A 141,420-nucleotide genomic window follows, 5' to 3' on the forward strand; every position below is an offset into this window, starting at 1 on the left:
CCCAAGACAGTTTCATATAACTTGATGAACTAGAAGAGCAGGTAGCATTATTTTTATACCTTCTCTCCTCAGGGTGGACAAGTGGTGGTTGCCCCAGTAGCCATCCTATCCCCTCCCACTGGGCAGCAGCCATGCCCTGCGAATAGGACAGTCCCACCCCAGTGCACGGGTCTAAAGGCAGTTTGATCCAGTGAAAGAGACGCAGATGGAAAATCCAGAGATCTGGGATCCAAAGTCCAGCTTGGCCATAACTGGCTGAGTGACCTTGGGCTTGTCCATTCCCCTCTCTGGGCAACAGTTTCCTTGTCGGTCACATGAGGAGCTTGCATTACTGACAGGTGATCTGTAAATTCTTCCTGGCATTGGGATGCTCTTATTTCTGAGACTCTAAATTGCCTGGCCTGTGAGAGGGCAGCTAAGGGTCGTGGACAGAGTCTAAGGTGAAGAGTACAAAGATCCAAGTTCAGACTTGGGCCCCGCTTAGCACCTCTGTGCCCCTCAGAGCTTCATTGTCCTCATTTACAGGATGAAGAAAAGTCATTCTTGCCCAAATTACTTTCCTGAGTGAATAAAGGAATAAAAGATGATAAAGCTGCAGAAAATGTAAAATGTTTACTCTTATTAATCATTTGTGAGCATCTGCTCAATCCGGGCATTGTGATGAGAGCCTTACATACTTTATCTAAGTTCATTACTGAGACCTAGTGGTAAGAACTATCCCCATGGTTGTGCGGGGAAATGCTTAGCCGCCAGCCCACCGGGGAGGAAAGTCCTGATTTGTAGTGTTTGCCCATTTCTGTGGTGTCAATGCTTCCACTTTGGCCCTTTCCAAGCTAAGCGGCCTCATGTTACTGAATGCAGAGCTGGGGAGAAATGCATACAATTGACTTTCTGGAGTGGAAATGAGCCAGCTCCAGTGCATCACTGACTCTATCTACTTTATTGATAAGAAAGCGGATTCAGAAACATGTCCAAATTCACAGTCAATACTAGCAGAGTCAGGATTGAAACCCAAGCCTGACTGCCTAGAAGCTCAGTGGTCCCTGCTCTTCTCTGCTGAGGGTAACGGGGTGTACTGTGCTCATGGAGAGAGGCTGAACTTTTAAACCAGAAGGCGCAGGTTTGAAGCCTGGCTCCCTTGTTTCCTGGCTGTGAGAGCCTTGGATGCACCACTTAGCCACTCCTAACCTAAGGCCTCCGTTTTCTCATCTGTTAACTGGGAGAGAGTGAGTGCCCAGCACACACGGTTTCTCTGTGACTCCAGTGAATGTGGCCGTGCTTTGTAACAGAGAAGCTCATTTTGTAAGCAACAGCACCTGGCGCCTCACCAGTGGTGAGGAGCTGCTCACCCAGGGAGCCTGTCTGCTGTGAGGACGCTGCTTCCAGCAGGACTTGGGGCCCCCAGCTCACCTCCCTGTGCCCAAGGATCTATAGCCGAAGGCCGATAGAAACATCTCAGAGCTCCTGCTTCAGCCCCACCATGGAGCTCCTCTCCCTCGGTTCCCAACCCCTAACATTCCAGCACAAGTCCCTCCCTTCTGCCTCTCCCCAGGAGTTAAGCCCAGCAGAAACCAGAACGCTTCTCAGAGCTGCTGGAATCCTGTGCCCCATAAATCAGGATGCTGAGCTGTGAGACCAAAGGAACACTCTGGAAAAGGAAGTCAATCACCTGATGATTGTTTTTAAATAGGATCTCATGAACTCAGACTTACCCATGGTATCAAACTGCCTTCCACCACCGTCACCCCCAGTAAGGATATTTGGGGCTCAACCCTCCTTCTCTTGATGCTTAAGCAGCATGGGGTGCATAGGGCCCTGCAGCAGGGCCCAGGGCTCCTGGAAACCATGGCCTGCTCTGTGGCATGGCCCTAAGGGAGTTCAGGTACCCTCTTGAAACCTGTACTCACCCGGCCTGGCTGACTTTGTCAGAGGGAGATAGAGGTCTTTGGGGAACTTTTGTAAGAGGGAGACATTGTGTTCTCTTTAGAAGCCAAGATTATCCCCAAATCACATGAGTTTACACACACACACACGTGCACACGTGCCCTTACACACAAACACATACACACGTGTGCACATGTGCACACATTCACCTACATGTGTGCTCACTCCCATCTATTCATCCTGGAGCGCCCTGGGATTCTGGAGATGCAGAGGTGCACGTTGTGATGTTGACTGTGGTTCTCAGAAGAGGCAAGAAAGAGATTTTGGGGTGACCCAAATCCCAGCAGAGCCCCTAGCAATGCAGAAGGGGGAAGAGTATGGACTGGAAACTGCAAGAGAACAAGAATCAGGAGAAGGGATTCCTGAGTGAAAGAAGGATTCTGGAGCCACTTCAGGAGGGGCAGCTTACCTGTGGCTGGCTTCTGGGCAGAACCTGGGCAGCAGGCACTTTGCAAAGGGCAGGTTTGACCTGGAACAGAGAGAAACAGACCTAGGATCTGAGAAAGGGACCATTCTTTCTGAGCGACTGGGAGAACTCTGAGAAAGGACTGATCTGGCCTTAGATCGAATGATGGAAGGAAGCACAGGCTGCGATAAGGCCTGGAAACCCCTCCAATGTGCTGGGACAAGCAACCAGCCAGAGTGGTCATGTGGTCCAAGGCTGCTCTTTGCCCTGGCTTGTGTGTAATGTCATCCAGAGCTTTCTTTTAAGTATATGCCCGGGGGGTGGTCTGTACATAGATGAGCTGGGGATGTCAGGGTCGAGGGATGTGGGGTGAGGGGCAGGGGGCAGAGTCTGGAAGCTGGGGTGGCCCTGGAAGATTTGTCATGTCCTCTTGGTATTAAGTGGGGTGGTAACAGGCATTGAATGGTTCTCGCTGTGGGAACCTGAGCTAAGAAGAGGTGATTAGTGAGGTGGGGACAGGTAGTCTAGTAGGTCAGGTAGCATCAACTAAGGGACCTCCCAGGTGACACTGCCCTGGTGAATTGACCATTATCCCAGACAGGGCCAATCAAGCTCCAAAGAGGGGGAACCTGCAGACCCTCCTTGGCCAATGTGTTCAACCCTTATGAGGGCTTGGAATGCCCATGCCCCACCCCCCAGGCTGCCTTAGCCTGGCACAACAAGACCCCCTAGATGGCTGGAGCTGTGAGTACGGGGTCTGTGCAAAGTCTTAGAGCCACCCCATGTGGCTGTGGTGGGCCCAGTAACCTGCTCAGACCACATTAGAGTATGTGGTCTGGTCCCTGGGGCATTTCTAGATTCAAGGCCTTCCCCTTATAGTGTTAGACAAATCCTGTACCCTGTAGCTCAGGGTTACCTTTTTCTCCTCCCAGATTCGTCACCCCCACACCGGCGAACCTCGAGGGTGCTGGGAACACTCTCAAAGGCATGGGTCCCACAGTTACAGACAGCCACTGGGCCACCTTCCTTGGATGCTGAGCTTAAGTCTCTGAGGGCAGCTTCTGAGAGTTGCCCTGCCGATTCTGCCCAGGAAAGGAGCCTTGGCCTCTCCAGAGGCAGATGTGGGATCCCTTAGAGATTGTGGATCTGCACCAGCAGAAAGGTGGGACTGGTGAAGGCTCCTTAGACGTCCTTGTCCACCCCATGTGCTGCATAGATGAGGAGCCTGAGGCCCACGGAGAGGACATTGTTACTCCTGTGTCCCAGAAAAGGGTTCAGGGCAGATCTGAGGCTGAACCTGGGGCTCCTACTGCCCATCTTTTCTATCAAAGTTCATGCTGCTGTCCCCAAGACCCTGCTCCAGATACGGAGCTGCAGAAGTTTTCCTGAGCCTAGGCGAGGACCTGGCCCACTCTACTTTCCCAGGATGAGCGTTGGTGGGGGCCCGGGTGAGCTCTGGCCGAAGCAGGAAAGCGCTGTCTAAACACGCTCTGGGGCCTGTGCGTCTGGCTGGCTGTCCCCCGGGCCAGGTGGGCCTCTGACACACAGCAGGAATTTTCCACTGGCGCATCCTCTGGCTGGTTGGAATCCAACGCATTTTCGAGCCTTTTTGTTTCACTCCAGTTGCCTCCTCTGCCCCATGAAGACGTGCCCTGGGGGCCAGAGCGTGGGGGCCGTGAATCTTCAGAGCGGCTTCAGGGAGCCCCGCTTCTATGACCCAGAAGCCATCAGTCAGTACCTAAAATAATGAAAGAAAGGAAAATCACTTTTAATAAATCTGCATAGATAGTGAAATTAAAGTTCGGAGAGAAGGTGACATGTCCAAGGTAGATCCAATACAAGTTTGTCTAAGCCTCTGGCACCATTCTGTTTCTACTGAACCAGTTTCCAAAGGTTAAGAGCCAAGGTCACCAGAAGACACTGCAAGGGGGAGTTTCAAAGATGAAGCTGTGGCCAGGTGCTGTGGCCCACACCTTTAATCCCAGCACTTTGGGAGGCCGAGGTGGGCAGATCACCTGAGGTCAAGAGTTTGAGACCAGCTTCGCCAACGTGATGAAACCCTGTCTCTACCAAAAATACAAAAATTAGTCGAGTGTGGTGGTGCACACCTGTAATCCCAGCTACCTAGGAGGCTGAGGCAGGGGAATCACGTTGCAGTGAGCCGAGATCACTCTACTGCACTCCAGCCTGGGCAACAGAGCGACTCCATCTCAAAAAAAAAAAAAAAAGCTGCAGGAGGGAGCTGGGCCATCCATGTGGGGACACTGCCAGCTCACAGAAGTCCCTGGAATGGACAGCTGAGTGTGCCAGCAACGCACGCATCCCCATGCTGTGTCACTCCAGCCTGGAGGCAGCAACTCCAACAGCTCCTTCCCAAAGGCCAGGCCAGGAGGCCGGGGCCCACACTTTAGGAGCCTGTGACCCCTCATTCTGCATCACAGTGGTAGAGCTTTTTCCTGGGTTGGGGCCGACACATTTGACCCTGCATCCAGAGCATTCCCTGGGCAGCAATAAGAGCCTTGACCTGGAACCTGTGGGGAGGACAGCCTGAGAGGCTGGGCCTGCAGACAGAGACCAGCTGGGCTGGAGCCTGAGTCTTGTGGGACCTTTGTCAAGCCATGCAGGAGGTCCACAGGAGACCACAGTGGGCAGCCACAGGCTGCTGCTTGTTCCCAAGACAGTGTTCCTGGATGGGGGTTGGGGAGGTACCTGTGCCTGCAGGGTAGGTTCACAGCCAAGGAGAGAAGACCAACTTAACAGGCTGAATGGCATTCTCTGGGCTCCTCCCTTGGACCCTGGAGATGTTTCCTAGAATCATCACCAACTGCCCAGAGCCTGGGCCTCCACAAAGCTGACCTCAGGGAGACTCCAGCCCATTCAGAGAGGTGGGCAAGCGGGGAAGGTGACGGCAGGGAGATCTGGGGTGCCATTTGGCCTGTGCAACCTCCCACCCCCATGAAACTCCTTGCTATGGTTTGAATGTTTCCCTCCTCTGACACTTATGTGGAAACTGAATCCCCAATATGGTAGTATTGAGAAGTGGGGCCTTTAGGAGGTGATTAGGTCATGAGGGCTCTGCCCTCATGAATGGACTAATCCATTCGTGGATTAATAGATTAACGGGTTAGTGGATTAATGGGCTGTCATGGGAGTGGGACTGGTGGCTTTATAAGAAGAAGAGAGATCTGAGCTAGTACGCTCAGCCCCTCACCCTGTGATGCCCTGTACCACCCAGGGACTCTGCATAGAGTCCCAACCAGCAAGAAGACCCTCAGCAGCCCCTCAGCCTTGGACTCCTTAGCCTTCATAGCTTAAGAAATAAATTCCTTTTCTTGGCCTGGCACAGTGGCTCACACCTGTAATCCCAGCACTTTGGGAGGCCAAGACAGGTGGATCACCTGAGGTCTGGAGTTTGAAACCACCCTGGCCAACATGATGAAACCCCATCTCTACTAAAAATACAAAAATTAGCCAGGTGTGATGGTGGGTGCCTGTAATCCCAGCTACTCGGGAAGCTGAGGCAAGGAGAATGGCTTCAAACCGGGAGGCAGAGGTTGCAGTGAGCCGAGATTGCACTACTGCACTCCAGACTGGGTGATAGAGCAAGACTCCATCTCAAAAAAATAAAAAATAAAATAATAAATTCCTTTTCTTTATAAATTACTCAGTTTCAGGTATTCTCTTTAAAGCAACAAAAAATGGATGAAGACACTCCTATGGCTGGCTTCCCATTGACCAGCCCAGCATTTCCTGTGTTAGAGAAAAAAGTTTTTCCATGGTCAAATAAATTTGGGAAATCAGGCCAAACCCATCCTGATTCCCAAATGTATTACAAATTTCCTTCAGATCTTCTAGACAGCGGTTCTCAAGCAGGGGCGAATTTGTCCCCTAGGGGACACTTGTCAATGTATTTAGACATTTTTAGTTGTCACAACTGGGAGGGTATTACTGGTATCTAATGGGTAGAGGCCTGGATGTTGCTAAACATCCTATAATGCACAGGACACCCCATAACAAAAAAGTATCCAGGCCCAAATGTCAGTAGTGCTGAGACTGAGAAACTTTGTCCTAGAGTGTTGCATAGAACTCCAGGGAGGTGTTCAGGGGCCACAGTGTAGAGAACATTTGTCATTCTTTCAGGCCACCCAGCATCTGTTCTCCCTTCCCATGTTTGAGGATTTGCCCCATGTTTTGAGCCAGAAGCTGAACCCAGAATGGAAGCTCTATGAAGCCAATCCACATTGTCCCAGCCTCTCTTGCAGCTAGGTGGGAGGCACGTGACCTCCCTCCACCAGTCACATGCATTTTCCCCAGGCTTTGAATCCAAAACTCACGATGCAGAAAAGTGAGGCTATGCAGAGCCCATTGTGTAGCAGTGAGGGAGGTGGCAGCAGCTGTGGTGGCAGGGGCTATGGTGGTCCTAGAGGCAGCACCCGGGGTGGATGGAGCTAGTGGCACAAGCTAAGGTATCTATGCAGCAGTAGGGTCTTCCCGGGATCCATCATACAATGTGACTTTGGGTGTTGTTCCTGGCTACTTTGCCTCTGACCTTGATTTTTCTGGCCCCACAGGAGATTCTGTGAGCTACCCAAGATCTTTAGAATAAATCCTTTTTAAGCTTAAATTAGGAAAGTCGGCTTCCATTGCTTGCAATTAAGAACTAATTGGGTGGTACTGAGTTCTCCAAGTGTATTTGGGCACAGGATTCTTTTTTTTTTTAAACCGGAACATTTATTGCATGACTAATCATTGAAATTCTTAAAATGAACTAGATGCTGCGACAGCTGCCCTCTTGGGTTTAGGTGTTGTTCCTTCATGGAATCCATGCCTGAATCTGTGGTATATAATTTTTAGGTGCCTCATTCAACCAGTCCGGGTGGTATTTCGTCTTTTAGCCTTGGCACTCCAGTTATACTTTCTCTTGCACTTGGCGAGGTAGCCAAATTTGCCACAGGTCAATTTCTGAAGGTGATAGGCCTTAGAGCCACAGCAGTGGCACAACATGTGTCTTATTGTGACGCTTTCCAAACGATGATGTTCCCTTTGTCATCTTGCTTCTGTGGCCGAGACCAGAGAGCAGGCACAGGATTCTTTCTTTTGCAGAACATCTCAAAGAACATTTGTGCTATGAGCATACTTTAAGGTATATTGGCCAAAATGAGAGTCAAATGGGGATTCCCATAACCTTTGCTCCTGCCAGACCAGACCATTTCAATAGCTCCACCCCCGACAGAGGTCCAGGACCAGTGAGGACATCAGCATCTCTCTCCTGGTTGTAGCTGAGTCAGGGATACCCCACAACTACCCTCCTCTTCCATGCCATCAAGGGCTGAGAATAACTGCAGCTGGCTGCAGCCTCAAAAATCAAAACACAATCAAGGTGTGGAAATGATTGGGCTTATCAGAAGAAGGTGGAAGAAACTGGAAACTCTGATGCCTGATTGAGGTGATGATACTGGCAAATCGGAGATAGGTTTAAAGAGAAACTTGAGGTTTTAAGAATTTAAGAAGTCAGGAGGCAAAAGAGGGAGACTTTTGGGGAAGGTCAGATATCTACCTAGAAAAGAGTGAAGCTATTTTAGGGGATTTTATATCTGGACTTCATGGAAGATGCTGAGCCCAGTTTCAGATATGTTTAAAGAGAGTGATTTTAAATGACATTCATTTATTTACTCAACAAATATGTATCAAAAACCAGACATTAAACAAGTGCTGGGGTGGCAGTGTTGAAGACAGCAGGCATAGTGACCTGCCCTTACCCTCCTAGAGCCTGAGATCTAGTTGGGAAGGCAGATACCCAGTTCTTAAGATGCAACTGATCTTTCCATTATAATGGTGTTTCATCACTGGGGAAGAGAGTGAGAACTGGGGGAATATACGTGGTGTAACCCTCTATGGGGTCATGGGGAACTTCCTGGGGATGGGACCATCAGAGGAGCAGAAGTGAGCAGATGGAAAGAGGGTTGAGCCTGGTGGAAGAAGGGTCCATGTTGGAGCTGAGATGGAAGGAGTATGGAGGGTTTGGGTCCTGAAAGAAGGCTCCAGAAGCCCAGGGTTAGGGCAGGGCAGGACAGAGGACCTGAAGCTGGGCTGGAGAGGTAGGCAGGAGCCAGATCCACAAGGGTCTTGCAGGCAATTTCAAGGATCCAGGTCTTCATCCTGAAAGCAATAGGAATAATTGGAGGGTTTGGATCAGAGCCATGTGACATAAGGCTGAGGGGATCTGAAACTATAAAATCCGATGTGGCTTCTTCATCTCACCTCAGGTGGGGATTGGGGTCCAGGTGAACTAAAAAGAGGGAGGCAAAAGGAAAAGGATGGACTTTGGGAGGCACCTACAGTGTGCTCAGGCAGCAGGCTAGGTGCTTTACATGTGGCGTTGCATTTATGGCAGAGCTGAAATAACCAGAAAAGAAGCCCTGGCCCACTTAAAGCTGGGGTGCTTGCTTCCCCCCACCCCACAATGAGTTGAGTGTTCCAGGCCTGAAGGCTGTCAGGGAGCTTCTGGGAGAAACACGCAGGGTCCTTGAGAAGCTGGAGGATCAGGAGGGGAGGAGGAGAAGGAAGTAAGCAAGAGGAACTGGCCCACACAGCCAGAGCAGCTCCAGAGAGCCAGCTGAGAAGGAATCTTAGAAATCGGCAGGTCCAACTACCCTTTTTTTTTTTAAGTTTTTAAACTTTTTATTTGCATATTTAAAAAATTGTGCATTCCAATAATTAAAATCATTTGAACGAAAAAAAAAATGGCACTCTGATTAAACTGCATTACAGCCTGCAGGACACCTTGGGCCAGCTTGGTTTTACTCTAGATTTCACTATCATCCTACCCCACGTCTTCCACCCCACTTCTTCCTTCACCAACATGCAAGTTCTTTCCTTCCCTGCCAGCCAGATAGACAGATGGGAGAGGCAGGCGCGGCCTTCGTTGTCAGTAGTTCTTTGATGTGAAAGGGGCAACACAGTCATTTAAACTTGATCCAACCTCTTTGCATCTTACAAAGTTAAACAGCTAAAAGAAGTAAAATAAGAAGGCAATGCTTGTGGAATGTACAGTACATATTGGCGGCGCACGCCTCGTTACGATTCGCCTGCTTGCTTCTCCTGTTCAATCGTTTCTTTGGAAGGCAGTGGATTTTTCTCTTGCATCTCTGTCTTCTTCAGTTTCTACTTATGGAATTTCTCGATCTCAGCCATATCAGGTTAGTCAGACATGGTTGCAGAGGAAAAGCGGAGCGAGGTGCACGAGTACGAGCGAAGTTTGGTCTGCCCAGCCGCCACCACCGAGTTCCCAACTACCCCTTTCACAGATGAGGAAGCTAAAGTCCAGGGCTTCATGGCAGAACTGGAAATAAAGCCCAGCTCTTTAGCTTCTTTTCTGCTGTTCTTCGTACTGCTCCAGGTGTATGCACAGGTCCCTGTGTGCATGCACATGTGCACGCTGTGTGTGTGTGTGTGCGCGCGCACACACACACATACATGGCTAAGACGAGATCATCTGTCTCTCCATCCATCCATAATCCAGGATGGCCATGATGTCGACATGAATTAAGATGTTTACAGAAATAAAAAAAAAAATGCTTAGGAAAGCAGTTAATCTCTATATGGGGGTGGGGGGATCCAGTTTCAGAAGGTTAATGTCTTGATTTTTTTTAAATCCCTTTTCTGTTTTATTCAAAGAGGATTTGTTGTTCTCAGCCCCAGCTGGGAGCTTAAGAAAACAGATCTGCGTTTTTCAACCTTGGCCTGTCCCTGAAGCTCTAGGCCTCTTTTATTGGACCTGAGGACAGGGATGCCTGGAACCTGGTCTCTACAGGCCAGCTCCATGCCTCAGTTTTCCTCCGTACAAAGGCCTGGGGCTTCCCTTTCTATCCCTCTTCCCAAGAGTTATTTGTCCAACTCAAGAGCAAAAGGGCTCAGACACAGGAGATGAGAAGCAGGATTCACAGTTGAAGTTGGGGGACCTGGCCTGGCAGCTGAGAGAGGACAATAAGCTCTAAGGGAGGCTCTGAGGTGTAAGCAGAGAGAGGGGGAAGATACACAGGCAGCAGAGTCTTGTGGAGAACTCTCCAGGAATCCCACCTTCCCCATTTACTGTGTGGCTGAAACTTGGAGTGACCTTTCCTCCTTGGAAAAATGGAGGTGGCTGTGGGGCCACATTTGCACTGGCTATGCTCTTACAACTGCTGAGTTTTGGGGCAAACATGAGAGTGTATTTCTAAGGTCAGCATTGGTAGGTGGACAGAGGCCTCGGTATGGCCATCTGTGATCCCCACCAACCTACGTCAAGCCACTGGAGACCAACCACCTCCTGGGGTCCCAGCCCATCAGACTCAGTAGCTTCCTGGCCCCAAAAATCCCGAGAGAGGATTCCCCTTTGCAGAAGGCTGGACTCCCCAGGGTAGCACAAGGTAAGCTGGCGCCCTCACCCAGGGCTAATTGGGTTCCCAGAAATTTTGACTACCACAAAAAAGCAAGTCCCAGTTCCTTCAGATTCCCAAGGTCAACACGAGTATCAGCTCCAGTCCAGGGCTCTGGCCTTTGCCTGGAATACCATCATCCCTTTGCTAGGCCTCAATTTTTCTTATTAAGAAACAGCAATGGGTTTTGAGCTCAATCAAGTGTTGGTGCCATCATCATGTTAGCCCTCCGCCCTTCCCCACTCCGGGCCTCTGTTCTGTCACCTGTTAAATGGGAATTCAGCTCAGATGACCTCCTGCACCACATGCAAGTTCCCTTTGTTGCTCGTTTCAAGGTTCTAGACTTCTGAGTTCTGCTAAGGCTCTTGCCTGCCTCTCATCAACTCAGTCCTTCCACAGCCCACCTCCCTAACCCCAGGCTAGATGCCAGTGAGGCCCTTCATTAATCTAGTTGACAGGCCTGGAACCTGCTTCTGTTTGTCAATTCCTTCCTCTCAGGATGCTGGTCCAGAGCCCAGCAGCTGGCAACATGGGTGTCAGGATTCCTCCCTTGGCAGTCCCTTTCACCCAGGCAGATCATCTAAGCCTCAGGCCGGCTTCCTTCTTGGGCTCTAGCATGGGTTGGTTTCCAGCTCTCACCAAGAAAAGAGGGAACAGGGGGCTGTGGCATGCCAGTCCTACTGTAAGGACTGCAGCTTCCCTTATCTCCCTTAATCTTGCCATCCTCTTGAGGCAGATGGGGCCAGGAACCCCACTTTAAGAAAAGGGGCGGGGGCAGACCCCACCCAGAGGTGCCAACTCCAGAGCTTGAGCTCCTTCCTCAGCCTTGTGCTGCCTCCTTAGATCTCCTCTGGGAAAGCAGGGCACAGTTCTTTGGCCAGGAGTCTTGCCTTAACTCAATTCATCAAATATTTATTAATAGACCAGAAGGTTTGCTTGGTGTGGTGTTAGGGGACAGAAAGGGATCACAGAACCTATGGGGTGATTCCCCTCCAGCCCCTGGGCTGGGCCTCTGTCCCTCCCCCAGGGCAGTGTCAGGCCATCGTCAGATACCCGTGGGCCTCTGGCAGCCACTTTCCCAATTGTTCTTTTGGATCCAGCAAGTTACAGCTCATTCCTTTGGCCCACATTGTTCCTTAACGACATCACTTTTTCCATCTCCTGAAGGCACCGTGCCCTTCCGCCTGAGCACTGCCTCTCAGCTGATCTCCATCTCCCTGACGTGCTGTAGTTTCCATGGTTTGCTGGAGGGCGTCATCTCTGGATCATCTGAGATCTGTGAAGCTCAGAGCCTCAGTACCCCAGGCCTCCCCATGGTGACCCAACACCATGACCAACCTTGTCCATGTGGTTGGATGGTCCCTGTCACTTCAAATCACTGGGTGCCCTGGAGACATGGATCTTCCCCAGGGACCCAGCTCAAAGCCTCAAAAGCATCCTTTAACTTGTGCACAGATATGGGGATCCTTATGAGTCCCTGCTTGGGCTGGATGTCAGGTTGGGCCATGAACAGCTCTTCCTCTCCCTCATCTCCACCTTGCATGGGTCACTAGCACATTCACTGGCAGTCTTCTCTCGCAGTCCCTTTGCAAGCTCAAGTCACTTGGCATCGCCCACAGCTCTACATACTTCCTAGTCCAAGTCAAGCATCGGTTCCTCCTGGGTGAATCCAGGTGCTGGGTCCTGGCCTTCCCAATAGCCTTCCTCTCTGAGCTACTCATTCATGCATGTGACCAGTATTTTCCCAAGCTCCCACTATGTGCCAGGCCCAGTAGGTGCCAGCACCTACTGTTTTACTCCCTGTCATTGATAGCTCTGGCCCCCACCATTTTCTAGTGAAGGAGTGTGGCACAGATGGCAAAGCACACACTTGGGATTCAGAGTTATCTGGGTTTCAGTCCTGGATCTGTCATCCATTTGTTTGTTTATTTATATACTTAATTGAGACCGAGTCTCGCTCTGTCACCCAAGCTAGAGTGCCGTGGTGTGATCTCGGCTCACCACAACCTCCACCTCCCAGGTTCAAGCGATTCTGGTGCCTCAGCCTCCTGAGTAGCTGAGATTACAGGTGCCTGCCACCATACCTGGCTAATTTTTGTATTTTTTTTATTAGAGACAGGGTTTCACCATGTTGGCCAGGCTGGTCTCAAACTCCTAACCTCAAGTCATCTGCCTGCCTCAGCCTCCCAAAGTGCTGGGATTACAGGCGTGAACCACCGAGCCTGGCCATGTTGTCTATTTAATTATGAAAACTTAGACAAGTTGCTTCGCTGGAAGCTTCAGTTTCCTCATCTGTCAGCTGGGAATGCTGCCATTGCTAAGGTGGTTGGGAGCACTAAATGCATTCACATATGTACCTGGTGTGATGTGTATTTCTGGCATGAAGGCAAGAAAAAGGCTGGTATATTTGGAGGAACTGCAAAGAATACAGAACGGCAGGTCCAAGGAGCCCTAGGGGAGCAATAGGGCAAGCGGCCGGAGAGGCCAGCTGGGTGAATGGTGCATGGCATGGAGGACCAACCGAGGAACCCAGACCAGGCAGAGCCAACAAAGCCAAGAGCTCATCATGTCATACCCTGCCCAAGCACCTTCATGTCGCCCAACTGCCTCCAAGTGGCAGTGCAGGTTTCTTTGACCAACACTTGAGGCTTTCCAGCAAGCATCCAGTCTAGCCTTCTCTCCCATCACTCTCTGAAAAAGATGGGGAATAAAGTGATGTCTTCTTTACAGCCTCTTTCTCGGTGAATGATTAGTGCTGGGTGTGGAGGAGCAGGACAGCCCGGGCCTACCTCTGTGCTCCTGCCCCCACGTCCTGCCTCCTTCCTTTTCTTCTCCTTTGGGCCTGATCCAGGAGAATCCGCTCTCCCCAACCCCAGTCTCTGAATCAAGGTTGCTTCTTGCCCCCTGCCCCACTCCCACTAAATACCACCCAAAGGCTGTGTGTGGCTCAGCAAGGCCAATGGTTGCCAATCAGCACCAGGGCTCTTCTTTGAGGACAGACCGAGGCTTTGATCTAATTACATGGGCACCAGGCATCTGAGATCACCAAGGCCAGAAAAAGCTGAAAGTCAGGTAGTTCCCACTGTCTGCTCCAGCAAGGCTAGCTGGGTCTCAAAACCATCAAAACAGAGAGAAGGGGGAGGTTGGAGAGGGAGACCTAAAGCCCAGCTATTAATAACATTCTCAGCTTTTAACAAAATGTTATATTAGTTTCACATTCACACCTCCCTGGCAGTCTCCCCACCCCTGTGTGAGGTGGGCTATGCAGACATTGCTCTCTCCATTTTCTCACTTACAGAGGGGAAACTGAGGCTCAGAGAAGGGCCATGGCCTGCCCAAGGTCACCACAGAGACCTCTTGCCTTCTGATCCCTTCCACTGGGCTGCGCATCTGGTGAGTTTGGTTCGCATCAGTTGTTTGGTACTGATCCAGAGTTCTAGAACTTCTGTTTAAAATCCCCCTTCAGCATGGGGAGGGGGCAGCATTCAGAAAATCTTCCAGGGAGTTCTTCCTCTGGAAAAGGAGAATGCCATGTGAAGCAGCGTGGATAGAACACATGCCATCGTGGCCCACACCTCATCTCTCTCTATCTTGCTCATCACCCTTCATTTCCAGGGACCCCTCTTCCCGTTTGTTAACACTCTAACATGACCCACCCAACTTCCTTGACGAATCTGGGACTCCGAAGCCACTAAATCATGGTCCAAAATATCATAGCTGTTTTTGGGGGAACACACATTTCATAAAATTTCTAGAGAAAAAGAAGAATACTACCAGGACATCTGTATTTTTATTTTAAAAATGTGTTATTTGAGTTATTTTTTAAACACAGTCTGAATAATTAGATCCTGTAGTATGTGTGTTGTATGTTTGGGGATTTTAAACAGGTGTTTCTCTAGCCGGTCAGCTCACTTTAACCTGAACCAAAATTCAAGCCAGCTGGGCTGGATAGACCAGAGTTTCAAGATTAGAATGGATCTTCTCTAGTCCATCCTATTTGTTTGACAGATAGGGAAACTGAGGCTCAGAATAGAGAAGTGCTCTCCTCAGTGAAATTCAGCTCCTTTGTGGCAGAGCCAAGCCTCAACTCAGGTCTTTGAGTCCCCCTTTGATACTGTTTCTACAGTGCACTGTGCTCTGAGATCTGGGAAGCCTGTGGAAGGGGCCAAGGAACTGCTTTCTGAGCAGCCCCTGGCCTCAGACCAGCCTGCCCAGGCCTGGACCTCAGGCTGCTCTGATGCTCCCACTCGCGCATGTGTCTGGCTCAAACGGCTATCCCTTTGGACCGCTGCAAGGGACTGATTAGATGTAATTGCTTTGCCTAGAGCGAGCTATCTGCTTAATAGTATCAGCTCCCAGTAACTAGCCTGCCAGAGGCCCATTTCCCTTGCTGGAGTCCAGGGCCTCCAGGCCCTCACTCCAACCTCTGCGTGATGGACCTCCCTCTGCAGGTAACAGGGTGTACAGTGTATGTGGGTGGGCTTCTGGCTTGGGTTGGAGAGCTGGAAGAAAGCACTGCTGTGGAGGCTATGCAAGAACTCCAGATGCATCCCTTCCTGAGGCCTGGAGCCAGGGAATACAGCATTTCCAGGTGGGAGGGATAGAGTCTGGCATAGACAGACTGCTCCATAAATGTTAAACTGAGCCCAACGGATCCACAAAGGGCATCTAGTCCAGCCCCCAACTCAAAATATTCAACAGTCAACTCAAAAGGCAATCCTTGCAGACCTGCCATGTGCCAGGCACTCTGCTAGTTCCTAGGATCCTTCTAACATAGCCTCAAGCCACCCAAACTGTGCTTGCATACCTCTGGTGACCAAGTGCTCATCACCATCCTGGAAAGCTCACTCCTTCTTCAGGGACGTGGAGAATGTTCCATCTTACGTTGAACTGAAAGCTCTTTCCCTGTTGCATCATCCCCACAGATCACTGGCCCCTTCTGGACTACACAGAGCAAAGCCAATCCCTCCTCAAGTAATAGCTCTCATGTCCCCTGCATCTTTTCTTCTGGCTGAACATCCCAAGGCCCCTCCTTTGTGCCACGTACATCATGCTGGTGAGGCCCCTCGTTAATCTGGTTGACAGGCCTGGAACCTGCTTCTGTTTGTCAATTCCTTCCTCCCAGCGTGCTGGTCCGGAGCCCAGCAGTGGGGGCCACAGGTGTCAAGATTCCTCCCTTGGCAGAAACAACTACAGACCTAGCAGAACATGACACTACCCAAGGAGCACCATCGTGGCTGCCTGAGCCTGTCCACTGAGGGAAGAACACCTGCAGCCTGCTCACCAGTAGCAGTCGCCTCTGCTGCCCCCTCCCCTGCCCCGAGACACACACACACACATACACACACACACACATACACACACACACACACACACACACTGCCGTGCGTGCTCACAGGCACCACTCAGTAGGCACGGGCTGATTAATCATTGCAAGTGTTCTTGTAATTATTGCATTCGGTGCTGAGAACAGGCTGCCTCTGCTTGCTTCTCAGAAGCCATAAACCTGCACAGAAGGATTTCAAGATTTGTGAGGCTGTTGACACGATCTCCGGGCTCACTTTCTTCCTTAGCAACAATGTGTTTGTCAGGAAATACAGGCTGTGGCCACTCCAGAACCTCTGCAGAGGACAAGCTTAAGGGACTTAATTCTTGCAGTGGGAAGAGGGCGAGTTTAGCGAAGTTATCTTGTGGTATTCGGTTAGGAAGTAGCATAGACATGAGGCCTGGAGGTGTTCACTCCCCTTGCCAGACCTCAGTTTCCTCATGGGCACTAGGCATTCTATGCTTTTCTCCAGCTTTAATTACTCTGTGATCCTTGGCCAAATACAGAGAAGACTGGGCATGGAGGGGAAAATGCAAAGGGCCAGGAGACAGAAGAAGGGGGGAAGAGGAGACAAGGACTGAAGCTGAAATTCTCAGACGCACAGACACACACAGACACACACACACATATACACACACTCCAGGCTGGAGAACAAAGGCTGATTTCCTCCCAGGTCTGGCTCTGTATCACCTGCTGGCCTTCCTGAAACCCCAGTAATGGCTGGGTCTGTCCCAGCCCCTGCCCCAAGTGTGGGAAGGGGAAAGCATTGAAGAGGAAAGGAAAAGGGGGAAGAGGGTGAGATGAGTAGAAAGTGGGGAGGGAGGCACACAAATGGCAAAGTCAGAAAAGTGAATCATCCCAGTGCCGGTGAGGACAGTGGGGGAATCTTGTGCACTGCTGGGGAGAATGAAAACCAAGACAGCCATGCCAAGGACAGCCCGGCAGTATTTAGTGACATGCCTGCACCTGCCCAGTGTCAACCTGTCTCTGCCACATGTTTGCTGTGGCATTGGGGGCCAGTTCAGTGGGCATAAGCACTGTGGCCACTGAACAATTCCCTGCAGATCCTTAAGCACACACACACAAGGATGCTCATCACAGGCTCAGGGAAACTGAGGCCACTTAGGAGGCCGCTCTAGGGGCAGGGGTTCATCACACACGGGGGATGCAGACTGTGAAATAAGGGCTACGGCTTCATGCTGTCCATGGCTGCTGTGAGCAGGAGCAAGCCTGACCCCACAGCAACTCCACAAAGCCCTGCTGGTCCTCACTCTCACCAGTAGGAGAGCCAAGCCCAACCCTAGCGCTGGCCTCACAGATCTTTGAATTTGACCCCTCATTCCCAGGTAAGAACCCTTTCTCCCCATCCCACGGCACGACTGGGCAGGGCTAAGAACAGAGCCAGGTGTCCAGCCTCCCAGCCCCGTGTGCTCTCCCCCACAGCCTGCAGAGCCTCTCTTTGTTAACAGTTGCCTTTTGTGTTTGATTTGGGCTTGAGATGTTAAACAAATAGTGTCTCTTGACAAACGCAAGCCGGCTGCACTGGGACCAGTTATGCTCCATGAAGCCAAGCTAATCCCCTGACTTCTCTCCCTACAGAGATACACCAAGAAACACCCCTGTCATACCCAAAGCACCCTAAATCTGATCAACCTGCAGTCAGAGGCCATGATCCCTGGTGCAGCGCTCGGTGTCAGCAATGTCCTCCCGGGCTTTCTGCAGCAGCTTCTGGGCTTCTCTCCCCCTTCTCAGGCCTGTCCCTGGCTTGATGTCAAGATGGCTCTGGACCCTGCCTCCTACATGAACCATGGGCCCCAGGCCCTACCGACCCACCTGAGCTCTCCAGGCCAACTGGACCAAATAGAGGGGTGTTTACAAACACCTTCTCTGTGTCAGCTGCTGTGCCAGGAGCTGTGGGTTACAGACATGAGTAAGGCCCTACCCCTGCCCTACAGGAGCTTATGGTCTGCTCTAAACAGAACGAACTTGAATTTCATATGAGGATCTGGTCTAGAAACTGATGGAGTCAGGATCTGAACTTCAGCTTGTCTGACTCAGGGTCCTACCTCATTGATCCTGCCCCCATCCTCCGGCCAAACTGCCAATACAGGGGGCTGGAAAGCAACGGACAGGGAGGTATTTGGGCCTCTCATCCTTCTGGCCACATTCTTGGCCACTGTACAATGACCACTGCTGGTCAAATGGCCAGGGCTCTTGTTAACATTCCAGAATGTCAGAGCAGGAAGGGACCTTTGGATACAGCCAACGCTTTTGTCTTGTAGAAAAGGAAACTGAGACACATAGAGGCCACGTGAGTTTCCCGAGTCCACCCAACTAGTTGGTTGTAGTTGATGGCAGCACTAGGACCAAACTCTAGCCTCCAGACTCCTAGTTCAATGCTGTCTCCCATATGCTTCCTTGGGCCTTGGGACACACATCTGTCTTTATCCTCCTCTCCTAAGCTAGACAGAGCTTGTTCCAGCTTTAGAACTATCTCTCTTCAGAGAGCCACAGAAGCAGATTGCCAGGGTTTTTCTGCCTGCAGACTCAGCCATCTGTGCCCCTCTCCCTCTGACACTGATGGTCTCTAACTCAGGTATAGAGTTCCTTAAAGCCTTCATTTAAGTGAGTCACCCAAGGAAACATGTGGAGCAGCTCTAAGGTGCAAAGCACTGCGGGGAGAGTAGCATGAGTGAGAAGGGTTTCCTCCACCCTGGAGAAGATAATGAGCCAGCGGGGAAGGCAGATATGAAAGAACAGCTAATCTTCTAGGCAGGAGGAATACCTGCTGAGTTGATGCTTAGACAGGGTGCTGTGGAAGCACAAAAAGAGCCAGTGGTTCTGATCAGAGGAAACTGGGAAATACTTCATGGAGGGAGTGGTCTTTAAGCTGGGTCTTGGAGCCTGAATAGGAGTTCAACAGACAGAAGATGGGAAAGGCAAGGAGGCACCAGCATCCCAGGTTATGGGAGCCACATGAGCCATGTGAAGCATGGAAGTACTTGGATGTGTTTAGAACTTAGAGAGGAATGGACTGGAAGATAAAGCTGGTTAATAATTGTGTATGATGTTAGTATATAATAAAATATAGTAACTAATGACACATTCTATTCAATTTATCCTACCTAACTCTGTGTCCCTTTCCTCACAAACTAGAATCTTAAAAGTAATGCTATTTCCTCTTTTTGTCTGATTATTGGGAGAACTAGAGAAACAGAGTCCGGGAAGGTCATGGGATGTTATAAATGAAGGGAGTGTAGACAGTTCCTGGTCCAGAGACCTCCACTGATGGATGTGCAACAAGCCCCAGGGAGAAGGAGTGACTGGCCCCTAATGCCAGAGCAAATAGGTGGCAGAGACAGGTTGACACTGGGCAGGCACAGGCAGGTCTGAAGAGCCCAGGATGGGAAGAAATGGGATAAGCTGATATGTCTTTGGCACAATCTGACCCAGGTTGCCTACGAGTCCCAGGGGCTACTCAGAAACCTAGACTGGTACCAACATGGCTCCTACTCCAGTACCTTCTCCCCAAGAGAAGGAGAGAGGAGGGGCAGGAAGAAGGAGACCCAGGCTGACCTCTGGGCTTCAGGGCCTCCCCACTGACAGGTGCCCTGGTCCCACACATAATAGGTGCAACAAGAAAGTGCCAGCTTTGGGACATGAGTCCTGGTCCCCGCTCACTCACTATGTGACCTTGGACAACACTCTTCCTACTCTCTGGGCCTCAGTTTCCTCATACGTAACACGAGAAAGTTGGACTAAATGACCTCTAAAGGTCCTTTCAGTATTGAAGTGCTCAGAGAAAAAGCTTCATCATGATTAATAATACATGCCCTGCCCCTAAAGACAGCTTTTTCCCTTTTCCAAAGCTCTTTCGCTCATAATATCACCTTTCATCAGTACAGCTGTCTGGCCTGGCAGTCACAACCAAGCAGAACCTGGACACAGCCTTTTTACCTTGAAAACCTGGCCTAGCAACCCTCTTGCTCATCTAGACAGGCTTTGGGGGAATTGGCTTCTGGGGTGACTGTCGCCAGGAGCCAATACATCAGAAATGCATAGAACCTAACTTGTACCTTCACCTCTGAGAAGCTGGGAAAGGCAGTACTTTCCTTCCAGGGAGCCAGAAGATGCAAAGGGGGAAAGCCTGCAATAGGCTGAGTTCCTGGTCAGAGGGCAAGACCAGAAAGTCTGTGCCTGCAAAGAAATAAAGATCTTCCCTTGAAGGGGGAGGGGGAACATGGTGCTATAAATGTAGGACCCTCCCATTGGGCTCTGAAGTCATTAGAGAACCTCATATCATCTGATTTGCACACATGTGTTCTTCTTTGATCTCTCAAAACAAATGGTTCAAGATGTGGGTAGAGCTAACATTATTATCTATTCCACTTTACAAATTGAAAAAAAAAAAGAGAAACTCAAGGAGTCATGGCAAAGAGCATGGGCTTAAGAGGCAGACAGACTGAAGCCTCTTCCCAGCTGAGTGAACTTTACTGATTCTCTACGTTGCCTTTAGCCTCAGTTTCCCCATCTATAAAATAGGCATGACCACACCTACCTTTCGGGATTGTGGTGAGGACCAGAGATGATGAATCCCTGACACACAACAGATAAATAAATACTTGTTGCTTAATAAATACTTGTTGAAGGAATGAAGGGGTTGGTGGCACTTCTGGGGTGTCATTGGAGGAGTGTAGTGCCTGGCAGTGACAGGTCAGCCCAGCCTGTGGGTAGATAGTGCTCCAGCTTCTGGCTGACTGCCTCCTGAGTCTGCTCTCAGTCAGGGGCCTTGGTGTCTCTTCCCTGTCTCTCTGCGTGGCCCATGCCAGGGTCCTGTGAAGGACTTTTTAACCCTCCTTGGCCTGAGATTTGCATTCCAATCATTCTGCTCACTCAGCCCATCCAAGTCTGGAGTTGAGTTGTTTGGAGCTGGGCAAGGCCTATGGGATCATCTACTACGACACCTCATTGAAAAGATAAGGAAACAAGGCTCTGAGAGGGTCAGTAATGCCAGAGTTTCCACTGCCCTTCCCACCTCACCACCATAGCCACCATGTTGACAAATGACGAAACTGAGGCATAGGGACCCCCTCTCCTGCCCCAGTTCCCGCAGTCTGCCAGTGAGCCTCCTGCTCTGGGCCCCACCTGCCCAATTCCAGCTAGATCCCGGTTCTGCTGGGATGCCCTAAGGCGGTGGCAGGTGATATCTCTGGCAGCTGAGCCTAAGCCCAGCCTGGTGCACGGGTGCAGGACTGGAATCATGGGAGTCGGGACAGCCTAGAAGCCCCTGGGAGCGAAGCAGGAGGCCTAGACTCTCAGCCTGTGCCTTCTCAGCCAGTTCCAAGAACTGTGCTCACCTGGGAAGGCACACATTGCCTGAGAACAGGGCTTTCCCTTGGGTGTCAGCTCATGTGTGCCCAGGTCCACAGCTGGGCCTTGCCTGCTTCCAAGACAGCCAGAGTCTGGCCCAAGGGAGGAAGGAGTGTGGCCTGGGAGGAAGGAACGCTTGGCTGAGTCCCAGTGCTGTCACGAAATCACTGCGTGCCCATGCGTGTCACTTGACCTCTCTGGGCCTCCATTTCCTCATCCGTAGGATAAGGGCAGGACAGCGAGGCCCCAAGTGCCTCCTGGCTGTAATATGTCGTGATGAGGGTGGAGGGTGGGGTGGGGAGGGGCTCGCTCTGCCTTCCTTGCCTTCCTGTCCGTTTCTCTGTCATTAGTTTATCTCCAGCAATCCAGGCCTCTCTGTCTCAGTCTGTTGCTCTCTCTGTTTCCATCTTTTGCTCTGTATTTTTCTGCCCGCCTCTCTTCTTTTTCTGTCTGAGTGCACCTCTGATTTTATCTCCTCCTCTGTCACACAGCCCCCTTCCCTCAGTCCTACACTGCCTTTCTCCCATTCTCCGTAGTTATCAGCGTTCCGCTGTCTAGTTTTCTCTGTCTCCCGGGCTCGCTCTCTCTCTCTTTCTCTCTCTCTGTCCTGCCCGGGCTCTCCCGCGGCTGCCCCTCCCGTCCCCTCCGCCAGCCCCCCTCCTCCCTCCTCGGCGCGTCTCCCCAGTCCTTATTTGGCTGGGCGGGAGGGCTGGCGGGAGGAGGCGGCCTGCGGGCGGGGGGCCGGGGGCGGGCGCGGGGCCGGGCGGAGGAGGGCGGTGGGTGGTGCTGAAGGGACAGCTCCGCGGCGGCGGCGGCGGCGGCGGCCCCGGGCGCGGAGCGGGTGCCCGGCGCGGAGAGCGGCGAGCGCAGCCATGCCCCAGGCCGCCTCCGGGGCAGCAGCAGTGGCGGCCGAGGCCAAGGCGCGGGCCGGGGGCGCCGGGGGGCCGGCGGCGGCCCGGGCAGGACGATGAAGCGGCAGAACGTGCGCACGCTGGCGCTCATCGTGTGCACCTTCACCTACCTGCTGGTGGGCGCCGCGGTCTTCGACGCGCTGGAGTCGGAGCCCGAGCTGATCGAGCGGCAGCGGCTGGAGCTGCGGCAGCAGGAGCTGCGGGCGCGCTACAACCTCAGCCAGGGCGGCTACGAGGAGCTGGAGCGCGTCGTGCTGCGCCTCAAGCCGCACAAGGCCGGCGTGCAGTGGCGCTTCGCCGGCTCCTTCTACTTCGCCATCACCGTCATCACCACCATCGGTAACGGCTAGTCGGGAGGGGGGCGGGAACCCAGGGCTGGGCGCCGGGCTCCCGGAGTAGTCCGGGGTCGGCTGGGGCTAGGGGCGGGGGCTCCCCCGAGAGGGGCTGGGCGCCGAACCTCGCGCTCGCAGAAACCCGAGTTCAGCCTGGCGTATGTGCTCCGCGGGGACGGAACTCGGGTAGGCGTCGATTCTTGGCTCCGGACCTGACTCTCCGGCCGGGCCAGCCCTAACTTGGCCCTGCCATGTTGCATAGGCCCCCAGGGACTCCGAAGTGTGTGAGAGGGGCAGGGACGACCGGCGGAGGCTCGGGCAGGAGGGGTGTGGCCGGGCCAGGCCCTGGAACAGGGCGCTGAGTGTGAGCGGCGGGAGCGCGCCACTGCTCCGTATCCCTGCGGATCGGCTTCCACAGCCTAGCAGGTCTACACCTGCTGGGCTCCGGGGAGGCGTGAGGATGCCGGAATGCGGCATTCGGGGCACTCGGGGCCACCCTATAACAGCGGCTGTGAGTGTACGTGTGTCTGCGTGTTTCAGCTCCAGGAGTTTGGTCGCCACCAGTCAGTGCCTGTGATTTTCTCAGAGCGGCAGAACTGGTGCGGGAAGCCAGATCTGGCCTTGTCAGCCTTCTTCTCTGCTGTCCCAGCAAAACAGTCACCTCACAGGAATGACCCCAGTTCCTTCCAAGCCAGGGCAGATCACCATGTAGGAGGCCACACGTACACCCAGACTGTCAGACAACACAGGCATAGGCACACACACACACAGATACACACAGGCACTCACAGGGCGGGCACACACACACACACACACACAGAGAGAGAGAGAGTGAGAGAGAGAGAGAGAGAGAGAGAACAAACGTTGCCCAGGAAAGGAATCTCTAGCTAGGCCCTTGGTGGTGCTATTCAAAACTGTCTAGAGGGGAGTAACACCTTACCTGTCCCCAACACCTTATGATTCCAGCCCAGCTCCATCACTACCGTGCTATATGACCTTGGGCAAGTCCCTTCCCCTGCCTGGGTCTCAGGCTCACCTCCAGACAAGGAGGGGTGGCCAAAATGATCTCAAGAGCTCCTCCCCAGCCCTGACGTGCTTGGATTCTGAGATGAAACCCACCTTCCCCCAAAGCCCATTAAGATGCCTCCAGAAGCAGTTTCCTGTCTTTACTGTTCCCTCTCCTCTCCCTAGTCCCCTTCCCTGCCTTGGTCAGATTCCCAGGGGTTCGTTGCCACTTAGCGCAGCCCATGAAGATGGCATTGTTTTCCTGGGAGTCAACAGGAGCTGAAGGAGTAAAAGGCAGGACTAGACGCTCTTCCTGCGGTCTATCCACTGCAGGACGCTGTTCCAAGAATCTATGGCTCCCTGGGGACCATGGGGAGCTATGCTGTGTCGTTTCTGGATTCTTCTCTTGGAAGAGGGAGGAAAGGGCCCTGGGAGTGGATGTGGCCCAGCTGGGGCACCTCTGGGTCCTACTGATCCTGTGAGTTTAGGATAGGATGATCAGACTTAGGTCTGCCCAAAGAGGAGCCCGCTTCCTGAAAAAGACCAGCCCAGGTTTGGTCTGCAGTCTCTTCCACTCTCATACCCCGCTACTATTTGCCAGGGTTTCAGTAGCTGTTTAGCTGTCTGGAGAATCAGAAGAATCAGACTGAACATCCTCGGACCCTCTCTCTCCCTCTTTTCCACACGTCAAGCCTTCGCGCGTGTCCCCTTTCCTTCTCAGGCCCATGGTCCCCAGCTTCGTAGTAACCTCCCAACTGACCTCCCTGCCTACCCCACAACAAGGCATGCTCCCCTGGACAATGCTGCCAGAAAGAAAAACTCAGCTGTCACCAAACCAATTCCCTTCTTGGAATCCCTCAGTGGCTCTCCACTGTCCACGGAATCTGGTCTATGCCCCTTATCTCAAATTTTGAGGATCTCCATACCTGGCTCCAATCTCTATGTCTGACTTCACATCTCACCTCTTACTTACATGATCCCTCTCGATAGCTGCCAACCTGTCCTCTGAGAATACCTTAAGTATGCCTGTCTGGCATGCCTTTTTCTCTACCCTTTTTCTTTTCTTTTCTTTTTTCTTTTTTTGAGAGAAAGAGTCTCACTCTGTCTCACCCAGGCTGGAATGCAGTGGTGTAATCATAGTTCAGCACAACCTCAAACCCCTGGCCTCAAGTGATCCTTTCACCTCGGCCTCCCAAAGTGCTGGGATTACAGGTGTGAGCCACTGCGTCTGGGTCTACCTTCTATTTATCTTGTCCATGCTAACCTTCCAGGTCCAGCTCAAATCCCACCTCCTCCTCAAAGCCTCCCAGGCCACTGCTCTGGACAACTGCAGGTCTCACTGTGAGGATGATCTGGGTGACACACTGTTGGCTGTTTTGAATGGTTATTTACATTATAGGAGAAGTGTTTTTTCTCTTTGACCACACTGTACTTAACCTCCATGTGAGAAGGCCCTGCAGTTCCTGTCTCTGTGCTCCAAGTGCCAGCATAGTACCCAGAGGCTGTGAGCACACACAGAATGCTATTGATGGGTTTAAGGTGTGCAGAAATGAAAGGGCAGCATCATTCCCTCCACCCCTGCCCTTTCCCAAAGTGCTTGCAGTCCTCACCAAGAGAGACGCTGAAAGCCGTGGGGGGAGAGGCAGACAGAGTGCAGTTCTGGTGATTATTTATTTATAAAGTGCTGGGCAAGAGGAAAGACAGCATTAGACCACCACCCTGGTTCTGTGGGGGCCCCAACCTGGCACTGCTCCCTCCCTGCCCCACCTGACCATCCTGGCTTTGTGTTGCCTTCCACTGCGGCTATGCCACCTTGCTGGAAGCTGTCCGCAGGGGCTCTGCTCTAAGAAGAACCTATTTAAGCTGTGATCAGATGGTTGGAAGGGGCCTTAAGTTAGGCTGATAATGGCTCCAAACCCAAGGGCAGCAGCCTGTGTTCACCTGACCCCTTTGAAAACGTGAATGAGTCTCATTCTGAGATACTGGGTGTCCCATTGGGATGGAATAATGACAGCACCTCCCATCATCTGGTACCTTAGTGATCACAATGCACTTGTATCTCATGTCATGATTCTCAGTCTTCACGACTTGGCAAAGTTGCTGGGCAGGTATTGTTAGCTCTGCTGCATAGATGAAGGCTTGAAGTCTCAGGGAAGGGAAGTGGCTCCCCCAGTCACCCAGCTAGTAAGCAGCAGAGTCAGAGTGGGAAGCTGGGTCTTCTGACTCCAAGCCCAGTGCTCTTTCCCTGCTGGTCTTTTGGCTGCTTCCTTTGCCTCCATATGCTATGAAGCTCAGACCCAGCCAGGCCTGACACAGCCAAGCCGTGCTTAGTGATGCCAGCTCACAGGGTGCTCATGGGCAGCCCTGATTGGTTGGAGGTCAGCAGGTTCTTTCTTAGTCATTCACCTGGTTAGTCACCGTCTCCACTGGCTGGAAAGATTCCTCCAGCTCCCTATCCCTGGTCTCCCAGCCAGGAAACCCTTCCTTTGCTGGTGCCCTAAGTTCACCCAACAGTAATAGAAAGTCATTTCTTAGGAAATCTTAACCTCTTTAGCTGTTGAGTCATTAAACTCCTCCAGGGCCCAAGCCTCATCTATTCATAGCCCAGAGGCTGTCAGAGCAGGAAGGGGCTTCGGAGATCAGCTGGTACCACCCCCTGCTCTTACAGATAAGGAGTCAGAGAGGTGACAGAAATCACACAGTCAGAGGGTAGCAAAAACCTGACCCCCAGTCCCCTACTCCTTCTACTTGTTCAGGATACTTATTTATTATTTTTATTAACAACAGCAGCAGCAACAACAATAACAATGGCAACCACCATTTATTATTTACTTTGCGGCAGGCTCTATACTAGACGCTTCATTTGTACCCCCTTATTTAATTCTCTCACCAACCTCTCTAGATGGGCATTATTACCCCTATTTTTCAGCTGAGGAACCTGAGGCTCTGAGGGTAGATGACTCCCCCATGGCCTCAGGCCCTGGAAGCACAGCACTTGCCCAGGTTCGATTGGACCTCTCTGACTCTCCTGCCCTGAATTTTTCACGAATTATTTCTCCATTTCAAGAGCCCATTCCACACTGGGTGCAGTGGCTGACACTGGTAATCCCAGCACTTTGAGAGGCGGAGGTGGAAGCAGACAGATCGCTTGAGGCTAGGAGGTCAAGACCAGCCTGGACAACATGGCAAAACCCAGTCTCTACTAAAAATACAAAAATTAGCCAGGCATGGTGGTTCGTGCCTGTAGTCCCATTTACTCAGGAGGCTGAGGCATGAGAATCACTTGAACCCAGGAGGTGGAGGCTGCAGTGAGCCGAGATCGCACCATTGCACTCCAGCCTAGGGCACCTAGAAGCCAAGGCTTGCCTTTTCCCCAGCAAAGCCCTCCCCAGAAGCAGGGGGCCTCCTGCTCCAGCACACTCCAGACAGGCCTGCTGCTTCCCATACCCTGGCCCCTGACCAAACCAGATGACTTGTCACAGCTGTGCCCAGCACCCGCCATGGGCACCTGCCATGGGCTCGCAGGTGCCCATTCTCCCACTGCAGGTCCTGGGAATCTTTTTGGCTCTAAGGCAACAACAAAGAGACCAGGTGATTGATTCGCTGATGGGGCTGGGGCAGAAAACCTTCTGTTCTGCTCTTTCCTCAGCTTCCAGCCTGTGTTCAGCTGAGCACCACCTCCCGTCGCCCACCACATGGCCTGAGAACCCTTAGACTGTTAACTCAAGCAGGTGATTCATGAGGAAACCTATACTTTTTACATCTTTTGTTTTTTTGTTTTGTTTTGTTTTGTTTTTTGAGACGGAGTCTCACTCTGTCGCCCAGGCTGGAGTGCAGTGGCGTGATCTCCGCTCACTGCAAGCTCCGCCTCCTGGGTTCATGCCATTCTCCTGCCTCAGCCTCCCGAGTAGCTGGGACTACAGGCGCCCACGACCACGCCCGGCTAATTTTTTGTATTTTTCATAGGGATGGGGTTTCACCATGTTAGCCAGGGTGGTCTCGAACTCCTGACCTCATGATCCACCCGGCTCAGCCTCCCAAAGTGCTGGGATTACAGGCGTGAGCCACCGCCCCCGGCTTTTTTACATCTTTTCAAGAAGGAAAGTACAGATGTGACCTGCCATCCCCAAAATCCCAGAGGTCCTAAAATAAGAGAAGGAGACATTAGCAATCTTCCAAACACCCAGAGAGGTGAGCAGCTTGTCCACACTCACACAGGGAGTTGAGAGTATGACCCCGATTAGAAGCCAGGCTTCCGGTGCCCACACTGGTGTTCTCTGCATCCTCCAGCCAGTCCCCCACACCCCACCATCTCTCTTAGCACTCAGGCCTCTGGCAGCTCATCACTCCATTGTTAGAGGACTCTTTCGACTTTCCAAGGTGAAGGAAGGGTAGCCTAGCCTAGGAAAGTCCCGGCACCCACCTAAGTTGGCATTTCCTTCCTGCCCACAGGCTAGCCCGTGGGCGTGCTTCGACCCCACAATTTCTGCAGGACAGCGGAGGAACACAGGCACTGACTTGGAAGCCAGAGTGCCTGGGTTCATCTCAATCCACCCTACCCCCATTCCCCTACCGCCACTAGCTGTATGTCCTTGGACACATTATCTAATCTCTCTGAGCTTGTTTTGTCATTTACAAAGTGGGGATAATAATATCTGCCTGCCAGGATTAAATGGGATCATAAAAACAAAGTGCCTGGTACAGAGAAGGCACTTAATAATTTGCCATTATTATTGTTATTAATACTATTGTTTGTGTATTATTACTTGCCTTACTAAGGAACTGCTCTGTCTCCCAAGGGTACCATGACCACGGCTCCCTCTGCTGCTTCCTAACAGGTGGGAACAGTGAGGTTGAGGGCCAGGATATTGCCACACCCTTTCCCTTTATCTTCCCAATCCCACTCCCCACCCCCCATCTCCCCGCTCCTCAGCCATGCCTGGTGTCTCCCTAACTGTCCAGGCTCCTGCTCCTCCTCAGAGCAGAAAGCTAGCAAGGGGCTGGGTGTGGTGGCTCATACCTGTAATCCCAGCACTTTAGGAGGCTGAAGTGGGCAGACCTGGCAGAAAGCTAGCCAGGGGCTGGGTGTGGTAGCTCACACCTGTAATCACAGCACTTTGGGAAGCCGAGGTGGGCAAATCGCCTGAGGTCAGGAGTTCGAGACCAGCCTGGCCAACAATGGTGAAACCCTGCCTCTACTAAAAATACAAAAATTAGCCAGGCGTGGTAGCACGTGCCTGTGATCCCGGCTATGCAGGAGGCTGAGGCAGGAGAATCGCTTAAACCTGGGAGGCAGAGGTTGCAGTGAGCCAAGATCGCGCCACTGCACCCCAGTGTGCACAACACAGCAAGACTCTGTCTCAGAAAAAAAAAAAAAAAAAGAAAGAAAGAGAAAGGAAGAGAGAGAGAGAGAAGGAGAAGAAGGAAGGAAGGAAGGAAGGAAGGAAAGAAAGAGGGAAGGAAAGAGAGAGAAAGCAAGCCAGCCAAGGAGAAAGGTACATGGTGGTAGGAGAAACTACGGAGTGTGTTTGGCCAGAGATCTTTCTGACTCTGCCATGCCTCCCGTCTGCAGGTCCCGTTTCCATGCATTGCCGTTAGGGGGTGGAGACACGGAGAGAGTGGGGGTGAGAACAGGACAAAAATAGAAGACACACGCCTGGCCACAGTGGGGACAGGACAAACACAATAAGTATTTTCAAAGCAAACATAAACAAGCACAGATGAATGTAGTGCAAATCACCACTATAAACAGCTTTCAGCTGGCTGCACAAACGGTGAATCTGTGAGTTGATTTTGTAATTAAAAAAAATGTAAAAATGATTTCCCTGCAGTCAGCCAGCAGCAAGTGGAGACCAGGCTCTAGCTGAGACCACTGTGGGTCTAGGCCAAGCTCAGTGGAGACCCAGGACGGACACTCCCTCCTCCACTCCCTCTCCACCTTGGACACAGGGAATGGGCAAGTGTCTGTAACAGGCTGGGTGCTGTCCACAACATTTCCTGTCACCAGAATCTCCACACTGCTCCAGGACGGCAGGCGGCATCATCCTGCACAGTCAAGGAAAAGGACGCTCAGAGAGGTTCAGAAATCTGGGCAGGACCCTACAAATATAAAATGACAGCACCAAGACTTGCACCCAGGTCTGTAGGGAGTATTTCTTCATGGAGTCATGCAACCCCCACTCCCCATGGAGCCTCTGCGATTCCTTCTATATGAACACAGCTAGTTGTGGCGGTTGGGTACCAGGGTCTATGCAGGGTGCTCAGTTGTGGGCTCAGCTTCAGGGTCTCTTGCCCTCAGAACTATGGATAGAGCATTTAGCCCAAAGACAGAACAGAATTTTAGCTCCAATCCTCTCAGTTCACAGTTTGGAGACTAAAATCCAGGCTAAAGAAGGGTCATGCTTACATCTATCATCAGAGCTGGGCATAGAGCCCTGTTTCCTGACCCCTTCGCCAGGCTCTGGTCCTCAGAGAGCCACATGACAAATGTTTTTCGTGGCAGCACAAAGAGCAGTCAACCGCCCAGCTGATGCCACTGCCTCCCTGTCTGTCCACATTCTCTCATTGTCCAGAAACTGCCCATGCTACAGCAGCTCCCAGGTGGCTCCCAGAGATCTTCCTCTCAGCTGAAGCCAGCATTCCCAAGCTACTGCCACAAGTCACACCTTCACTTTCCCATTTGCTAGAGCCAGCCTCAACTGTGACCTGGAGCCGCAGCTCCAGTTCTCCTGGGCTGGTGGCCTCTCTGGCTGGGCCTGACATCCCATCCTCACCCTTCACAAAAGCAAATTCCTTACTACCCCCGCTTCATCCAGTGACACAGCAAAGATCCCCTAGTGAAGGGGCCATAAGGCTGCCAGGAATGTGGGGCAGGAGGCTGGCCTTCGTGCTAGAGAGGTCTTAGACAAATTGTTTGCTGCTGCTGCTGCTGCTGCTTCTCCTTCTTCATCGTCATCATCACCATCATCATCATCATCACCATCATCATCATCACCATCATCATCATCATATCTCTCTCTCTGTCTCTCTCTCTCTCACTCTGTCTGTCTCTTTGCTGGCTCTGTGATCATGGAAGGAGCAGACACTTCCCTGGTGTACCTCAGTCCTCCCATCTGTATAGAGGAAGCAGTCCACAGAGGGAACTGAGGAGGCCAGCTCAGCAATGCAGAGTTCTCTAAGTCAATACTTCTCAAACTGTAATGTGCAGGGAATAACCTGGTTGATCTGGTGTAAATGCAGATTCTGAATCAGCAGGTCTGGGGCAGAGCCTGAGATTCTGCATTTCCAAAAAGCCCCCAAGGGACACTGATGCTGTGGATCAGATCCATTGTCCACATTTTGAGTAGCAAGGCTCTAAAGAACCTGGAGACCTGACATCTGGGAATAGCCATGAGGTGTGTGGACCACAGTTTAAAGAAAAAGAACGTCTGCAGCTGGAAAAGACCTTGGGAATCTGGTGGTAAAATGTCAGAGCTGAGGGCCCAGGAGCTATGGCCCCTTCCCTGAGGCTGGAGCAATGCTGTGTCTTGCCCCAAAGGAGCCAGCTACAGAGCCTGGGTGGAGCCGCGTGCTGTAGCTGGCACCGTGAGGTAGAAGAAAGGGAAGTGGAGAAGGTGGATGGAAAGGGAGGAAAGAAGTGGAGAAGGGCTTGCCCCATGAGGAGGCTGGGGAGCAGGGGACCACTGGTCCTCAGTTGTTGCTATTTCCTCCCCTGTCTGCCAGGAAGGCACCTTAGATCAATGGTCTGAGACCAGCCTGGCCAACATGGTGAAACCCTGTCTCTACTAAAATACAAAAATTAGTGAGGCGTGGTGGCACATGCCTGTAGTCTTAGCTATTCAGGGAGCTGGGGCGGAAGAATCACTTGAACCCGGGAGGCGGAGGTTGCAGTGAGCCAAGAAAGCGCCACTGCACTCCAGCCTGGGCAACAGAGACAGATCCTGTCTTAGTCAATCAATCAATCAATCAATAAAAACTTTTATTTTAAGTTCAGGGATACACATTCAGGTTTGTTATATAGGTAAACCTGTGACATGGGGGGTTGTTGTACAGATTATTTCATCACCGAGGTACTAAGCCTAGGACCCATTAGTTATTTTTCCTGATCCTCTCCCTCCTCCTATCCTCCACCCTCTAGTAGGCCCCAGTGTGTGGATCCAGTGGCTGTGAGAGCTGGCTTCCTGGCTTACAGATAGCCATCTTCTTACTGTGTCCTCACGTCCTCACATGACAGAGAGAGAGAATGAGACAGAGTGCTACCAGACACTCACCCTGCTGCAGGCTACAGTGTGGAATGCAGATAGTAGCACAAGACCTGTTTTCCTTGGGCCATGTGTGTATGCAAACTTTAAAAGGGACATCAACAACCTGGGGGACTGGCAGAGGAGGGGAGCAGCAGGTCAAATGAGGGACACTTGGTAGGGTGGACATGGACAGCATGAGTACCAACTTCAAATATCTCCTGGGCTATTGTGAGGTAAAAGGACCAATCTTGTTCTGAGTGTGTCCAAGGGGTTGAACCAGCAGCAGTGGGTAAAGTTCATAGAAAGACTTGATTTAGTTCACTGTAAAGCAGAACTTGTTAAAATTGAAGCTGACCAAAGATGAATTGCACTGCCTCAAGAGATAGTGAGCTTCCCATCACAGGAAGTATACAAGCAGACACTGGATGGACGTACTGCAAAAGCCACTTGTATCAGCCAGGGTTCCACTACAGAAGCAGAACTGGTAGGAGATACATATTAAGAGATATGTTGCAAGGAATTGGCATATAGGCTGGTAGGGGCTGGCTTGGCAAATTTAAGATCCATATGGCAGGCCATCGAGAAGGGCAGGCTGGGTTGGGCGTGGTGGCTCATGTCTGGAGTCCCAGCAGTTTGGGAGTCAAAGGCGGGTGGATCACTTGAGGTTAGGAGTTCAAGACCAGCCTGGCCAACATGGTGAAATCCTGTCGCTACTAAAAATACAAAAATTAGCCGGGCATGGTGATGGACACCTGTAATCCCAGATACTTAGGAGGCTGAGGCAGGAGAATTGCTTGAACCTGGGAGGCGGAGGTTGCAGTGAGCCAAGATTGCACCACTGCACTCCAACCTGGGTGACAGAATGAGACTCTTGTCTCAAAAAAAAGAACGGCAGGCTGGAGCTCTCTTCAGTATATACTAAAACTGCTGTCCACAGGCAGAATTTCTTCTTTGAGGGAGCTTCAGCTCTACTCTTATGGCTTTCAACTGATTGTATTAGGCCCACCCAGATTATCTAGGATAATCTCCCAAACTTAAAGGCAACTGACTATGGACTTTAATCACATCTACAGAATGTCTTCACAGCAATCCTAGATTGGTGTTGGATTGAACAACTAGGGGCTTTAGCCTAGCCAAGATGACACATCAAAAAGACCATCACACCACCCATATATCCCACTAAAGGTCACAATAAATGGCTTTTAAGATTCTTCCCAACCCTGAAATGCTTTGATTTATTGATCTTCAAAGGGGCAGCCTGGCGAGTTAGAGCACCCAGAGTGGGACTCAGGAGCGTCCTTGGGGCTCTCAGGCCCTCTGGGTCCCCTTCCAAATCGAATTGGCTTCAGCCTTCCTTTCAGTTCAGTTAACCAAAGATCATTTGAGATGTCCCGAGATCTCCTGTGTGCCAGGCACTATGTGAGGCATCAAGAGAACGAAAAACTAAGACCTAGAGCCTTCCCCAAGGAGCCTCGGGTCTAGTGGAATCTGAAAAGCACATGTTGCATGGTGCACATGCTGAATCCAAGTAGAGTGACCCAAAGAGGGGCCTGAGAAGGTGTCCAGGGGCAGGCTTGAACAATAAGTGAGGACTTCAGGAGGTGAAGATCAGCAGCCAGAGCTTTCTGGGGTAAGCATGACACACGCCAGGGCATGAGCGTGCCCAAGGAAAGGTACTCGTGAGCAGACCCTGGAGGGCTCTGGACTGTAGTGGGTGGACTTGAGTGGACAAGCACTGGAAGACAGAGGATAGACCCAATCTGTGTGCCCCTGCCTGAGTCCTGACCAGTGAATGCCCCCATGACCCCAGTTGAAGCAGTGGGTGCCCTGTGATTCCCGTTGAACTCAAGGGTAATGGTGACCTGAATCCTGATTGCCTCAATTCTCACCCACCCTGCTCACCCAGCAGCCCTCTGTCAGCCCCCAGGGAGTTTTTGACTCCCCTACCCCATTTCCTTTTCTGGGCCAAAGGTCCACTCTGGAGCTCTCACCAAGCACAGTTTTATTGATGGCTTGCAGGAGCACCGGGACAGTGCTGGGCTGAAGATGATGCTGTCATCCAACACTGAGTGCATAGCTTCTGCTTGGACAACCCCAGGCCCCTGCTCTCAGACCCTTTTTCTCTCCCACACACCCTCCCACAAGTCTGAATTTCTGGATCCCAAGCATACCCTCCTTGATTTCTGCTCCAGGCTCCAAGGCTTGGCATGGACTCAGTGTCCCTCATCAGGAATGCGCAGGGCCTCTCCTTACCACAACGCCGATTCAGAAATAACCATCTTGGAAACATCCTGAGAGTCACATTCCAGCCCTCCAGCCATAGGACCATCCGGGGCTTTCTCCAGGGAACTGAACTGTCAGGCCCCAGTGGGGCAGCCTGGAGAGATCTACACAGGCACTCAGACAGGGGCAGGCCCGCTCCTCCAGGACGAGGTCTAGTCCCCCTGCCCGTGCAGAGGAGATTCCCTGGGGCTTTGGGGGCAGGCATGGTACAGACAGTCCAGGCAGAGCAAGCCTCCAATCAATGCAACAGATGGATCTGCCCTGGGCTGTTCCACACAGATCTTACGCCCAACATGGAGCAGCCACTCCTCGGAACCTGCCTCTGTTACCAGAGTCATGAACTAAGGTTGGCATTCATCAGGAGGTTACTCTGGACTGAGCCCTTTACAGGCATTACCTCATCCAATCCTCATGGCTGCCCTAGGAGGGAGGCACTATTTTCTTTCTTTCTTTCTTTCTTTGTTTTGGAGGCAGAGTCTCACTGTGTCTCCCAGGCTGGAGGGCAGCCACGATCATGGCTTACTGCAGCCTCAACCTCCCTGGCTCAAATGATCCTCCCACCTCAGCCTCCCAAGTAACTAGAATCACAGGCATGTGCCACCACACCCAGCTAATTTTTAAATTTTAAGTAGAGACAGGGTCTTTCTATGTTGCCCAGGCTGGTCTCAAACTCCTGGGTGATCCTCCCATCTCGGCCTCCCAAAGTTCTGGGATTACAGGTGTGAGCCACTGCATGTGGCCTGGAGACAGTGTTATTATCCCCATTTTACAGATGAGAACACTGAGGCTCAGGGGGAGTCAGGGGATGTGTCCAAAGTCATGCAGCTGGCAAATGGCAGAACAGGGGATACGTTAAGCACTTGGTCATCGAGCGTCTCTTCTGAGCCTCATATCACCCCCAAGGTGTAGGCATCATTATTCCTACTTTGCCAACAGAGAAATTGATTTGAGAGACAAGGTCATTTCCTGCAATTGAGGGTCAGTGAATGTGGGAGCCAGAGTCCAGTCCAGACTTCCCAACCTTAACACCGAGCTTCTCGTCACCCACCCCAACCACAAGTGCCCTTGCCCCCTTGACAGTGGCAGAAAATAGGTCATTCCCATAGTAGGGAGGTTAGAGATGTCACAGAGGGTTGTGTTGGCTTATGAGGGGCAAAAAGGCAGCGTTGGGGGAAGGGGCAGTTGTCACAGAATGGCCTTGGTTCCCAGCCTTTGTCCACACCATCCCACTGAACAGGATGGGAATCTAAGACCAGAATGGGAACAGAGTGACAGCTCTTAAGAGTGGCCACTGAGTGGAGAGGGGGCCTTGCAGAGGGTGACTTGGGCAACTCACCTGCTCCCTGGTATGGCGGTAGGGGGGTGGGGGCAGGTCAGATGGCCCTTGTGTGCTGAGTACAGAGGTTGCCCCCGTAGCAGCTGATGCTGGAGCCAGAGTCATGGGTGTGAGGACCCTGCCCACGGGAGTTAATTCATTAGGGCTGAGGTAAGCCCAGGAGGCTTCAAGTCTGAAGGACCCCCCCAGGCGACTGGAATCTGCAGCCTGGATCAGGGATGATGGAGAAGAGAGCTTGTTGGGATCTGTATTCCATACTTGGAAGGCTGGGCCACTCACCAGCTGCTAGAATTTTCTTTCTGGCTGTCCTTGGCATCTCAGAAACATGCAAAGGTGGCTGAGGAAGATCTTTGCTCATCTTCAAGCCAAAGCTCCCGGGATGAGCCAGGTGGCCAAGACATCAGGAGTCAGTGGGTGGCCCCCGGAGAAGGTCATTTCCCCTCCGTCCAGAGGAGGAGCTGGGGAGGGCCGCAGTAGGGGTCCTGGGGTCCTGGGGACAGGTCTGTCTTTCGCTTCATGGCTTTAGCTCTCACTGCCTGCTCTCAAACAACCCCAGGGAAGGGTGTCAGCTCAGGGGAGGCCCCCTCCACTGGGAACAAATCCAGGGTTGGGGCCAGGCTGAGCCAGGGTGCCCCCTTCTTCAGTGTGACTCTGAGTCATGGATTTTCCACCGTGAGGGTCAGGCAGAGTAAGACCCTCCAGGGCTTCCTGGGGCTCTGGAGCAGGGGCCCCTCTTGTCCTTGGTCCACCTCCAGGAGGGGCCAGAGAGAAAAAAACCTGGAGCCAAACTCAGTGGGCAGCCCTCCTCTTGCATGCCGTGCCCAGCTAAGTGCCCCAGAGTCCCGAGCACTCATCTGCCTGGGCTCCAAAGAGGCCCTGCTGTCCGCTGCCTGCTTCCAGAGGAAGGGCCAGTGAACTAGTAGAGGCAGGCGTCTCGTCCTTTCTTGAAGCTGTGACTGGGCCAAGGAAAGAGGGGATCCAGCCTCCTCCACTGCTCCTCTGCTCCCACCTGGCTGTGAAACCTAGGGCGAGTCATACCTGCCCCTGGCCTTGTCTGTGAGGGACTGGGCTGGTGGCGTCTAAAGCCCTTCCAGTTGGGGCCATCTCTGTTGCACCTGCCCTGGCCTCCCCTCCAGCCCTCCCGAGAAGCATGCTACCCAGGATTATGTTCTTGTCCCCACTTCACCCCATGCTGTCTGAGCCCTGGAGGGACTTCCTCTGTGTCCAGTCCCAAGAATAGAGCTCTGTCAAGGACCTCCAAGTCACCCCTTGCTGGAAAGAGAGCATTTTTGAGTGTGGCCGAGGTCCTGCTTATCAGCACAGCAAGTCCACTGCCCCAGCCCCTGGGGCTGCTGGAATGCAGGAGCCTCCCACCCAGACAGGGTCAGCTGCTCACGGCTCCCACAGTAGTCCCTGGAATGGAGTGCGGGAGGGAGCACTGGTGCTGAGGGCAGGCTGATCCCAGCCACTGCCTTCCGACAGGGAGTGGCCAGGAGCGAGGCTGCAGACACAGCTTTGTTGCACCCCAGCTGGCCCAGGATGAGTGTACTGGTGGCCAGTCCTGCCATCCATGCCCTGAGCTTGCTCCAAGGCTGCCAGGGTACCGGGAGCTGTGTTCTGCTCATGCACCAGCCTTCGACATCTCACCTTGACCAGTGACCTGCTGGATCTTCTCAGGGTCAGGGCTTAGCCCTGGGGGTCCCCACTGTGGTTTGATCACTCAGAATGTTTTGGGGCCTGGTGTGATTCCCTGCTGCAGAGCCTACACAGTCAGGTACTCAACCTTTGGCCAGGATGGGGTGAGTTCAGGGTGCTGCTGATGGTCCGCACCTGCAGAGTAGAGGCTCGGGCAGACAGCAGATAGCATTCTGGCAATTCCCAGAGTTCTGCAGATGCTTCAGATTCTTTGAGAACCACTGATGCAGCCCAACCCTTCTGTCTTCCAGATGAGGGGATGAGACCCAAGGCAGGGTACAGGGGAGATGGGCAGTGGCGTGCCCCCACTACACAGCAGTCCAGTGACAAAGCAGTCCTCAAACTCAGGCCCCCGACTCTTTCCACTCCCCTCAGGCACCCACACAGTCATTCCTCCACCCACTCGGCCTCTCTGAGCACCTTCCCTGTGTCAGGCCCCATTCTAGGCCCCAGGGACTCAGCAGGGAAAAAGAGCAGCCCCTGTTCTCATGGGGCCATTTTAGAGGAAGTAGAGAGTCAACAAACTAAATTATGTTGTAAAAAATAAACAACATCATCTCAATGGTAATAAGTGCCAGCAAGACAAGAAAGCCAGGGAATGAGAGTGAGAGGGAGAGCTGCCTTCCAGGAGGGGCCTGTAGAAGGCAGAGGTGGGAGAACTGACTTCTGGGCAGGGGAAGAGCAGATGCAAAGGCCTCAAGCAGGCCAGTGCCGGGTGGGTTGAGGAACAGGAGCAGTGTGGCTGTGGCATGCTGAGTGAAGTGGGGAGAAGAGGCAGAAATCTGTAAGGGCTGGACCCTGCAGGGCCATGGAGACCATGGTCAAGAGTTTGGATTTTTGGCTGGGCGTGGTGGCTCATGCCTGTAATCCCAGCACTTTGAGAGGCTGAGGCAGGAGGATCACCTGAGGTCAGGAGTTCGAGACCAGCCTGGCCAACATGGTGAAACCCTGTCTCTACTAAAAGAAATACAAAAAAATTAGCCAGGCGTTGTGGCATGTGCCTGTAATCCCAGCTACTCAGGAGACTGAGGCATGAGAAGCTCTTGAACCTGGGAGGCAGAGGTTGCAGTGAGCCGAGATCACGCCTGGACAACAAGAACAAAAACTCCATCTCAAAAATAAAAATAAAAGAGTTTGGATTTTTAAGAATGATAGAAGTCACTGGAAGGGTCTAAGTGGGTTATGATGTGACATGACTTAAATTTTTACAAGAGCACTCTAGCTGCTCTGCAAAGATCGGATGGTGGCAGTGCAAAGAAAAGCAGGGAGACTGCCGGGCCACAGGTCACCAGCCCACTCGCAGGTCAACCCCTCCAAAGAGAGGAAGATGGTGGACTGGACCAGGGTGGTGGCAGTGGAGACAGAGCTCGTGGGTGGATCGAGCTATGTTTGAGAGGCAGAGGAGACAGCATTGGCTGATAGGTACGATACATATGTTGGAGGAGAGGGCTGTAGGAGTTGGGGGAAGAGAACAATCGAGAATGGTCCTCAGTTTTTGACCTGAGCAACCAGGTGGAGGATGTGCAATTTACTAGATGGAAAAGAACACCCAGAGAGTAGCAGGTTTGGTAGAGACTCAAGACTTCTATTTTGGATACCCAGCTTAATTTTGAGATGCTCATTTCAAATCCATGAAGGCAGTTGGACCAATAAGTCTGCAGCTCGAGGGAGAAGTCAAAGCTGAGATATCAACTCAGGAGTTATCAGATAGAAATAATATTGAAAGTCATGCGCCAGATGAGATCAGCTGGGAAGAGGGTAGAGCTGGCAAGAAGAGCAGAGCGCCCAGCCCTTCCTCCAGTGCTGGGAGGTCAAGCAAGGAAGGGAGCCTGCCAGGAGATAGGAAGGAGACCTGGGCACTGTGGTGGCCCAGAGGCCAGGGGGAGTGTTTCCAGAGAGGGAGTAGTCAACCGAGCTGGCCACTGCTGAGAGGTCAAATAGGATGGAAACCACCAGTAGATCTGCAGCCTGGCGGTCACCGGAGACACTGGCCATGAAAGCAGTGCAACATTCAACAGCTTGCTCCAGGAGCGAGGGAAGGGGAGGGTGGTAGGAGTTGGCTTGAGGTGGAACAGTGAGGCCAGATTCCAGGAAAGGCAGGGAAAGAGCAACTATACCACAGCTCGCCCTATTTTCAGGCCTTTCCGTAAATGCCTCACACCCTCCCCCTGCAGAGACCCACGAGGGAGTTAGCCTTGTATCCCTCAAGCAAATGAGGCCTGAGGCCCAGCAAGGCAATGGGCCCACGGCTACTGCCAGGAAGCCGAGTCCAGGCCTGTCTGACTCCAAAGCCCCTGCTCTTCCTCAGCAGTCCGTCACCCCAGCCCCACGAGCTCCGCCTGCCTTACCCTGCCGCCGCCTTCCACATTCCCTCCCACCTCATCCATCCTTGTCCTTTGATCATTTCTGTCAGCTTCCAGCCGTCTTGGCCTCTGCCTCCCTCCTCCGAGAAAGCTCTGCTTTTTCTCTTTGATCCTGCACGTCTGTCCTCTGCTGCGTCCTCAGCTGGGCCCCATGTCCCTCCCACCCTGTCCTTGCAAGATGTTCCCACACCCTCTGCCAAGGGTGGGGGGCTGAAGAGTAACCAAGAGCTTTGCAGGGAACCTGGGCCTGAGAGACAGGAGTGTGGCCCCTGTCCCCCGACTGCTCTTTGGGAAAGAGCTTGGGCCTCTTTGGGCCTAGCTGGGCTCAGCACAGAGGCCCAGAGATGAGATGCAAGCGCACAGTCCATCGATGCCTCCAGAGGCAGCCAGGAGCGAGCCGGCAGGCCCGTGCCTCCTTACCCTGATGGGTCAAGAAGGGCCTCGGTGCTTCTCGAGAAGGGTGCAGATGAAGAGCAGTGGGCCCAAGTCCTAAATAGGGAGAGGTAGCCGGCAACACCCACCGGTGCCTGCTGCCACTACCACACAGGCTTCAGAGAAGAGGGGAGGGGCTTGGGAACTCAAAGACCCTTTTGGAGCCAGGTGACTTCAGTGGGAAGTCATGTGCAAGGCCCAGAGACAGTGTAGGGAGGAAGAGGGAAGCCCTGGCAGGAGATGGGGGCCTGCTCAGCCTGGATCCCCTTCCCTACCCTGGTCTCTGGGATAAAGGAGGCTGTCTGGGATGTCTGTAGTAGCCTCCAGCTCTGACCCTTGGGATTCTAAGGCCTTGGGATTCTGAGGTCCTGCTGCTCCCAGCTTCTCTGGAGGGCCTGGCACCCGATTCTCAGCTGGAAGAGATGAATAGAGTAGACCCAACACCCAGACACCACGGAGGTCCAGCCGCTCTCCCGAAAGCCTGACAGGGGGCTGCAGTAGTAATTAGCTCCCCACATATCCCCGGGGTTATTTTTGTCTCATTCTCCCCTGGTTTATTTTTAAAGTAACACTGGCACGTGGCTGGCTGGCTGCCCTTCCCAGGTGCCTGTGCCAATTTGGGCCAGGAATGGAGCAGGGCAAGATGTGCCCCCTCCCTCATGGTCCCACCCTGAGTGCCAGAGCTAACCGGCCCCTCACTGACTGGCTCCAGGGGGGTTCTTGCTGCACTGAAGCCCAGAGTCCAGCCTGAGGCAAGCAGGTGGGCCGGCAGCAGAAGACCCCTGGGAAATTACCACGTCTCGGTCGTGAAGCTGATACACATGTTGCCTAACCTTGACCGAGTCACCTCACCTGTCCCAGCATCGCCTCCTCATTTCTCAGCGGGATGAATGAAAGTGACATTGCCTTACTCACCGTGAAAACACTCTGAAGTGTGCAATAAACTGAACTGGTGCACAGACATCAAGGAAGAGCATGATTAACTCCCATACAAACATGCTGCCCCGCACTCTCCTACTAAGTCCCCTCCAAGGCACGTCTTTCTCCCTAGAGGAGTGACTCCCAGTCTGGAAGGCTCCTCTCCCATTTCTCCCTTTCCCACCAGCCCTGAGACCTGCCCTCCACATTTTCTGTTTGGCTGAACCCTAATCCAGGCTGCCTGGGGTGAAGGGAGACAGTATAGGGGAGACAGTATGAGGGAGAACCTAGCTCTGCATTTACTTGCTGTGTGATCTTGAGCAACTGCTTGACCTCTCTGTGGCTCCGTTCCTGCATCTTCAAATGGGGATAATAATAATACATACCAATAGGGTCGTTTGAAGATTACACAATGTACATATATTAGCTCGCTTAGAGCAGTGCCTGGCACGTAGTAAGCTCTCTATAAATGTTAGCTAGTATTGTTTTGAATTGGAGAGGAGGATCAGTGACAGAGGCATTTAATCATTCGAATAAAGTCAAGTGCAGGGAAAGCCAGCTTGCCCAGATTCCATATCGGGGCTGGGGGGAGGGAGCAGGGTAGCACTGTAAGCTGCAGCTGGAGGGAGCTGGGTCCTGGGGAGACTGCCTGGGTCCTGGGGAGGCTGCCCAGCTTGGAGCTCTTGGCACCATAAAAAGCAAGCTCAGGACACCAGTGCATAAACAGGCAGCCTCTATAGATCACAGGAGCCAGGAAGTCACTCTCCTCTTATACCCTGGCCTGGCTGATCTCTTGCCGATGTTGCACTGTGAACAGTGGGTGCAAACAGAGAAGCTGGAGGGCTTCAGCGTGGCGGAGGCCACTGGAAAGGCTGGAAAATCAGAGGTCAGAAGACAGCAGCAAGCCCAGGGCAAGTCAGGTCTCAGAAACAGGGTGGGGTGGGCAGCTGCCTCCCTGTCTCCATGTAAAGGGCAGTGTCCCCGAGGATGGGGACAGCTGTTTGCTGTCTCCACGGAGGACAGGCTGAGTCAAGCAGCCGAAGCCTTGTTCACTTCATTCTGCAGAAAGAGCATTTCCTATAGGGTGCAGGGTTGAGTGAGTATGTTTCTATGGAGAGTGGTGGAATCTTAGCCTCCTAGAAGAGTCTGTGTCCCCTTGGCTGGAGAGAAGGGGAGGCTGAATTCAGTGGCTTCTTTAGATCCCTAAGGGCCTGGAGCTTGTGAGAACCGTGGGAGGAGTGGGAGGCCCAGAGGCCAGGTCTTGTGAGGTGCTGCCTCTCCGTCTGTGCAGATGTCCCCCTTCCCTGGCTCTGTCCACCCTGTAACCTATTGGGATGGTGGGCAGAGGCATGCCCAGAGGCCACAGTAGAGGAGAGGCTGGGTGTGGGAGTGTGTGTGTGTGTGTGTGTGTGTAGGAGTGCGCACACACATGTGAATGTTGAGGGTGGGGACCCCATGTCTGCAGGCTGGCTCCGAAGGAGAGAAGGTCCCAGCAGCTGCCTCCAGACTGAAGTCCCTGTTGCCTGGAGTCCCTCTCTTCCTGGGCACTATGCCAACCTACACCATCTGAGCTCCTGAGCCCTGGGGAGGGTGCTGAGCCTAAGAAAAGCCTCCTTTCACATCTCCTGGCATCTGCTTCCAAATTCCCTGCCAGCCCAGAGCTGTCTGGGCCATGACCAGAATGGAGAGTGAAGAGCAGAAGACGGAGATGGGGCCACACACGCCCCAAGCTCCCCCCACAACACCCAACCCATTCATCAAGACTAGCTTCATGGATCTGCTAGTTTTCCACTGTGGGCACTGGGCAAGGCAGGCCAGTAGGAGAGGGGCCATCTCCACGCAAAACCTAATACCTGGCAGATGGTGGTAAGGGCAGAAGATGCCATTCTCCAGGGAGACTGCCAAAGGAGGAGGCAGCCTTGGGGCTTTCGTTGGAGGCCAGAAGAGATGAGGGAGGGAAGTCAGGGCAGCAGCGACTCCAGTGACTCCACAGCAGTGGAAGTGCTCAGAGGGGAGGCATGGGACAGATGGGACCAGAAATGGTGAGGGAGTCAGGAGAGGGCAGACTAGTAGGGCGGGATCAGGTGGTGGATGGAGAGTCCACTTGCTGGCCAGGAAACCCCCAGACTGTATTGTGTGGACTCGGGGAACTAAGGAAGGTTTCTGAGTGGTGAATGGCAACACAGAGCTGGGCTTAGAAACACGTATGTGGGCCGGACATGGTGGCTCATGCCTGTAATCCCAGCACTTTGGGAAGCCGAGGTGGGCGGATCACATGAGGTCAGGAGTTCGTGACCAGCCTGGTGAAACCCTGTCTCTATTAAAAATACAAAAATTAGCCAGGCGTGGTAGTGGGCACCTGTAATCCCAGCTACTCTGGAGGCTGAGGCAGGAGAATCACTTGAATCCAAGAGGCAGAGGTTGCAGTGAGCCGAGTTCACGCCATTGCACTCCAGCCTGGGCAACAGTGCGAAAACTCTTTCTTGAAGAAAAAAAAGAAAAAGAAAGGAACATGTATGTGTTAATGAGAGCTCCTACTTTGTGAGACCCTCCACGTGCCAGGCCTTGTACTGGACACTTTATTTTACATGCTGTCTTCTAACCGCAAGGTCACCCAGCCACCTAGCAAGAGATGGGCTCAGAGAGGCAGTGTGGGTGGAGGGGAAGCAGCAGGCCCAGAATCAAGAGGCTGGAGTCCCAGGTCCAGCTCAGGAGCTGCAACTGCGGGTGACACACCCAATCTTTCCAGGCTTCGGTGTCCCCGACTGTTGAATGGACACCACCCCGCCCAGTGAGCCACAGGGATTCAACAGGAATGGCCCTGCACTGCTCACTAGGCTGAGGACCCCTGGGACGCAGTGCTTGGGGACTGGGGCCCTCTGTCTGGAGTGGCTGGGGCATAGACAGGGCACAGTGCCCCTTTGGACCAGAGCAAGTATAGGGGACTTCTGAAAGGAAACAGTGCCACACAGCTAACATCAAAGGCCAGCAGGCAGAAGCCCAGGCCTCTCCCTCCCGTCCCTCAGGCTGCATTGTTCCTGTCTCTGCCTTGCTCTGCCATTCTCGGGCTTCTCTTCCCCCGCATGTGGCTTTGGCCTACCCTGCTCCCAGCCAGGACTCACCTCTTTCTAACCCTGCAGCTCAGCTCCTCACAGCTGACCCAGCCCCTCAGCCCATCACAATTCCTGGAAGAGAGAATGTGAATTGCTAAGCCCAGCCAAGTCCTCTCAGCCCAGGTGTCCAACCCTGGTCCAATCTGCTCTGGTGCCAGGATGACATGGTAGAAAGGGGCTGCCTAGGTCCACCCTTGACTAGGGTTGTTGTAGGACGGACAGTTCCAAAAAGGTAGAAGCAAGCATACCCCGCAACTATGCCCACCACAGACAGCCTCCCTGGAGCCCTGACCCCTGCACTCCAGCTTCCCCCTCTCACCTCCTGCTCTGTCTGGCTCAAGGCCACACTGACACATCCCTAGGACAGAAAGGACTGGCTACCCAACTTCAGGGTGCATCTGCCTGGCAGAAAGCAGGGTGGGCTCAGGAGAGAGGAGGTTTGGCTAGGAAGGCCTCTTCCATCCTCACATAGTTTGAGCACCTGCTGTGTGCACGGCACCAAGACTGCAAGGCCAGATTCTGCCTAGAGCGGAGTACAGCGGTCTTGGGATGTTGGCCTGTTGGACATGCTTTCTATGTGCTTTGACAAAGGGAGTGGTCCTGGGGACATCTAAGGGGGTCAGACAAGGTTGAATCCTACCTTTGCCAATTTTTATCTGTGTGACCTTGGGCCAGCAGTGTCTAACCTTCCTGAACCTTAGTTTCCCCATCAAAATGACGCAAATCATGGCCACCTTCAGGTCATGGGGAACATTAGGGATAACAAGTGTGAGGGCATCCAGGTTCCCTGCCACCATTGCCACTGTTCACAGAGGTTCCCATAGCTCCGCTCCGGCATGTGAATGCCTCCCTTTCTCGCCCTTACTTTCTATGCTCCATCCTCTGCATTCCCACCTGCAGCCCAGACTCAGCTGCACAGAGGGGAGCCCAGCAAGAGAGCACCCACCCAGGGGTCCAGGCCTGAGCCCTGACCACCTCCCAAAAGGCTTGTCCAGTGGCCAGCACCACTCCGTGTGAGCCAGCCCTCATCCCCCGTGCTGTGTAGGCAGACTTGACTAAAAGGAGTTTTGCTCATAGAGGCACCGCTGTGCATAAGGAGATGGGTAAATAGGCCAGCCAGTGCCTGCCAAGAGAGGCCCACCGAGTGGCAGAGATGGATGTTATGTGGGGAGAGCAGAGGAGGCTCCTGGGGCCACAGCAGGATGGAGGCTTCCTGGGGGAAGGCAAGGTGCAGGGGGAGGAACAGCAGCTAGCACTGCATCAACGTAGGAGAGGTGCTGAGTGTTAAGAAGGGAAGGGAGGTCTCTGCACTAACTCTATAAATCTGAAACTGCTCTAAAATTTAAAAGTTGGTTTTAAAAAATAGTAAATGGCAAACAAACCAGAAAAGAAAGAAAGAAGGAGGAAAAGAGAGAGTGTAGCCTCAGACATTGCCCTTGATCCAATCTGTAGTGACAACCAGGGCCAAGCAGCTCTGCACACCAGCCAGGTGTTCACACTGACCCTGAACAATGTTTCCAGATGTCCAGGGTCATCTTCCGAGGCTGCAAGAAGTGGAAAATGCCATGCTTCCAGCCACAGGAACACTGGCAAGAGGCCTGGGCCTTCTGACTCCCTTTCCAGGTTCCTGGGTCCTGCTTTCACCGAATGGGCCCCTCTGGCATAGACGTATCATATCCTGGGGCAAATCTTTGCCCAGAGCCATTTCCCACCTGCCTGCTGGCAATTGTTTTAGAACAGTTTCAGATTTCTACAGTTAGTGCAAAGACCTCCCTGCCTTTATCAACAAGTCTTTGTTCCCAGAGGGCAAGATCCAGCTGGCCTGTCTCTGCATCCTCTCTTCACTTAGCCTAGTGCCTGGCACAGAGTAGTAGGTGCTTAAGAAATGTTTGCTCAATTAATTAATTAAGACAAGCTAAGAGGGAATAAAGCCATTTTCGCCTTGCTGATTTTCCAGATGATATTCTTGAGACCAGGCAAGTGCCGCAGCCTCCCTGGGGACCCTGCTTCCCACTCAGCCTCCCCAGGTGCCACAGCTCCCTTTGCCAGAGGCAGAGTGTCTTCTTCCAGGGCTGGCCATGAGCCCCCAACAGCCTGTGGCCAGCCTCAGCCTGCGGCCTCCTGCCATTTGGCTCAGGCCAGTGGATGTGTCCTCTGTGGAGACCCAGTGCACTCTCAGGCCCAACTGCTGCTGGGGAGGGGTTGAGCAGGAAGGATCAGGAAGCAGAGCTGGAGAGAGCACCCGCTTGCCTGCCCTCCCCAGGCCATCACTTTCCAGAACAACCTTAAGAGGAGGGATGCAGGCAGGATGCAGTGGCTCAGGCCTATAATCCCAGCACTTTGGGAGGCCAAGGTGGGCGGATAACTTGAGGTCAGGAGTTCGAGACCAGCCTGGCCAACATGGCGAAACCCTGCCTCTACTAAAAATACAAAAATTAGCCAGGAGTGGTGGCACACACCTGTAATTCCAGCTACTCAGGAGGATGAGGCAGGAGAATCACTTGAACCCAGGAGGCGGAGGTTGCAGTGAGCCGAGATCATACCACTGCACTCCAGCCTGGGTGACAGAGTGAGACTCCATCTCAAAAAAATAAATAAATAAATAAATAAAAAAGGAGGGATGCGTCAAGGTCCCCTTCGATGGGCCATGGATCCTGATCCCTGGGCCACAGCCCAGAGGCCCTGGAGGCCACAAACTTATGTGGCCTTGTCCAAATCACCAGCCACTCACTCAGCCCAGTCTCCTTAGCTGAAAAGCCAGGGCACCTGCCTTCCGGAATGCAGCATCCATTCAACTAACATTAGTTAGACTGGACAAGGTGACAGACCTGAGCTTGTCCCCTGGCTCAGACATTCACTAGCCTTGTGGGCTTGAATGAGTCATGGAAACTTTCTGTGTCTCAGTTTTCTTATCTGCAAAGTGGACATAATACTCATCTAAAATGTTTGTGAAAACTAAACTAATGCGCAGAAAGCACTTAGTACAGTGTACAGTGTCTGGAATACAAGTGCTTAATAAATGTGAATTTTATTATTACTACTGCTGCTGTTGTTGTTACCACGACCACCATTAGCTGCTGTGTGCCAGGCACTGAGCCACTAAGAAGTACAAGGCAGTACCCCTGCCCTCCATAGCCTCTGCTTCCAGACTTACAGGACAAAATGACACCCAAAATAAAAAGCAGCAGCAGCTAAATAAATGAAAGAAAGCAAAGGCTCAAGGCCCCAGGATCCTGGTCTCCTGCGTGAGATGAGTGGCAGGGAGTAGAGGAGAAGCTGGGTACCAACACGATTCTCAAATGCTCTGGCTTGTCTTGGCATGAGAGACTCAGGCAGGGACACGTGGCCATCTCCTCCCTGACTCCATGTGCCCCTGAGGGCCGGAAGGGTGTATGGGGCCGGGTCGGGGATTTTCCACCTAGCTCTGCCTGCCCCTCCGCTTCAGCTGGGGAAAGTTACAATCTAGAGCTGGGCTGGCCAGGCCGGCCCCAGGTCCCTCACCCTCTCCACAGCATCTGATCAGTGCCCACCAGGACTGTCGGTCTGGCATATACCCAAATGCCCAGTGTTATTGCTTTGAGCCAGCTGACATTCCCAGTGGCCTTTGTCTGACTGAAACTATTGCTGTCTCCACTGTTTGTGGCGGAGACAACGTGGCCCTCTGAAAGCCCACAATCCTAGAACGCTGAAGGGCCTCAAGAACGTCTTCTGATTTCTTCATTTCCCAGAGGAAGCGCTTGAGGCCCAGAGAGGGGCAGCGTCTTGCCTGGGATCACACAGCGGCACAACTAGAACCACACCCCAGGTCTTCTGACTTCCATCTTGGTGTGAAGAGTCCCGGGGCAGCCAAGTGCAGCAGAAAAAAACTGCCTTTGAATTTCAGGTTTGATTCTAGCATTTATGGCCTGAGATAAAACACTGTCTCTCTCTCTCAGCCTCAGGTTCCACATCTGTAAAATAGGAATAATAGCACCTTCTCTAAAGGATAGCAATGCAAGCTCAAGCAATAGAAGGTATAGAGATTGCTTTGTAAATGATAAAGTCCTGCACCAATGAAATACAAGGGATTATTATTCTAGAACTCGGAGCACAGCACATATTAAGGACTCAAAAACACCTGCTGGTTGGAGTGGAGGAATGTTTGAAGGATGATGAGTAATGGAGCACTGATTTGTTTAGGTGGGTGAGATCAGGGAAGGCTTCAGAGAGGGGGTGACTTTTGATATGGGCTTTGATGGAGGAGTAGAAGCCCAACAGGCAGAACAAAGAGCATGAACAGTGTCCAGAAATGTGGAAAGGGGCCCTCCCAAGAGCTGCTGACACCATGTCCGCAGCCAGGTTTAGGCACCAGACCCTGCTCAAAATGTACCCCTCTCCTCAGGGCCTCTGCATGGTACATGGAATAGGAGGAACTAGCAATTTATTCAATGCTAAAATACAACTTTTCAGGGAAGAAGAGACATTATGGATCTTCTAATCTAACTTCTCTTTTGAAGATAGGAAAATTGAGATAAGAAAACTGACTCAGATAAGTCTCAGGGAGCTGGCGTGGCTTAACAAACACCCTGCAGTAGGCTTAGCAAACTAGGGCCTATGGACTGAATCTGGCCCACCACTTGTTGCTGTCAATAAAGTTTTATTGGAACACTAAATTTGCCATGCCCATTGTCACATAGTATCCATGGCTGCTTTCTTGGTTCTACAGCAGAGTCAAGTCGTTGCAAGAGACCATAGACTCATAAAGCCTAAAGTATTTACTATCTGGCCCTTTATAGGAAAGTTTGCTGACCCCTGTCATACAGCAAGGTAATAGTAGAGCTAGGATGGTAGCCAGGCCTCCTGACTCCTAGTACTTTGTAATTCCTATACACCATCACCCTCTGGGCGCCGCCCTGCCCCTGTAACACTGCCCACAGGGTGAGATTTCAGGCAGCCAGACTCTGGGCCCACACCTAGGCTGGCCTGTGCTGCTCCTCAGACCCAACAGGGCTTCCAGTTGGGAGAAGTTCATTCCCTTTTGGGGATTGTGGCAAGGAGATGCCAACACACCCCTGTTTCTCCTCAATGGGCTCAACAGGAAAGGCCTGGGAGTGTAAATGTGTAAGACTCGGGCCAGCCAGATGCCAGCATCATGGACAGGGCCTTGAAAAAAGCATGTGGGGGAGAACTGGCACCTCAGCCATCCGCGAAGAGGGCCAAGTCCACTTTAAATTGTGCTGTGGAATTCCTTTCTCAATGCCAGGCTGTTCCTGGTGGATTCATTTAATTAAAACCCCACCAGATCCAATCTGTTAGAAGCTCTGAGCTCACAGATGCCCTGTCCAGCTGGTCACGAGGATGCAGACAGGCCACAGGCCTGGGCCATGGCACCTGGCTCAATGGCTAGCTTAGAACAGGCCCCACCGGCCCCAGGTCAGGGCCTTGCCCAGGACCCCCAGGATAACTGGCTGGTGGTGTGGCATTGTCCGCTTTAGGCCTCATTCTCTGCTTATCTTCTCTGTCACCATTCTGTTCAAACCTCAGGCTCATCTCTGATGCCTCCCTCTCCCTCAGTCATTCATTCAACAGAAATGATGAAGCAGCAGCTCTGTGCCAAGCCCCCTTCCAGGTGTGAGGGATCCAGTAGCAAACAAAAGAGATGAGAACCCCTGTCCTCATGGGGCTTACAGTTTCACCCATGAATGCAGGGCATCCCACACACCATGCATCCACTCTCCTCCCCTCGCCCCTTCCTCTCCTCTCCTTTCTCGGCCCCTCGCCCCTACCTCCTCCTCTCATCCCGAACTCTTGGATCCTCCACTTCCCTCTACCTCAGGCCTGAGCACTTGACAACTGGACCATGCAGAGGCTCCCAGTGGATCCACCTGCCCCCATCTCCCACAGTCACGCCCCTGCCCAGGGTTGCCAGGCATTCAGCTCAATATCTCTCTGAGCACAGCCCTCCCCTGCTCAGGAGCCATCCATGGCTCCTCATTGCCTTAGAATGAAGACTTCATTCCTGAACCCACCCTTGAAAGCTCCTCAAATTTCAGCCCCTGCTCACCTTGACAGTCTTCACTTTTCAACTGTACTTCCTGCTCCAAGAACACCAGAAGAACTTGTGCTGTTTTTAGGTTTATAATATTCATCGTTTTCTACTTACAAAAGTAATAGGTTTTTGTAGTGTAGAATTTATAAGAGGAAAATTAAAATTAATCATGAGCCCATTATTCAGAGATAAGCTATATGAGCTTTAGAATATTTCCTTACAGCTATATATGTGTGTGTACACATACAAAATGTATATGTGAATATACATTTTTTTTTTTTTTTGGAAACAGGGTCTCCCTCTGACACCCAGGCTGGAGTGTAGTGGTGCAATTACTGCTCACCACAGCCTCGACCTCCCAGGCTCAAGGGATCCTCCCACCTCAGACTCTCAAGTAGCTGGGACCACAAGCACACGCCACCATGCCTAGCTAATTTTTTGTTTTTTCTAGAGATGGGTCTCACTGTGTTGCCCAGGTTGGTCTCAGATTCCTGGGCTCAAGCGATCCTCCCACCTCAGTCTCCCCAAATGCTGGGTTTACAGGCATGAACAAGTGTGCCCAGCCACATTTTTCATATTTTCATATTAGCGTGGGATCCCACAATATAGAAAGCGTTGTCTCCTACCCTTTTAATTTAACATGATGTGGTAGTATTCTATGTAATCAAGAGACTTCTCAAGAACTGCACTTTAATGGTCGCACAGTATTCCACCACATAAATATACCTTAATATGTTTAACCAAACTCTATTGGTGGATATTTGGACTGTTTACAATTTTTCACAATGAAAATGCTGCTATAAACATCCTTGTTCATAAATCTTTGTTCTGATCTCTGGTTATTTTCCGAGCAGAGATTCCTAGAAGTGCCACTGCAGGGCCACTAGGTAGACACACTTCTAAGCTTCTTGATGCGTATCATGCAGCTGCCTTTCTGAGAGAGTCCGCTGGCCCCCACACCAACCCCATTTGTGAGCACACCCACCAGTCCCATGCAGGTCTATTTTCTCTGACCTTAACACATCATGTGTCATCCTAACATTGTATCCTTGCCTCACTAGCTCCCCTCATCAGAACCCTGCGTTTCCTATCCACCCTTCAGAGCTCAGAGCAAATGTCACCTCCTCCATGAAGCCTTCCCTGATAACCCAACCAAAGTTCTCTATCTCCAGCCCTCCTTCAGCCTCTGTCTTAAATCCCTCCTAAAACATTTCCCACCTTTGCCATTCATTTTAATAATTTGTGTAATAATAACCTCTGCTTTATACAGGGCACTGAAGTTTTCAAAGTGCTTCCACTGAGAGGTTTCATTTGATTCAATCCCAGATGGAAAGTGTTTTGAGGTCAGGGACCTCATCAATAGATCATTTAGGTCTATTTCTCCTGGCTACATCACCAACTCAAGTCCAGCACAACCTCAAGCTAGCCCTTGTGTAACAGAAGTGTTTAACCAGCCTTTGTTATTCCGTGGCCTATCAGAACAGACTTCAAGATGCTCCCTTCTGCAGCATAGGGCAGTAAAAGATGACATGAGGGCCCTGGATTCCAGTCCTAGCTGTGTCACTGAGTTGCTGTGACCTTGGGCTAGTCCCTGCTCCTCTCTCAGCCTCAGTTTACCCATCTATAAAATGAGTGGGGGGAAGGGCACCGTGGCTCATGCCTGTAATCCCAGCACTTTGGGAGGCCGAGGCAGGTGGATCACTTGAGATCAGGAGTTCGAGACCAGCCTGGCCAATATGGTGCAACCCTGTCTCTATTAAAAATTAGCCGGACGTGGTGGTGCACACCTGTAGTCCCAGCTACTCGGGAGGCTGAGGCAGAAGAATCACTTGAACCCAGGAGGTGGAGGTTGCAGTGAGCTGAGGTCATGCCGCTGCACTCCAGCCTGGGCAGCAGAGTGAGATTCCATCTCAAAAAACAAAACAAAACAAAACAAAAACGAGTGGGCTGAACTACGTTGTCACACCAGGACTGATCGCTCCTAAGGTCCCTATCCCCAGGCACCCAGATCAGCCCTGGGGTGCCTCTGAGGGCCTGTGCACAAAGCCGGCCTCTGGGATGGGCCAGAAGGAGCTGGCCAGGGAGGCAGGCCTGGCTCTAGGCCAGGCTGTGTCTGCAAACACTGACCTTGGCTGCCGCAGGGATTTTCCATGACACCAGCACCCTCCTTCTGAGCTCCCTGCATCACACATGGGCCTGAGGAGGGTGGGGGATGGGGGCTTTGGGGGTTTGTCCTACATCAGAGGACCCCAGATCATTACTAGGGCCACCTGTGGTTGGGAGGCAGCTCAAGGCAAGAGAGGAGAGAGCAGTGGGCCCAGGAGTGGGGAGTCCAGGAGGAAGCATGGGGCAGGGAGAGAAGCTGCTGGGGGTAGTGGGGGGAAGAGCTGGGAGAGGAGATGGGACAATGGGAAGAGAGGCCTCGGAAAGGGGCAGGGCAGAGGAAGCGGATAGGTGCTGTACTTCAGAGCTGTCCTTCCCAGGAGCTCTGGCCTGAAGAGGGACAAACTCCAGACCCCATTCTGTACACCGGTCCCACCCCTACCCCAGCTCCATGAGACCCGGTGGTTCCCAGGCCTAGCTAGGGGCTTGCCCAGGCCCAGTGCAGGGGGGATTCCTTCTGAACCTTGAAGCTGACCTCATTTTGAAGGGGCCAGAGGCCTCAGTGAAGGCAGGAGCTATGAGTCACCCGAGGCCCTCCGGCCAAGGGCCACCTCCCGCCCCCATCCTGGATGTCTAAGGGGTGGTTTCTCATCACCATCCCAGACCTCAGAGTCCTTCAGAACTGGAGCCTCTGGGTTCTGCAGCCCTCCCACCCCAGGCCTGTGCTGGACACTGAGGGGACAAGCCAGCCCTGCAGGACTCCTCTGTGGACATGAGTGCCCAAATACAGGGTGGGGGCCTGAGAGGGGCAGAGAGAGGAGAGGCCCCTTCAGTGCCCAGAGAAGGTTCCCAGAAGGTTCTTGGGAAAGGCAGTGTCTGAGCTGCATCTCACAGGAGGAGGGAGAACACCTGTGCCCTCCTCCCGTCTCCACCAAGTTGCAGCCCCTCCCTCCTCTCCTCCCCCAAGACCTGGGCACAGAAGCTGGGCTCCTTCCGCCTCATCTCCTTTAACATGCCAATTAGGCTCCCTCAGAGCCTGCAGTCCCATTTCCTGGCTCCACACTGCTGCCATCCCCACACTGAGGGGCGGTCCCTGTCTGTGCTTCACGCCCCTGAGCCGGTTCCTCGTGGGCCCTCCCCTAGGTGCCCTCTGAGCCCAGCTGCCCTCTGCCATCCATCAGGGGAGCCCAGCCTTCCTCTGAGGGACCTCTCTGTGTCTTGCAGCCCCCAGAGCTGCCTCTGTCTCCCCCAAGCCCGCACTCCTCTCTGGCTGCCACACCAGGCCCAAGCCACACTGAGGTCACTTCGGCATCAGCCCAGAGTTCACGGCCTTTGGGCACCTCAGGCCACAGGTCCCTCATCCACCTTCCCTCAGGACAAACATTAGCCCAGCCATTGCCTATTTACATTAGATAACTAGGTCAGCCTGGAGACAGGCACAGCTGGCATTGCCAAGGGCTGTGGTTTCTAATCTACAGAAGGGCTGGGCCACCCAGAGAAGGAGATCAAAGAATCATCGTCAGAGACCTGGGGGGAGGACCTTAGAGGTTCTTGATACTGCACAGGAGCGTTTCCCAAACTGCGCTCCCAGAAACACTTGCTCGGTAATGCGGAGAAAAGTGCTCCACGGTCAAGGAAGTGGGAAGACAGGCACCTTTTCCCGGCCTTGATCGACCTTGCACATGAACACATACGTAGCCCTGAGAAAGCCTAGGCTCAAATAAAATGATGGTGAATCCTGTTAAATTCAGCATTTCCCCAATTTAATTGAGCCAAGCAACACTTTTCTCATCCAACAGTTGTTAACATTCTATGGAACTGGTATTTCAGAAAAAATAACTTGAGTAAACACTGATCATAGAATGTTGGCACTGAAAGGAACTTTAAAGATCATCACATCTTGGTGCTCCCCAAAATATTCATATTAATAATTCCTATCTATTGATCTCAATGCCCTAAGCATGTTAGGTCTACGCACTCAATCAAGTCCCCACACCAAGTCTATGAAGTGAGTACTTTATTATTCCCATTTTGCAGATGAGAAAACTGAGGCACAGTGGATTAAGCAGTGTGGCCAAAAATAAAGTTGTTTGGCTTCACAGCCTGTGATCTTCTCTACTCCACTAAACTGCAGAGATCCTCTCCCTGTGTTCAGTATTTCAAACATACAACAATAACTTAACTCCATCTCAAAGAGTCAATTATCTCAGGCTAATCAGACTTTCTGACTGGCAGATGTGTTCTTAATTAATTTTGATGGGGAAAGAAATTAATTATGGCTCTAACAATGATTTATTCAGTGCCTGCTCTAGAGAGTATCCACACTGCACTGATCACCACATCGAACTTCATAAATAAAATCTTCCAAAATTTTGAATCTATGAATGGGTGAGTGAACAGAGAAAATAATAAAAGGCAGTGGGAAAAGGTGGGAACCTCATCTCTTGCCCTATCTTCCATGTCACAGATGAGGAAAGCTGAGGCCCAGAAGGAACTTGCCAAGACACAAAGCTGTCTTTGATCAGGGTCAGGTCAGACCCCAGATCTCCTGCCTCCTAGCGCCATGCTCTTTCCTCTGCCCAAGGCTGCGGCCAGCTAGGCCAGGGGTAGGAGGTCAAACAAGCAGGCTAGCAGGCATAGGAGGCCAGTGGGGAACAAGCAGCCAAGCCCAGTCCAGCCAAGGCCATGACCAAGGGCTCAGAGTGGCTAGTTGTGCTTTGAATAGAAGGAAATAAGCCACAGGGAGAGAAAGACCAGTAAAAGGGAGGACCAGACCCAATCCCACTCCCATACCACCATCCCCACCCCGCATCTCCCTGGAAGACAGCTTCAGCCAGTTTCTGACCTCCATGGTGATTCTGGGAGGAAAACAGAGGAACTGAGGTAGCCCAGGGTTTGCCTCCGATCTCTCAGTTTTCCTGCTGCCCTAAAATATTTACACTAATAATTAATTTTTATGTCTAGCCACCTGGCTTCCTTAGGTGGATTCTGTGCCTCCAGCCAGGTTCCCAGGCCATCTCTTAGCTGAGTTGCTCCCAAGTAGGAGCTGCTGGGCCATGATCGAATGAAGAGGCACAACTCTGGTCATACCTGAGCTGGATCGCAGTGGACAGAGCACTGGTTTTACAACCAAGTATCCTGGGTTAGAATCCTGGTTCTGGCATTCACAAGCTGTGTGACCTTGAACAGATTGCTTTCCCTCTCTGGGCCTCCATTTCTTCATCTGTACAATGTAAAGACTGAACCAAATGATGGCTAAGGGTATTTCTGGCCCTGAGAACCTAAAAACCTATGTTGGATTCAGGGAAAGGAGGCTGGGAGAAGAGGCGGTATGGATAGTCCTGGTAGTTTTCTGAGAGGGAGTGGCTAGAGTCTCCTGGTCAGAACATGTGCTCTGGCTGATCAGCCCAGCAGGTACTGCGACAGAGGGTCCTCAGAGAGTCAGCCACACAGAAGGACAGATGCAGCCCCTCACCCAGAGACTCGAAGGGCTGGATAGAGAAGATAGAGAACACCTTTTGCCCCCTGCCTCATAAAGCCAAGCCCGACGTGGGCAAGGACCAGGCAGGCAGCGGGCCTGCTGGCAGGCAGACGGGTCTTGCCAAACTCCCACTTACTTCCCAGAAGCTCCAGGGCCCCCTGGGAGTGGCTCCACCCAGCTGGCACCCCCCCAAGTTGGGCGCCCACGTCAGCAGGTCCTCACACTCCCTTGCCCTTTCACCCAGTGACAATGGGACAGGCAATGGGGCGGGGGGCACCCTAAGCCGGATACTTGGAGAAGCATCTGACTGCCTGAGCATGACCCTCCTGTTACCACCTCTGCTGCATCTGGCTCAGAGCAACGCCTGAGGCTGATGCCCAAGTGAAATGCTCTCCTCCCAAGGCCTGCCGGCCTGGTCGCCCTTCCTGGGTGATGCATTGGCTCCCATGTACCGGAATGAATGCTGAGTCAGAAAGGCCCAGTGGCCTTGGCCAACACCCAAGGCCTCTCTGGACTTCATGACACCAACTGTAATACGGAGATAGTCATAATAGTGACCTTGTAAGAAGTTTTTGAGGATTAAGTTAAAAATACATCTGAGGGGTAAGAACTTATTATTCTTAAGCCTCAGCCTGCGGTAGGAAGTGAGATTGAGCCCTGGGGGCATCCGGCCCCAAAGAGGAGGCACATCTAGGCCAGGGCTGCCTGGACAGGGCAGTGGCTGTGGTGGAGCATGAGGTGCTGCCTGGGATAATAGCCTCTAGTTAAGTCTGGATGTGTCATTTGCTTTGAAAGTCACTAAGTTCAACAGGACGAAAGGCAGAGGAAGGGGCTGTCACTTGCTGCTGAAGCTGGGTCCTGAGGAGCTGGGTCAGGAGAGGCAGAGGAGGGCCACGAGGCAGTGCGGAAAGCGCTGTGGAGGAGGGGCTGGCTTGGCTAGGTGTGGGATAAGGATGGGTCTCTGGGGTGGCTGCAGGGTATAGCAAAAGAAGGGCAAGGAAGGGATGCGTAGCTCCTTGAAGCTGGGTGCTTTGTGAGCGCAGTCACAGTGGGCAGTGAGGCTGCCAGACAGGCGGGCACTGGCTTTTCCTAAGAGATGGTGGGCCCAGGGAAGTCACGGCCATGGTGGCAGAGAGGGGGTGAGGGCCCCTGATGGTGGTATGTGTCTGCCTGACCCCACGGAGATGGCCCTGCCCCCAGGCCCAGGCTCTCAGGTCACCCTTCCCCTGTGAGATCCCACGACCACTGCTTCCATCTCACAAGCTACAGGTTCCAAAGAGCTCTAATGCCCAGTCTCTCCTGTGCTCCTGCAGACGGCTCTGGCGGGCAGTGAGGGTGGGGGTTAATAGCTCTAGCTCAATCCTCCAGATTGCAGGAAAGGCAAGTGAGCCCAGAGAGGGGTAGGGATTTGCCCAAGGTCACACAGCTATCACGTGGCCAAGCTAGGGCTATGTCCACGCTCCCTACTCCCTGTTGAGCCCCATCCATGGTGCCATGCCCTCCCCTCTCCACCAAGTAGTGCCAGCCTGGGGGGACAGGGAAGGATGGGATGAGAAGCAGCTCTGGCTCAAGGCCTGCCCAGTTGTCGAGGTGAGTTGTGGTCTGGCTGCCATGGCCCAGCTGGCGGGCGCAATCTGTTCTCACCCTGCTGGAGCACAGACGTCCCAAGCACAGTGGCTCTACAACTCAGCTGTCCAGGTCCCTGGCAAATGGTGACACAGTTACTGGCCTGATGCTGTGGAGGGGGGCAGGGGAGCTGATTCTAAGGGCAGCCCCAAGCAGCTGTCCCCAGAGCTCCTTGAGCTTTAAAATCCAAATGGCCCTGGGTTGACAGAGGTGCCAGCTTTACTGGAACTGAGCTGCCCTCAAGCCTGGCTGCTGTCTTGGAAACATGAGAGTAATCTGGCACTTCACTCATTATTAATCACAGGGAGCCATTATTGAGCACTTGATATGTACCAGGCTCTGGGCTAAGTGCATTACGCACATTATCTTACTTATTCCTCCCCAAAGTCCTGTGAGGCAAGTGTATTATTAACCCCATTTTATAGATGTGGAAACTAAGGCTCAGAGAAATCGTGCATACACACACACACACACAGAGAGAGAGAGAGAGAGAGAGAGAGACAGAGCAAGTCCAGGACAGAGTCACACAGTATCCTGCCCTGCAATTAAGTTATCAAACATATTCTGGGCCTCCATAGGTATGGCTGGCAATGTGGAGGTGGAAGCCAGAGAGGAAAGTGACAAGACTCATCAGTGCCACCCCTTCCCCCCAAAGCTAGTGTTTAGCTCTATGTAGTTAGGGATCCTAGAGGACAGGGGGTGGTGGTAATATTGGCCCTGGAATTACAAGCTGAACATTTTCAGTACCACTCAAATAAGGCAGAGATCACTTTTAGCTGTGAGGAATCCAGGAGGACTGCATGGAAGAAGAAACATTTGGTTAAGATTTGATAAGGCTTAGAAAGGAAGAAAATGCCAGCATCATTTTATTATCATAATTCTATTAATGCAAGTAGTAAATATATCAACAATGAAAGAAGCAGGCCAGCACCAGTAATAACACTTTACAAATGAAGAAACATGCTCAGAGAGGGGGAGTAATTTGCCCAAGGTCACACAGCCACTGGGGCCCTGTCACTAGGGATGAGCTCCCATCCGGGATCATTTTCCCTCCAGGTAGCCGGAAGAATTCTCGACTTAGGCCTTTGAATGGCTGGTGCAGAGGGAACCTTTGCCTCTGCCCTGATCCTGGCTCAGGGTGGGCAAGGGTGGGGGCGGGGCACAGAGAGGTTATCTGACTGATGATAGTAACACACCTGGAAGGACACCGAGGGCTCCTGCTTTGCCAAGGGTAACACCACCTCCCCATGAGGACAGACCCTACATCAGGTCAAGCACAGAGGATGACCCCAGGGCCTCCAGCTGGAGGCTGATGAGGACCCCGGAACACTCATTCATCCAGCTGTTGCAGGGAGGGGCAGGCAGTCTCCTTTCTTCTTTGGCACAGTGGGCCAGCTGCCCCAGGGAGACTGAAGGGCCCTTGTTGCCAACCAACCCCACATAAGCTTTGGCTGGCAGCAGGGAATCCACCAAGAAGCCAGCCCTGCCTCAGTCGCCCTTCCTGTACACTGGATCACAAGATGTCAGAACCCACTCAGGGCAACCACCTCACCTTGTAGTCAAGGAAACTGAGGCATGGAGAGGACAAGGAGCATGCCCGCAGCCCAGGACACTGAACTAGAATCCAGCTTTCCCAGCTGACCTGTGCCCTCACACTCTCCCTGTGCCTCTGGACGAGTTCTCAGCAGCACCCAGGCCACCCCTTCTCTAGGCATACAAAATAGTCCAGTCATTGAGGTCAAATGGACTCGAGTTCAAACACGGTTGTTCTGCTCCCAAGCTGTGTGACCCTGGAAGTCAGCCCTCCCTATTTCTTCCTTCCTACATACCTTCTGCAGGTGTCACATGAGTACAATAGAAAGCATGAGCCAGGGCCTAGCACAGTGCCTGGGGATAAGGAGCGCCCATCATTGTGGACCCAGACCCACAAGGTGGGGGAGGTGGCGGCGCGACGGGGAGGGAGAAGAGGGTTTCTGGAGGGGCAGCCCCAAAACATATGCTTTCTGTCCTCCCCCACTTTCCCCCAGGCTACGGGCACGCGGCGCCCAGCACGGATGGCGGCAAGGTGTTCTGCATGTTCTACGCGCTACTGGGCATCCCGCTCACGCTCGTCATGTTCCAGAGTCTGGGCGAGCGCATCAACACCTTGGTGAGGTACCTGCTGCACCGCGCCAAGAAGGGGCTGGGCATGCGGCGCGCCGACGTGTCCATGGCCAACATGGTGCTCATCGGCTTCTTCTCGTGCATCAGCACACTGTGCATCGGCGCCGCCGCCTTCTCCCACTACGAGCACTGGACCTTCTTCCAGGCCTACTACTACTGCTTCATCACGCTCACCACCATCGGCTTCGGCGACTACGTGGCGCTGCAGAAGGACCAGGCCCTGCAGACGCAGCCGCAGTATGTGGCCTTCAGCTTCGTCTACATCCTTACGGGCCTCACGGTCATCGGCGCCTTCCTCAACCTCGTGGTGCTGCGCTTCATGACCATGAACGCCGAGGACGAGAAGCGCGACGCCGAGCACCGCGCGCTGCTCACGCGCAACGGGCAGGCGGGCGGCGGCGGAGGGGGTGGCAGCGCGCACACCACGGACACCGCCTCATCCACAGCGGCAGCGGGCGGCGGCGGCTTCCGCAACGTCTACGCGGAGGTGCTGCACTTCCAGTCCATGTGCTCGTGCCTGTGGTACAAGAGCCGCGAGAAGCTGCAGTACTCCATCCCCATGATCATCCCGCGGGACCTCTCCACGTCCGACACGTGCGTGGAGCAGAGCCACTCGTCGCCGGGAGGGGGCGGCCGCTACAGCGACACGCCCTCGCGACGCTGCCTGTGCAGCGGGGCGCCACGCTCCGCCATCAGCTCGGTGTCCACGGGTCTGCACAGCCTGTCCACCTTCCGCGGCCTCATGAAGCGCAGGAGCTCCGTGTGACTGCCCCGAGGGGCCTGGAGCACCTGGGGGCGCGGGCGGGGGACCCCTGCTGGGAGGCCAGGAGACTGCCCCCTGCTGCCTTCTGCCCAGTGGGACCCCCCACAACATCCCTCACCACTCTCCCCCAGCACCCCCATCTCCGACTGTGCCTGCTTGCACCAGCCGGCAGGAAGCCGGGCTCTGAGGACCCCTGGGGCCCCCATCGGAGCCCTGCAAATTCCGAGAAATGTGAAACTTGGTGGGGTCAGGGAGGAAAGGCAGAAGCTGGGAGCCTCCCTTCCCTTTGAAAATCTAAGAAGCTCCCAGTCCTCAGAGACCCTGCTGGTACCCAGACCCCCACCTCCGAAGGGGACTTCATGTTCCGTGTATGTTTGCATCTCTATTTATACCTCTGTCCTGCTAGGTCTCCCACCTTCCCTTGGTTCCAAAAGCCAGGGTGTCTTTGTCCAAGTCACCTCTACTCAGCCCCACTCCCCTTCCTCATCCCCAACTGTGTCTCCCAACCTCCCTTCGTGTTGTTTTGCATGGCTTTGCAGTTATGGAGAAAGTGGAAACCCAGCAGTCCCTAAAGCTGGTCCCCAGAAAGCAGGACAGAAAGAAGGAGGGACAGGCAGGCAGCAGGAGGGGTGAGCTGGGAGGCAGGAGGCAGCCGCCTGTCAGTCTGCAGAATGGTCGCACTGGAGGTTCAAGCTAACTGGCCTCTAGCCACATTCTCATAGCAGGTAGGACTTCAGCCTTCCAGACATTGCCCTTAGAATCTGGAACAGAAAACTTCAGACTCACCATAATTGCTGATAATTACCAACTCTTTAATTTGTCAAGTGATTTTTAGCCTCTGAAAAGTCTATGCTGGCCACTGATTCCTTTGAGTCTCACAAAACCCTACTTAGGTCATCAGGGCAGGAGTTCTCACTCCCATTTTACAGATGAGAATACTGAGGCCTGGACAGGTGAAGTGACCAGGGAGCAAAAGGCAAAGGGGTGGGGGCTGGGTGCAGTGGCTCACACCTGTATTCCCAACACATTTGGAGGCTGAGGTTGGAGGATTGCTTGAGCCCAGGAATTCGAGACCAGCCTAGGTGACAAGTGAGACCCCATCTCTACAAAAAATAAAAAATTAACCAGGTGTGGTGGCACGTGCCTGGGAGTCCCAGCGACTTGGGAGGCTGAGGTGGGAGGATTGTTTGAGCCTGGGAGGTCGAGGCTGTAGTGAGCCCTGATCGCACCACTGTACTCCAGCCTGGGTGACAGGACAAGACCCTGTCTCAAAAAAAAAAAAAAAATGGCAAAGGAAGACAAGAGCCCAGCCAACTTGTTCCTAGCTGAAGTGTTCTTTCCTTCCAGCTTGGCCAGCTCTTAAAAGCAAAGCTCCTGCAGTGTACATCCTGGCATTGTGTGGCTGCCTCGGTTTTACACCAGAATCAGAAGTCCTGGGTCAGAGGGCACTGCTGAGGCTCAGCCTCTTCTCTTCTTGGCCAGGAGGCAGCAGCTCTGAATGGGCCCCTGAGGCTGCACAGGGGCCTTTATCACTGGGGTGCATGCTTACAAACAGTGCAGTTCTTGGGACCAAGGTAAGCAGGGCTGGGTCTCATGGCAGAAAGGCCAGGATCTGGGGCTCTAGGAATTTGAGAATTAGGCAGAGTGGCCAAGAAAGCTGGCAGGCATATCCTATGGGACATCACACCTGGCACCATTGTCATTGTTGGTGCCTGTGTCCCAAGTAGCTAGTGATAAGCTGAGGCTGCAGCAAGAAACACCCTTCCCAGGTGGGGGAGTTTGGACCAGAGGTGCCCTCTGCCCACCACACCTGCAACCCAGAAGCCCAGATGGAACTCAGCTGACGAAGGTGATGCTCGAGGCTCACTTTTGGGGCCCCACAGCTGGAGCCGGTATAGTGACTGGGACAACATCAAGGGGTGGATGAGGGGCCTCTCCTCCCACAACACTGCCTTCCCATGCTGTTCCCCTGCCAGCTCCTTAACACTGCCGACCAAGGCCAGCCCTGGCATTCAGGGAAGTTGGAGGGCAGCACCCACAGGGTGGCCAGCCTCAGGCCACACCCCAGCTGTGTCCTCTAGTCTCTAGGGACCCCTGGGGGGAAGAAGTCTACCCTGCTTGTGAGTCCCGTCTTGGTGTGGAGGAACTGGCTGCCCACATGCCAGGAAAGCAGGGCCCAGGACCTGGAGGTGCCCTCTGTGTTTATGTTGGGGGTGGGGGGGCAGTGCTGGCTGCCTCTGTCCTGTGTGTGACCCTGCCCTCGAAGGGTCCTGTCCTGTCAGTCCCGAGGGAGCCACAACCAAAGCTGCGGGGAGAAGGTGGGGAAGGGTGCGGAATGGCTGTGGGGCACAGCGTGGCAGACTGTTCAGTCTCTGCTGGGTCTTTCCTAGGGACCTGGAAGGCCAGTGTTGCTTCCCCCTCACTCCCTTTCACTGCAGACAGCCTCTCTGCTTCCCCAATGCCTTATGCCTGGGCACACTGCCACAGAATATGCAATATGTGTGGGTGACCATGCCCTCACGCCCACACCCCCACCCCAGGCAGCCCCCGGACTCCAAAGGCAGTGGCTGCCACAGCCTCCCCTCAGCTCTTCCTGCCTATCTGTCTTCACACTGAGAATGGCGCCCAATAAATGCTATCCACGGAGACCAGGCTCAGGCTCCAGCTGCCTCTGTCATCGTATGCCCTTGCTGCTACCAGGGAGGGGCCATCTCCCACCCCCTCCCCTGCCAGGGTCTACAAACATACCTAGCTGCTGGGCGCCGTGGCTCACAGCTGTAATCACAGCACTAGGCAGGCAGATCACCTGAGGTCAGAAGTTCAAGACCAGCCTGGCCAACATGGTAAAACCCCGTCTCTACTAAAAATACAAAAATTAGCTGAGCGTGGTGGCGCGTGTCTGTAGTCCCAACTACTCGGCTACTCAGGAAGCTGACGCATGAGAATCACTTGAACCCGGGAGGCAGAGGTTGCAGTGAGCTGAGATCGCACCACTGCACTCCAGCCTGAGCAACAGAGTGAGGCCCTATCTAAAAAAAACAATAATAATAAAATAAAATAACATGCGTAGCTGACTCGCCATGGGCTCTCTGGCCTGTGGGTGACACTGGCTTCCCTTTTGGGATTTCCTAGAAGATCCAGATTTTCTTAAGTCCCCCTGGAACAGACTAAGAAAGAAACACCTTAGAAATCACCTGGTCCTATTGTACCCCCGTACATGAGTAACTGAGGCCCACAGAGAGCAAATCACCTGCCTGAGTCACACAGCAGTGAGTGGCAGACCTAGGCTAGGAACTAGAAATGGGGATTCCTATTCCAGTGCTCCCCATCCTCACACAGCCTGCGGAGTCCGCCTGGACACGCCCAACCTGACAGTGGTACCTCCCAGTCAGCCGGTAGTATGGATTCCTTCTCCTGCAGTAGGGGCCCCCTGGCTGAGTGACCTGATTGACTTAAACATATGTCTTTGAAGGAGAGTGCATCACAAGCACCTTTCTTTGGAGAAGATTTTTTCTCTGGGTCTAGAGGGACACCTCAGGCTTGGGACTGGGCCTCAGAGCCCAGGACAGACCCTGAGAGCAGACCCACCTTACCCATCTGGTGCCAGCTCCCCAGGTCAGCTACAGTGACCCCCGAACTTCATAGAGTACAATCCACAGTAATAGCACACAGCTCCGTACCTATCTAGCTCCATGCCTATCTATGTGCCTACCTTTCACAAAATAATTCTCAGCAACCCTGCTACAGCCAATGACTCTAATATGTTCTGTTCTATTACATGTTATAAAATCTGGTCACGATCCACTAAATTGATGTCTGTACCTGCTAATGGTTTAATACCTGCAGACTGCAATATACTGGAGAAATAAAGGGAGTGGGAGTAGGGACACTTTCTCCCAGTGCCCCCACCGCCCCTCCTTACCCGCGTAGGTCAACTGAAAGATACAGAGAGGGAAGCTTTGATGGGGGGTTCAGAGTTCAAAGGAAGAAATGATGGCACCTGCACTCCCTGCCCCCAGAGGCAGGACACAGCCAGCCCTCCTGTGACGGCATTCCTGGCAGCTCCTTGTTGGCCTGCAGCCCTCAGGGGGCTTAGTTGCCATTGACTCACCCACTCCTAAGGCCACCACATCAAAATCTGAGGCTTACTGCCCTGGCCCACCTGCCTCTGTCTTTCTTAAAACAGCTAAATGCAACAATAGCAGAAATTAGCTTGTTTTCGAGGTTGGCAATGACCAGTTCAAGGTGACGCTTGTTTTCTTAAGCAGTGCTTGCAGGACATAAATGTGATGACACTTGGCCCTCCTTTCTTTATCGCCTGGGACAGACTTTACAAACAGACCTGGGAGGAGTCCCCTAAGGGGCTGCATGTATCCCCATCTCCCTGGGGGTGATCAGCATTGTGGCAGCTGGGCAGAGCAGCGGTGAACTGCACCCATGTCCCTGCTCACATCTCCTAAGAGCTCAGAATCGCCTGAGGTTCTAGCGTGGGCTCCTTCTCTCCAGATGATGCCATCCCCACCCCCCTCATTTCCACACAGCATCTGAGGCATCCTGCACTAAAAGATATATGTACAGCAAAACAAAAATAGAAAACCAGCACAGCAGAGTGGAGGTGGGGTATAAATATACCCAGATCCCCGCTGATTTGGTTACTCGGGGTGAGCATCAGATGGAAATAGAAGTTTCCGGGGGCCAAGAGAGAAAGAGGGATGTAACGACAACTCTTTTCAAAACGTGTCCCATGGTACGCCTCGTGGAAAAAAGGGTTTGTTGGTCAAATGAATTTGGGAAAATGCTGTCAATATCACCGACTCATGGAGCTTCGCAAGGCATATTAGCTTAATAAAGATTATGAAAAGTCTTGCAGCAAAGATGCTGTTTACCCCTGCTTAACCCAGCACTGCCCAAACTCATTCCAAATACCAGAGCGTCTGTTTGCATGACATCTCTCCCAGCCCTGTATGTCATAGCACATGATTTGGGAAATGCTGATCTATCGAAATCTCACTGATGAAGAGAGAAGGCTGATCCTTCCTCCTCACCCCGCACTAAATTATAAAAGAAGTTTAGCTTGCAAGTCCTTCTATAAGTGAAGACCACAACAATATAAAATACATATGTTATTCTCAATTACGTGCCAGATTCAACCAAGGCTCAAAGCAGCCTGCTTGCTCAATATCAGGCAGTGAATTGATGGCAAAGCAGGGATTTGAACACAGGCCAATGGTTGCGAGGCGTATGCTCTTACCCACCTGCTGTGTACTGTCCCATGATGATCCACGTCTTCAGCAAACGTTTGGCAGAAGTTCAGAGCTATTTATGATGTGGTCATTTCTTACTCAGAACCTCTGTGAGAGAGGAGGCTGTAATCTAAAGATGTCATCCTTCAAAGATGACAGATTCCATTGGAGCTAAGAAATCCTATTCTGGCCGGGCACGATGGCTCACGCCTACAATCCCAGCACTTTGGGAGGTAGAGGTGGGCAGATCACCTGAGGTCAGGAGTTCGAGACCAGCCTGGCCAACATGGAGAAACCCTGTCTCTACCAAAAATACAAAAATTAGCTGGGTGTGGTGGCGTGCACCTGTAATCCCAGTTACTCAGGAGGCTGAGGCAGGAGAATCACTTGAACCTGGGAGGCAAAGGTTGCAGTGAGCCGAAATCATGCCACTGCACTCCAGCCTGGGCGACAGAGTGAGACTCTGTCTCAAAAAAAAAAAAGAAAAGAAAGAAAGAAAGAAAGAAAAGAAATCCTATTTTACCTCAGGCCCTCACATTCCCACATTTAGCTCTTTCTGCAGGCTCAGCATTCTCCCCTACCCCCAAGCCCAATAGCCTTCCCATCACTTATCTCAGGAAGCTAGAGGCAAGAGAGGGCTGTCCAGGGCTAGGGAAGGATGTGTTTAGGACAGACATGTTGGCAGAAGAAAGAGGCACTGCTGACAGTGACCAAGCCAAGCTCCCTCCCTTGCAGCTCACATCACCATCTCCACTGAGCAGCACAAAGCTGTGGCCCCCTCTCAATCCCAAAGCTGGATTCAGGTAAGAAGGTTGAATGACTCTGTTTCTCAGGTAACCCCTGAAAAGTTCAATCTGTCGTGGACTCAGTACCTTCCTCTTGCCCAGTGAGGCAGGAGCCTTGATGCTGGAACAACAGCATCTTTTTATTATTATTACTATTATTATCGAGACGGAGTCTTGCTGTGTTGCCCAGGCTGGAGTGCAGTGGCATGATCTTAGCTCACTGCAACCTCCACCTCCCAGCTTCAAGCAATTCTCCTGTCTCAGCCTCCCAAGTAGCTGGGATTACAGGTGCCCACCACCACACCCGGCTAATATTTGTATTTTTAGTAGAGACAGGGTTTCACCATGTTGGCCAGGCTGGTCTTGAACTCCTGACCTCAAGTAATCTGCCCGCCTCAGCCTCCTAAAGTGCTGGGATTACAGGCGTGAGCCACCAAGCCTGGCAGCCATTACCTTTTCTCAAGAGTTGCAAAGATACACACACACACACACACACACACACTCACTCAGATAATTGTTCCAGCTCCTCTGTTTCAGAGGAAGGGATTTTGGTTCAGAGTGGAAGTGACATATTCAAGGTCATGAAGCGAGATAATGGTGTAGCCAGAGTTAGTATTCACATAGCCCAACTTTCCAACACACACACACACACACACACACACATCAGTAAGGGCCCAGCCTTCTCTGACTCTGATTTCAGATGAAAACTGCTAATCTCTGAGGTTGAGTCACTCTGATGCTGGAAATTTACCACATCCACATCTGGACAAACACAGAGACTCACACTCCTGCCCCTCAGTCTCCCAGCTGCAGGGGGAGGGCCTCGTGGGTGGTGCCAGCCCCTTAGGGCAAGGACTGTGATGGAATTGACCTCCGTGACCCTCTCTGGCCAGTGAACAGCACCCCCTTGAGAATCCATATTAACAGCATTTTGCATTTACAGAGCTCTCACATCACTCTCTCATTTGATCATCAGAACAACACTGTGGGGCTGGGTGTGGTGGCCCATGCCTGTAATCCCAGCACTTTGAGAGGCCAAGGTAGGCAGATCACCTGAGGTCAGGAGTTCAAGACCAGCCTGGCCAAGATGGTGAAACCTCATCTCTACTAAAAATACAAAAATTAGCCAGGTGTGGTGGTGGGCACCTGTAATCCCAGCTACTCGGGAGGCTGAGGCAGGAGAATTGCTTGAACCCAGGAGGCAGAGGTTGCAGTGAGCCGAGATAACGCCATTGCACTCCAGCCTGGGTGACAACAGCAAAACTCTGTCTCAAAAACAAAAACGCAAAACAAAAAAAAAAAGAACAACACTGTGGTTTAAGTGAGGATTAATACCCCTGTTTTACAGATTACAAAACTACAGTTTAGAAAGACCCGAGGTCCTGCAAGCAGGGACTGTTCCACATTCACCCTGTATGTGAAGCACTGGGCAGAGCCACAGGCATTTCTGTAGTGATGGATGTGCTGGGCCAGGGCTGCAGCCCAGTCACAATAGCTCTGGGCCAGCAGTGTCCCGCTGTTCACCAGCCTCCCAGCTCACTGGGCAGGTTCCCATGGGTGGAGGAGCCCCCAGGTGGACATGGTTCACAGAACCCATCATCCAAAGGAGACAGGAGTTAGGAACACTTCACCCACTTCACCAGCAAACCCTGCCCAGAGCCTAGACTCGGGACCAAGGGCAGCAAAATGTTCAGCCAATGACCTCTGCCCTTTGGCTAGAGGAGACCAAGGTTCCTGGGGAAAAGGTCATGCCTTTGACCGAGCTGACGCCCCAAATCAACACTCTCCCACAGTTGTTGTTTCCTGGAAGAGGAAACACGCGACCAGGCCACCACTGACTATGGAATACATGCTGGACAATGGAAGTGAGACGGCCCCCAGGACCCTTGCCACCTCTCCCCAAGCTCTTTGCCCTTGTTCAAACAGGCACTGGGAGCAGAGCAGTGAGCTCATTTCAAAGTAGACATCTAACCTGGGAAGAAGATGCCATCTCCCCTTCCTGCAGTTTCTATGAGTGATGCCTGGGAGCCTGCAGCTCCAACTCTGCCAGGTTTCCTCTCCGAGGCTGGCAACCCACAACTAGAGGGATCCTCCTTTTCTTTTAGTTATTCAGGCTGGGGAGAACTGAGAGCATCTCTTTGTCCTTGGCTGTGCATACTGGTGGCAAATTCCAAGACAAGAGAAAAAAATCAGTGCCTGTTAATTTCTTTTTTTTTTTTTTTGAGATGGAGTCTCACTCTGTGGCCCAGGCTGGAGTGTAGTGGCGCGATCTCAGCTCACTGCAACCTCCACCTCCCGGGTTCAAGCAATTCTCTTGCCTCAGCCCCCCGAGTAGGTGGCATCACAAGCACCTGCCACCACACCTGGCTAATTTTTGTATTTTTAGTAGAGACGGGGTTTCGCCATGTTGGCCAGGCTGGTCTCAAACTCCTGACTTCAGGTGATCCACCCACCTCCACCTCCCAAAGTGCTGGGATTGCAGGTGTGAGACACCATGCCCAGCCTGTTACCTTTTGAGCCAGGCCTCTCCTGTGCCGAAGCTGAGCAGTTACCCTTTTTAATATCAGCGCCAGATTGCACTTTATTGCCACTGAGTAGCTCCAGGCCTTTGATGATGCTTCAGGTGTTGAAGCCTGGTTCCACATTAAATCTCTTCCTGCTCTCTCCTGGCCCCATATCACCCACTAATTTGGTAATATAGCCTTCTGCGCCATTACTCAAGCCTTTGATGAAAATATCAGAGGACAGAATCAGATAAGGGACCCTTAATTCAGGGTGACATTTATTCTGGCGTGTTCTTGGTGAACTGTTGCTGGCTCTGGCTACTCATCACTCCTTTTATCTGTTCTTAAAAATTATCTGTTTAATCAAAGCCAGCAGGTGGCTGGGCTCCAGTCACATCAGCACAGCTTCCTAGTCCCTAGATGTCAGTGACCTGGAGATTTGAACTTGCTAAAGATAGAAGGTGCTTCCTGGCCAGGCACAGTGGCTCATGCCTCTAATCCCAGCACTTTGGGAGGACAAGGCAGGCAGATCACGAGGTCAGGAGTTCGAGACCAACCTGACCAACATGGTGAAACCCTGTCTCTACTAAAAATACAAAAATTAGCAGGGAGTGGTGGTGCATGCCTGTAATCCCAGCTATTCAGGAGGCTGAGACAGGAGAATCGCTTGAACCCAGGAGGCGGAGGTTGCAATAAGCCGAGACTGTGCCACTGCGAGACTCTGTCTCAAAAAAAAAAAAAAAAAAAAAAGAGATGCTTCCTTGCCTGACTAAGCTTTCACCCTTTCTCCCCCAGCCACCACTACTTTATCTGGGCTTCTTCATTTAGCCAAGCTCTGCCCAGCCCAAACCCCATCCCTAGCTCCTGACCTGGACATGGCCCTTCCCAGCCCATTCCCAGCTCAGACTTGAGCCCCTTCCTCTCTCAGGCACCTGTCCTGTCCTTGAAGAGAGGGAGCAAGAGGGCTGTCCCTTAGCACTCAGGACAGCCTCCAAGGGCTGAAATGTGCCACAGGAAACTTGATGGCCAGGGCTCTTAGATCAGTTGGGGCTGAGGTGTGTGTAGCAAACAATAGATATGAAGCATATGCGAGGAGCTGGGCTAGGAGTGCCACTCAATTCTCCCAACACCCCTGCAGAGGGAGGTACAATTATCCCCATCCAGAGGTGAGGAGACTGGGGCTCAGGGAGGTCACCTTACTTATCCAAGGTCACCCTACTTATCCAAGGTCACCCAAGTGGCAGAACCAGGTTTCCAACCCAAGGCCACATGGCTCCACCTTCCACATCCATCCAGCTGCCACACTCTCTGGCCCTTGGGGCCACATTATTTTTTTTGCCTTCCCAGGTGTGCCCCCCAACCTCATCCCTGCCCCGGAGCAAATGGGGATCCCAGATGCTGCTTCAGCAGCTTCTGGAAGGCAGAGTAAGCCAGAGCCCATCCCTTCTTCATCCTCCCTTCCCAGAGGGAGCAGCAGGTTGGTGGGGTGACATCAGGCTGTGGGGGAGCCACTTCATTGTTCCTGAGACCGAAGTGATTTGGAGTTAATCTCCAAATCTGGTGACACAGACACAATAGGAACCCACTGCCACCGCCCCCTCCAGCCTCATCATGGTGAACAGATGGGCAGACCCCTCTCCGGGGTCTAAGTAGGGCACTGCTGAGGTTGCTGGGAGGCAGGGAGGGAGGCCAGTTGGCAGTGGTGGGGTAAGGGGGCAGTGGAGACAGTAGGGGTGGGACAAACCCAGCCCCACCCCACCCTTCCCTAGCCCCCCAGGGTGGATGGGATTCAAGTGTCAGCACTCTGCTGCCACAGTGGGCTGGCTCCAGCAGATCCTCAACATGCATTTCAGGGGACCCATGCACCCAGTCGGGCGACCATACAGACAATGCTTCAGGTCCTTTCTAGCTCCAAATTCTGTAGCCTAAGCTCACCGGAGCTGAGGGTCTACAAACTTACCACTTGAATTCCAGAATGAGGCTTGGGCAGTGCAGAGCCCAGCACCGCCAGGTCCTGAGCAGGCCCAGCCTCTGCCATTGGCCCTCACTGTCACAGGAGCACAGCAATAACAGAGAAAAATGAAGGAAGCCAGCTGTTAAGGCCAAGGGGCCCCTATGAACTGTGAGTCCAATGCTTCACGTTTCAGAAGAGAACAGTAAGACAAAGAGGGGAGGGAGGACGGGCACGGTGGCTCATGCCTATAATCCTAGCACTCTGGGAGGCCGAGGCGGGTGGATCACCTGAGGTCAGGAGATCGAGACCAGTCTGGCCAACATGGTGAAACCCCGTCTCCACTAAAAATACAAAAAAGTTAGCCGGGCGTGATGGCGGGTGCCTGTAATCCCAGCTACTCGGGCAGCTGAGGCAGGAGAATCACTTGAACCCAAGAGGCAGAGGTTGCAGTGAGCCAAGAACGCACCATTGCACTCCAGCCTGGGCGACAAGAGTGAAACTCTGTCTCACAAAAAAGAGGGAAGGAATGGGCCTCTGGGCTCCCTGGCTAGCACTCTCCCCTGTCTGCACCAGCTTCAAAACTCTATCTGTAACAGGCCAAAACTGGAAACAGCCTGCGTATCCATCCACAGGGAAATGGATACGTTAGCTGGGTATATGCGTGGCAAGGAATACAACACAGCCATGAAAAGGAAGAAGCTATTGAAACACACAAAAAGAGGAAGGAGTCAGACAAACAGGGGCACATATGGAAGGATTCCATTACTCTAAAGTTCCGGAAAACAGAAGCTAATCTAGAGGGGCAGAAAGCAGATGAACAGTTGCCCTGGCCCAGGGGAGGAGGCAGGGATTAAAAAGGTGAGCAGGCCAGGCACAGTGGCTCACGCCTGTAATCCCAGCACTTTGGGAGGCCAAGGTGGGTGGATTCCTTGAGCCCAGGAGTTCAAGACCAGCTGGGCAAAATAGTGAGACCCAATCTCTACTAAATAATCAAAAAAATTAGCCAGGTGTGGTGGCACGCGCCTATTGTCCCAGCTGCTCAGGAGGCTGAGACAGGAGGATCACCCGAGCCCAGGAAGTCTAGGCAGCAGTGAGCTGTGATTGTGCCACTGCACTCCAGCCTAGGTGATAGAGTGAGACACTGTCTCAAAAAAAAAAAAAAAAGTTGGGGGGCGGGGGGCAGGGAGCAGGAGGGGAGCAAGGGAAGGTTTGGGGCGAAGGATACATTTGCTGTCTGTGATGGCTTCACATGTATACACATCTGTCAACTTACCCAATTCTGCATTTTAAATATGTGTAGTTTATTTTATGTCAGTTTTATCTCAAAGAAGCTGTTTAGGAAAAAACAAACCATAGAGGCTTTGCATACGGCCCAGCAGATGAGCTAAGCGCTCCCACCGACACCTGTTTTGTTCTGATGGCCACGGTAGGGGGTGTAAGTCCCCCATGCCTCTTTATGAGAGGGTCAGCGGGGAGGCCACCAATGCTTCTGGTCAACTTCTGCCCACCCCAGACCAGGCCAGCTGTCAGCACAGGTGTCACTAGTGTCACTCGAAGCTGGACACATATCAGTATATGGATGTAACAAGCAACCATGAGGTCCCCATGGGGTGTTGCTGGCACAAGCCAGACATCAAGCAAAGGTCAATGGGGCAGGAGCTAATCTAAAACATTGTGCCTCTGCCTAGGAAAACAAGGTCTCTCACAGGCCCTAGCAGGCTGAGGGTAAATGGAAAATCCCCAGAGCCCATGAAACCCCATTTCTTTGGCTGTTCCTTCACCTATTAAAATTACTCTCCCAAATTTTTCCAGGAGTCCCAAAGGGTCTCATCCCATCTAAACCACTATGGGGTAACCTCTGCCTAGGCTGGTACGCATACCAAGGTGAGGGACAAGGTGCCATGTGGCCCAATCGTTCTGCTACCTGCCCCTTGGGGCTGGAGCTGCTCAAGGAGACAGGCTCCTCCTTGCCTACAGCAGTCAAGACAGGTGGGCCATCCTGCTGCTCAGGCTGCAAAGTCTGCCCCAATGAGCACAGTCCTCAAACCCCACCCACCTATTGTGACACTCCATCCTGCAACTTCAGAGCATGATGTCTGGTGCTCCAAACTTTCATGGTGGGTTTAGTGAAAACGCTTCAGATTTGTACTCAGCCCCCTCTCTGTGACTTAGCCCTTTCTCCTGAGTGCATGAGGACTGGGCTGTGTGGCAGGAACCATACAAACCTCAGTGCTATGCTCTGCTATGCTTTTATTTCCCTTGTGGTCTGCCTGCTTCCCTTCAGATGAGGCTGGCCAAGAAGCACCACAGATCCTGATGCAAAATTGCCCCTAAAGCCCTTCAGCACAGCCAGTCAGGTCTGCATTCCTGGATGAGCCCAATGCTGACCCCATGGGGACCCCCACACCCTTCTCCAGTACTAGGAGCTGGGCCCCAGGGAGGGACTTGGATAGGATCCGCTTCTGCCTGCCAGCATGAATGTGAGCACAGGGCTGATGGAGCTTTGCAGAGAGAAATGAAGGTCAAGGCAAAGGTGTGTGGGCTGAGTGCCAAGTGAGACAGAGAGGGCTCCAAGGCTGGGGAGGTGTGGACATGGGGCCGGGGCTGGGCCTGACTGAGCCTGGAAGGAATGGTGGGATCTAGCACATGGCAACAGCATTTCAGGTGCAGGAAATTAAGCAAAGGCCCCGTGGGGGAATGTTCCCAGAGTGCTGGAGAACAATGAGAAGAGCCCGGGGATCTCCTTAGGAAGGGAAGGGAGTGAGGCTCCAGGAGTCCGGGGCTGTGTCCATCTCTTTTGTGGTTTTATCTCTGGAGCTTCAGGCCATACCTACACTTAATAGGCATCAAAGATGGTTGTGAAAGTGTGGGGAGGAGGGAAGGAGTAAGGAAAGGCAGGAGAGAATGGAAGAGACATTGGAGGCATCCACCAGACAGGATGTTCAGCTCTTAGCTCTGTTACTCACAGGCAGCAGGGAGCCAGCAAAAGTTTCAGAGTGGAGGAAAAGTTCATGGAATTTAGAGTTTCTAGAAGATTCACCTGGCATCACTCACTCCTGACAGATGTTCGTAGCCCAACGCCTACCCTCTGTAAGATCACTCTCTCTACACAAGCCTAGGCAGAGGAACGGCAGGAGGGCACATAGCAAGCCCTTCTCTGTGGGCTGGGAGGGCCCGGGATGCCCCAGCTGCTGCTTCCAGAGCTGAGAACAAGCTACTCCCCTGCCTGGCAGGGAAGCCAAGGAGAGCCTGTGGCACAGCCAAGGGAGAAGATTGTCAAAACACTGTAATGGAATCTTCCGGGCTCTCCTCGGCCTCACATTTGCACAGCAGCCTCCAACTCAAGAATCAGATGTCCTGATAGTCATGCCAGTGGCCTTGGTGGCCCCAGCAGCCCTGCCTTCAGGGCAGGGAGCAGGAGCCGTGACGGGCAGGAGTGTGCTGAGGCTGGGGATGGGCTGGTACCACCTGTCCACCTGGCTCCCTCACCACTTAACAGCTCAGGAGCCTCGGAAGGCCCACGACCCTCCCCTAGGACGCCACCTCCTGTGGCTGGGCATGGTGAGGGGCATGCTGAGGGGCTCCAGGATGCTGAGGGCAGATTGCTGCCGGGGCCAGGCTGCTGTCAGGCATCCCAATCCAAGCATCAAAAGTGAACATCAGCTCCCACTTCCTCCCTGCTTGGGGCTGCAAAAATGGACCTCGTAATCGACCATACCCAGCACAGTACTTACTTTCTAGTGGACCCTTCTGTCCACTCTCTGAACCTGTGAAGTGGGCAAGGCAGTCAAAATCGTGCCCACTCTGTGAATGAGGGCTTCATGCTTCCACTAGGCCACTGTCTAAACCCCACAGCTAAAATGCTTAGGAAGAGGGAGCTTTGGCTCCCCAGCCAGCCTCAAAAAGGGCCCTCAAAGCATGAGGAATGGATTTTCAGTGGAAATGTACAGAGTCTCACAGTGGGACCAAGTGTGTCTGCCTTTACAGAAAGGCCCTACAGGGACCACCTCTTCCCCCCCTCTATTTGCTAATGAGGAGGCTGGATACAGAAAGCTCAGATAAACTCAGAGTCACACCGTAAAAGTAACAGAGTCAGGCTAAAGCCAAAAAGCCACTCTGATTTGGACAATCATGGAGAGGACTTCTCCCCTTCTTTCTGGTGGGTTCACGGTGAAAAATCTGACCACTGCATTCAGACAAAGCCTCATGTCCATGAGGAGACCCTGAAAGTAGTCAGGAAGTCAGCCGAGGTCCCCAGGGGACGCCTGCAGCAGGGCCATGAAGGATGACATGGCTCCCCTTCCCTGCCTCAGTCAGCACAGGGCAGAACAAATCCTCTTGCAAGATTTGGCCAGAGCTGCAAGAAGCCCCAAAGGCATCTCAGCCTGCCTCATTTCACCCCTAGGGAAACTGAGGCCTGATAAGGACCCAGGAGACAGTCACGACCATCTGTACTTTCAGTTGCCGTAAGAGACCAAGAATCCGGGAGCGACTGGAACAGGTGAGCCAAGGAGGTCTGCAGCAGGGGCAGGGGTATGTGTGGGTACTGTTACAAAGGGCATAGGCCTAGCTCACTCCCTCCCCTATTCTCACAGCACAAGAGACACTCTGAGGCCTGTTCCCCAAGGGACCTGAGGGCCAAGTTCAGATGATCTAATGCAAGGAAGAAAACCACTACCTCTGTTGAGTTTCTATCAGATGCCAGGCAGGAATCACCATGCCCAACTTACAGGTGAGGCCCAAGTGGCTGAGTGACTTGTCTGAGGTCACCCAGGTGGTAAGGAGCAGAGCTTGGACAGCAAATGCAATGTTCTCCCACTCCACCTCCTTCCCCTCAGACCTAGAGGCCGCCCTGCTATTTGCTTTGGGGTAGTGTTGCCCTACCTGCCTGCTCAGCCTGCACCCCTGAGGTTGGGCCCTGTGGCCCCTGAGCCAGCTCCCTCCCATCCATGCTCTGGGGTCTTTCCATGTCCTTGTCATCCCCCAGCCCCTGCTGGAGGGCTGAGGCAGCTGGAACTGCTTTTTGCCACCAGGCCTGTCAGGACCAAGTCACCAGACCTACCCTCTCGAGAATCACTGCGTAATAGCCACTGGGAATCTGCATTTTAACAGGAAGTTTCTGGAAGCACTGTTTTTGGAGAAATAAAAACTGGGATCTGCTGCTCTCAGGAAAGACTTTGGTTCTGTTTTTGAGGAAGGAAAACCAATTTCCACTCTATTCCACCAGGGCCAAAGCCAGCTGATATGCCCCCTTGATGGAATCAACAAGGAGCCTCTTCCAGGAGGTACAACCTCATGTGGTGAGCAAAGAGCCCCTTTCCACGGGGGGGAAAAAAAGATTTCCCTTCCTATAAGCATATAGTTCCAAGATTCCTTCAGCTGAGAAAGAGAGGAAGAAGTGCAGAGGCCTGAGGCAGACACTCCTCCCACTTGGTCACTTTCACTCCGGAGAAGAGTGTCCCACTGCAGCATTTATCCTGCCGGCACCCCTCCCCACTAATGCCAATCTCTGCTCTGGAGAAAAGGTCACTTTGCCCGGAGTCGCTAAAAATTACACATTAACAGCCCTAGTGGTTTCCAGCAGTTTCAAATGCTGGCTTCAGCCAGAAATGTCTTAAAAAGGCCACCCGCTCTTTTTAATCCATAGCATTTATACTTTATAACATTTAAACAGAACCATTTTAAGGCAAAGATACACAGGACTTTCCTCACATGTCCACATAAAAAGGAAAAACTGGGAAATATCTATTAGGTTGGTGCAAAAGTAATTGCGGTGTTTGCCATACATTAGACAACTAGGGAATTCCTTCTGAGCCCAGCAATGAACAGCTCCTACAGAGTACCGCTGCCTCACACGGGTGTCTCCCTCCTCCAAGAAGCCCTCGTGCCTACCCTCTGGGCTAGGAGCCTAGACATCAAGCCCCAAGAAAAGGTGTCCTCTGTAGAGGCAGCTTCCCTGTTATATATAGACATAACAGCTACATTTACTGAGCTTTCTAGTGTGTCAAGAACAAACACTATTAAAAGAATGACAATCAATATCACAGTTGACAGAATTACCCCATTTTACAGATGGCAACAAGCTCAGAGAGGTCAACAGACCTGCCCACCCCTGATTCCACAGCTCATGCCCTTCATGGCTCTCTGCCCCAGCCAAGGCCTCCCCAGCTCACAGGGAGGCTGAAACCTCCTGCCAGCCTGCGGTCTTGCTAGCCTCTTACGCTAGGCCACACTGCCCTCCTGGTTGAGGGCACTTGACTGTGTCCTCCACCATCTGACTCCTGGAGAAACTCAGCCCTCAGCACCTCTTTTTGTTTTATGCAGCTCCCTGAATCACACCCATTTGATGCTTTCTTTTTTTTTTTTTTTTAATAGAGATGGGGATGCCAGGTAGGGTGGTTCACGCCTGTAATCTCGGAACTTTGGGAGGCGGAGGTGGGTGGATCACTTGAGGTCAGGAGTTCGAGACCAGCCTGGCCAACATGGTGAAACCGCATCTCTACTAAAAATAAAAAAAAAAAAATTAGCCGGGCATGGTGGCACACGCCTGTAATCCCAGCTACTTGGGAGGCTTAGACAGGAGAATCCCTTGAACCCGGGGGGCAGAGGTTGCAGTGAGCCGAGATCGTGCCACTGCACTCCAGCCTGGGCAATGAGCAACACTTCGTCTCTAAATAAATAATAGAGATAAGGGTCTTGCTATATCTCCCAGGCTGGTCTCTAACTCCTGGGCTCAAGCAATCCCCCTACCTCGGCGTCCCAAAGTGCTGGGATTACAGAAGTGACCTTTTTGATACTTTCAGTATTAAAATTCCCTCCAGTGACACCCATCATTTGTAAAAGCTGGATGGGCCCAGCCTCATCTCCCTTTGGAAGCAGGGTCAGCGCGCCATCTGGTGGCTGTCTAGTGAGCCTTGTATTGGCCGAGTGGCAGAAGCAGAGCCTGAGATCTGGAAGGCCCCTAGGAGTCAGGTGGTCCAGCAGAGGTTCAGAGATGGGAAGTAACCCGACTAAAGGCACATGGCAAATTAGAATCCATCTCCAGGACCATAACCCAGCTTTTGGGCAACAAGACTGTGCTTTTCGAATTTCCCTGGTGTTCTGGAGAAGCTGCATATCTGGAGCCATATCTGATAGTTGTGAAGTGAAGGTAGAAACAGTGTGCACCATCTTCCTGGCGCGGCATCCTTTATTCTGTTTATCATTTTGAATAGGTCAATTTACACATGGTATAAAATTCAAAAGGCACAAAAAGGATATGCAGTGAAAAGTGAGTCTCTCACATCCCAGCCCTCCACCACACAATTATCACTTTCCACATCTCCACCCAGAGATTTTCTCTATATTTACAAGTATAATATATATATTGTAGCTTTTTACATAAATAGTAGCATATCATACACAGGGCTTTTTCTTTTCTTTTTTTTTTTTTAGACAGGATCTCACTCTGTCACCCAGGCTGGAGTGCAGTGTAGTGGTGTGATCTTGGCTTACTGCAACCTCCACCTCCCAGGCTCCAGCAATCCTCCCACCTCAGCCTCCCAAGTAGCTGGGACTAAAAGTGCATGCCAGTACACCTGGCTAAATTTTGTGTATTTTTTGTAGAGACAGGATCTCGCCATGTTGCCTAGGCTGGTCTTGAACTCCTGAATTCAAGCAATCTGCCCACCTTGACTTCCCAAAGTGCTAGGATTACTGGCGTGAGCCGCTGTGCCCGACCGTACATGGGGCTCTTAACAACAAATCTTGGAGATCATTGTCCATTGCACATGAAGAGCATCATCATTCCTTTGTAAAGCAATACTGTATTCCCTGCATGGCAGTATATGGAGGTGCCATAATGTATTTAACTACTCTTCTTTAGATGGAAATTTGGGTGGTTCCCAATTCATTGCTATGAAAAACACGTGGCCGGGCGCGGTGGCTCAAGCCTGTAATCCTAGCACTTTGGGAGGCCGAGGTGGGCAGGAGTTCGAGACCATCCTGGCCAACATAGTGAAACCCTGTCTCTATTAAAAATACAAAAAAATTAGGAGGGCGTGGTGGTGGGCACCTGTAGTCCCAGCTACTCGGGAGGCTGAGGCAGGAGAATGGCGTGAACCCGGGAGGCGGAGCTTGCAGTGAGCCAAGATGGTGCCACTGCACTCCAGCCTGGGGGACAGAGCCAGACTCTGTCTCAAAAAGAAAAAAAAAGAAAAAGAAAAACACGTAGGGAAAACAGGTTAGAATAAATTCCTGGAAGTGGAATTGCTACAATTATCAGTTTTCATTTTGGTCTCACAGACCAGAAAACCCATCATAATAAGAGTTTAATTATGTAAAACCTCATTATCTCATAGCAAACAAGCCTAGAAGAAGACAGTTCATGGGCACATGGTAGCTCCAGGCTGGGACAAAGGGTATGAATGTGTTAATTATATAGATATTACCAAATTGCCCTTCTCAGAGGCTGAACTGTCTTGATTTCCACCATCAGTGTACAGCGTTTCCTTACAGTCAGACCAACAGCACATTATCATACTTTGTTTGAAATTTCCCAGCCGAACAGGTGAAAATGATACTCATTGTACTTTTATATCACTTTTGCAGGTTCAACTTCCCAGGCTCAAGCAATCCTCCCACCTTAGCCTCCCAAGTAGCTGGGACTACAGATACGTGCCACCACAGCCAGCTAATTTTGTTGATTTTTTTGTAGAGATACCCTTCTCACTTTGTTGCCTAAACTGGTCTCCTGGGCTCAAGCAATACTCCCATCTAAGCCTCCTAAAGTGCTAGGATTACAGGTATGAGCCACCATGCTCAGTCTTATATTTTTTTCTCTCTCTGTTTTTTTTTTCACAGGGTCTCACTTAGTCGCCCCAGCTGGAGTGCAGTGGCGCAATCTTAGCTCACTGTAGCCTCTGTCTGTCGGGTTCAAGTGATTCTCCTGCCTCAGCCTCCCTAGTAGCTGGCGCTGCAGGTGCGTGTCGCCACACCCGGCTAATGTATTTCTCTTATTATGAGCACTGTTGAGCATCTTTCATGGGCCTAAGAGGTACTTCTTTTCCCATGGATTGTCTGGTTATATTCATTGTCCATTTTGCTTTTGTGTTTTTGGCCTTATTTGTATTGATTTTTTGTTAACAGCTTTATTAAGATACAGTCCACATACCATAAAATTCACCCATATGAAATGTACAATTCAGTGGTTTTAGTATGTTTACAGGGCTGTGCAACTGTCATCACAATCTAATTTTAGAACATTTTGTCTCCCTGTCAAAAGAAACCCAGTACCCATTAGCAATCACCCCCACCATGCATACACCATACACCTCCATGCCTCCCCCACCAAACACCCCCACACCTAAGCAACCACTAATCTACTCTCTGTCTCCATAGTTTTGCCTATTCTGGACATTTTGTATAAATGGAATTATACAATATATGGTCATTTGTGGCTGGCTTCTTTCACTTCACATAATGGCTTCAAGGTTCATCTGGCCAGGCGAGGTAGCTCAGGCCTGTCATCCTACCTAGCACTTTGGGAGGTTGAGGCAGGCAGAGCCTGAGCTCAGGAGTTACCAGCCTGGGCAACCTGGTGAAACCCCATCTCTACTAAAATGCAAAAAATTAGCCGGGCATGGCAGCATGCGCCTGTAGTCCCAGCTACTCAGGAGACTGAGGGAAGAGAACTGCTTGAACCCGGGGGTGGAGGTTTCGGTGAGCCAAGATCACACCACTGCACTCCATCCTGGGCGGCAGAGCAAGACACCGTTTCCAAATAAATAAATAAATAAATAAATAAATAAAGTTTCATCTATGTTGTACCATGTATCAGTACTTCATTCTTCTTTATTGTTGCATGATGTTCCATTGTATGGCTACGCCATACAGACCTCTTTATATGTCAAGGAAATTCAACCTGTGTCTGTCATATATCTTTTGTTTTATTTATGCTTTTTTCCCCCATGCAAGTTTTTTTTAATCACACACAGAAGACCTTTCCTACTCCAGAACTATTATAATGTCTTCAAAATGGCTCTTCCACGTTCCTTTCTAGAGATTTTACAATTTAATTTTTTTATTCCAGTCACATCTTTTATCCAGCTGGAATTTATTTTGGTGTAAGGTAAAAGGTGGGAATCTAAACTTTTTTTTTTTTTTTGAGACGGAGTCTTGCTCTGTCGCCCAAGCTGGAGGGCAGTGGAGCAGTCTCGGCTCACTGCAACTTCCGCCTCCCAGGTTCAAGCATTTCTCCTGCCTCAGCCTCCCGAGTAGTTGGGATAGCTGGGACTACAGGCGCACGCCACCATGCCCAGCTAATTTTTGTATTTTAGTAGAGATGGGGTTTCACTATGTTGTCCAGGCTGGTCTTGAACTCCTGACCTCAGGCCATCTGCCCACCTCGGCCTCCCAAAGTGCTGGGATTACAGGCATGAGTCACCGCACCTGGCCTCTAAACTTATTTTTCATAGATATCTACCCAGTTGTTCCAATAACATTTAAATAATCCCTACTGATTTGAAATGCCACATTTGTATTGTATTTATTAAATTTCTGCATGTGTTAGGGTGCATTTCTGGACCTCCTATTCTTTCACAGTTACTCATCTGTCCATGGACCAGTACCACAACATAAAGATCTATAATGCTTAACTTTATATAATGGAACATTTCAAATATGCAAAAAATTGGAGGAAATAGTACAGTGAGCCTCCATGTACACATAACTCAGCTTTAACAATCACTGGCCGGGCACGGTGGCTCACGCCTGTAACCCCAGCACTTTGGGAGGCCAAAGCAGGTGGATCATCTGAGGTGGGGAGTTTGAGACCAGCCTGGCCAACATGGTGAAACACCGTCTCTAATGAAAATACAAAATTAGCTGAGTGTGGTGGCACACGCCTGTAATCCCAGCTACTTGGGAGGCTGAGTCGGGAGAATTGCTTGAACCCAGGAGGTAGAGTTTGCAGTGAGACGAGATCACGCCACTGCACTCCAGCTTGAGCATCAGAGCAAGACTCCATCTAAAAAAAAAAACAGAAAAACAACAAAACAAACAATCATCAACTTTCTGCCATTTGTGTTTTCTAAGGGTTTTTTTTCCCCCTCTCTATTTTTGTGGGGAAAAGAAAGAGAGATCAGATTGTTACTGTGTCTGTGTAGAAAGAAGTAGACGTAAGATAATCCATTTTGTTCTGTACTAAGAAAAATTCTTCTGCCTTGAGATCCTGTTAATCTGTAACGCTACTCCCAACCCTGTGCTCCCTGAGACACGTGCTGTGTCAACTCAGGGTTAAATGGATTAAGGGCTGTGCAGTATGTGCTTTGTTAAACAAATGCTTGAAGGCAGCATGCTTGTTAAGAGTCATTACCACTCCCTAATCTCAAGTACCCAGAGACACAATACACTGCGGAAGGCCATAGGGACCTCTACCTAGGAAAGCCAGGTATTGTCCAAGGTTTCTCCCCTTGTGATAGTCTGAAATATGGCCTTGTGGGAAGGGAAAGACCTGACCGTCCCCCAGCCCGACACCAGTAAAGGGTCTGTGCTGAGGAGGATTAGTAAAAGAGGAAGGAGCGCCTCTTTGCAGTTGAGATAAGAGGAAGGCATCTGTCTCCTGCTCGTCCCTGAGCAATGGAATGTCTCGGTGTAAAGCCCAATTGTATATTCCATCTACTGAGATAGGGGAAAACCGCCTTAGGGCTGGAGGTGGGACATGCTGGCAGCAATACTGCTCTTTAAGGCATTGAGATGTTTATGTATATGCACATCAAAAGCATAGCACTTTTTTCTTTACCTTGTTTGTGATGCAGAGACATTTGTTCACATGTTTACCTTCTGACCTTCTCTCCACTATTATCCTATTGTCCTGCCACATCCCCCTCTCCGGGAAATGCCCGATAATGATCAATAAATACTAAGGGAACTCAAAAGGCTGGTGCCGGCGCAGGTCCTCCGTATGCTGAGCGCCGGTCCCCTGGGCCCATTTTTCTTTCTCTATACTTTGTCTCTGTGTCTCTTTCTTTTCTTTTTTTTTTTTGTTTTTTTTTGAGACGGAGTCTTGCTCTGTCCCCCAGGCTGGAGTGCAGTGGCGCGATCTCGGCTCACTGCAAGCTCCGCCCCCCAGGTTCACGCCATTCTCCTGCCTCAGCCTCCCGAGTAGCTGGGACTACAGGCGCCCGCCACCACGCCCGGCTAATTTTTTTGTATTTTTAGTAGAGACGGGGTTTCACCGTGTTAGCCAAGATGGTCTTGATCTCCTGATCTCGTGATCCGCCCGCCTCGGCCTCCCAAAGTGCTAGGATTACAGGCTTGAGCCACTGCGCCCGGCCCGTCTCTTTCTTTTCTAAGTCTCTTGTCTCACCTAACGAGAAACGCCCACAGGTGTAGAGGGGCAACCCATCCCTTCAATTTTCTTCTTTCATTCTTTCTTTTTTTTTTTTTTTGAGACATGCTCTCACTTTGTTGCCCAGGCTGGAGTGCCAGGGTCTCACTCTGTCACCTAGGATCATGCTTAACTGGCTTAACTGAGGCCTCAACCTCCCCAGGCTCTGGTGATTCTCCCACCTCAGCCTCCCGAGTAGCTAGAACTACAGATCCATGCCACCATGCCTGGCTAATCTTTGTTTTGCTTTTGTTTTGCCATGTTGCCCAGGCTGGTCTGGAACTCCTGGACTCAAGCGATCTTCCCACCGAAGCCTCCTGAAGTGCTAGGCTTTCAGACATGAGCTCTGTGCCTGGTCTAGAGGATTTTAAAGCAAATAATTTCACCTATAATCAGTTCACTCTCTAATAGCTAAGGACTTTTTTCAAAAAATGTAATCACGATACCTCTTATCACAACTGTGGTAGGAAGAATGATGGCCTCCCGAAGATGCCCATGCCTTAATTCCCAAAGCCCAGGAATAAGTTGCCTAATGTGACAAAAGGGACTTTTCAGATATAGATCTTAAGATGGGCAGAGTATTCTGGATAACCCAGGTAGTGCCAATGTAATCACAAAGGTTCTGTGGAGGCAAGAGGGTCAGAGTAAGAGGAGATGTGACTAGAGAAGCAAAGGTCAGAGTGATGTGGGGCCAGCAGCCAAGGAATGCAGGCGGCCTCTTGAAGCTGGAAAAGGCAGGGAAATGGATGCTCCCCTAGGGCCTCCAGAAGCACAGTTCAGCCAATACATTGATGTTAGTCCAGTGACTGAATTTCAGACTTCTACCCACCAGAATTGTATGATAATAAGTTTCTGTTGTTGGAAGCCACTCACTCTGTGGTAATTATAGCAGCAACAGGAAGCTAATACAACCAATAAAACTAGCAACAGAACTCGTTCTGTAGATCATTTTTACTTTCTCCCAAAAGTTCAAAAATATCTTTTTTTGTGTGTGTGAGGTGGGGGTCTCACTCTACTGCCCAGGCTGGAGTACAGTGGCACGATCATGGCTCACTGCAGCCTCAACCTCTCCCGGCTCAGGTGATCCTCCCACCTCAGCCTGGGACTACAGGCACGTGCCACCACGCCCGGCTAATTTTTTATTTTTTGTAGAGATGGGGTTTCACCATGTTGCCCAGGCTGGTTTGGAACTCCTGGACTCAAGTGATCCTCCTGCCTCGGCCTCCCAAAGTGCTAGGATTACAGACGTGAGCCATCACGCCTTGCCAAAAATATCTTTTTACAGTTCATTTGTTCATAGGTTGTATTACTTTAAATGTAATTAAGCATTTGTAGGGCCAGTGAATTTTTTTATTACTATCAGGTTTAAACTCGTTCATATAAATCTAAGCCAAATAAATAAATACATGGAGTTGACTAGCTCACAGTCATTTGCTATTGACCTGAGCAAGCACCTTCTTTCTGGGCCTGTGTTTTCTATTCTGAAAAGCAGGGGGTTGGATAAGAAGTTATCTCAGGGGCAATCCACGCCTGGGCTTCAGGAGATCTGGGAATACCCTGAAACTGTATGCGAAAGAGGAAAATGTTCTCAATCTGTCTGTGCTCCGAATTTTCTAGATGCCCAGCCCCAGACTACTGGAGTTGATGATCTGCGTCAGAATGGTGTTAAATACAGGGCTGGGTGCAGTGGCTCACACCTGTAATCACAGCACCTTGTGAGGCCAAAGGACAAGGATCATTTGAGCTCAGGAGTTCAAGACCAGCCTGGGCAACATAGCAACACCCTGTCTCTATTTTTTTTTAAATAACACATTTTTTAAAAATTTAAAAAAAGAGAAGGGTGTTAAATACAGGAACCTAGACTTTCCTAGGGTGAAGGCCATGTCCAAGGGGGCTGGTATCAATTTAGAGATGTAACGGAGTCAGAGGGAGAAAATATCATAAGCTTAGTCAACAGCATAATAGAAAGGAAAACGTGCCTGAGATGCACTAATTCAATTAGCCGCTGTCACAGTCACTGTCGCTGAGCAAGGGCTCTGAGCTGGATGCCAGACCAGCAGGGTGCCAGACTGAGAAATGAAATTCAGGACGCATATCTAATTTGAATTTCAGATAAATAATGAATCATTTTTTACTCTAAGCGTAACTGTAATAGGTTAATTGCCCGACACTCCTGTCAAATCAATACACCCAGACACGGGGTTGCAGCAGAGAAAGAGGTTTAATACAGGGCCACTGAATGAGAAGACAGGGAGGAAACCTCAAATCTATCTCCCCAAGGAGTCAGGGGCTGGGGGTTTTTTGTTGTTTGCTTTTTGTTTTTTTGAGACAGGGTCTCTCTCTGTTACCCAGGCTGGAGTACAGTGGCGCAAAAATGGCTCACTGGAGCTCGACCTCCTGGCCTCAAACAATCCTCTGCCTCAGCTTCCCATACAGCTAGTATCACAGGCGTGTGCCCATGCCTGGTTCAATTTTTTTAATTTTTTTATTTTTTATAGAGACAGGGTCTCACTTTGTTGCCTAGACTGGTCTCCTGGGCTCAAGCAATCCTCCTACCTTGGCCTCCCAAAGTGCTGGGATTTCAGGTGTAAGCTACCTTGCCTGGCCTGGGGCTAGGGTTTTTAAGGGTTTTAGAGAGGGCTGAAGTGTGGAGATCATTGATTAGGCAAAGAGTGCATGAAGTCATGGGACAAGGAAATGAAGAAACTATTCTTATGTTGCTTTCATTCCTCTGTGGGGGTCTTCAAACTGGTGGGCACCAGCTGTTTCGCTGGAATTCAGGGACCTGAAAAACATCTTAAGCAATTCTTAAACAAAACCCTTATGATTCTTTTTTTTTTTTTTTTTTTTTTGAGACAGGATCTCACTCTGTTGCCCAGACTGGAGTGCAGTGGCCCAATCATGGCTCACTACAGCCTCAACCTCCCCAGGCTCAGGTGATGCTCCCACCTTAGCCTCCCGAGTAGCTAGGACTACAGGCACAGATCCACCACACCTGGCTATTTTTTGTATTTTTTGTAGAGACAGGGTTTTGTCATGTTGGCCAGTGGGTCACTGAGTTCAAACGATCCACCTGCCTCAGCCTCCCAAAATGCTGGGATCACAGGCCCAGCCAAGCTTTATGATTCTAATGTCAGAGATCCAATCTATAGGAACAATGGGGATTCAAGTGGTCAGTATCTAGTGCTATGTGACTTTCTGTTACAAGGAAGTGGGTGAAAGTGCAGCCTCATTAATGCTTAATTATAACTCTATTTCTGTCCAGGATTCTTGTTAACCCTATGAGGACAGCTTCATAAGTATGTCCTAAACACTAGGGACATACTCATACTACAAAGTGACTCATTGCTTATCTGAAATCAAATTTAACTGGGAGTTTCTGTTTTATCTGAATCTGACTTGATCCTGCTCTTAGAGGACCAAGCTTCCAGAATCCAATGACCACCTCAAGATTAGTGATCAGGGCTGGGCATGGTGGCTCACACCTGTAATCCCAACACTTTGGGAGGCCAAAGTGGGTAGATCACCTGAGGTCAGGAGTTCCAGACCAGCCTGGCCAACATGGTGAAACTGCGTCTCTACTAAAAATACAAAAATTAGCCGGGCATGGTGGCAGGCACCTGTAGTCCCAGCTACTTGGGAGGCTGAGGCAGGATAATTGCTTAAACCCGGGAGACAGAGGTTGCAGTGAGCCGAGATCGTGTCACTGCACTCCAACCTGTGTAACAGAGTGAGACCTTATTTCAAAAAAAAAAAAAGATTAGTGATCAGCACTGACGGGGGTGAGAGGTGGGAGCAGGGAGGTGGGTAGAGACCAAAGGAGATGATAAGAAAGAAAAGAGAGGCCAGGTGCAGTGGCTCATGCCTGTAATCCGAGCACTTTGAGAGGCCAAGGCGGGTGAATCATTTGAGGTCAGAAGTTTGAGACCAGCATGGCCAATATGATGATGAAACCCTGTCTTTACTACAAATCCAAAAGTTAGCCAGGCTTGGTGGTGCATGCCTGTAATCCCAGCTACTTGGGAGGCTAAGGGAGGAGAATCGCTTGAACCCAGGAGGTGGAGGTTGCAGTAAGTCGAGATGGTGCCACTCTACTCCAGCCGAGGTGATAGAGAAAGACTCCATTTCCAAAAAAAAAAAAAAATTAAAAAAGAAAGAAAAAAGAGAAGGTTTCAGAATGACATTAGGAGGGCCTGCAGCTAGAAGGAGCAGGTGAGTTACTATCTGATCATCTCTGGTCACCATAGAAACCAGCTGTAAGTTCAGCCAGAATGAGCTGATGAGCTCCAATATCTATGCCTCTCTGCCACTGTAGACAGTCCACACTCCCTTCCTCCAAGACCTATTCTTGTCAGACCTGCTTCCAGCCGGAATCTACCGCAGTCCTCTTCCTCTCAAGCCTCTTGTTCCTCTTTCTAGCCACAGTTTCAGGTGGCTGCCCATCAATACCAAGCCCACTGGGAGAGACAGGCAGCAAGATACCCAGTCCTTGCCCAGGAGGAAGTCACATTCTAGCCAGGGAGTAGACTACACAGGAGGGAAACGGCCCAAGGATACACAGCAAAAGCTTGTTTAAAGAAAAAACAAAAGCAGGTGTGACCTGGCTTGTCTGCCCACATCTTTCTGTCCGTTCCAGGGTAAAGTGACTCTCTCTTAATCCAGAATGTGATTACATTGATTGGGAAAGCATTCAGTCTTTCAGACAAGCCACAGGCTGGCAGTAAGCATTGAATACAAATGCAGGGTTTGCAGTGACTGGAAATTAAAGCCTGCTTGCAGGTAGCATGCAAATGTGTTCAAAATGTCCCCAACTTTGGGAGAAAAGGCTGGAAGTCTGGATCAAACTCGTATGCAAACCGTGAGGAGTGCTGTTGAAGGCACAGTGGGCTAAGGGCTTTCTCCATACCCCCATTGGGTGGGCTGTGGTCTTACAGCAGCTGTAGTAATTCTCCCCAGCGGGGCTTGCACTGCACTTCCACATCTGTCCTCTCTCTACACAAGCTATGAATGTCATTTCCATTTTACAGATAGGAAATTGGGGCTCTGAGTGATTCAGTGACCCAAACATTGTCACCTTGCTTAAAGTGGCAAATCCAGCCAGAGCCCTCCTCTCGCCTTTCCCTAGTTAGGGACAACTTGCGTAGGTGTCCTTGCATGTCTGAAGATTCTGCATTCTTAGGGATACATGAAGAAACTCCTATGTCCTCCCACCACCCCATTCACACTTGAGGATTCTGTGGCAGGGGCACCCTTCACAGTAAAATTCCTTCCTTTGCTAAAAATGTGCTGAATTTGCTCCCTTTCATGATCTGTAACTTTACAAAAGCTGCTGTCTTTTATCAGCTTTAACAAATCAAATGTGAGCAATTGGCTGGGCGTGGTGGCTCATGCCTGTAATCCCAGCACTTTGGGAGGCCGAGGTGGGTGGATCACCTGAGGTCAGGAGTTCGAGACTAGCCTGGCCAAAATGGTGAAACCCCGTCTCTACTAAAAATACAAAAATTAGCTGGTGGCGGGTGCCTGTAATCCCAGGCTACTCAGGAGGCTGAGGCAGGAGAATCGCTTGAACCCGGGAGGTGGAGGTTGCAGTGAGCCGAGATTGCCCCACTGCACTCCAGCCTGGGCAACAGAGAAAGACTTCCTCTCAAAAAAAAAAAAAAAAAAAAAAAGGTGAGCAATCAGGAGACAATTGTTCTTCTGATGGCTGAGGTCACCATACAACCAAGGCTGACTGACGTTTCACTTTCTAAAGACTCAGAAAAGGAAAGAGAACCCTGTCCCACCTTGCCCTAGCCCTTATCTTCACTGACTTCAGGCCACAGCCACCAATTGTCTTCTCTAGGCTGTGTCCTCAAGGATACCAGGAATGCAGAAGGGTGGAGACACAGGCCAAGTGTTAACATTTGTGCTGGTTTGCAGATATAATATTTTACCCAGGAAATCAGGACTTACAAAAATATGAGGCAAATTTTTATCCAACGTACAGGTTAAGTTCTATCTCTAAATTCCATCAAATAATAATCTGATGTGTGAAAATTAGTAATTCAAAATTTACGCTGTTGGAACTTTAACATATATTGAGCCTTAAGGGAACATGATTATGAGGCTTGGGTCACATGACAGGCAGCTGTAACCTCTGTTTCTCCTATTAGATTAGCTTTTTTCCTTACCTACATTGTTTTGTAAAATATAAATGACTAAAGGGTGCCAAAGAAGACCCCCTTGCTTCACTGTTGATCTTCATTACAGATTAACTTTTTTTTTTTTTGAGACCAAGTCTCGCCCTATTGCCCAGGCTGGAGTGCAGTGGTGCAGTCTCAGCTCACTGCAACCTCCGCCCCTGGGTCCAAGTGATTCTCACGTTTCAGCCTCCCAAGTAGCTGGGATTACAGGCACCCGCCACCATGCCCGGCTAATTTTTGTATTTTTAGTAGAGATGGAGTTTCACCATGTTGGCCAGGCTGGTCTCAAACTCCTGACCTCAAGTGATCCACCCACCTTGGCCTCCCAAAGTGCTGGGATTACAGGCGTGAGCCACCGCACCCGGCCATTACAGATTAACTTTCTATACAAAGACTTCGTGACTATCACGTTATCTAAGATGGGATGTTAAATACACTCTTCTCAATTGGAAAGGAAATAAAAAGTTGTAAAGAAAACAAGCTCTATGGAAAAGAAAAACTAACTGTTGTAACTCATAAACCAGCCTGTTGTAGAAAATGTTATAATCCTACTAAATGTATTTGTTTCCTGCCTATATAAGCTAAACCTTAACTTTTTTGGTTTTTCCCTAAGCCAACCAGGATGAGAAAGACCTTAACTTTGAACTTCAGAGCACTGGCCCCATTTCTCTGGTGCCTGTGTTTCTCAGGTGGCTACTCCCAGCTTTTCACTTGCATAAACTCTTTAAAATTGCATTCTGAACCTTTTGATTATTTCAGGTGGATAGACAGATTTTGCAAAGCCTATGCATGTACATATTCACCCCAATTCTGTTACCGGAAAGGGGTCCCAATCCAGACTCCAAGAGAGGGTTCTTGGATCTCGAGCAAGACACAAGAATTCAAGGTGAAGCCACAGAGTAAAGTGAAAGCAAGTTTATTAAGAAAATAAAAGAATAAAAGAATGGCTACTCCATAGGCAGAGCAGTGGCATGGGCTGCTTGACTGAGTATACTTATAGTTATTTCTTGATTATATGCTAAACAAGGGGTGGATTATTCATAAACTTTCCAGGAAAGGGGTGGGGATTTCCTGGAACTGAGGGTTCCTCCCCCTTTTTGACCATAGGTCACTCTTGTCCCCATCTTGGTTTTGGTGGGTTTTGGCCGGCTTCTTTACTGCATATTGTTTTATCAGCAAGGTCTTTGTGACCTGTATCTCATGCCAACCTCCTGACTCATCCTGTAACTAAGAATGCTTAACCTCCTGGGAATGCAGCCTAGTAGGTCTCAGTCTTATTTTACCCAGCCCCTATTCAAGATAGAGTTGCTCTCGTTCAAATGCTTCTGACAATTCCTCTGTATTTTTTTCAGAATTCCTGTCTCTTTGGGCCCTGATACCTTAGCCTGGGGCTCACTGCTACCTGGAGGCACTAACGCAATCCTAGTTTTCTCCCCTAAAACCCATTCTAGCCAGGTGGCAGGGACATGGAGCCTCACTGTAGGTCCCACCCTGGCACGAGGGCTGATCAGCCACCCCATGGTGTCTACGTGGTTGTTTCTGCCTGGGGTGACCCTGCCTTCCGCACCTGGAGCAATCCTGCTCCTCCTTCAAGTCCCTACTCAGGTCTCCTCTGAATTCCAGTTCTACAGGGCTACTGTGAAAACCAAGGCCACGGAGGTCAAGCTCCAGGCACAGGCCTGACACAGACGGGGCACCTGGTCCAGGACAGCTCTGATTGTCACTGTTGTCCCCTCTCCTTGCCCACTCCCTTAGGTAATCCATCCCTCCCTCAACCCCCTCTGTCTCTTACACATTCTCATATTGCTGCATGGTTAATGCAGGGTTGACCCCTCTCCTCCAATGAATCTCAAATTCCTTGAGGGCAGTGACCTTGTCTTTCTTCCTTAGGACCCCATATCTGGCTCTAGGCCTTAAACTTAGTGGACTCCATGTATATTTGCCAATAAACTCTGTCTCCTGGGATCCACAGACAGCAGTTTGATGAATGGTCAGGACATTGTGATAAATTAAAATTCATTGTTTGATGTGCCTATAGACACAGACAGAGACTGTGCTGCTAGTGACATCATGTCAGTCTGGTAATTAATAATGATCATTAGTAACGTTTACTTCAGGACAGTGCCCTTGGCCTGGGCATGTGGGGAAAATGGTCCAGAGCCTCACTGACTGAGTCACTGTGCCCTATAGGAACGGCCTCTGATAGAGATTAGTGTCTGCTGCTGTGGGCTGCTCCAGTCTGCCCCTTGGGACAGAAGCTGTGTTTTATTCATCCTACATCTCAATAAACATTTTTTGATAAATCAATGAACTCCTTTGAAATCACACAAAACTAGAGGTGTTGTTGGAGACAAGAGGTTCAGAAGAGACCAGGCGTAGTGGCTCACGCTACCTGTGGCAATAGCAATCCCTGCACTTTGGGAGGCCGAGGTGGGCGGATCACCTGAGCTCAGGAGTTTGAGACCAGCCTGGCCAACACAGTAAAACCCTGTCTCTACTAAAAATACAAAAATTAGCTGGGCCTGGTGGTGTATGCCTGTACTCCCAGCTGCTTGGGAGGGTGAGGCAGGAGAAGCCTGGGCAAAAGAGCAAGACTCCATCTCAAAAAACAAAAGTTCAGAAGAAACCTTTTCTGGGTCTTCCAACTCCGCACTGACTGAAAGGAGAAGAGGTTCCAATTAAAGAAAATTCTAGAACATTCTGTGAGTCCCAGACTTGCTCCACACTCACACCTCTGCACCGCTGTACATGCCATGTCCATCTGCAAGAAAGCCCTTCCACTATCTATGTGGGGACCTCCTATGTTTTTTCCAGGATCCCACTTACACACCTTCTCCAGCAGTTCTTCCTGCAATAAGGGGGTCTGGTGCAGCCCCTTGAGAGTTCTGAGTCCACTCTGGCCATTTTCACAAGTTCAAGGCTGCCTTAGGGCAAGTAGGAGGAGTTGGCAGACAGGTCCTATCTCTATACCTCTTGTTGATCTATTTTTTTAATTTAAAAAATTTGTGTGTGTGAGAGATAGGGTCTTGCTCTGTTGCCCAGGCTGAAGTGCAGGAGTGTGACCATGGTTCACTGCAGCCCCAAAGTCCTATGCTCAAGCAATCCTCCTGCCTCAGCTTCTCCAGTAACTGGGCTCACAGGCCCACACTACCACCCCTGACTAATTTTTAAATTTTTCTGTAGAGATGAGGGTCTGTCTATGTTGCCCAAGCTGCTCTCAAAATCCTGGGATCAGGAGGCCTCGGCCTCCCAAAGTGCTAGGATAACAGGTGTGAACCACCACATGGGCCACCTCCTGTTCATCTAAAATGAAGTTGCTAGCCACCTGGGCGTGGTGGCTTACACCTGTAATCCCAACACTTTGGGAGGCCAAGGTGGGTGGATCACTTCAGGTCAGGAGTTCAAGACCACACTGGCCAACATGGTGAAACCCCATCTCTACTATAAATACAAAAAATTTAGCTGGGCATGATGGTGCTCACCTGTAATCCCAGCTACTCGGAAGGCTGAGGCAGGGGAATTGCTTGAACCTGGGAGGCAGAAGTTGTAGTGAGCCGAGATTGTGCCACGGCACTCCAGACTGGACGACAGAGCACGACTTTGTCTTTAAAAAAACAAGAAGGTGCCAAGGTACAAAATATAAGTTAAAGAGTTTACTTGAGCCAAAATGAGGACAGCTGCCCAAAAGACTCAGACCCAAGTAATCTTGGATGTGAGCTCCCTTCCCTCTTTGTTACAAACAGGTTTTTAAAGGCAGAAAAAGGAGGACAGGGAGTGGGCTGATACAAAGCTCTTTGTCAGAAATTCTCATTGGTTTACAGAAATTACATTGATTAGTGATTGGCTGTACAGTGTTAAGCTATAGGATGTGAGATATGGTGTCCAGTGCAGCATTGTTAGGTTATAGCTACCTGTGGCAATAGCAAGCAGTTTCAAGACATAAATACATAACTCAAAGTGGGAGTAGGACGTGATTGCTGTCTCATTTTAATGTCTCTCTGGGCCTGATAACTTATAGGACTCGCATTCCTCAGGTAAAAGTTCTTTTCTCACCACAGAAACAAGATCTGCAGCATAGGGGAAGTGTGTTGGCTGGGTCTGAAGTCGTTTTCCAAAGTATCAGAGACATTTAAATCAGAGCAACTCCATCTTGAACAGGGGCTGGGTAAAACGAGGCTGAGACCTACTGGGCTGCAATCCCAGGAGGTTAGGGATTCTAAGTCACAGGATGAGATAGGAAGTGGGCACAAGGTACAGGTCACAAAGACCTTGCTGATAAAACAGGATGCAGTAAAGAAGCTGGCCAAAACCCACCAAAACCAAGATGGCGACAAAAGTGACCTCTGGTTTTTCTCACTGCTCATTATACGCTAGTTATAATGCATTAGCATGCTAAAAGACACTCGCACCAGCGCGCTACAGTTGATAGATGCCATGGCAGCATCTGGAAGTTAACCTACATGGTCTGAAAAGGGGAGGAACCCTCAGTTCTGGTAATTGCCCACCCCTTTCCCAGAAAACTCATGAATAATCCACCCCTTGTTTGGCATATAATCCAGAAATATCCATAAAAATAGCCAATCAGCAGCCCTTGGGGCTGCTCTGCCAATGGAGTAGCCATTCTTTATCCTTTACTTTCTTAATAAACTTGTTTTCACTTTATGGATTCCCCGCAAGGTGCCAGGTCCAAGAACTCCCTCTTGGGGTCTGGATCAGAACCCCTTTCTGGTAACAAAAAGGTCTTGTCACTGGCATGACAAGGCATGGGTGCAGACTAGAGCGCTGGGAAAGGCATATTAGGAGCAGTTTTTTTCTTTTCTTTCTTTTTTTTTTTTGAGACGGAGTTTTCACCCTTGTTGCCCAGGCTGGAGTGCAATGGCTCAATCTTGGCTCACTGCAACTTCCGCCTCCCAGGTTCAAGCAATTCTCCTGCCTCAGCCTCCGGAGTAGCTGAGATTACAAGCATGCACCCCCACACCCGGATAATTTTTTGTATTTTAGTAGAGATGGGGTTTCACCATGTTGGTCAGGCTGGTCTTGAACTCCGACCTCAGGTGATCCACCTGCCTCAGCCTCCCAAAGTGCTGGGATTACAGGCGTGAGCCACTGCAACTGGCCTTTTTTTTGTTTTTTGTTTTTTAGGCAGGGTGTCACTCTGTCGCCCAGGCTAGAGTGCAGTGGCACGATCCCAGTTCATTGCAACCTCCACCTCCAGGGACTCAAGCGATCCTCCTACTTAGCCTCCTGAGTAGCTGGGATTACGAGTACTTGTCATGACACTCAGCTAATTTTTGCATTTTTAGTAGAGACTGAGTTTTGCCATGTTGCCCAGGCTTGTCTGGAAATCCTGAGCTCAAGCAATCAGCCCACTTCAGCCTCCCAAACTGCTAGGATTACAGGTGTGAACCACCACGCCTAGCTAAGAGTGGGATTTTAAAAGCCAGAACCCCTTGAGGACTAAGCTCTGATTTTTTTACCTTGCCCAAATTCCTACCTAAGAGGTCTGGAGAGTCATGCCCTACAAACCATAAATTCTCATCAGATGGGTTTTATTTAACCCTATATATCATGACTTACTTTCCAATCTGACTCTGGCATAATATTATGTGACTAAGAAGAAAGTCAAAAGATTTTACCCCAAAACATGTTTCTTTGCCATATTTTGAAATGGCCCTGCAAATTTGTCTTTTGTGGGGGAAAATTTGCATCTGTAAAGAATCTCTATTACTGGCCAGGCGTGGTGGCTCACGCCTGTAATCCCAGCACTTTGGGAGGCCAAGGCGGGTGGATCAGGAGTTCAAGACCAGCCTGGCCAACATAGTGAGACCCCCATCTCTACTAGAAATACAAAATTTAGCCAGGCGTGGTGGCAGGCGCCTGTAGTCCCAGCTACTCAGGAGGCTGAGGCATGAGAATGCGTGCAGCTGGGAGGCGGAGCTTGCAGTGAGCTGAGATCACACCACTGCACTCCAGCCTGGGCGACAGAGCAAGACTCCGTCTCAAAAAAAAAAAAAATCTCTATTAACATAGATAGATATTTTTCCCCTTTCCTGCCCCACCCTCTCCCCTCCTCCCGGCTTTGAGTTGTCCCGCCTTTCTGGACCAAACCAATGTATTTCTTAAATGTATTTGATTGATGTCTCGTGTCTCTCTAAAGTGCTGCGCCCCGACCACTTTGGGCACACGTTCTCAGGACCTCCTGAGGGCTGTGTCACGGGCCATGGTCACAAATATTTGGCTCAGAATAAATCCCTTCAAATATTTTAGAGTTTGACTCTTCGTCAACACCCTCTTCAAACAAACCTAGGGATGGTCTTTCTGCCTGGATGCCTCTGAGCTGCGACCAGAAAGTCCACAAAGGAGCAGTGAAGCAGGGCTTGGTGCAGGGGCCATGCGGAAGGCACGGATTTTTGGAGACTGGAGAACCCAAGTGCAAATCCCTACCCCACTGCTCACCAGCAGGTTCTTAAGCAAATCACTCTGCTTGGCTGAATTTACTGTCCTCAGCTATAAAATGGTCTCCTCGGCAACTGGAGCTAGATGCCTTCACCACTTTGCTGAAAGATATGAACTGTGCCCAAGGTGGGCGGTATCAGAGAGGAGCCCCGAAGTGGAAACGTCCAGCGTGGGAATCTCCTCTCTACAGGGTCCCCGAGGAACTCCCGGCAGGCCCACTTCAGGGCTCCTTTCTGACACCGCCCAGCTCAAACTCTCAAAACGATTCACAAAATGCTGTAATATCCACGATGCACCCTCACTGCACTGTCCCATCTGCCCCTTTTACAAATAGGAAGACCCAAAGATAAAAATAAGAAATCAAGGCCAGGCGCGGTGGTTCACGCCTGTAATCCCAATACTTTGGGAGGCCGAGGCGGGCGGATCACATGAGGTCGGGAGTTCGAGACCAGCCTGGCCAACATGGTGAAGCCCTGTCTCTACTAAAAATACAAAAAATTAGCTAGGCGTGGTGGCGGGCGCCTGTAATCCGAGCTACTCGGGAGGCTGAAGCAGGAGAATCGCTTGAACCCAGGAGGCGGAGGTTGCAGTGAGCCGAGATCATGCCATTGCACTCCAGCCTGGGCGACAGAGTGAGACTCCTTCCCAAAAAAATAGAAAAAAGAAACCCAAAAAAGGGGGGAGAGCGAGGAAGAGAAGGAAAAAAAAATGGGAAGACCTGGGCCATGATTTGCCAGGGCCATGGCGTGGCCACCGAAGCGCTCCAGGACGACTCCGCAGAGCGCGGGCACCGTGGCTCAGGCGCGCTCCCCGGGGGCGGGGCGAGCGGGAGGGGTCACGTGACACCCGGCCCGGAAGCGCTCGCGCAGGAGACCCCGGGTGACGGGGCCGGGCGCCGCTAAGTGGACCGAGCCCCAGCGTCCGCCGACATGGCCTGGACCAAGTACCAGCTGTTCCTAGCCGGGCTCATGCTCGTTACGGGCTCCATCAACACGCTCTCGGCAAAGTGAGTCTGGGCCCTGCTGGGCGTGCGGGCCCTGGCGACCCCCGCGCTCGTTCTACGCCTTCCCACTTCTTGGCCCTGCCCTCGCGGCTTCTTCTGCTTTCCCACTTGCCCTGGTCAGTTCGCGCGCTTTATGACCACCCAAGGGATGCGAGGCTCGGGGAAATGCGGAGCGGGGCTGCGCCCCGGCGGGGGGATCCGAGCCCCGGCTTTGATTTGCTGTGCAGCCTCCGCGCCTGTTTCCACATCTTTTAACAGGAGGGTTGGCCGATTCTTTTCCGCGGCCCTTCCAGTGCTGGCGTCCAAGCCTGAGCACCTCCCTCCACGATCTGGGAGAGACCCCAGGACTTGTGCATACGAGCCACAGTAGTGGCTGTGCAGGCCGAGTGGCCCAGTGAGCGTGGAGGCCTCAAGCAGCAGACAGGGAGGTGCCCCACGGGCCTTCAAGGATGAGGGGTTAGAGCTTCGCCTTGAAGCTTAGGTGGGATTTCGGAATGAGAGTTTATGGCAAGGAAAGTCTACGGAAAGGCCAGATCAAAATCGATTGTAACCAGAATCAAATGCCCAGGTTAGATTTTTTCCCATAATCAGAAAAGTGCTTTTGAGCTGGGGAATGACATGTCGAAAGTGATATGATTCACTCAATGACATGAAGAGTCGTTTGGTGCAGGAAAAACCACTCCAAGGCTGCTGCATAGCAGACGAGGGGAACTAGGAGATGGCAGTGAGAAGAGAAAGGAAGGGACAACTGGTGGGAGAGACCAGGTGCCAAATGGCCACAGGCCTGACCCACATGAGCAAGAAACAAGGATCACTCCAGGGTTTCTGCCTGGGAGAAGAGAAGTGCCATTAACTCAGACAGAGAGGGCAAGTGGCCAGTTCAGCTCTGATGTATGGGGGTGAGACAGGGGGGACAGTTCCCAGGAGGTTAGGGACTAAGGACCCAGGGCAGTCATGAGGCTGAGGGACAGGGCCTAGCCTCCCCTCTGTTGTGGGCAGGATGGCATTTCTTTGTCTCTCTCTGTTTCCATCTCAGGGCAGGGCCTTCCTGCCCCTCCTTTTCTTGTTGCCCAGGCTGGAGTGCAATGGCACGATCTCGGCTCACTGCAACCTCCACCTCCTGGGTTCAAGCGATTCTCCTGCCTCAGCCTCCTGAGTAGCTGAGATTACAGGCATGCGCCACCACATCCGGCTAATTTTGTATTTTTAGTAGAGACAGGGTTTCTCCATGTTGGTCAGGCTGGTCTTGAACTCCCGACCTCAGGTGATTCGCCACCTTGGCCTCCCAGAGTGCTGGGATTACAGATGTGAGCCACCGTGCCTGGCCCCTGCCCCTCCTTTTCACCATAAGAGCTGCAGTGCCCAGTGGCCTTTGTCTGAAATGATACCAAGGTACATGGAGAACAGTGGACAGTGGCCCTCTCCAGGTTAGACCTCATGTCCATCTGGGCCCTGTCAGGCTCCAGAGCGAGGTGGGATTGGTGTGGTGTGGAGAAGCCCTCATCAGGAGCTTTTCCACTCTGAAGGTGGTGTTCCAGGTCCCCTAGGTTTTCTATCTGGCTTCACACTTTGAGAAACTGTGAGCTTTTTAAGGGGAAATGGCCATTTCTTATTCATTTTTGAGGCATTTATACCTAGCAAACTCCATCAGTGGTATGAAAAGTGCCTCATCAGGCATGTATAAGGTACCTACCGTGTGTGAGGGAAGGGGACAGAAGTGACTGAGAGGTGATCCCTGCCTTTGAGATGCTTGGAATCTGAGGTGGAGGAGACAGACATGTACGCACACGGCAGTCACAGTGTTCTCCCTTCCTCAAACGGTGGGCACAGTCAGTGGAGCCCTGGGTGGGCCCCACCTGTTCCTCTGGTTCACCTCTGGCCAACTGTGCCTTGTGGAGAACTGCTAGCTTCCAGGCCCTGCATCCTCCTGAGGATCACTCCTCATGCTGAATCCTTAGCTGTTCAGAGGCCCCAGCCTGAGGGCTCCCATCTCAGGATCTGAACGCGGCAAAGCAAATCTTCTGTTCTGTCATGCCAGCCAACGCCTCTGTAAAGTGCTTAGAGAGTGGCTGTAAGTCCATCAGGGCTGCTGCCCGAAAGGAGAATCCAGACTGCCAGTTACTGCTGGTGTAAGCTGTGCTGTCTCACCTCCTTCCTTAGAAAACTCCAAATCAGTCAGGTAGGAAGCTTAGAGATCCTCAGTCCCAGAAGGTGTCATCCTTAGAGGCTGCCTGAGAGTCAGGAAAGAGGCTGCCAGGTAACAGACTCAACTTTTGGTCCTGTCCCCTGCCTGACAGCTGGTGTGGGGCCTCTCAAGATCCTCCCACCCCAAGATGGGCCCCCAAATTGGACCCTAAACAGTGTTCTAAGGTCAAACCACGAGAAGGATACTCTTAGGGAGAAAGAACGTGTGGGAGCAGCTACGTACACCCCGATGTGAAGTATGGATTTGAAATCACATTTCTGGCTGGGCACGGTGACTCACACCTGTCATCCCAGCACTTTGGGAGGCAGAAGCAGGTGGATCACTTGAGGTCAGGAGTTTGAGACCAGCCTGACCAATATGGTGAAACTCCATCTCTACTAAAAATACAAAAATTAGCCGGGCGTGGTAGTGTGCACCTATAGTCCCAGCTACTCGGGAGCTGAGACGGGAGAATTGCTTGAACCCGGGAGGCGGAGGTTGCAATGAGCCAAGATTGCACCACTGCACTCCAACCTGGGTGACAGAGTGAGACTCGGTCTCAAAAAAAAAAAAAAAAAAAAAATCACATTTTTGACCCACGATTTCCAGCAGGCACAGACAGACAAGCATGTGCTGACAACTAGCAGAAGCATCTCATGCACAAAGAGCACCTCACATGCCCCAGGCCCTGCTCTGCCCTTTCATGTGTGAACTCAGGGAATTCTCATAACCACACCCTATCAGGTGGAGATAGGGGCTGATATTCCTGTATAAGGAAACTGAGGTAGGAAATGATTAAATTCCTTAATCAAGTTCAACTTAGCTACTAAGTGGCAGAGTTTATAGTTGAGCCAGCATGGTCTGGCTCTAGTATCCATGCTCTTAACCACCACTGGAGGGTGTGGCTGGGGACTTCTCCAGTCATTTTGGGGTCATTTACAGTTGTTAAAAGCATAGAAATCATCCAGTCTAATCCCCACAATTTACAAAGGAGGCCTCAGGAGAAGTTTCTTTCTGTGATTCAACTGTTTGGTGTCTGAATGAAGGCTGGAACCCAGGCCTCAGGACTTTTAAGTCCTGTTCTTTTATGACTGTGGTACCCCAAAGTCCCTCCTTCCTGGGGGTTTGCTCTCACAGCTCCCCAGGCCAGGACAGACAAGCCTGTGCTTGTGGAAGTTGTAAACCTGTAAGTGGCATCTGCCCTCTCAGCCTTTGATGTGTCCTTTCTCCAGGACTGGGCGGCAAACCTCTCAGCCAGCCCGGAGACCCTGCTGACAGGGTCCTCCCGCTGGAGCCCAGGCCACTCAAGGTTCAGACTGACAGCCTATGGTTGTCTCTGGCAGTTTCTTGGCCTGTGACAAGATCATGATGTTTCCCTTCCCAGGTTCTTGGGAGGACGAAAGGCAGTGGATGAGGAAGCACATCTGAGCACGTGCTGCCTGTTGTGCTGGGGCCGCAGGTCAGCTTTCCTCTCTGCACTCTCAGCAGGCTTTGGGAGACTGCCACCAGCCATGCTGGCCCTGTGGCCCCATCTCTGGGTCCTGGCAGGGGGCCCCTCCCTGTGAAGTGGCTTCTTCTTTCCCTGGCTGTTTTCTCAAAACCTCCTCACTAGCACCTTCTGTCGATCATCTTCTTTAGGCCAAGCCATTTCTGTCTGCCTGAGCCGGTACCCCATCCACAGGTACTCATTTCAGAACCCCAGTCTCCTGAATCCAACTGAGGTTCTACATATGAAGAGCCGGGATCAGCTGGGCACTGTGGCTCCAGTCTGTAATCCCAGCACTTTGGGAGGCTAAGGTGGGATGATCATTTGAGCCCAGGAGTCAAGATCAGCCTGGACAACATAGGGAGACCTCGTTCTCTATAAATAATAGTAATAATAATTAATTAATTAATAGAGCCAGGGTCAAGTAGATGCCCACTAAGTAAGGCTCAGCTCCCCTCCTAAGTTCTGCAGGCTGTAGGGCCCTCCCAGCCAGGCAGGGATATGAGCCTGACTTCCCTTCATGCCCAGGCCAGGGACCCTGCCAAGAAAGTGGCAGGAAGCCTGGAAACCACTAGGCCTCTACTAGAGAAGAGGTGTTTGCTCTTCTTCTGTGTCCTTTCTGTGCCAGCTCCAATGTTTGCCCTTGGCAGCTGCCCCCACCACCCTTGGGTTCCGTGAACTGGCGTGGGATAATTGCTTTAAAGGGGTTGTTGGGCCAGCTTGAGGAAGCCTTAACTCAGGAGGACAGTGTAGTAGAGTGGGAAGTTCATGAAGCTTGGGAGCTGGGGAATAGATGAGCCACTGGACCTCTCTGAGCCTCAGTTTCCTCATCTGTAAAATAGACTTGGTGATCCCTGCCCTACCTTCTTCCTGGACACTGAAGATCTACTGAGGAAGGTTTCCTTTTTTTTTTTTGAGACGGAGTCTCGCTCTGTCACCCAGGCTGGAGTGCAGTGGTGTGATCTCAGCTCACTGCAAGCTCTGCCTCCCAGCTGCACGCATTCTCATGCCTCAGCCTCCTGAGTAGCTGGGACTACAGGTGCCTGCCACCATGCCCGGATAATTTTTTTGTATATTTTTAGTAGAGATGGGGTTTCACTGTGTTAGCCAGGATGGTCTCCATCTCCTGACCTTGCCCATCTCAGCCTCCCAAAGTGCTGGGATTACAGGCGTGAGCCGCTGTGCCCAGCCTTTTTTTTTTTTAAAGACACTGTCTCTCTCTGTTGCCCAAGCTGGAATGCAGTGGTGCCATCTCAGCTCACTGCAGCCTTGAGTCATCCTCTCACCTCAGCCCCCCAAGTAGATGGGACCACAGACACCCGCCACCATGCCCACCTAATTTTTGTATTTTTTGTTGAGACAGCGTCTTGCCATGTTTCCTAGGCTGGTCTCAAACTCCTGGGCTCAAGCAATCCACCTGCCTCAGCCTCCCAAAGTGTTGGGATTACAGGCATGAGCCACCAAACCCAGCTTGAGGAAAGTTTTCTAGTCCATAGAGATGAGAGGGCTCACCATTGTCACCTCAAGAGCCAGGGCCACCTGCTGTGGCACCCCAGAGAGTGGAGAAGCCTTGGCCCTTCTGTAGGTCCCAGGCAGGAGAAAGAAGGGGACTCACTGGGCTTGACAAGCTGGGGACACAAGAGGAAGTGACAGAGATTCTGTGAGAATGGCCACAGCTAATCTGCCCAAGCCAGCCCCATCGCCACTTCCTCAGTCTGTGTTCGCCACCCCCACTCACGTGGACGTGCACACCTCCCAGAATGCTGAGCTTTGAGTTTGGGCCTGGCCATGCTAGGGAGTGACTCACCACCCAGCACGGAGAGCCCACTCCCCAGCCTGCCCGCCGAAAGGAGCTGCCTCAGCTTGTCCCCGCTAGGGCCCTTCGGGCCTCCTGCCCTGGAGGTCATCTCCCCTAGAATGCAGTGTCTGTGGAGAAGACAGGCCCACCTACTGGGCTGCCCCCTCCTCCCACCAGCTAGGGGTGCAGGAACTCAGGAGAGCTTCAGAGAGTCAGGGAGGGGGCGCATGACTGCCTGCTGAGCTTCCAGGGTACTGGCCCTGTCTCAACACCTGAGGAGCTGTGGGCCCCTCGAGCCCTCTGTGGCCCCTGGGTTGCTGTCTGTCAAATAAGGAGTTTCGTTCAGCTGATGGCTGAGTTTCTTCTGTTTCAGCATTGTGGCTCTGTGAACTGCAGGGACAACAGCCTGAGGCCCTTCCAGCCACCTCTGCCTCAGCCAGCAGGACAGGTTCCAGATGTTTTTCCAGTAGCTTTCAGGCTGAAGCGGAGCTGGGGCCACGCTGACCCCAACAAGGGGGAGATGGCTTCTGCTCAGTGAAGGGAAAGGAGAAGGGGCAGAAAATGAGTTTTGCTGAATACCTGCCATGTGCCAGGTCATGTATATATCCTTATATCATGTATTGCTTCTGACAGTTTGTCAGTGTTGGTGTGATTATCCCTGTAACTTGTCCAGCCTGTGGGACTCAAAACTCTGGGTTTTCTCTGTATTCTGCCTTTTCTGAGTATAAATTCAAGCAAGGTTTGACCCTGGATCTGCCTTAAGCCTCAGAGTCCCCATCTAAAATGAGGATCCTTGTTGTAAGGCTTAACGGGACAGCCCCCATGAAGTGTCCTATGAATTGTGCATTTAAGGAAACATGGGCTGGGTGCAGTGGTTGACAACTGTAATCCCAGCACTTTGGGAGGCTGAGGCAGGTCAATCTCTTGAGGCCAGGAGTTCGAGGCCAGCCTGGGCAGCATAAACAAGGCCCCATCTTTACAAAAAATACAAAAATTAGCCGGGCATGGTGGCCCATGCCTATAGTCCCAGCTACTCAGGAGGCTGAGGTGGGAGGATCACCTGAGCCTTGGGAGGCTGAGGCTGTAGTGAGCCGTGATTGTGCCACCGCACTCCAGCCTGGGCGACAGAGTAATACCCTGTCTGAAGAAACAAAACAAAAAGACAAACGTTGTTGGCCAGACGCAGTGGCTTATACATGTAATCCCATCACTTTGGGAGATCGATACGGGTGGATCACTTTAGGTCAGGAGTTCAAGACCAACCTGGCCAACATGGTGAAACTCTGTCTCTACAAAAAATATAAAAATTAGCTGGGCATGGTGGTGGGCGCCCGTAATCCCAGCTACTTGGGAGGCTAAGGCAGGAGAATCACTTGAACCTGGAAAGCAGAGGTTGCAGTGAGCCAGGATTGCGCCGCTACACTCCAGCCTGGGTGACAGAGGGAGGCTCCGTTTCAAAAAAAAAAAACAAGAACAAAAACAAAAGACAACAAAAAACAAACGTTGTGAAGGACTGACAGCAAAGTGCTGCCCACCTTAGGGGTCACTGCTGTCATCCCCAGGCAAACTGGGGCTGGATTTTTGTTCTAGCCTGTGAGGCTGGGGTCTTTCTGATTCTGCGCCAGGAGTTGAAACCTGTCTGCAATCCAGGATGAGAAGCCTGGCTTTCTGCCCCAAGGTACCTGCAGGCCTGAGCATCTCAGGCTGGGCAAGGAGCCCATGCTGCTGACACCCAATCCCTTGGGCTGTCAGCCTGCCCCAGGCCCTCAGATACAAAAAGCTTCCGTTTCCCCAGCCGGGAGCGCTGCCAGCCAGGCCTGTCTAGGCAGACCTACCCGTGGAGAAAGTGAAGACAACCCCTGTGGGAGGTGGGGAGCTCAGCACCAGCCCTACAGTCAGCTCCCCAAGAAGCGCCCCAAACTTGGGGAAGGACAGGCCCCGAGGTGTTTCCCCTATGGACCAACTTGTTCTACCAGCAGGGGGCCCTCAGACTCGGGTGGGAAGTAGGACTCATGGAAACGTGGCTTCAGCTTCCATACCTGCCCCCTACAGATAAAAATAATAATAAAATAAACAATAATCCTTGCCTGAAGCTTCTGGTCGACCTTCATGGACCTGGCAATAGCTCCCTTGTCCCTCCTAGAGGAGCCTTGGCTCCTGGCCTGGGGATTCCCATCTCTCTGACTTCACTTGCTCTGGGCAGTTGGCTCTGTGCCCTTGTTAAGGCTTGACCTTTTGCCTCTTTCACTCAGTTGCCTCATGCAGGCCTTCTCAGGGGCTCTTTCTGCAAAAGCAAGACTGGGTTCGAGAGCAGCCCTGCTGGGTCTGTGGCCCTTACCCACGTTCCATGTCCTGTCCTGGCCAGGGATCCAAGAGCCACCAGCAAATCAGGCAGAAATTAGGCACCATGGGTGCAGTGGCTCATGCCTATAATCTCAGCAACTCAGGAGGCTGAGGTGGGAGGATTGCTTGAGCCCAGGAGTTCAAGACCAGCCTGGGCAACATAGTGAGACCCTCTCTCTAAAAAAAAGGAGAAAGAAATGAGACTCCAGCCCATGAGGTCAGGTGTTTTCCTGACCTGGGGTGGAGGCTTCCCCAGCTCCCGGACTCCCTGTTCCATAGCAGGCACTTTCTTTGCCCCACTGATACTGGAACTGGTTACAGCCTGGTCCCCAAGCCATGCCAGGCTCCAGGTTTCTCTCTGCCTTCTAAACAGTTCTGTCCGAACTTCTCCCTTCAACTCTCCTTTGCCCCTGCCATTCCCAAGAACCACAAGCAGTCTTAACTACCCCTCTTTCTTTTTTTTTTTGGTCTTAACAGCTTTATTGAGATATAATTCACATACCAGACAATTCACCCATTTAAAATGTAAATTCAATATTGTTTAATATATTTACAGGGATATGCAATGATCACTGCATCTAGTTTTGGAACATTTTAGTCCCTCCTAGGAGAAACCTAGTACTAACTACCCCTCTTTCTCCACATCTCCAGGAGCTGGTGGGGTCTCTCACTGTGGAATAGGTTTGCCATAGCCCTGTTTTCTTCCTCAAACTCAGAGGCATATAGAAAAGCCAAAGCTGGACAGGGTCTTTGTCAAACCTAGACCCTAACTGCGGCACAACCAGTGGTACATGCTCTGGGGCATTGCGGGGGAGGTACAGGAACCAGAGGACTCCCCCGCCCTTTGGGAGCTGAGGCTCGCTACAGAGATGAGCCAATGGCAGTGCGGGGCTGTGCACTGCAATCTCACTGCCCTGGAAAGACATTTCAAGGAAAGGCATTTAATAAAAATAAGTCCCAAGTCTTGCACTTTAGAGACATCCACTGCCTATGCAGGGTTTGCTGCAGTGGGAGCAGGTCGGTGGCCCACAGGAAACGGCTCTGGGTCTGTGTTGACTGTGATGTGACTGATGCATTTGGAGCTGTGTCAACAAACCCAGGGTGTCAACATGAGGGAGGGGCCACACCTTGCTAGCCTCAGTCTGGGCCAGATCACATGCTCTTGGCTCTGGGCCTGGGCACACCAGAGTACTTCCAGAAGTCAGTGGCCAGGGGTGAAAGGTTAGGAGAGGCTGGAGCTGTTTAGCCAGGAGATGAGAAGATTCAGAAGAAGGTCAACAAGTCCCCAGATACCTAAAGGGCTTTCAAATGAAAGATTAGACAAGACTCCACAGACCTAACCAAGCCCAGCAAAGATGAAATTCAAGACAGAGAATTTTCATGCACAGATGGCAGACAGTTCAGAGTGATTGGTGGTTAAGCTGCCCAAAGCACTATGCCGCAAAGGATTCTGGGCTTGTGTCTAGGCTCATTGGGGAAGTATGTCATAATCAGTCATCACCATCTGCCGGGTGCTGACTGGGAGTTCATGCCATGAGTGTGATGTCTTTGCCACCTGCTTGAAAGTCAGCATTAGAAAGATCTTCCAAACCATTCAGGCTCTTTGAAGGTGAGCAGGTGGTCTGTATTAGGTGGTCATTTCCCAGGGCCCAAATACTCCTGTAGACCAGAGGTTCTTGATATTTTTCATGCCATGGGACTCTTTGACAGTCTGGCACAGCCTATGGACCTCTTCTTACAGTAATGTTTTAAAATGTGTAAATAAAAAGACCAAGGATTAGGTCGGGCGCAGTGGCTCACGCCTGTAATCCCAGCACTTTGGGAGGCCGATGCGGGCGGATCACTAGGTCAGGAGATCGAGACCATCCTGGCTAACATGGTGAAACACCATCTCTACTAAAAATACAAAAAAAAAATTAGCCAGGCGTGGTGGTGGGCGCCTGTAGTCCCAGCTGCTTGGGAGGCTGAGGCAGGAGAATGGCGTGAACCTGGGAGGCGGAGCTTGCAGTGAGCCGAGATCTTGCCACTGAACTTCAGCCTGGGCGACAGAGTGAGACAAGTGAGTCTCATGCCTCAGCCTCCTGAGTAGCTGGAATTACAGGCTTGCACCACCACGCCCAGCTAATTTTTGTATTTTTAGTAGAGATGGGGTTTCACCACATTGGCCCGGCTGCGCTCGAACTCCTGACGTCAAGTGATCTATCCACCTCAGCCTCCCAAAGTGCTGGGATTACAGGCGTGAGCCACTGCACCCAGCTATATAGAAATGCTTTCTACTACATTAAGTTATAAGTGGGTCTGACTACTGTAATTTTCATGAGTCATGAGTGTAAATGATACCTCACGATATATACAATGACTATAATGTGATCATGAGAGTATCTGTGATTTCTATGCATTACAGAGGCACAGACATAGTAACTTGAGGAAATGCCAAGTTAAAACTCCTTGAGGTGAGGCCGGGCGCGGTGGCTCACGCCTGTAATCCCAGCACTTTGGGAGGCCGAGTCGGGCGGATCACGAGGTCAGGAGATCGAGACCATCCTGGCTAACACGGTGAAACCCTGTCTCTACTAAAAATACAAAAAATTAGCCAGGCGTGGTGGCGGGCACCTGTAGTCCCAGCTACTCCGGAGGCTGAGGCAGGAGAATGGTGTGAATCCGGGAGGTGGAGCTTGCAGTGAGCCGAGATCGTGCCACTGCACTCCAGCCTGAGTGACAAAGCAAGACTCCATCTCAGAAAAAAACAAAAAACTCCTTGAGGTGAAGACTGGCCCCTTTGAGAGAGGGAGCCCCACTCTGGGGCCGAGTCACCCAGGTCTGGGCCTCTTGACATTGAGAGGTGTGAGCCTCTTCACTAGCACCAGAGCAGGATGCTGCCAGGGTCTGACCTTCCCTCTCTCTCCTACAGATGGGCGGACAATTTCACGGCTGAGGGCTGCGGAGGGAGCAAAGAGCACAGCTTCCAGCATCCCTTCCTCCAGGTATCTGGCCCTGTCCCTCCTACTTCCTGTCTCCCGGGCCTCAGACCAGGCACTCCCTCCACCCATGAGGCCAGGCTGTTTCCTGACCTAGAAGTGGAGGCGTCTCCTGCTCCCGGAAGAGCCATCCACTTCTCTGTCTCCCTCCCCAGAGCAGAATCCAAGGTCTAGAAAAGGGCAAAGAGCACCATCCTCTGCAAAAGTCCTGGCAAGTGGTCATGTCCTCACCACATCCATGTCAGGACACATGGAAAACATCAACCCTAGTGACAAAAGTTGGCTCTCTATCCACTGGGAGGCCAGACCCCAATTGGGACAGGGCAGACACCATAAATGGAAGACACTATTTGTTGAACTGAGAATCAGGAGACTCAAATGTGAGCCCCAGCTCTACCAGCAACTTGCTTTGTGGCCTTACATAAGTCTTTGAGCCTCTCTTGGGTCTAGGTTTCTCCACCTGCAATTTGACTAGGGGTTGGCCTAGATGGATGGCTTTCAGAAAGGGCTCTGCACAGCCTTAGGGTTCATCAGGATGTATGGGGGCTTTGGGGCAGACCTAGGAGGCTGTCTCTAGCCTCCATGGCTGGTCCACATTTGTCTATTATACATGTTGGGGTTCTGGGTAAGCTCTTGTTTGACAGAAGTTTGCATTAAAAAAAATAGTTAAAGATGATCCCCAAGGTCTCTTCCAGCTCCGAAGTCCTCGGGTTTTCATCCCTGCAGGCAGTGGGCATGTTCCTGGGAGAATTCTCCTGCCTGGCTGCCTTCTACCTCCTCCGGTGCAGAGCCGCAGGGCACTCAGACTCCAGCGTAGACCCCCAGCAGCCCTTCAACCCTCTTCTTTTCCTGCCCCCAGCGCTCTGTGACATGACAGGGACCAGCCTCATGTATGTGGGTGAGTAACCAGGCCAGGCTGAGAAGGGCTCAGGGGAAGCTGTGGCTGAAGGGGCTACTGGTGAAACAGCCCCATCCCACCCGCCTCCACTTCATCCCACCAGACTTCACACGCATAGGCACGTAGGCAGGACTGATCGAGCACTTACTACGAGCTTGGCATGTGTCCCTCCCCAAAGACCCCTTAGTGACAGATGGCCTTCGCCTTGGGAAGCTAACTGTCATTTGTTTCTCCTTTCCTAGCTCTGAACATGACCAGTGCCTCCAGCTTCCAGATGCTGCGGGGTGCGGTGATCATATTCACTGGCCTGTTCTCGGTGGCCTTCCTAGGCCGGAGGCTGGTGCTGAGCCAGTGGCTGGGCATCCTAGCCACCATCGCGGGGCTGGTGGTCGTGGGCCTGGCTGACCTCCTGAGCAAGCACGACAGTCAGCACAAGCTCAGCGAAGTGATCACAGGTGTGTCCAGGGGCAGGGACACGGGGCTGCCCTATCCTGCCCTGTCCTCCTTGGGAGCCCAGCAAAGACTCATACAGGCTCTGCCATGTGCCGTATGCCAAGCCCTGGGTGAGGTGGGTAGCTCTGGAGGTGATGGATAGAATGTAGGGAAGACTGCAAAGGGATGTGGCTCCACCAAGGATGTGCGGCAGTCTGGGCAGGGCGAGGGGCTGGCTTGTCCTTTGATATAGATGCAGACATACCAACTACTGGATTTGGGAGTGGAAAGGAACGGGTGCTTACCAAGTGCCCAGCCTGGTGCTGAGCACTGTGTGTTCATCATCACAGTGACTCCCACAGGCCCCGAAGGGATGCATCACAGCCCATTTTACAATGAAGTGACTGTCCTGGGTCACTTAGGGTCAGGATCAACCAAGAAATGTCTATCTTAAAGCCCGTTGCTTCTTGAAAGACCTGCGTCTTACCCCGTGGGGCAGCTCTTAGACACAGGCAGGCCTCTGAGGCCTCAGCCCAGTGCTGCTGGCCTGCCCCTCAGGGACCAGGGAATCAGGGACCGGCAGTGGTGACTGTGCCTGTGAACTATAGGGGGCCCTGCAGAGGTCAGGGGCTGGCATGTTCTGTCCCTGTGGCCATGCTCTCCTGGCCCCCAGCCCCAGTGCAGCCCTGTTCTCATCTGGGTCCCTTCTAACCCACAGGGGACCTATTGATCATCATGGCCCAGATCATCGTCGCCATCCAGATGGTGCTAGAGGAGAAGTTCGTCTACAAACACAATGTGCACCCACTGCGGGCAGTTGGCACTGAGGGTGTGTGTGGGCACAGGGGCCTGGAAGGAGTGGGGTAGAAGGGAGCGTGGGGAGCTGAGCACAGAACAAGGTGCCAGGTTTCACTTGTGGGGGGTGAACTTCCTGCCCCCCCCCCCCCCCCCCGCCTTCCAGATGTGTTTTGACAAATCTTCTGACACCTGCTGTGCCAGGAGCTAGAGGAGACCAAGGACAGAGATGAATGAGATGCAAGGCCTTCAGAGGAGGTGACCAGCAGGAAGAAAGGGCAGTCAGTGAATTCAAACTTGGACCACTTGTGCTCAACTGATGTCTCATTGGCCATGCCTATCTGAGTCTCTCAGGACAGGGAGGGTGGCATTCGAGCTGTAAATTTCAACAGGCAGTAGTAGGAGCAACTCTAAACAGAGCAAAGGCACAGGTGGCTGGACGTGAATTTGAAAAACAGTGAGGAATAATTTGAGTGTAGCCAGGTGCGGTGGCTCACGCCTGTAATCCCAGCACTTTGGGAGGCCAAAGCGGGTGGATCACCTCAGGTCAGGAGTTTGAAACCAGCCTGCCCAACATGGCAAAACCCCGTCTCTACAAAAAATACAAAAATTAGCTGGGCATGGTGGTGTATGCCTGTAGTCCCAGCTACTCAGGAGACTGAGATGGGAATCACTTGAACTGGGGGAGCGGAGCCTGCAGCAAGCCGAGATTGCGCCACTGCACTCCAGCCTGGGCAACAGAACGAGACTCCATCTCAAAAAATAATAATAATTTGAGTGCAGTACAGGTTTGATGTTGGGGAAATAATCAGGAATTAAGTAGGTCAGGGTCATGTCGTTAGAGAACTTTACTATCAGGCAAGTAGATTTAGACTTTAAATGACAGTCAGGGAGGAATCACTGAAAGTTTTTGAGCAGGGAAGTAACTATCAAAATTATGAGATTAGCAAGATAGAGCTGTGCTTTCAAAGAATGGCCTGGGGGCTAGTGCCTGTTGGGGAGCAGCTCCTGTCTGGCCCCCAGTGAGCTGAGGGACTTAGGCAGAATGCGAATCAGCTATGTCACTGAGCATGCAGTCTACTTCCACTCATTTCTGTTTTCTAGCAAGACCTTAATGAGTGAAGCAGTGCATGGACTTACCTTCTGGCGCAAGCTCCTTGTCACAGACCAGTAACACACTGAACTAGAAAGCTGTGTTTTTCCAAACTTGTGAAAATAATGTAGTCAGTTGCAGCTGGCAGTTCTATTTTTAAATGAGTAGAATTTTTAAATATCAGAGCATTGTATACTGTAAGGGTGGCTATGTTTGTGTGTGTGTGTGTGTGTATGTGTGTGTGTCCATGAACCTGTGCACACGTGTACTGGGTCACAATATAAAATGTATTTGTTACTCTTGATGCAGTCAAAAAAACCCTGAGTAAAAGTGAAGGGACAGCTAGAACCCATCTAATAGGCCACAAGCTCCTGATGAGAGGCTGAGGGATGTGAAAGGAGGGAGCCGGCATGAGGACCACTGGGAGGGAATGACCCGAGATCAGAGGAGGCCAAGCCAGTGGGCTGTGCTGGGGGTCTGGGGGAAGGTGGAGAGTGTAACTGTCTCCTCTACTCCCCAGGCCTCTTTGGCTTTGTGATCCTCTCCCTGCTACTGGTGCCCATGTACTACATCCCCGCCAGCTCCTTCAGTGGAAACCCTCGTGGGACGCTGGAGGATGCATTGGACGCCTTCTGCCAGGTGGGCCGGCAGCCACTCATTGCCGTGGCACTGCTGGGCAACATTAGCAGCATTGCCTTCTTCAACTTCGCAGGCATCAGCGTCACCAAGGAACTGAGTGCCACCACCCGCATGGTGCTGGACAGCTTGCGCACCATTGTCATCTGGGCACTGAGCCTGGCACTGGGCTGGGAGGCCTTCCATGCACTGCAGATCCTTGGCTTCCTCATACTCCTTATAGGCACTGCCCTCTACAATGGGCTACACCGTCCGCTGCTGGGCCGCCTGTCCAGGGGCCGGCCCCCGGCAGAGGACAGTGAGCAGGAGAGACTGCTGGGTGGCACCCGGACTCCCATCAATGATGCCAACTGAGGTTTCCTGGATGCCTCAGGAATCCTGCCACCCGGGTGCTCCTTCACCCTGAGACTGAGGCCACACAGGCTGGTGGGCCCCAAATGCCCTGTCCCCAAGGCCTCACCCTGTCCCCTCCCTGCAGAACCCCCAGGGCAGCTGCTGCCACAGAAGATAACAACACCCAAGTCCTCTTTTTCTCACTACAACCTGCAGGGTGGTGTTACCCAGCCCCCACAAGCCTGAGTGCAGTGGCAGACCCCAGATCTCTGGACCCCTCCTACAGCACTAGAGCTAAATCATGAAGTTGAATTGTAGGAATTTACCACCCTAGTGTATCTGAATCATAAACTGGATTATCATAGTTATCTAGTTTATGAGTCATAAGCTAGATTTGATTCTCCAAAGAAGAAAAGTCAGTGAGCAAATTTAAACCAGAACTAAGCATTATATTTTCTTTTTTTTTTTTTTTTTTTTGAGACAGTCTCGCTCTGTCGCCCAGGCTGGAGTGCAGTGGCACGATCTTGGCTCACTACAACCTCTGCCTCCCAGGTTCAAATGATTCTCCTGCTTCAGCCTCCCAAGTAGCTGGGATTACAGGTGCATAACACCATGCCTGGGTAATTTTTGTAGAGATGGGGGTTTCACCATGTTGGCCAGGCTGGTCTCAAACTCCTGACCTCAGGTGATCTGCCTGCCTCGGCCTCCCAAAGTGCTGGGGTTACAGGTGTGAGCCACCATGCCCAGCCATAACTAAGCATTATGTTTTCTAAAACTTCTAAGATCTTCCCTAAACCCATCTGAAGATCGGGGTTTTAGCCCACACTCTGCCTCAAACTCACTGTAGCTCCCAGCACATTACCCAGTTGCTCTGGGTAGTAGGTGTTATGCTCTGGGAAGTAGATGTTGATGTTGTGGCCTTAGTGCCTTCCGGCCCCAGCATTCCTTGGGACTGTGATCTTGACCAACCTGAGAAAACAGTAACAGCCCATCCACTGGAAATACCCCTCTGCCCACGGCACCACCCTTCTGTGCTGTTTTTTTGTTTTTGTTTTTGTTTTTGTTTGTTTCTTCTTTTGAGACAGTCTTGCTCTGTTGCCAGGCTGGAGTACAGTGGTGTGATCTCGACTCACTGCAACCTCCCCCTCCCAGGTTCAAGCAATTCCCCTGCCTCGGCCTCCTGAGTAGCTGGGACTACAGGCGTGTGCCACCACACCCGGCTAATTTTTTGCATTTTTTAGTAGAGATGGGGTTTTGCTATGTTGGCCAGGATGGTCTCGATCTCCTGACCTCATGATCCACCTGCCTCAGCCTCCCAAAGTGCTGGGATTACAGGCATGAGCCACCGCACCCAGCCCTTTTTTTTTTTTTTTTTTTTTTTTAAGAGACAGGGTCTTGCTGTGTCACCCAGGCACAGCTTACTGCAGCCTTGAACTCCTGGGATCAATCAGTCCTCCTGCCTCAGCCTCCTGAGTAGCTAAGACTAACAGGTATGTACCACCATGCCTGGTTTATTGTTTTATTTTTTTGCAGAGATGGGTCTCACTGTGTTGCCCAGGCTGATCTCAAACTCCTAGCCTCAAGCGATCCTCCCATCTCAGCCTCCCAAAGTGCTGGGATTACAGGCCTGAGCCACCCCACCTTGGCAACAGAGTGAGACCTGTCCCTGTTTTCCTGCTCTTACTCTCACCTCCGAGGCCTCCTCTGCCTGGGAGAGATTGCAGGGAAATTCCAGGCAGCCCTTGTCAATTGTTTTTATGAATTCTTTACCTGCTCCTTTAAAGACAAGGAAACTGGGGCCCAAAGTTCTAAGTTGTTTGGCAAATGGAGTCTCCTACTTTCAGTTCCTGCAAGGACCTGGGGGACCCCCAGGTCCAGCAGCCACATGATTCTGTAGCAGACTGGGACTTAGAGCACATCTGGATCTCAGCCCCACCCCTGGCAACCTGCCTGCCTAGAGAACCCCCAAGGTGACAGACTTCGCAGGATTCTGCCATTTAGAGTAATTCTGGTATCCTGGGCGTTGCGTTAAGTTGCTTAACTTTCATTCTGTCTTACGATAGCCTTCAGAGGTGGGAACAGATGAAGAAACCATGCCCCAGAGAAAGTTAAGTGACTTCCTCTTTATGGAGCCAGTATTCCAACCTAGGTTTACCTGATACCAGACCTGTGGCCCCACCTCCCATGCAGGTCTCTGTGGGGTCTTTGGGATGGATCTTCTAGGGCTGGGCTGGAAGCCTCATGTACTGTTGTCCTCTAGGTAACCACCCTGAAGAGAAGGGGTGGCATCAGGAATCGCAGGGAACCGAGCAGACTTTGGTCCAATGCTGCTCCTTGGAACAGTTGAGTGCAGCCTTAAACCATTCTCCTGGGCAGCTCAGTCATAAAACACTGAATGCCTGCCTTAAAATAGCCTCTGAGGGAAGGGAGCTGTTGACAAGTGAAGCCCTCAGGTTGTGTGGGATTCCAGCAGGTTATTATAGCTTGTGGGGGAAGGGAGGGTCCATTCCACCAGCTTTGAATCCCAGGGTCCCCTCAGCTTCTCTCGGCCACAGTGTCTGTCCCAGGAAGAAGCAAATGGACAGTGAGGATGATGGAGAGACTACAGCTGCCTTGTCTAAAACCTGGGATCTTAAGAGTGTTATTTTGGCTTTATTTTTTAAAAAAAAGAAAAGGAAAATTGGCAATTAATCCATTCTCGCATTGCTATAAAGAAATACCTGAGACTGGGTAATTTAATTTATAAAGAAAAGAGGTTTAATTGGCTCACAGTTCTGCAGGCTACACAGGAAGCATAGCAGCATCTGCTTCTGAGGAGGCCTCAGGAAACTTACAATCACAGTGGAAGGCAAAGGGGAAGCAGACACATCTTACGTGGCCAGACTAGGAGCAAGGGGGTGCAGGAGGAGGTGCCACACACTTTTTAAACAACCAGATCTCACAAGGACACTCTCAAGAGGACAGTACCAAGTGGAATGCTGTTAAACCATTCATGAGAAATTGATCCCCATGATCCAATCACCCCCCACTAGGCCCCACCTCCAAGATTGGGGATTACATTTCAATATGAGATTTGGGTGGGGACACATCCAAACTATATCAGCAGTATTGGATATTTTTCATATAAGAGAAGGGGCACAAGAGGGTGTCTGGAGCTAGCCTCTAGAATGATGGTGTGGAAAATCTAATGTTTGAAAAGCATACCAATTGCCTAGTCTTCCATTCATTGTTCTAATGAAGAAACCCAAAAAGCAGAAGGAACTTCCCAAGGGTCACACAGCCAGTTACAGGCAAAAGTCAGATGTCCTGGTTCTCAGTCCTTGCCTGTCCCATTCTGCCACAGATACTGCAGCCAGAGGCCAGGCATGGTGGCTCACGCCTGTAATCCCAGCACTTTGGGAGGCCCAGGTGGGCGGGTCACCCAAGGTCAGAAGTTCAAGACCAGCCTGGCCAGCATGGCAAAACCCTGTCTCTACTAAACATACAAGAATTAGCTGGGCATGGTGACACAAGCCTGTAATCTCAGCTACTCGGGAGGCTGAGGCAGGAGAATCGCTTGAACCCAGGAGGCAGAGTTTGCAGTGAGCCAAGATCATGCCGCTGCACTCCAGCCTGCGTGACAGTGAGACTCAGTCTCAAAAAAGAAAAAAAAGTTTAAGAATAAAGATATAAAGAAAAAATGTTTTTGTATACTTGCACAGTGTGTGTTTTAAGCTAAGTGTTATTAACAGAGTCAGATTTTACAGTCAAAAAGCTTATAAAATTAAAATGGTACATTAAGCTAAGGTTAATTTATTACTGAAGAAGGAAAATTTTTCTTTTTAGAGACAGAGTTTTGCTCTGTTGCTGTCACTGGGGTGCAGTGGCATGATGCTATCTCACTGTAGCCTTAGACCCCTGGGCTCAAGCGATCCTCCTGCCTCAGCCTCCCGAGTAGCTGGCACTACAGGCATGCACCACCGTGCCCAGCTACTTTTTTTTATTTTCTGCGGAGACGGCGTCTCACCACATTGCCCAGACTGATCTCAAACTACTGGGCTCAAACAATGCTCCTGCCTTGGCCTTCCAAAATGTTAGGATTACAGGGGTGAGCCAGTGTACCCAGCCCATTTTTTACACTTTTTTTTTTTTACTGTACCTTTTCTAGGTTAGATATGTTTGATACACAAATACCATTGCGTTACAGTTGCCTACAGTATTCAGTACAGGAACATGCTGCACAGGTTTGTAGCCTAGGAGCAATAGGCTATACCGTATAGCCAAGGTGTGTAATACACTATACCATCTAGGTTTGTGTAAGTGCACTTTATGATTGCACAATGACAAAATCGTCTAACACATTTCGCAGAGGATATCCCCATTGTTAAGCATGGGAACTATATAATGCCTTTATTATATATACATGACTATATAATAAGGGCTATATGATAAGCTAGAGTTACCAGGGCAGTACAAAATGTTTTTTAAAAAATTAGCCAAGTGGCAGGGCGCGGTGGCTCATGCCTGTAATCCCAGCACTTTGGGGGGCCGAGGTGGGTGGATCACGAGGTCAGGAAAACAAGACCATTCCGGCCAACTTGGTGAAACCCTGTCTCTACTAAAATACACAAAAAAAAATTAGCCGGGCGTGGTGGCACACGCCTGTAGTACTAGCTACTTGGGAGGCTGAGGCAGGGGAATCGCTTGAACCCGGGAGGCGGAGGTTGCAGTGAGTGGAGGTCGCACCACTGTACTCCAGGCTGGTGACAAAGTGAGACTCCATCTCAAAAAAAAAAAAATTAGCCAAGTGTGATGGTACATTCCTGTTAGTCCCAGCTACTCAGGAGGCTGAAGTGGGAGGATTGCATGAGTCCAGCAGTTCAAGGCTGCAGTTAGCTGTGATTGCACCACTATACTTCAGCCTAGACAATAGTGCAAGACCCTGTTGCGGGGGGAATATATATACACACACACACACACACACACACACGCAACATAGAATTTACCATTTTAACCAGTTTTAAGTGTACAGTTCAGTGGCATTAAGCACATTCACAGTGTTGTGCAACCATCACCACCATCCATATCCAGAATTTTTCATCTTCTCAAACTAAAACTCTCCACCTATTAAATACTAACTCCCCATTCCTCCCCTACTCACTGGCAACCACCATTTTATTTTCTGTATGAGTTCGATTATTCCAGGTACCTCATACAGTATCTGCCCTTTTTTTTTTTAATTTTTGGAGACAGAGTCTTGCTCTGTTGCCCAGGCTGGAGTGTAGTGGCACAATCTCAGCTCACTGCAACCCTCCCCTCCCAGGTTCAAGCAATTCTCCTGCCTCAGCCTCCCGAGTAGCTGGGACTACAGTCGCGTGCCACCACGCCCGGCTAATTTTTTGTATTTTTAGTAGAAGCGGGTTTTCACCATGTTAGCCAGGATGGTCTCAATCTCCTGACCTCATGATCCACTGCCCTCGGCCTCCGAAAGTGCTGGGATTATACAGGCATGAGCCACCACACCCGGCGTTGTCCTTTTTTTTTTTTTTTTTTTTTTGAGACAGGTCCCACTCTGTCGCCCAGACTGGAGTGTAGTGGCACAATCATGGCTCAGTTCAGCCTCAACCTCCTGGACCAGCGATCCTCCCACCTCAGCCTCCTGAGTAGCTGGGGCGACAGGCATACACCTCCACGCCCGGGCTAATTTTTTTGTGTGTGTATCTTTGGTAGAGGTGGAGTTTCTTCTTTCTTCCTTCTCCTCCCTCTCCTTCTCTCTTTTTTTTTTTTTTTTTTTTGAGACAGAGTCTCACTCTTGTCGCCTAGGCTGGAGTGCTGTGGCATGATCTCGGCTCACTGCAACCTCCACCTTTCGGGTTCAAGCAATTCTGCCTCAGCCTCCTGAGTAGCTGGGATTACAGGCGTGCGCCACAACACCTGGCTAATATTTGTATTTTTAGTAGAGATGGGGTATCGCCATGTTGGCCATGCTGGTCTTGAACTCCTGACCTCGGGTGATCCGCCCGCCTCGGCCTCCCAGAGTCCTGGGATTACAGGCGTGAGCCACCACCCTCGGCAAGATGGGGTTTCGCCATGTTGGCCAGGTTGGACGCGAACTCGAACTCGAACTCAGGGGTTCCGAACAACTTGGTCTCCCAAAGCGCTGGGATTAGAGGCGTGAGCCACAGCACCCCGGCCCAGCATTTGTACCTTGGTGGACTGCCTTATTTCACTTAGCATAACGTCCTCAAGGTTCATCTGTGTTGCAGCAGGTGTCGGAATTCCCTTCCTTTTAAAGGCTGAATAACGTTGTGGTTTACACCCCATTTTGTTTCTCCATTCATCTGTTGGTGGGCATTCAGGCTGTTTCTGCCTTCGGGCTGTTGTGAAGAATGCCGCTATCAACATGGGTGTGAGAATATCTGTTCAAGTCCCTGGCTATATTTAAATTCTTCTGGATATTTATCCAGAAGTGGAATTACTGGATCATCTGGTAATTCTATTTTTGATTTTTTGAGGAACCACCAATACTATTTTTCACAGCAGCCGCAGCATTTTACACTCCCACCAGCAATGCACAAGGGTTCCATGAAATCACTAAATTTTATAACTAACATTTTTCCTGATTACAGTACATGTTCACTGTAGAACATTTAGAAAATGTAAGAAATAAAATTTAGAAAATTAAAATTCCCCTTACTCTACATACCGGGACATGACTTGAATTTTTATTATCCCCAACAAAGGGAAGAGATCATTTTTCTGGGACGATTGCGTTGCTATAGTGCCGAGGCCTGCCCTGCCCGGACCTCATCCTCAAAGCCCCGCCGATCCCGCCGTCCCCGCGACCCCAAGCGTCAGCAAAGTTCCTGCAGTTGAACTGGCTTCTGAGTATATCTGTGGATAGTTCCTGGAAGGGTCGCAGATACGACATGGGGTTGTCACATTCTCTATGGGTCTGTTTCCTCATCTTTAAAAGCCATCTCTGCGTTGCTAGGGCAAAGCATAAAATGTTTGAGGAAAGCGACTTGTCTAGAAAAGCACGTTCTACAAACACACCATCCACGTTCCAAACTGAGCTTCGGTGTTTTGACTGGAGGGCACCTGAGGATGTCAGTACGGTCCCTCAAAGACCAGCAACCAGATTGGCAAGCAGGGGGCAGGAGAATTTCCCGCCCCCTCTTCTTTAGGCGTCTATTGGTTGATTTTACCGTCAGTCTCCCCTATCCTCCTATCACCGCCGCTATTTGTGTCTCGGTGCATGCTCTCATTGGCCCTACCTGCAGTCGCTTACGTAAGGGGCGTTCCAGAGTCAGCCACTGGGAGTCGCTGGATTCATGTTTTAAAAAACGCCGGCCGTGAAGTGGGCGGAGCGAGAGATTTGAACGAGAGCGGCGCGGACTGCGGCCAAGCACCGGCTCCTGTGAGGCTCGCGGCCCAGCGTTCTCTGGGCTCTGCAGAAGCCAGCCTTTCGCTCCCGGACCAGGCAGCCCGAGCAGGAGCCGTGGGGCCTGGCACTAGCACCCTCCGCGGCGTGCCATGGGCCCGCGCCGCCGGATCCGCAAGCCCGAGGCCCCGAGGAGGCGCAGCCCGAGTCCGACCCCCGGCCCCTCCCGGCGGGGCCCCTCCTTAGGTAACCGGCCGCGGCCCCATCTCGTAGAGGGGAAAACCGAGGCTCGCAGGCGGAGCCCGGTTCTCCCGAGTCCCGATCCCGTGGCCTTCCCTGCTGGGGAACGACGCGGTTCCGCCGTCCGGCATCCGCTCCGGGCACGGGCGGTGCCAGCCCTGCGAGGGACTGGAGCAGGCGGTTCCGAAAGCGGGAAGGGACCGGCGTAGCCACTTGGCTCCTAACGCCGTCTTCTTGTTAGGACTAGTGGTTATCCAGCGCCCACCGCCCACTGCCAACCAGGCATTGCCTCCCGCTGTTCGTGCGTTATCTTCAGCTTCATATCGTGCCCATTTTACAGCTAATGAGAAAGCCGAGGCACAGGCCAGAGAGCTTGAGCAGAGTCACACAACTTGTTGTTCTGGCGGACACGGGATTTCCAATCCTCTGTGCACTTCCAATACTTTTGTGCATTTTTAAATTGCAAAAGTATTGACTGCTTTCAGTGACGATTTCAAACAGGAGTCCTCTTAGGAGGTGTCTTTCAGGTTTTTTTTTTCCTTCCGGGAGAGGCTGTTAGGCCTTGAACCGAGGCCCTCTGCGCTGCTCACTCTGTTGCCTTCCAGAGTTTGTGTCCGGGGAAAGGGGCCGAAGTCTGTGTCTTCATTGCCTGTATGGTGAGCTGGTGGATGGGAGACCCAAGGGCAGGAGGAGGCAGATGCCTGTATGCTACACGGTGGCAACAGCTGCTTTACTTATCTCTTAACTCTTGCTAAGTAGCTATGAGGAAGATGGGAAGTGTATTGTAGTTTCTTTGTTTCATTGTTTTTTGTAGAGACTGGGTCTCCCTATGTTACCCAGGCTGGTCTCAAACTCCTGGCCTCAAGTGATCCTCCTGCCTGGGCCTCCCAAAGTGCTGGGATTACAGGCATGAGCCACTGTGCCTATAAGCTTTTCGGTTTTTTTGTGTTTTTTTGAGACCCTCGCCCAGGTTGGAGTGCAGTGATGCCACGAGGGTTCACTGCAGCCTCAACTTCCCAGGCTCAGGTGCTTCTCCCATCTCAGCCTCCCAAGTAGCTGGGACTACAGGCATATGCCACCATGCCGGCTAATTTTTTGTATTTTTAGTAGAGATGGGATTTTGCCATGTTGCCTAGGCCGGAGTAGGTTGTTTCTAGATGTTGCTGTTGCGAATGGGATTTTTTTTCTTTCCCAAAACGAGCATTTAACCTTTGCTTCCAGCCAACTTGCTGAATTCTCATTCATCCTAGTCTTTTTTAGTTGCTTCGGTTGGAATTTTTAAGTAGACTATTATGTCATCTGCAAATAACTTTTGAATCTTCCATTTTCGTTTCCACACATTTTATTTATTATTGTATGGTATTAGTAAGGCCCTGAGACTCACTAAGAGTGGTGTTTTGGCCATCTTTGTCTTGTTTGTAATTTTAACAGGAATATTAAGTATGATGTTTGCTGTTGCTTTCCAAGGTAGAAGCATCCTTCTACTCCTGGTTAAATGGAAAGTTTATCTCAAATGGGCAGTCAACACTTCTTGGCAGTCCTACCACCTTTGTCTGGTATTCTTTCTTCAATTTTATTTTATTTTTATTTTTATTTTATTTATTTATTTATTTATTTTTTGAGACGGAGTCTCGCTCTGTCACCCAGGCTGGAGTGCAGTGGCGCGATCTCGGCTCACTGCAAGCTCCGCCTCCCGGGTTCACGCCATTCTCCTGCCTCAGCCTCTCCGAGTAGCTGGGACTACAGGCGCCCGCCACCACGCCTGGCTAATTTTTTGTATTTTTAGTAGAGATGGGGTTTCACCGTGGTCTCGATCTCCAGACCTCGCGATCCGCCCGCCTCGGCCTCCCAAAGTGCTGGGATTACAAGCGTGAGCCACCGCGCCCGGCCTCTTTCTTCAATTTTAGAGACAGAGTGTCACTCTTGTCGTCCAGGCTATAGTGCAGTGGTGCTATCTTGGCTCATTGCAGCCTTGACTTCCTGGGCTCATGCAGTCCTCCTGCTTCAGCCTGACAGACGTGCACCACCATGCTTGACCTTTTTTAAACCTTTTTTGTAGAGACAAATTGTTTTGTCTCTACAAAACAAAAAAAAACAGCCATCGTGCCTGGCCTTTGTCTGAAATTCTTGCTTTTCCATTCTCCCCATGACTATTTCATACCTTTTTCTCCCTCCTCTACTTCCTACAGCTCCATTCCCCCCACTCACTCTTAGCCAATAATGGCCTTGACTAGGTGTCCCCCTTCCTATCAAAGCCCTTCCTTCTACATGGGGTCTTGGTCATATCCTTCTTTCACCTACAAAGGAGCTTTCTACCTGTGCTTAGATAAATCCAGACACTTCACACTGGCATTGGCACATGTGCTCTAGTATTTATGATCTTTTGTTTTGTTTTGTTTTGTCTTTGTTTTTGTTTTTGAGACGGAGTTTCCCTCTTGTTGCCCAGGCGGGAGAGCAACGGCGTGATCTCGGCTCACTGCAACCTCCACCTCCCGGGTTCAAGCGATTCTCCTGCCTCAGCCTCCTGAGTAGCTAGGATTACAGGCATGCATCACCACATCCAGCTAATTTTGTATTTTTAGTAGAGACGGGGTTTCGCCATGTTGGTCAGGCTGGTCTCCAACTGCCAACCTCAAGTGATCCGCCCACCTTGGCCTCCCAGAGTGCCAGGATTAGCCGGGCCGTATTTACGATCTTAAGAGAAAGGGCAGGAGTGTTTCCTTGACCCCACATTCTCACTTCCCTATTCCTCCCATTTCTCTCTACTTCCCTTCATAGCTCTCCTTTTAAAATAGCCAGACTCGTTAGGTCCACATACATTGCGTCTGATTCCTCCCTTCCTAGTGACCCTACAACTCACTCCAATCTGACTCCCCACAACCACTACCCCCACTTCTAATCTGCTTGAACTACCCCTGTCAGGGTCACTAGCACCTTTTGTAGTGCCAAATCCAGTAGGCGGGTCTGTGTTCTTACTGTGTCTCAGAAGCATTTGATGCAGTGGGCCTCTTTCTCCTTGAAGCATTCTGTTCCCTTGGCTTCCATGCCACTGTGCACTCTGGCAGTTCTGCTTAGTGTTCTCTACTGCCTGTGCTGCCTCCCTCGGCTCCTTGATGTTGGACTTCCTTGACATCCTTTTCCTTTCTACCCCCTCCCTAGATGGTCTCATCTCCGTGGCTCTAAATCCCACGCATACATTGACAGCTCTCAAATTTATGTATACTTGGATCTCTCCTCTGACCCCAGATACCTATATCTAACTGCCTTTCTACCTGAAGGCTCTTGGTTATGTTAAACTTAACACACCCAAAACTGAACTTTTGGTTACTCCCCTCCAGCCTCTTCATCCTCAGTTTCCCCATTTCAGTAAATGGCACAACTACCCACCAAGCTGTTCAAACCACAAGCCTGGAAGACCCCCATTTCCAATACAAATGCAGGTCCAGATAATTCTACTTCCAAACTACATCCTTAATCACTCCATTTTCACCATCTCTGCTCCCACTAGCCTAGTCCAAGCTACCAGCAGCTGTCAAGAGCAACTGTGAGAGCCTCCTAATCAGCTGCCACTCCACTTCCACTCTGTCCCTTTCTACTTCTTTCCTTACACAGTAGCTGGAATGACCTTCCACATCTCTATCCTGCATAAAACTCTTCCCTGGCTTCTTATTACGTTAGGGTTAAATTCCATCTCCTCATGTTGGCATTTCAAGACCCAACTACTACATTTTTGATCCCAGTTCTTTTCCATGATCTCTCTAATTGGTTACTTTTCATAACCACTTGTTCTTGGGTCATGGTTTCATATCTCTGTTACCTCTCTGAGGTTATTATCCATTTTTCTCTCAAAGTTTCTATCTCTTTTCTCTATTAATTCAATTTCCTCTGGTATTGATTATTTTGTTTGTTGAGTTTGGTTCCTTTCTTTCATGGTATTGGCCTTCTTAAATTGTTGGGTGATCTTTAGTTGTGTTCATCTTCACATTTTCTGTGAACGCTATGTCTTGTTTATTTTATTTATTTATTTATTTATTTATTTATTTATTTATTTATTTTTGTTTGAGACAGAGTCTCACTCTTGTTGCCCAGGCTGGAGTACAATGGTGCAAGCTCGGCTCACTGCAACCTCCATCTCCTGGGTTCAAGCAATTCTCCTGCCTCAGCCTCCCTGTAGCTGGGATTACAGGTGCCCGCCACCATGCCTGGCTAATTTTTGTAATTTTAGTAGAGATGGGTTTCTCCATGTTCATCAGGCTGGTCTCAAACTCCTGACCTCAGGTGATTGACCCACCTCAGCCTCCCAAAGTGCTGGGATTACAGGCGTGAGCCACCGCACCCAGCCCTATGTCTGTTTATTAAAGACCGCCTCCAGTGACTGGATTGCCAACTGGTGGTGGGGAGGGAGGGAGGGAGGTGTCAATAGTTGTCTCCTGGGTATGGGTCTTCCCTGTTTTAAATGTCATCAGTCTCCTGGACACTGCCCTGTTTCATTGGCCTATGTTCTCTAGCCTCACCCAGGGATGGTCTCCTCTGCTGGCTGCCTGGCACAGGCCATATCTGGATTGTCTCATCTACCCTACTTGCTCTTGCAGCTCTACTAACACTTTGTGATTAGTTTATTGTATTAAATGCCTTCTATTGAACTTGGTGTAGAGTCTCTTTTCTTGGCTGGATCCTGAATAACATTTCTGAAACAATTTTATCCTTCAAAATGTTATTTTTGTATTTTATTTGTTTGTTCAACTTATCAGAGGTTCACTCATCTTGATCCTTGGTTGTAATTATGGAACAACTGTGCTGTTTTTTCTTTAACTTTCATTTTCACTAACTTATTATCTAATATTTCTTTTGTTTTATCTTGTTTTGGTTTACTTTAATAACTCTCTAATACTTAATTTGACTGCTTAGCTCAGATACCTTTTAGTGTTCTTGTTTTCTAATAGGAACACTTTTAGGCTACGCATTTTCCTCTAGTACTATTTTGGCTGTGTCTCATAAGTTTTGGGATATGGGCTTTTTATTGTTATTCATTTCTAAATAGTCTAATTTCAATTAAGTTTCCTCTTCAGCACAGGGTTAGTTAGAAGAAACTGGTTTTTGATTCATGAATTTTTAATTTCCAATTAGAGAATTTGGCTTTTTTGATTTCTACTTTTGGGAATGTTTTTAAAATTATTTTCTTTTTTGTTCTTGTTGGAACCAGGATTTGAGCCAAAGGCTCTGTCTCCACAGCCCAGGTGCCTGACACTGACACTAAGTTAGGCCACTCCTTACACAGGTCTCAGCTTGGCCACTAATGAGGGCTGGCCAACCATCTTCACCTCACTGGGCCTCAGGATGATCAAGACAAGGGAATTGTACTAGTCTCTCAGATTCTTTCCAGCTGTAAAAAACAAACCAAGAAAAAATCTAAAAACAAAATAACTGAGCTTCCAATCTAGGTAGGAAAGATCTAAGACTTGTACAAAGTCCTGCAAAGCCCAGAGGAGGGCGGTCACCCATCTGTTTGGAAGGATCAGCATTCGGGAAAGGCTTCATGGAAGAGTTAGCATTTAAAATCAACTGCAGAGGGTCATTCACTCATTCATTTAACAAATATTTATTTAGCACCTATCTGCCATTTTCTAGTTGCTGAAGATAGCAGCAAAATGACTATATATCAGGTTGGTGCAAAAGTAATTGTGGTTTTTGCCATAACTGCAATGACTTTTGCAGCAACCTAATAAAACAGACAAAAATCCCTGCTCTGTGGAGTGTAGGCACATAGATATAGTCTAGCGATTTGACAGCTTACCTGACTCAGCCAAGCTACGAGGCACCACCTATTTTCCATTGAACTTACCTTTCTTTTGCTCAGGCGCTTCCTCCCGTCAACACGGTTGGCGGAGACAAAGTTGGCTAAAGGAGATTCGAAAGCTTCAGAAGAGCACACACCTCTTGATAAGGAAGCTCCCCTTCAGCCGCCTGGTGAGCTCTGGGAGCTTCCCACCAACCCCTATGCCACCCTCCTTTTTTAAAATTTTTCCAGGTATTAGGGACCCTATTGTCTCTTAACTAAATAGCCAAGGGACCTCTTCTGTAACCTGGTAGGGGAATCTTTTCTGAAAACATGAGCCCTCAAAGAGCACCTTATAATTTTTTATGGAATTGATTTCTAACCCCTACTACCTTTTTAAAACTGTAGTTTTTGACTGTATAAATAGGAACTCTCTCGTTTGTCCACCTTAGATCCCTTTTCCTATCCTGGGAGATTGCCTCCCATCACCCAATTACTGGTGATTTCCCCATCACCAGTAAGAGATCCGCCAGTTCCTAAGCTCCCAGGAGTCAACACCTGCTCCTAATTGGGTCCTAAGATTAAGGGCCAGGAAAAAATAATGGAAAGGAGGATTCACTGGAACTCATGGAGAGCATCATTGTCCCTTGAATCTCTCTTCTGTTACTCCCTACTCCTACTCCTCCCCTTCCCCACTCCTTCACAGGCAAGAGAAATATGTGTTAAATTCACGCGTGGTGTGGACTTCAATTGGCAAGCCCAGGCCCTACTGGCCCTACAAGAGGTAAGAAGGCACCAAGGCACAATTGGGTGAGGGCTGAGTGGGAGAAAGAGGCAGCCTAGAATTCTCCAACGCTGACTGGAGTGTCACATGCTGAATCTGACCTCTTGAAAAGAACAACGAGGTAACCCCTGAGGGTTTGGAGGCTGGATTCTGTGTGGTGACAGCAGAATTCCCTAGCAAAGTTCAGTCTCATTCTGTGAACAGTTTCCTACAATCCTTTGAGCCCTCAGAGATTAAGTTTAGCAGGTCTCCAAGAAAAAGCAGCCCATGGCCCTTCATCTGTGTCCGTCTTTTTCTCTTTCTGTCTCCAGGCAGCAGAAGCATTTCTAGTTCATCTCTTTGAGGATGCCTATCTCCTCACCTTACATGCTGGCCGAGTTACTCTCTTCCCAAAGGATGTGCAACTGGCCCGGAGGATCCGGGGCCTTGAGGAGGGACTCGGCTGAGCTCCTGCGCCCAGTGTTTCTGTCAGTCTTTCCTGCTCAGCCAGGGGGTAAGCTCATCCTCTTTCACAGGACTGGGGCTGGAATTTCTCAAGGAATTTCCTTTCTCCATCCATAGTGCTTGCCACCTCGCCTTCCCTTTGTTCTCTAGTAAAGGTTTGATCTAGTTTTGACTGCCTGGGACTATGTGGTTTGTGCCCTTTTGTACAATGTTAGATAAAAGATATCTTTCTATTAAATAATGACCAGATGACCCCAATTTCTTTTGGTTGTTATTGTTATTGTTTTATTTTTATAAGACAGGGTCTCTGTCATCAGTGGTGCCATCGTGGCTCACTGCAGCTCCTGCCTTGGCCTCCCAAAGTGTTGAAATTACAAGAATCAGATGACCTCATTTTGATTAAGAGAAAACTTTCTAATAAACTTTCTGATAAAAGAGAAAACTTTCCAATAAAAACTTTCTCTTTTTTGATTAAGAGAAAGTTTTCTTACTTTTGAAAATGGCTTGTTAGTAAGTGTGCTTCCTTAATTTCAGGGATGATACCGGGGACTCTCCAGAGCCATGACTAGATCCAATGGATTCTGCGATGCTGTCTGGACTTTGCTGTCTCTGAACAGTATGTGTGCGTTGCTTTAAGCATTTTTTTTTTTTTTTGAGAAGGAGTAGACTGCATGACTTTCCTCTGTAACAGAGGTAATATATGAGACAATCAACACTGTTCCAAAGGCCTGAAAATAATTTTCAGATAAAGAGACTCCAAGGTTGACTTTAGTTTGTGAGTTACTCATGTGACTATTTGAGGGTTTTGAAAACATCAGATTTGCTGTGGTATGGGAGAAAAGGATATGTACTTATTATTTTAGCTCTTTCTGTAATATTTACACTTTTTACCATCTGTACATTTGTACTTTTATTTTACACATAAGGGAAAAAATAAGACCACTTTGAGCAGTTGCCTGGAAGGCTGGGCATTTCCAGCATATAGACCTCTGCCCTTCAGAGTAGCCTCACCATTAGTGGCAGCATCAAGTAACTGAGTGGACTGTGCTTGTCAACAGATGTGTAGCTTTTCAGAAACTTAATTGGGGATGAATACAAAATCTGTAAGCTTTGATGTTGTGGTTCCTTCTAGTAAATTCCTGTCAAAATCAATTCAGAAATTCTAACTTGGAGAATTTAACATTTTACTCTTGTAAATCATAGAAGATGTATCATATCAGTTCAGGATTTTAAAGTACCTTTTCGATGCTTTTACAGGTATTTTTGTAGTTTCTTTGTAGAGAGATAATAAAAATCAAAATAATTATTTAATGAAAATGGACTTACTGTTACAGCATAGAGATTATACTGTACTTTTTATGTGTTAACAATAAGTTCTTTATTTGTTTGCAAACAGCCACAATTTAAACAAGATAATTAAGGGAGGTGGTTTTGCCTCTGGTGGAGTAGAGTATGACCAGATGAAAACCTTGCCCTTCTGTTGTAACTGAAAGCAATTTAAAAGATTTCCAGAGACATGGGAAGTGTCACCCAAAGATCTGTATGTGGTGAAAATGATTAGTGAGGGCAGACTACTAATAATGATGTGTCAGTCAACTGAGTTCAGAGACAGATTAAAGAGATGCACCAAGTTCTACTGTTTAATAATTTTTTTTTCCTGAGATGGAGTCTCTCTGTCGCCCAGGCTGGAGTGCAGTAGCGCGATCTCAGCTCACTGCGAGCTCCGCCTCCTGGGTTCAAACGATTCTCCTGTCTCAGCCTCCTTAGTAGCTGGGATTACAGGCATCCACCATCATGCCTGGCTAATTTTTGTATTTTTGTAGAGACAGGGTTTCACCATGTTGGCCAGGCTGGTCTTGAACTCCTGACCTCAAGTGATCTGTCCGCCTCGGCCTCCCAAAGTGCTGGGATTACAGGCGTGAGCCACCACACCCAGCCTGTTTAATAAATTTTAAGCCTTTGGAAAAACCTCTTCCTGTTTAACATCAGCTTATTTTTATGCAGGCATTTGAGTAAAGCTTATCTAGCCACAAATATATTTAATGTTCTTGTCAGTGTCATTAGTTAGAAGAGTATAATCTTCCTCTAGTTTTCTTTAAACTGACACTTCTCAGCTCTCTTGAAATTGTATTAACCAATATACTGCTGCAATACATGTACATCACATTCAAATGCCAGGCAGGATGCGGGCTCTCAGCACCACATAATATTTATATGATAACATGAGAATAAGTGGTTTACATCATGATATTGTTACAGTTTACTATAAATTTTGAGCACTTATGATGTTGTTGGGTTTTTTGTGTTTTGTTTTTCCCAGATGGAGTCTTGCTCTGTCGCCCAGGCTGGAGTGCGGTGGCGTGATCTTGGCTCACTGGAACCTCTGCCTCCCGGGTTCAAGCAATTCTCCTGCCTCAGTCTCCCAAGTAGCTGGGATTACAGGCCCACGCCACCACGCCCAGCTAATTTTTGTATTTTTAGTAGAGGTGGGGTTTCACCATGTTGGCCAGGCTGGTCTCGAACTCCTGACCTCGTGATCCACCCGCCTCGGCCTCCCAAAGTGTTGGGATTACAGGCGTGAGCCACTGTACCTGGCTCGGTTTTGGTTTTATGTATTCTTTTATTATTATTTTTAAATTTTTAATTTAATTTTATTTTTTGTAGGGGCAAGGCTTTGCCGTGTTGCCTAAGCTGGTTTCGAACTCCTGAACTCAAGCAATCTGCTTGACTCAGTCTCCCAGAGTGCTGGGATTACAGGTGTGAGCCACCAGGCCTGGCCATATTTATTTTTGAGAGAAAGGGGGGTCTCCCTCTGTCACCCAGGCTGGAATGCAGTGGAGCAATCATAGCTCGTTGCAGCCTCAAACTCCTGGGCTCAAGCAATCCTCCCACCTCGCCCTCCCAAGTATCTTGAACTATAGATGCTCACCACCACGCCCCTGTTTTATTTTTTTATTTTGTTTTTCCTACTTTCAGGGTGATTTCATCAACATTCTTTTCTAATCTTTCAATTGAATTTTTTATTTCTGATTTCGTGTTTTTAATATCCAATTAACTCCTTATTTTGGGAATGTTTCTTTTTTATAGTATTCCAGTCAGTCAGCATTCACTTAAAAAAAAAAAACAGAAATAACTCCAGATATTTTAAGCAAAAAGGGATTTGGTGGAAGGGGTTGGCTATAGTAATGTCAGGAAGGCTGGATGAGCCAAAGAGAAGAGGATGCTGCCCAAAGATCAGGAAGCTCCCAGTGCCCACCCCCACTGCTGCTCTGCTGGAAGCATATCCCTGCCACCATTGTATTGAACTGTACCACTGCCGCTGAGCAAAGTCAGGATCCCCAGCTCTGACCATTGTATCATGCCTGGCTGGCTCTGCAATGTCATTTTGATGTGTCTTCAGTATGGAGTTCTTTTTTTTTGATTCAGAGTCTCACTCTGTCACCCAGGCTGGAGTGCAGTGGTGCGATCTCCAACTTTTTCAGTTTTCTTTGATAGGAGAGTGGTCCAAATGACCTTTTCTACCATTACTGGAAGTTGAAGTTTGATGTGTCTCTTGATATTCTCATATTCATCATTACTTTAGTATGTAGTTATTGCCATTAAAATAAAACAAAAATAAATGTATTCAACATCAAACATAACACATGCTGTCATATATAACAATCAAGACTCTCAATTGCAAGTTTGGGGACCCCAACTCAAACTGACTTAAGAGGAGAAGGTTCATGTAACTGAAAAGCCCAGAGGCATTTCTGGTTTCGCTACAGTCAAATCAAAGGGCTATAACAAAGTCATGAGATTTGGTCTCTCTCTTCACCCTTCGCTGCTTCTGTTAGTGTCACTTTCAGGCAGGCCTTCAGAACCTGTGAATCTGGCATGTCACATGGCAAAGGGGAATTAAGAGTGCTAATCAGCTGACATTAAAATAGGGAGATTTTAGAAGAAAAAAAGGACAAAGCAAAAAATGGGGAGAGTACCTTGGAATTTTGGGTGGGCCCAATGTAATCACAAGTGCCATTAAAAATGGAAGAGTGAGAGAGAAGTGTGTTAGAGATAGGAGTAGGAGAATGGTCAGGCAGATGCAACATTGCTGGCATTGAAGATGGAGGGAGAGATCACAGACTGACGAGTCTAGGTGGCCTCTAGCAGCGAAGAGGCAAGGAAGCGGATTTTCTTTTAGAACCTCCAGAGAGGAAAACAGACCTGCCAATAATACCTTGATTTCTAGCCCAGCGAAACTTGTGTCAGACTTCTAAACTACAGAACTGTAAGAATAAATTTGTGTTTTATCTAAGCCACTAAGTTGTTGCTAATTTGTTACATTAGCAATAGGAAACTAATACAAGTGGTTTCCCAAGGAAATTTGAGGCTTCTTAACAGGTAAGAGAGAATGTAGACAGGGCAGACAAAAATAGCAGATGTCTGCTATACCACATGTGGTGTTTTGATAGACATTGGTTTTCGTCCACAGTTCCGGGCTCATAACTCCCATAGCCCTTGTTAGTTCTTTTGTTGTAATATTGGGTATGTGTTAGGCCTCAGGAAACAGAATCTCTCCTTCTCCTGCCCTCATTTCACCTGCCCCAGGACAGAACTCTAATCTTTCTCAGGCTTTCAGATTGTGGGTCTTAAGATCCTCCCCAGAGAGGTTCCCCCTATACCCTGGGGGAAGGAATGCGGAGGTCCTGAAGCTTCCATAGAAACCCATGAAGACGGTTCAGGGAGCTTCCCGATAACTGAACCTGAAGGGGAGGTTCCTGGAGGGTGGTGTCCCCCACACCCCCCACCCCCGACGGAGGGCTTAGAAGCTCTGTCTTCATTCCCCCATACCTCACCCCACGTGTCTCTTCATCTGTTTCCTTTGTTTTTGTTTTTCATGCATTTTTTTTATTTTTTATTTTTCTTTTTTTTTTTTGAGACAGAGTCTTATTCTGTCGCCCAGGCTGGAGTGCAGTGGCACGATCTTGGCTCACTGCAACCTCCGTCTCCCAGGTTCAAGCGATTCTTCTACCTCAGCCTCCCGAGTAGCTGGGATTATAGGCGTGGGCCACTACACCCGGCTAATTTTTGTATTTTTAGTAGAGACGGGGTTTCGCCATGTTGGCCAGGCTGGTCTTGAACTCCCGACCTCAGGTAATCTGTCCACCTCAGCCTCCCAAAGTGCTGGGATTACAGGTGTGAGCCACCACACCCGGCCATCTGTATCCTTTGTAATTTTTTTTTTTTTTTGAGACAGAGTCTCGCTGTCGCCCAGGCTGGAGTGCAGTGACGCGATCTCGGCTCACTGCAGGCTCTGCACCCCGGGGTTCACGCCATTCTCCTGCCTCAGCCTCCTGAGTAGCTGGGACTACAGGCGCCCGCCACCTCACCCGGCTCATTTTTTGTATTTTTAGTAGAGACAGGGTTTCACTGTGTTAGCCAGGATGGTCTCGATCTCCTGACCTCGTGATCCGCCCACCTCGGCCTCCCAAAGTGCTGGGATTACAGGCATGAGTCACCACGCCCGGCCTGTAATATTTTTTATAACAAACTGCTAAATGTGTTTCCCTGAGCTCTGTGAGCCACTCCACCAAATTAATCAAAGAGGGGGTCATGGGAACCCCAACTTGAAGCCAGTCAGTTCTAGAGGCCCGGACTTGTGACCGGTTTTGGGGGGTGGGCAGTCTTGGGGACTGAACCCTCAACCTATGGGATCTGACACCATCTCTGGGTAGACATTGTCAGAAATGAATTAGAGGACACCCAGCTGGTATCCACTGCTTGGTGTGTGGGGAAACCACCTCCAACGTTTTGTCACAGAAATCTTCTGCATGGATGATTGTTGTGCTGTGAGAGTGAGGAAAAACATGGTTAGAGTTCTCCCTACACACCATATGAAGCACTGTGTCACAATTACAAATTTTTAAAAGCCCAATGGCACCTACTTTTTTTTTTTTTTTGCCATTACTTTCAATGGCAACAACGGCAATTACTTTTGCGCCAACTTAGTAATATACTTTGAGCAGCATTAGAGTTTTATTCTATTTTATATACTTTGGATTTATTTTAATGCTGTTTACAGGAACTGAAAAGCTCCATTCTTTTTAAAAGATTTTCTAATTAAAGTATAACATATATACCAAAAATCCAAATGTATACAGATTACAATTTTACAGCTCAATTAGTTTTCACAAACTGAAATCAATGCATCTCAGAATCCTGCCCCGTTCTAGTCAATACTTACTTTGCGAAGGATAATTGTTATCCTGACTGGTTTTTTGTTTTTGTTTTTTTTTTTTTTAATATATATATATAGACGGAGTTTTGCTCCTGTCGCCCAGGCTGGGTGGGGTGCGTGGCCCAGGCTGGGGTGCAGTGGTGCCATCTCAGCTCACTGCAACCTCTGCCTCCCGGGTTCAAGTGATTCTCCTGCCACAGCCTCCTGAGTAGCTGGGATTACAGGTGCCCATCACCACATCTGGCTAATTTTTATATTTTTAGTAGAGACGGGGTTTCACCATGTTGGCCAGGCTGGTCTCAAACTCCTGACCTCAGGCAATCTACCTGCCTTGGCCTCCCAAAGAGCTGGGATTACAGGCATGAGCCACCACGCCTGGCCTATCCTGACTTTTAATACCATAGATTCGTTTTGATTGTTGTAGTAAGTGGAATTATAGAGCATATATTCTTTTGTGTTTTTCAGTCAACATGTTTGTGAAATTTGTATTTTCTTATGGTGTTAATTCTTACTGCTGCATAGGGTTTCATTGTGTGGATATGCCTAAATTTTTTATTTTTTTTTTTTAGTGAAAGCAAGTTTATTAAGAAAGTGAAGGAATAAAGAATAGCTACTCTGTAGGCAGAGAAGCCTATGCCTAAATTTGTATATTTCCATTCTATTGAACATTTGAACATTTGGATAGTTTCAAGTTTGGGGATTACAAATATTGGCTACTGACTTTTGCCTCAAAAACAAACAAAAAAAAGAGACTTGGAGATGCATTTTTTTGGAGGGTTTGTTTGTTTGAGACAGGGTCTTACTCTGTCACCCACGCTAGAGGGCATTGCAGCCTTGACCTCCCCAGCCTCAGGTGATCCTCCCACCTCAGCTGCCCGAGTAGCTGGGACTACAGGAGCACGCCACCACACCTGGCTAATCTTTATTTTATTTTATTTTTTTTAGACAGAGTCTCTCTCTGTCACCAGGTTGGAGTGCAGTGGCACGATCTTGGCTCACTGCAACCTCTGCCTCTTAGGTTCAAGCAATTCTCATGCCTTAGCCTCCCGAGTAGCTGGGATTACAGGCACACACCACCACGCCCAGCTAATTTTTGTATTTTTAGTAGAGATGGGATTTCACCATGTTGGCCAGGATGGTCTTGATCTCCTGACCTCATGATCTGCCCGCCTCAGCCTCCCAAAGTGCTGGGATTACAGGCGTGAGCCACGGCGCCCAGCCATTTTTGTATTTATTTTACTGGAGACGGGTTTTCTCCATGTTGCCCAGACTGGTCTCAAACTCTTGGGCTCAAGTAATCCACTCTCCTCAGCCTCCCACAGTGCTGGGATTTCAGGTGTGAGCCATTGCACCCAGCCTGAGAGGCAGTTCTTTGTAAAGTTTTTATAAATGTTCAGAATGTGTGAAGGAAATTAATTTCCAATGCACAAATATATATATATATGTATATATATTGTGTATATATTTAAATATGTATATTTAAAAATTCCGACTGAGCACCTCTAATCCTAGCACTTTGGAAGGCTGAGGCAGGAGGATTGCTTGAGGCCAGGATTTTGAGACAAGACCAGCCTGAGCAACAGTAAGCCCCTGTCTCTGTTTTTTTTTGTTTTTTTTTGTTGTTGTTGTTGTTGTTTTGAGACAGAGTCTCACTCTCTCACCCAGGCTGGAGTGCAGTGGCACGATCTCGGCTCACTGCAACCTCCAACTCCCAAGTTCAAGCGATTCTCCTGCCTCAGCCTGTTGGACCCTGTCTCTATTTTTTTTTTTTAATAAATAAAAAAAAATTCTGTGTAACTTCATAAATCTGTGTTTTGTGCACTTTTCTGAGAGAAGCCATGATTTCCATGAGATCCTCAAGTCCACCCTCCATAGATGGTTATGAGCCCCCCTTCTAAAATTCTGAGTTATTCTGCCTCCAACCTCACATTAATATTCTCAGTAAGTATATTGCATATTTTTGCATAGATTTTTAAGAAATGTGTAACAAAGTCATTTGACACATATTTGTTGAATATTTGCCTCAATTGCCTCAATTTTCCATCCCGCAGAACATCCCTCCACTTGAGTAACAGAGTAATAATAATGCCTTACACTGATACAGCTTTTCAGTGTATAATGCTCTTTTAGCCCTGATTTGATGCTCTCAACTGCAGACAACACATCACTTATACAAGACAGATTTGGAGCTCCCAAGACACTGAATGGATTGAAAAACCAAATTCATCTTGAAGGAGCAGCCGAAGCATTTGAATTGAGAATTTCTCCCCCCCTTCCTGGCACTGGGCCAATATTGCAGAAGGGTAGAAGTAGATTCCTAATTGTTTCTAAGATCAATTTAAGTTCCCTGCTTTTCTGCAACCTCTTATTACAAACCTCCAAATCCATGGCCCTAAATGCTGTTTAGAGAAGCCTATTTGTCTGCTCTGTATTTACCAGCAGCCTGCCTGACTCACTTCTATTTGGCCTGGCCCACCAAATCCAGGGGGCCCCAAATCATCCTTGTTTCTCCCTGAAAATACTCATCCTCTCCCAAGCCCCAACCAGCACCCTTCAAACACCACTGGGACTCAGCACATCTTCAGCTGCTTCACTTTACTGATGACTTTTTAAAAAGTCATTGCTCATCCGTTCCTGAGAGCCCTGAAATTCTCGGCTGGGCTGGAGCCCTTGGTGTCTCCGGCCCTGTGTTTTGGCATAGGCTGTGGGGAGAGCCTGCTTGAGTTGTGCACATTCACAGGAACTCTACAGGGCTGTGGTCCTGGGGGACAAGGCAGTTTCCCTCCATGCTCATGACAGTGGAGTTTTCTGGAGAGAGGAGTGGAGGAGGACAGCTGAGTCTCGTCCAGCAGTGGGCTAAGAGGCAGTGATAAGCTCCAAGTGGGGAAAGGAAAGGGCTATGGCAACTTCCAGGATGACACTAGGTCTACGGCACTGGGTCTGAAAGTGCTTCATGGACGCTTTTTTTTTTTTTTTTTGAGACGGAGTCTTGCCCTGTCGCCCATGCTGGAGTTCAGTGGCACAATCTCAGCTCACTGTAACCTCCACCTCCCAGGTTCAAGCAATTCTCCTGCCTCAGCCTCCTGAGTAGCTGGGACTACAGGCGCCCACCACCACACCCAGCTAATTTTTGTATTTTTAGTAGACACAAGGTTTTACCATGTTGGCCAGGCTGGTCTTGAACCCCTGACCTCAAGTGATCCGACAGCCTCAGCCTCCCAAAGTGCTGGGATAACAGGTGTGAGCCACCATGCCCAGCCTACAGACCATTATTTTGTGTGTTAAGGTTACAATGGCCCAAGTAAGGTTTTGGTTTTTGTAGAGTCTTTTATGATAGTTTTTGTTTTCAGGCATTTATGCATAAGAACCCTCTCTTCATGATCTTCTGGCTTTGTTTATTTGTTTTTGTTTTGTTTTTTGAGACGGAATCTTGCTCTGTTGCAGGCTGGAATGCAGTGGCATGATCTTGGCTCACTGCAACCTCTGCCTCCCAGGTTCAAGTGATTATCCTGCCTCAGCCTCCCTAGTAGCTGGGACTACAGGCACATGCCACCATGCCCGGCTAATTTTTGTATTTTTAGTAGAGATGGGGTTTCACCATGTTGGCCAGGCTGGTCTCGAACTCCTGACCCAGGTGATCTACCCGCCTCAGCCTCCCAAAGTGCTGGAATTACAGGCGCGAGCCACCGCGCCCTTCCTGTGATCCCTCAGCTCTCCCTGTTGCCATACTTGATGTTCAGCTTGAACTCATCATAGAATTTCAGGGTCAAAACATGTCTTTTTTTTTTTTTTTTTTGAGACAGAGTTTCGCTCTTGTTGCCCAGGCTGGAGTGCAATGGCGCAATCTCGGCTCACCAGAACCTCCGCCTCCCAGGTTCAAGTGATTCTCCTGCCTCAGCCTCCCGAGTAGCTGGGATTACAGGCATGCACCACCACGCCTCGCTAATTTTGTATTTTTAGTAGAGATGGGATTTCTCCATGTCGGTCAGGCTGGTCTCAAACTCCTGACCTCCGGTGGTCCACCCGCCTCAGCCTCCCAAAGTGCTGGGATTACAGGCGTGAGCCACCACGCCTGGCCTCAAAACATATCTTAAAAGTCATTTTACTGCCAGGTGTGGTGACTCACTTTGGGAGGCCAAGGCGGGTGGATTACCTGAGGTCAGGAGTTCGAGACCAGCCTGGCCAACATGGTGAAACCCTGTCTCTACTAAAAAAAAAAAAAAAAAAAAATTAGCCGGGAGTGGTGGCACATGCCTGTAATCCTAGCTCCTCAGGAGGCTGAGGCAGAAGAAATGCTTGAGTCCTGGAGGTGGAGGTTGCAGTGAGCCGAGATCATGCCACTGCATTCCAACCTGGCCAACAGAGCAAGACTCTGTCTAAAAAAAAAAAAAAAAAAAAAAAAAAAAAAAGTCATTTTACTTGAATGTCTTCTGTAACAGTCAACCTTTATTTGAATATCTTCAGTGATTAAAAAATAAAAGTCACTCAAGTAATTACATTTCAGAAAGTTTTAAGTATTTTATATATATTGGGAGATATATACATATATTATACATAGGGAGATATATATATACTAGGTATATATATTTAAGATACACACACACATATATATCTCAACTTTGCTTTCCTTTGTCTTAACCTCATTAATTATGCCTTTGGTACCCCAGAGAATAATTTATCTTATTTATTTATTTTTGAGACAGGATCTCACTCCGTTACCCAGGATGGAGTGCAGTGGCGCAATCTTGGCTCACTGCAACCCTGACCTCCCAGCTCAAACAATCCTCCCGCCTCAGCCCCTGAGTAGCTGGCACCATAGGTGCATGCCACTGCACCCAGCTCATTTTTCTATTTTTTGTAGAGACAGGGTTTCACCATGTTGCCCAGGCTGGTCTTGAACTCCTGGGCTCAAACAATCCACCTGCCTTGGCCTCCTAAAGTACAGGGATTACAGGCGTGAGCCACTGCACCCACCCACCAGAAAATTTAATTTATCTTCCACGTAACTGAAGAGAGTCATCAGGTCCCCACTATCTTCCCTGTGTCAACCTAAAAAACAGAGAGGCTGTCTCTAAAATAAAATATTTATTCACCAATAGAGCATTGCAATGGGAATACACATGCCACAGTAAACTGCATATTCAGGAAGGGAAGAAAGACAAAGGTTTTTAAAGGACAAATGAGGATTACATATTGTTTTCAGATAATTATCCTTGGCTACAACGATCAATAACAAGGGTGGCAGCAGTCTGAGATTGAACAGGCAGTTGCTGAGCAGATGTCCTTGAAGAATTTTTGTGTGTGTTAAGGTTACAATGGTCTAAGTAAGGTTTTGGTTTTTGTAGCATCTTTTATGATAGTTTTTGTTATCAGCCATTTATGCATAAGAACCCTCTCTTCATGGCCTTCTGGCTTTGTTTGTTTATTCGTGTTTGTTTTGTTCTGTTTTTTGAGACGGAGTCTCGCTCTGTCACCCAGGCTAGAGTACAATGACACGATCTCGGCTCACTGCAAGCTCCGCCCCCGGGGTACATGCCATTCTCCGGCCTCAGCCTCCCTAGTAGCTGGGACTATAGGCACCCGCCACCACGCCCGGCTAATTTTTGTATTTTTAGTAGAGATGGGGTTTCACCATGTTGGCGAGGCTGGTCTCGAACTCCTGACCTCAGCTGATCCACCTGCCTCGGCCTCTCAAAGTGCTGGGATTACAGGCATGAGCCACCAAGCCCAGTCTGTTTGTTTGTTTTTTAACACAGTGACTCTATTTTGATTCTGGCAACTTTCACACCTTCCACAGGTGAATCATTCCTACTTCCATATTTCAGTTGGGGGCTCACTCTGTTGCCCAGGCTGGAATACAGTGGTGCAATCATGGCTCACTGCAGCCTGGAACTCCTGGCTCAAGGAATTTGATCATCCAGCCTCAACCTCTTGAGTAGCTAGTACTACAGGCACATGCCACAATGCCCAGCTAATTTCTTTATTTGGGTTTTGCTACATTGCTCAGACTGGTCTCAAACTCCTGGCCTCAGGCAATCCTCCAGCCTCAGACTCCTGAGTCACTGGGATTACAGGCCCCACTTTCTTTAGTTGTTCTCTTTATTATGTGGTTCAGGGCCTCTCACCCCATGACACAGTTTGACTCATCACTGCCCTTCGTAAAGTAGGTAGTGTGGGAAAAATACATGGAAAGGAATGCAGGATTTATAGTCAAAGTCTTATTCCTAAGTCTGGATATTCATCTTTGTATTAGTCCATTCTCACACTGCTAATAAAGACATACCTGAAACTGGGTGATTTATAAAGGAAAGAGATTTAACTGACTCACAGCTCATCATGACTAGGGAGGCCTCAGGAAACTTACAATCATGGCAGAAGGGGAAGCAAACACGTCCTTCACATGGCAGTAGCAAGGATAAGTGCTGAGCAAAAGGAGGAAAAACCCCTTATAAAACCACCAGATGTCGTGAGAACTCACTCATTATGAGAACAGCAACATGGGGGTAACGGTTCCCATGATTCAATTACCTCCCACTGGGTCCCCCCCATGACACGTGGTGGGGATTATGGGAACTACAATTCAAGATGAGATTTGGGTGGGGACACAGCCAAACCATATCAATCTTCAAAATAAGGAATACTGCCCCACTTTGCAGAGTCGATTTGGGAATTAAGTTAATATACATCCAAGTACTTGTGAACTAAAAAGAGATGCATGCATACTTTTACCAGAAGCCAGAGAAGATGGGGCTTCCACTTGAAATGGTGTCGGCACCTAATGGTGATCCTCTCACGCCCAATTTTGGTTTCTGCTACTAAAGTAGGAAGTTTTACTTTCAGAATTGGATGACAGCCACTCATAATGTTTGGTAGTTTATGATTCCCTGGCATATGTTGTTTGGGAAAAGAGATCTGGATGTTCCACCTGAACCGCCCCAGAGGCAGTGCTGCTTCTCCAGCTGGTGAGAGCTCTAGGTGGCTGCAACCCACAGTCCCTGTCCACCTGTCTGCCCCCAGGGACAGGCACATCTGGCACCAGTGAGTGGTCAAAAACATCACCCTAGGATGGGTGCCTAGAGTGGTTTCCTAGGGTTCACTGTAAGAAGGATCCAGGCTGACAGCGCCCAAAGAGAAGGCAGAAGGGGACCAGAGGCTATGGGACAGGCAGTGGAGATCAACCACAGGGGCTCAGAGGGCCACACCCAGGTCCCCACAGCCTCTCCTTTCCTCCTGGCACAAAGGTTGCCCTCTCTGTCTCTCCATTCAAGACTTGCCCCACCTCCCAAATCACCTTCCTGGAGCATTGAACTGAATAGCATCTTCACCTTCCTCTGTCAAGCACCACATGCTTGGTGCATGCCAAGCTTGGCACTGGGAAGGAGCAGGACAGATCAATTGCCTCAAAACACATGGTCCTTGATGGGACAGGATACAAGGCAGCCAGCAAAAGGGATTGTTATAATCGTGGCAACACCACCAATACCTGTGTGTCCATGGACGAAGAACTCTGCAAAATGCAAACCATCATTGGGTAGGAAGTGTGATCACAAGGGAACTTCTTTCTTCTTTACAATTTATTGAACATTTATATACATTTTTACCTGTTAAATAAACATTATGACTTATTTAATATTTTCTTTTTTTAACTTAAAAAAGATAGAAACAGGGTGTCTCGATTTTGCTCAGGCTGGCCTTGAACTCTTGAACTCAAGCGATCCTTCTGCCTTGGCCTCCCAAAGTGCTAGGATTGCAGGTGTGAGTCACTGCACCCAGCCTGTTTTCTTTAAAAAAAAATTTTTTTTTAATGCTGAAGAAGCAGTTAAGAAGAAAGTAAAAAAAAAAAAAAAGAAAAAGAAACTTATAAAAAAACTTTTTTTAAGACACAGGATTTCACTCTGTTGCCCAGGCTGGAGGGCAATAGCATGATCTTTGCAGGTGTGCACCACCATGCCTGTCTAATCACAAAAAAAAAAAAAAAAAAAAAAAATGTGGGCCAGGCACAGTAGCTTATGTCTGTAATCCCAGCACTTTGGGAGGCCGAGCTGAGCAGATGGCTTGAATTCAGGTGTTCTAGGCCAGCCTGTGCAACATGGTGAGACCCTGTCTCTACAAAAACTTAGTTGGGTGTGGTAGTACATTCCTGTAGTCCCAGCTACTTGGGGGGCTGAGGTGGGATGATTGTTTGAGCCCAGGAGGTCGAGCCTGCAGTGGGCTGAGACCGTGCCACTGTACTCCAGCCTGGGTGACCAAGTAAGACCCTGTCTCAAACAAAAACAAAACAAAACAAAATTTTGGAGACAGGGTCTCACTATGTTGCCCAGGCTGGCATTTAATATTTTCATAATAAAACTTGAAAAGATCACAAGTATGTGACTATGTTCATCCATAAAAATGTAAGTGTACTATTAATACTAAATGAAGAGGGAAAAAAAAAGGGCAGAACAGGAAGCTGTGCAGCCAACCTGACAGCCAGGAGAGCATGCTTTTTGATAAACATCAAAGAGCCATGGAAGCAGCAGGAATTTTCCAAGATTTTTATACTTCTTTCTACATAAAGTAGAATAGATACATCATAGTGATTCAAAGTTGAAAATCAAGGATCTGGCGAATCCTTCTGAGATAACATCCCCGTGCCTTCTATGCTGCCTTCCAGGAGGCAAGCACATGGGAATTGCTGAGCCAGTCCAAAACGATCCTCCCCTTCTGTTTCCATGGCAATGAGGCCAGCCAACGGCAGCAGCAGAAGATGCCAGGACAGAACAGAGAATATTCTGGGTCAAAGTCTTTGTTGAAGCTAAGGAGGTGCATTTGGAGACCCCATTTCTCCATCCCGCAGGAGGTAAGGGGAAAGCACCCCCCTTCCCATT

General features: G+C 50.4%; 3 protein-coding genes and 2 pseudogenes across 5 annotated transcripts; 3 read left to right on the top strand and 2 right to left on the bottom strand.

The window, feature by feature from the left end:
- Nucleotides 1–7,081: 7,081 nt before the first annotated feature.
- LOC115831515 lies at nt 7,082–7,400 on the bottom strand (annotated as a pseudogene).
- A 1,611-nt stretch (nt 7,401–9,011) lies between these two features.
- Nucleotides 9,012–9,781, bottom strand: LOC100597667 (annotated as a pseudogene). The gene is made up of 2 exons (XR_001113582.2): nt 9,742–9,781; nt 9,012–9,648 (listed from the first exon to the last, which is right to left on the bottom strand). The product of XR_001113582.2 is annotated as a thymosin beta-4 pseudogene (transcript).
- A 12,452-nt stretch (nt 9,782–22,233) lies between these two features.
- Nucleotides 22,234–65,201, top strand: KCNK3 (potassium two pore domain channel subfamily K member 3). Its single transcript, XM_030799992.1, has 2 exons — nt 22,234–22,713; nt 59,360–65,201. The coding sequence occupies exons 1-2, from the start codon at nt 22,431–22,433 to the stop codon at nt 60,259–60,261; spliced, it is 1,185 nt and encodes a 394-aa protein (XP_030655852.1). The 5' UTR covers nt 22,234–22,430; the 3' UTR covers nt 60,262–65,201.
- A 31,391-nt stretch (nt 65,202–96,592) lies between these two features.
- SLC35F6 (solute carrier family 35 member F6) lies at nt 96,593–114,488 on the top strand. The gene is made up of 6 exons (XM_030800073.1): nt 96,593–96,755; nt 107,476–107,548; nt 108,269–108,440; nt 108,683–108,895; nt 109,591–109,701; nt 111,281–114,488. Exons 1-6 carry the CDS (start codon nt 96,679–96,681, stop codon nt 111,748–111,750), a joined length of 1,116 nt encoding a protein of 371 aa, XP_030655933.1. The 5' UTR covers nt 96,593–96,678; the 3' UTR covers nt 111,751–114,488.
- Nucleotides 114,489–119,062: 4,574 nt separating this feature from the next.
- CENPA (centromere protein A) lies at nt 119,063–127,653 on the top strand. 2 transcript variants are annotated; one of them, XM_003270616.4, is made up of 5 exons: nt 119,102–119,338; nt 125,190–125,299; nt 125,815–125,892; nt 126,204–126,385; nt 126,871–127,653. In XM_003270616.4, exons 1-4 carry the CDS (start codon nt 119,245–119,247, stop codon nt 126,336–126,338), a joined length of 417 nt encoding a protein of 138 aa, XP_003270664.2. In that variant the 5' UTR covers nt 119,102–119,244; the 3' UTR covers nt 126,339–126,385; nt 126,871–127,653. The 2 variants fall into 2 exon arrangements, with proteins under 2 accessions (XP_003270665.2, XP_003270664.2); XM_003270617.3 differs by lacking the exon at nt 125,815–125,892 and having other exon boundaries at nt 119,063–119,338.
- The last annotated feature ends 13,767 nt before the right edge of the window (nt 127,654–141,420 follow it).

Source organism: Nomascus leucogenys, chromosome 19 (assembly GCF_006542625.1).
Source record: "Nomascus leucogenys isolate Asia chromosome 19, Asia_NLE_v1, whole genome shotgun sequence".
Lineage (NCBI taxonomy): Eukaryota > Metazoa > Chordata > Mammalia > Primates > Hylobatidae > Nomascus > Nomascus leucogenys.

Coding starts and splice junctions, on each gene's coding strand:
- KCNK3 (XM_030799992.1), top strand. CDS start 22,431: ATGAAGCGGCAGAACGTGCGCACGCTGGCGCTCATCGTGTGCACCTTC. Junction 22,714..59,359: donor CACCGTCATCACCACCATCG/GTAACGGCTAGT, acceptor ACTTTCCCCCAG/GCTACGGGCACGCGGCGCCC.
- SLC35F6 (XM_030800073.1), top strand. CDS start 96,679: ATGGCCTGGACCAAGTACCAGCTGTTCCTAGCCGGGCTCATGCTCGTT. Junction 96,756..107,475: donor ATCAACACGCTCTCGGCAAA/GTGAGTCTGGGC, acceptor TCTCTCCTACAG/ATGGGCGGACAATTTCACGG. Junction 107,549..108,268: donor TCCAGCATCCCTTCCTCCAG/GTATCTGGCCCT, acceptor TCATCCCTGCAG/GCAGTGGGCATGTTCCTGGG.
- CENPA (XM_003270616.4), top strand. CDS start 119,245: ATGGGCCCGCGCCGCCGGATCCGCAAGCCCGAGGCCCCGAGGAGGCGC. Junction 119,339..125,189: donor CCGGCGGGGCCCCTCCTTAG/GTAACCGGCCGC, acceptor TCTTTTGCTCAG/GCGCTTCCTCCCGTCAACAC. Junction 125,893..126,203: donor CCCTACTGGCCCTACAAGAG/GTAAGAAGGCAC, acceptor TTCTGTCTCCAG/GCAGCAGAAGCATTTCTAGT.